Source organism: Erigeron canadensis, chromosome 7 (assembly GCF_010389155.1).
Source record: "Erigeron canadensis isolate Cc75 chromosome 7, C_canadensis_v1, whole genome shotgun sequence".
NCBI lineage: Eukaryota > Viridiplantae > Streptophyta > Magnoliopsida > Asterales > Asteraceae > Erigeron > Erigeron canadensis.
The window spans coordinates 32,872,775-33,016,002 of NC_057767.1; the positions used below are offsets into that span (position 1 = coordinate 32,872,775).

General features: G+C 33.5%; 16 protein-coding genes and 1 pseudogene across 20 annotated transcripts in view; 10 read left to right on the forward strand and 7 right to left on the reverse strand.

Moving 5' to 3' along the window:
• Window positions 1–269: 269 nt before the first annotated feature.
• LOC122609348 lies at window positions 270–5,251 on the forward strand (annotated as a pseudogene).
• A 1,266-nt stretch (window positions 5,252–6,517) lies between these two features.
• LOC122606652 (E3 ubiquitin-protein ligase PRT1-like) lies at window positions 6,518–12,126 on the reverse strand. The gene is made up of 7 exons (XM_043779494.1): window positions 12,014–12,126; window positions 11,506–11,534; window positions 11,234–11,413; window positions 10,865–11,128; window positions 10,567–10,770; window positions 10,002–10,105; window positions 6,518–6,983 (listed from the first exon to the last, which is right to left on the reverse strand). Exons 1-7 carry the CDS (start codon window positions 12,070–12,072, stop codon window positions 6,657–6,659), a joined length of 1,167 nt encoding a protein of 388 aa, XP_043635429.1. The 5' UTR covers window positions 12,073–12,126; the 3' UTR covers window positions 6,518–6,656.
• A 1,545-nt stretch (window positions 12,127–13,671) lies between these two features.
• Window positions 13,672–15,693, forward strand: LOC122606655 (caffeic acid 3-O-methyltransferase-like). The gene is made up of 4 exons (XM_043779497.1): window positions 13,672–14,078; window positions 14,670–14,980; window positions 15,232–15,296; window positions 15,376–15,693. The coding sequence occupies exons 1-4, from the start codon at window positions 13,672–13,674 to the stop codon at window positions 15,691–15,693; spliced, it is 1,101 nt and encodes a 366-aa protein (XP_043635432.1).
• Window positions 15,694–20,771: 5,078 nt separating this feature from the next.
• Window positions 20,772–23,238, forward strand: LOC122606651 (flavonoid 3'-monooxygenase-like). Its single transcript, XM_043779493.1, has 3 exons — window positions 20,772–21,219; window positions 21,704–22,152; window positions 22,591–23,238. Exons 1-3 carry the CDS (start codon window positions 20,772–20,774, stop codon window positions 23,236–23,238), a joined length of 1,545 nt encoding a protein of 514 aa, XP_043635428.1.
• Window positions 23,239–30,226: 6,988 nt separating this feature from the next.
• On the forward strand, window positions 30,227–32,543 carry LOC122606657 (caffeic acid 3-O-methyltransferase-like). Its single transcript, XM_043779498.1, has 4 exons — window positions 30,227–30,633; window positions 31,299–31,609; window positions 32,093–32,157; window positions 32,232–32,543. Exons 1-4 carry the CDS (start codon window positions 30,227–30,229, stop codon window positions 32,541–32,543), a joined length of 1,095 nt encoding a protein of 364 aa, XP_043635433.1.
• An 886-nt stretch (window positions 32,544–33,429) lies between these two features.
• On the forward strand, window positions 33,430–35,930 carry LOC122606653 (caffeic acid 3-O-methyltransferase-like). Its single transcript, XM_043779495.1, has 4 exons — window positions 33,430–33,891; window positions 34,114–34,424; window positions 35,392–35,456; window positions 35,537–35,930. Exons 1-4 carry the CDS (start codon window positions 33,485–33,487, stop codon window positions 35,852–35,854), a joined length of 1,101 nt encoding a protein of 366 aa, XP_043635430.1. The 5' UTR covers window positions 33,430–33,484; the 3' UTR covers window positions 35,855–35,930.
• A 7,265-nt stretch (window positions 35,931–43,195) lies between these two features.
• LOC122606654 (caffeic acid 3-O-methyltransferase-like) lies at window positions 43,196–45,233 on the forward strand. Its single transcript, XM_043779496.1, has 4 exons — window positions 43,196–43,602; window positions 43,996–44,306; window positions 44,629–44,693; window positions 44,771–45,233. The coding sequence occupies exons 1-4, from the start codon at window positions 43,196–43,198 to the stop codon at window positions 45,083–45,085; spliced, it is 1,098 nt and encodes a 365-aa protein (XP_043635431.1). The 3' UTR covers window positions 45,086–45,233.
• Window positions 45,234–45,951: 718 nt separating this feature from the next.
• On the reverse strand, window positions 45,952–54,618 carry LOC122607436 (transcriptional corepressor LEUNIG_HOMOLOG-like). Of its 2 annotated transcripts, none has more exons than XM_043780409.1 (18): window positions 54,343–54,618; window positions 54,156–54,231; window positions 52,667–52,764; window positions 52,110–52,219; window positions 51,702–51,994; window positions 51,525–51,600; window positions 51,097–51,208; window positions 50,879–50,928; window positions 50,541–50,789; window positions 50,155–50,214; window positions 49,791–49,988; window positions 49,278–49,416; window positions 49,094–49,200; window positions 48,402–48,551; window positions 47,762–47,917; window positions 47,527–47,643; window positions 46,941–47,132; window positions 45,952–46,401 (listed from the first exon to the last, which is right to left on the reverse strand). In XM_043780409.1, the coding sequence occupies exons 2-18, from the start codon at window positions 54,182–54,184 to the stop codon at window positions 46,258–46,260; spliced, it is 2,280 nt and encodes a 759-aa protein (XP_043636344.1). In that variant the 5' UTR covers window positions 54,185–54,231; window positions 54,343–54,618; the 3' UTR covers window positions 45,952–46,257. The 2 variants fall into 2 exon arrangements, with proteins under 2 accessions (XP_043636344.1, XP_043636343.1); XM_043780408.1 differs by having other exon boundaries at window positions 47,527–47,646.
• A 6,305-nt stretch (window positions 54,619–60,923) lies between these two features.
• Window positions 60,924–63,952, forward strand: LOC122606894 (desumoylating isopeptidase 1). The gene is made up of 5 exons (XM_043779781.1): window positions 60,924–61,016; window positions 62,110–62,201; window positions 62,278–62,375; window positions 62,724–63,040; window positions 63,451–63,952. The coding sequence occupies exons 2-5, from the start codon at window positions 62,193–62,195 to the stop codon at window positions 63,837–63,839; spliced, it is 813 nt and encodes a 270-aa protein (XP_043635716.1). The 5' UTR covers window positions 60,924–61,016; window positions 62,110–62,192; the 3' UTR covers window positions 63,840–63,952.
• A 418-nt stretch (window positions 63,953–64,370) lies between these two features.
• On the reverse strand, window positions 64,371–71,619 carry LOC122609349 (probable serine/threonine-protein kinase PBL25). The gene is made up of 6 exons (XM_043782400.1): window positions 71,428–71,619; window positions 66,362–66,578; window positions 66,008–66,249; window positions 65,725–65,914; window positions 64,938–65,329; window positions 64,371–64,767 (listed from the first exon to the last, which is right to left on the reverse strand). Exons 1-6 carry the CDS (start codon window positions 71,617–71,619, stop codon window positions 64,564–64,566), a joined length of 1,437 nt encoding a protein of 478 aa, XP_043638335.1. The 3' UTR covers window positions 64,371–64,563.
• Window positions 71,620–75,924: 4,305 nt separating this feature from the next.
• On the forward strand, window positions 75,925–78,525 carry LOC122607785 (vesicle-associated membrane protein 721-like). Its single transcript, XM_043780833.1, has 5 exons — window positions 75,925–76,142; window positions 76,953–77,094; window positions 77,179–77,299; window positions 78,042–78,104; window positions 78,198–78,525. The coding sequence occupies exons 1-5, from the start codon at window positions 75,953–75,955 to the stop codon at window positions 78,345–78,347; spliced, it is 666 nt and encodes a 221-aa protein (XP_043636768.1). The 5' UTR covers window positions 75,925–75,952; the 3' UTR covers window positions 78,348–78,525.
• Window positions 78,526–79,075: 550 nt separating this feature from the next.
• LOC122608248 (protein SULFUR DEFICIENCY-INDUCED 1-like) lies at window positions 79,076–83,631 on the reverse strand. The gene is made up of 4 exons (XM_043781334.1): window positions 83,488–83,631; window positions 81,855–82,067; window positions 81,405–81,560; window positions 79,076–79,696 (listed from the first exon to the last, which is right to left on the reverse strand). Exons 1-4 carry the CDS (start codon window positions 83,584–83,586, stop codon window positions 79,286–79,288), a joined length of 879 nt encoding a protein of 292 aa, XP_043637269.1. The 5' UTR covers window positions 83,587–83,631; the 3' UTR covers window positions 79,076–79,285.
• A 7,817-nt stretch (window positions 83,632–91,448) lies between these two features.
• LOC122606863 (serine/threonine-protein kinase CLA4) lies at window positions 91,449–98,021 on the reverse strand. Its single transcript, XM_043779744.1, has 8 exons — window positions 95,617–98,021; window positions 94,539–94,625; window positions 93,578–93,730; window positions 93,325–93,488; window positions 93,097–93,244; window positions 92,489–92,611; window positions 92,311–92,398; window positions 91,449–91,851 (listed from the first exon to the last, which is right to left on the reverse strand). The coding sequence occupies exons 1-8, from the start codon at window positions 97,807–97,809 to the stop codon at window positions 91,661–91,663; spliced, it is 3,147 nt and encodes a 1,048-aa protein (XP_043635679.1). The 5' UTR covers window positions 97,810–98,021; the 3' UTR covers window positions 91,449–91,660.
• Window positions 98,022–100,376: 2,355 nt separating this feature from the next.
• LOC122609350 (protein ROOT HAIR DEFECTIVE 3-like) lies at window positions 100,377–109,189 on the reverse strand. The gene is made up of 23 exons (XM_043782401.1): window positions 109,174–109,189; window positions 108,664–108,813; window positions 108,463–108,529; window positions 108,276–108,378; window positions 108,097–108,167; window positions 107,949–108,012; window positions 107,789–107,854; window positions 107,250–107,297; window positions 107,086–107,148; window positions 106,915–106,971; window positions 106,098–106,256; window positions 105,943–106,011; window positions 105,393–105,484; window positions 104,843–104,921; window positions 104,563–104,728; window positions 104,115–104,239; window positions 103,502–103,764; window positions 103,067–103,163; window positions 102,812–102,967; window positions 102,283–102,387; window positions 101,395–101,489; window positions 101,221–101,317; window positions 100,377–100,843 (listed from the first exon to the last, which is right to left on the reverse strand). Exons 1-23 carry the CDS (start codon window positions 109,187–109,189, stop codon window positions 100,721–100,723), a joined length of 2,331 nt encoding a protein of 776 aa, XP_043638336.1. The 3' UTR covers window positions 100,377–100,720.
• Window positions 109,190–113,159: 3,970 nt separating this feature from the next.
• On the forward strand, window positions 113,160–120,261 carry LOC122609351 (sterol 3-beta-glucosyltransferase UGT80A2-like). The gene is made up of 14 exons (XM_043782402.1): window positions 113,160–114,074; window positions 114,192–114,473; window positions 115,163–115,402; window positions 115,963–116,074; window positions 116,407–116,577; window positions 116,995–117,058; window positions 117,170–117,227; window positions 117,325–117,502; window positions 117,803–117,933; window positions 118,310–118,412; window positions 118,531–118,607; window positions 119,353–119,400; window positions 119,482–119,631; window positions 119,919–120,261. The coding sequence occupies exons 1-14, from the start codon at window positions 113,160–113,162 to the stop codon at window positions 120,081–120,083; spliced, it is 2,694 nt and encodes an 897-aa protein (XP_043638337.1). The 3' UTR covers window positions 120,084–120,261.
• A 4,268-nt stretch (window positions 120,262–124,529) lies between these two features.
• Window positions 124,530–125,474, reverse strand: LOC122609352 (glutathione S-transferase T3-like). The gene has a single exon (XM_043782403.1). The coding sequence runs from the start codon at window positions 125,472–125,474 to the stop codon at window positions 124,530–124,532; it is 945 nt and encodes a 314-aa protein (XP_043638338.1).
• Window positions 125,475–134,818: 9,344 nt separating this feature from the next.
• Window positions 134,819–143,228, forward strand: part of LOC122607298 (sterol 3-beta-glucosyltransferase UGT80A2) — a 12,139-nt gene continuing 3,729 nt past the window's right edge. For 2 of the 4 annotated variants that reach the window (XM_043780242.1, XM_043780238.1), the window contains exons 1-11: window positions 134,819–135,090; window positions 136,128–136,375; window positions 137,075–137,314; window positions 138,067–138,178; window positions 138,825–138,995; window positions 139,540–139,603; window positions 139,715–139,772; window positions 139,883–140,060; window positions 140,448–140,578; window positions 141,719–141,839; window positions 142,034–142,110. In XM_043780242.1, the coding sequence (XP_043636177.1) occupies window positions 134,925–135,090; window positions 136,128–136,375; window positions 137,075–137,314; window positions 138,067–138,178; window positions 138,825–138,995; window positions 139,540–139,603; window positions 139,715–139,772; window positions 139,883–140,060; window positions 140,448–140,578; window positions 141,719–141,839; window positions 142,034–142,110 (1,566 nt within the window). In that variant the 5' untranslated portion in view covers window positions 134,819–134,924. The remainder of the gene's footprint in view (window positions 135,091–136,127; window positions 136,376–137,074; window positions 137,315–138,066; window positions 138,179–138,824; window positions 138,996–139,539; window positions 139,604–139,714; window positions 139,773–139,882; window positions 140,061–140,447; window positions 140,579–141,718; window positions 141,840–142,033; window positions 142,111–143,228) is intronic. The other 2 variants (XM_043780239.1, XM_043780241.1) reach the window with 1 other exon arrangement.

Sequence of the window (143,228 nt, forward strand, 5' to 3'; positions counted from 1 at the left end):
ATACGTTTTTTTAACACGTAATCCATATGATTTTTTACAAATTTTTTTTTTTTTTTGGAATGAGTTTTTGTTAAAAGAAAATAAAAAACAAAAAAAAAAGTGAAAAAAGTGAAAAACAAAAATTTTAAAAAATAAAAAACCAAAAAAAAAGAAGAAGGAGGAAAACTAGTGGTTCTCTCCATATATGCGATTCTCACGTTGACCCTACCCTATACTACACTAATATAGCATAACATCTCCTATCCTATGGTTCTTGTAATGCCAAAATAATGTATTCAACTCCCAACCCCAACCCCAACACCAATACCAATACCAACACAATATTCACCATAACACCACCACCCAAAACCACCATTGTAAACACAACACCACCACCCTATCCTCCTCCTAATTGTTACAAAACCGACCATGGTGCCACCACATCATCGGGCACTACTACTAGTAGAGACTACCGAAAAGGCAACTGGACACTTGAAGAAACCCTACTCCTTATCAAAGCCAAAAAGCTAGACAATGAGCGTAGAGCCAATAACAACAACAATAGCCGTGGTGGTGAGTTAAGGTGGAAATGGATAGAGAATTATTGTTGGAATAATGGCTGTTTTCGTAGCCAAAATCAATGTAATGATAAGTGGGATAATTTGCTTAGAGATTATAAGAAAGTTCGTGAGTATGTCACAACTTATTGGTCTATGGATAAAAATGAACGTAAAATATAGAAATTTGCCTTCTAATATGTTACTTGAAATTTATCAAGAATTGAATCAAGTTGTCGAGATGAAAAATGTAATCATACATACTCATCATCAGCAGCAACAGCTTCCTCCTAATTTAGAGGTCCTTGCACCACCATTGCCAACAACTCTTCCTGCAGGTAAGCTAGCTAGTTATTATTTGTGTTAATTAGTTGCATTTTCCTTTATTTGTGGGTTTTGCTAAACGCACCCCTTAGGTCCACCTAACATGCATTACACTTATCATAAAATTCAAGGGATAACTTTTGATATATGGAAAGTACAATTTTTTTTTATGCAAGTAGGTGCAGCCGTAAGGGTTACATTCAACATTTTCCGCTGTATATATACATATCTATATATGATTGGATATGTACCTAGGTATTAGTTAAGTTTGCATATTCTGTCTAGCTATATCATTGGTGTAATTCATTGAGTAAAGTAAAAACACATTCCTTTTATATTTTGCATTACGATAAACTATGGTTTATAGTGTTGAACATAAGATAGAAAATATGTACTATTAATTAATACGGAGTAGTTTATAGATAAAAGTAATGATATAATGTTGTTTGCTTCACGGATTGACCTAAATGTAAAACGGTAAACAGGTTAGGTTTTCCTGTGTTTCTTGACTTAGATTTACGCGGTCTAATTAACCAGGGAATACTGTAACCATTTCTTTCGAGTTGTACTAGTCACCTAAAAAATATTAACATGAAATGGTTTCAAACTTAATATTTTTAGTGAAAAAACAAGACGCTAAACGACTAATTAAGTATGATGAATAATATATAATATAATGTTATTGAATCAATGAAATCAGTACTTAAGGCAATATTCTTTTGGTATGAGAACAAAACTTTAATTCTTCTTACCCTGTAATTATTTGTTCCCTTTGATATATAGGATCTTCTGTTTGAAGAAAATTGATTGAAAGTCAGTATGTATAACGAATTTAATTATCAGATTTTTCGTCAATAATTAAACAATGAACAAAATCTCTTTTCTGCCATGTACCGTTGCCACATTTGGCAACTAGAAGTTTGTTTATTGTTTCATTTGTATTTATGGATCGATATATATCGTCTGTTAGCCTACAATATATATTTAAATGTGATTAAACAATAACCTAATTATACTCTTTAATTTTATTTTACATTTTCGTTCCATCTTTTATAGTACAGATCACATTTTCAGTTACCCATACCTTATCCAATAGCATTATTCATTAAGGATCTTATATTTGTTTGTAAGTTCACCGCCCATGACTTCTCCATTGAGTTTGATCTATATGATTTGAAGATTTTAATGCTACAAAATTTCTTATTTCACTTAACAGCATTGATTGACAACCTTTAAAATCTTCAAGTCATATAGATCAAAGATAGGAGGTTAAAGATAAAAAACACATTTTTTTTTAAAACAACGATTGGATCCTTCAGGTGAACAACACCATTTATTAATAATTGTTGCATGTCATGCCTACGGGCGGTCAGATTATTAAGTTTTCTTCCAATCTGGAGTAACTTCGTACAAAGTGCCTAAACGATTTTGTGTGTTGGTTGTTAATAAAAATTCGGAAATAGTAAAACAACAAAACTTGATAGTGATATAATAAAGAAGTATATATGATGATAATTATTATTTTATAATTACATTAATCTAAGGAAAATGGTACTAAAGTATGTAAAGTTATTCTCACAAAATCTATATCATAAAAGGAGAAAGAAAGAGATAATGTTTGGTCAAAGATGCAGGTTTGAAATCTCTGCCACAACAAATCCCTCCATTTATTGTTTCTCTGGACTTTTTATACAGTACAGTCAACAGCCATGAGACTACTTTACAACCTCAACATCTCATCAAGTACTTGTAAAAGCTACCTCTTTTTCCTTCTTCATTCATGTCATCATGTTGGTCCATCTTTTCTATTCTTTTCTAATTATTAATGATTTTTTTATTATTATTGAGATGTATATATACTCGATCGTATTTTATATGTTTCAAATTAAATACTTTTTCTTAAAAATTTAACTAGTGTACTTTACTTGTCACTAGTTATTAAAAAGATAAAACCTTGTGATATTTCACATACTTTTTTTACTTGATAGTTTGTCGATTGTTTTTATTTTAAACAATGTTTTGGTCTTTAATTGTATACGTGTGTACATTTTATATCTTAATATACACAACAAAAACTACGAGATCACTTGAAGATTATTGTTTTTGCATATATACTTTCTTTATAAGAAAAACAAATATATAAATCTTTTATACAGTTTGTTTATAATGATATTAATTATAAATCATCACTCATTCGTTAAAGAGTATATGTCACTAGATCACAGACCTTTTATTAATTTCCACTTGTTATGTATATAACAACTATTATATTCTTTAATCTATCCTATAAGGGTGGGCGGAGTGCCTTGGGGAGTGAATAGGTACCGGATGGAACATCGCGCCGACCCTCCGGTACCTATAGGGCGGGGAACGAATTGGTGACCATGGTGCCGGTTTTGCTGTCTATCTTATTTTGTCTTTTTCTTTCTTTTTTTTTTTTGTCTTTTCTTCCTTATTTATTTCTTAATTAAATAGAAAAGGTGGGGGAGGGGAAGGGGGAGAGTGGTGAGACATTCCTAGGCAACGAACGGAGAGTAAAAGCAAAACCGGGGAGGGGAGGGGTGGTAAGGCCCTCCGTCCACCCTAACTAAAAAAGTGTTTGGTGACACATTTGACACCCTTTAAAGCTTTTTTTGGGAATACAAGTGTATAACAACTATTATATTCTTTAATAGATTTTATATAAGAGATATATGGAATAGATCATGTAGAATGGGACGAAGATAGATTTTGGACTTACTTTTATTTTGGATGGTAGTCATGATGGGGTTGAAGGTGTGGTCACCTGCAGGTAATTGTAAATCAATGCATAAAGATTCGTAGGAGCAAATAACAATTGATTATGAGGTCCAGCTTTTTCTGTGCTTTTACTTTGCAAAATCTACTCCCATGCAATATAAAATACTTTACACACTACAAGATGCTTTCATTACGTACTATCAATACTAGGAAGTATCTTATATAAGAGGTGATATTCGTATCACGTACCCTTTCTTTTGATAAATTTACCCCTTACTGTTTATACAGTCAGCTATAAAATTTGTACGTTATGATAAATCCATCAAAAATTGTAGTACGAATATCACCCTCCATTCCATCTTATATATATAATAATATATTATATTTATTATTTAGATTATAACTATATACTAATACTCTATCCTTTTCAAATAAGAATTTTTTTTTTCTTTTATGCTATACAATACTTCGTCTGAAATGAATTTTTATTGCTATAAAATTTATCTACTATATTACATTACATAAACAAAAAATATTTGAGGCTAAACTTGTCGCGCTTTGTTAAAATTGTGTGGTCGTAAGCCAACATATTATGTACAGGTCAGAGATGGCTCAACAGTACTATGAAACTACACGATCGTTTTAGGCCTTTAAAATTCTAAGGCCTCAATATTTTGTATATTAGGCTTAATGTTTGGATTTTGTACTAAGTATCATTATATAATTTGCATTACAGTAACACCCTTTTGGTTTTGCATCAACATCTGCAACTTTTTTAAACTAGTAGTTCAATAACAAAAGTCTAGTTACTTTTTTTTTTTTTCCTTTCTACTTTAATTTATATGATAATGACTAATGAATTAGGCACATGAAATTGAGCTTGTGTGAGGCCTCCAAAAACTTTAAGTCATCACTGGTATAGGTTGCTTAAAAACCATTTTGTAAGATGAAGATATGCTTTCTTGGCTGTTGAGTAAAGGAGCAAGTAGTTGTACGTGAGACGTTTTCTAGCAGCCTATACATTTTTTTTTTGTCGACCTACACATTATGTTGAACTGGAAGATGAAGTCGATGAAAAATAGGCCACGTATCATTAGATTGCTACATGTATAACTGGTATTCAATAGGTAAATTGGTAAGCTCGATCTTTGACCTCGGGTAAAACTGTCAGGGTTCAAGTTCCATTTCTTACAACTATAGAGGTAGAATATTCGCGGGGGGGGGGGGGGGGGGGGGGGGGGGGGGTAGAGTCGTGTAATTTAGGAGTATAAGTAGATTAATTAGCTTGCTGTCAAAGAAACAAAAAAAACTTAAGTGGTCTTGTTTTGAATATATGTTTGTTAGATACATCAGCGGAATCATCAGAAACACAAGGAGAGGACCAGGGAGAGAAAGTTGACATGGAAACCAAAAGAAGAAGAGTGAGAGACATAAAATCAAGTATTCTCCACAGCAACACGCTCTTGTCCCAAACCTTAAAACACTACGATGAAAAAAGAGAAAAACGACATCGTGAGTTAATGGAGCTTGAACAACAAAGGCTTCACTTGGAAGAAACACGAAATGAAGTTAATCGTCAAGGGATTGCTGGTTTACTTGCATCCGTTAAGAAGCTCTCGGATGCTATTCATGCCCTCATTTCAGAAAATTAAGCATACATGAGCACTAGAAACCGTATAAACCAAAATGCATGGGAAATTCTTTTTGTGTGAATATATTGGTTGTATCATTAGATATGATCTGCATTGATGATTTGTTACAAATGTATATCTTTAACTTAATTAAGTATATCAGTTGAGTATTATTTTGCATGACGGTAACAAGTTTATATGTGTTTTTACATGTATATGTATGGCATTTGCCATTAATTGCAATGGTTAAAAGTAAGATTTTAGTTGAGGTATAAATTATTAGATTTTTTTTTAATGACAGCCTTAAGGCAGTCATTTGTCACATTTATGTATGCCTATGTAAATAAATAAATAACCCCTTTTGGAAAGTAAAAAACACATACAGTAAATCAAAAGCGTGGCAATACATAAAAGTGCTTCAAGGATGAGGTGGGAGACATTGTCTCTTTAAAGGCCTTGGGGTTTATACCCAAACTTGGAGATAAGTCGATAACTACTACAACTAACATTTGCCGTTCAAAAATATTTATAAAATCGCTTGCTTCTAAGCAAACCCGACTCATAAAATGACATTGAGAATTTCATAATCTACTTGACATGGTGGATTGGTTTCAAGACATTGAAGCAATGCCCAGATGATAATCTAATACGCGAAGATCAACTTCACATGTTTTATAACTAACGCAATCTGCTGAGTGAGTCAAAAACTCGTCTGTACTCACTAATCTTTGTATGAGACAATTGCGGTCATGTTTTATTGGTGAAAAATAATTCCGGTGTCTGCAAAAGGCTTGTTGATTGCATACCATTTTTTCATTTAAGATTTTATGTGTTGAATTTACGAAGGGAAGGACTCTTCTCTGATAAAAAGATCAATGTGACACACTTGTTCACTATGAAAAACCAGTCACCAAAAACGACTATTTCAAGAGATAAGTCAACTCTTTGTAGGTTAACTTCCAAAAGGTAAACCAGCCAACTGTTAAGTAAGACTATATATAGCCATTTTTGTAAACACGATACTAGGAATTAGATCTAACCCTTCATCAAAGCTAATGCAATAAAAGATGAAAACAAGTTGTCCAAAAACAACTAACACAATTTTCAATAAATGAATAAATCAGTAGGAACGTAAGTGTCAACTCCGAATTTCAAAACATCAAAACAAATTTGTATTAGAGTATTATTCAGCATGTTAAGCTCACCACGATTCAGTCCAGTAAAAAAGGGTACTAGGCAAGTAATTATTTTTTAGCTCACAACTTTCAACTACACAAGCTAACGGTATAATAATCAAAACCTTACTAATTACCAAATGGTAACACAATGTTAAATTTACACATGAAAGGTAGTTCCTATTAACATAGTAGCTTCATGAGTAGATTGTAATATATATTTATTGGAAACTATTTGACATACAGAAAGGTCAGCTGTCTGTTTGATATTCTGTGGTATCGGATGAGACGCCATCTTCATCAAGAGAAGATGGAAGATCCGGGCTTGTATTAGCAGGACTGGATTGATATCTAGATGCAATTGAAGAAACAACTGCTAGCTGGCCACTCAAAAGCCGATATATGACATTTCGATTTATGTCTGGCTTGACTAACAAGAGGCGGTGTGATGGGGTGTGTTTCTGATTAAACCTGCCTGGAAGATTCAAACCCGAGTTGTGACAGTCTCCACAAAGGTCATAACCACTTTTTTCCGTACAATCTTTGCATTGATACCTTTCTCCAATTATTGGACACATCTGTAACAATGAAAAAATGGAACATAATGGAATACATGTCTATTAGATTGTGTGTACAGATATAGGAAGCCATTTTTGTAACACAAGGTTAGAAATAGATATTGCGACCCTTTTACGTATATGGTGAAATGGGTTGATTCGGGTTCTAATTATCTTAATGGGTCAAATGGGTTGAGCTAACAGATTCAACTAGAAGAATATGGGTCGAGAGGTTTAAATGGGTGAAAAGCATCCGGAAGTATCCAGATGTATAACCTCCTAAATCGCTAAATTATTTATAGAAAGGTTCGATCATCATCGAAAAAAATAATACATAAAACTAATTGGTAAGCTTAAAAGCATACCTTAAAATCTGGTGCTTTCACATGGCAAAATTAACACTTGACATTCAGAGAGAAAATAATATGAATGACTACAATGGGAATGACTATATGCATTTTCTCTCTTTGAATGTTCATTGATTTGGTTGTGTCAGCAACGTATTTTTAGGCCTACCACTATGCCTATGTATATCAATACTATTGCAACGATATAGTTTCTATAACCTTGTTTAACACATTATTTACTTATAAAGCTTCAAAATCTGAAGTCAAAGCATGCAAAATCTGTAGGGTTTACATATTCTTATGAAGCTTATATACATGGAAATTCAAACATACGAGAAATATAATAGTTTTCAATGATTCATGTTGTAAACATACACTCACACTAATCATGTTTACCTACATATTATTCAAGCAATCAACTGTCCTATTATGGTATATAATCAACATACAAGATTGAATTACAAGTATTTAACTACTTCTCAAATCTCAATACTTTGTGCATCTATTAATCAAAACTAATTGGGAGTCCTGTAGGGTTCTTCACTTCTTTGTATAACTGTATAAATGAGCAAAATTTGGGACAAACCCTTGAAACCAAACTGGAACAGATCTGTAATTTGGCACGGGTAAATTTTGTTTCAATTACAACAAAAAAACGTTTCTTAGCATGGTCCAGTAGACGTCCAGTTAGGTAACAGCCTGATCCAAAGTGTTCTATCTTCTTTTTTCCCATTCTAAATTCAACCAAATAGCATTGCATGGGTGAAGATTTTTGTTTGAATCACATCCAAAAGTTTTAATCTAAGTCATAGTCTGGTCTGGGCCTGAAAACCAGTAAAATTTCAGTATGGCACCAGTTCTCTCTGGATTTAAATGTTGCACACAGAGCTAGTTTGTAGGTTATGCTTACTTATGCAAACAGAGGCCAAGTTATGCAGTAGCTCGGATCTCGGCCCGTGAATCGACCCGCAATGCAGGTTAATTAAAATATTTATATTATTGTTTAAATTAAGTAATCTTTTAATTTTATAAGTCATCTTTTATTTATTAGGATAATTGAGTATTGATTTGTTTCTTATTTTGACGAGTCTAGAATCTATTTATAGGAGTTGATTATTGTGTTCTATAAGAAAATTTACAGTTTGTCAAGAAAACCTATATGGTTTTGGTCTTTGATTAATCGAGTGTTCTTGAGCCATTTGATTGCATCAAGTGGTATCAGAGCTTTGGTTGTTCAAATGGCTCTACGTGGAAGAGAAGACACTTTTGTTTGTAGATTCGCCGACCAAGGTAACGAGGTTATTCCCCTACCACCCACACATGGTAAAGGTCAGCATCTGCTCACAGATCGCCGAACGAGGCAGTGGTGGAGTTGATCCCGACCCATGGGATTTTAAGATCGAGCGACTCCAACAACAGATTCGAGATCTTGAGGCACCGATGATATGGAAGGAAACGTCTGGGATGATCTATCCGGGGATGAGGAGCATCCTACCAATATTGACACTATCTATGATTATCCTCCCGTGTATGATGAATACGGGGACGAAGAATGATATTTTTGGATGACTAGCGTCGGAGTTACATGTAACATGTTTTGGAGTGAATTAAAGATTGATGCGCTTGCTTGAGTAGAGAACGACTTACCTAAAGCAAAATATAAAGCTGCTCTTAAGGAAGAGTTGACTTCTAAAAAGTTAATGTCTTTGTTTGCTGCTACGAGTTTGTTGGGTAGCTATGATGATGAGTTGGGAGTGAAGGTCCCAATATCGCAGCCTTTGAATACAGAATGTTTGATTTTTGATAAATACAAGATATCATTTTTTAAGAGTATGGAAATTTATGATTGGAAGTGATTTTATAATTGGTGCAAATAGTGATTTGGGTTTTATCAAAAAGGATTACGTAGAATTCATGGAAGGAAATATGAGTGGGATGGTGGTGAACAAATATCCATCCAATACACGTATTAACAGTGAACCGTCTAATTTATATTTTCATGATATTAGATTGGTTTTAAAGCCTAGTGAACTGTCTATTTTTTGGGTTTATGAATATTACATTACATTTGAAGACCAAGTACATTGGATTACAAACTAAAGCCAATGCAAACAAACTTTTAATTTGGATTCTGATTTTGGTTTATGGCAAGTAGAACACGACTGGAGTGGACTATTTGAACGATTCAAATTAAAAGTGGACGGATCACAACCCGTTTTTTTCTTTTGACCCGGATGGTTATAGTCCGAAGGTTAAAACTCGAGGACGAGTTTTTTCGAAGATGGAGAGAATGATGCAGTAGCTCGGATCTCGGCCCGTGAACCGACCTGCAATGCAGGTTAATTAAGATATTTATTTTATTGTTTAAATTAAGTAATCTTTTAATTTTATAAGTTATCTTTTATTATTAGGATAATTAAGTATTGATTTATAGGAGGTGATTATTGTGTTCTATAAGAAAATTGAGAGTTTGTCAAGAAAACCTACATGGTTTTGGTCTTTGATTAATCAGGTGTTCTTGAGCCATTTGATTGCGTGCGAAACTGCATCACCAAGTATAGGAGATTTTGCTACCGAGGACTAAATCTTTCCATAATGTCTTAAACATGGCCCATGGTTATGAATACAGTTGTAGAAGGGCATAATGAAATCACGTATATATGCAAATATGAAAAAAAGAGAACAAACTTACCCCGCACATATCACAGCCAACACCATGATGAAACTTAGACCCATGCGACTGTAGAAAATTCTCTTCTGCTGGAAATGAGTCTTTGGGAAACTGAGTACTGGCCTCTACACAACCCAAAATACAAATCAATACAGGTTTGTAGACATACGGAAACTGTAAATAATCGCTCATAGGTAATCGACGATAAGCACCACCAAAATAACTGAATCATTAACTCAAGTTAGGGAGCCTGCCGTGAAAAGTATTCATGTTCTCAGGCTCCACCAAGCTCTAACTTGAACTAAATGCAACAAATTAAACTTGATCCTTCATATATGTTCACGGTACATAATGAATATAAGCCCATAACTTTTAATTTCGATGCTTTGATTTAATTTCAATTTCAATACCTAGAACATTGTTTACACTAAAAAGATATAGCTGACCAAATAGAGCTACCAATTGTACTGGTTAACATCAGTAGTAAAATGATGATTGCCAGACACTCTAGTTACTATAACTGAACTATCTGCAAAAGAAGTACTGAATTCAATGAGTGCAACTATATCAAGTGACTAATACATACCATCTGGTGAAATCATATTTTGCGTCTGCTGTTGATTGACTTGGATAGTGCTTCTTCTCAAAGCATATTCTGGAAAAAATCGTTCTTCTAAGAAGTAATCAAGTTCCCTGCAAACTTTTGGAAGTCCACTTGGATGCCGGCATTCACAAACTTGACATCTAAGCATTCCCTCAATTGGAATGGTGATACAGGCCTCGCAGTAAACTACAAATTGATTTATAAACAATATTAGCATAATAGCAGATTTAAACTTTGTAATAGAAGAATGCAATTAATAGTACTAGCTAGAAACAATTACCATGACCACAGTTCAGAACAACAGGCCGATAAAGTAGCTGAGTGCATGCTACACACACAACGTCACTGATTGAAACCTGGTCACAAGTTCCAGACGAGCCCTCGTTCAAATTACTTTTATCCGTAGAAGAAGGGTCTACTGAGCTTCCATCTTCATTATTTACACTCAAAGATTGGGCCTCATCATTCATATGGTTCAATTCTTCACTTGTCATAAGTCTGTCAATATCCGGTGAAAATCCTAACGAGCTGTGTTTCTCATCCTCTATTAAACAAAATAACATAACAAGTTGTTCATGTCCACAGTTTCTTCTATCATAAATTGCTTAAGTTACATAAAAAACCGTAAAGGCGTGAACTTTAAGTTTACCAAGCGTTTGTAACTTCCGTCTATTGTAAGAAACCGGATACAACTTCTTGAGCAAAAAATGTAAAGTCAGACAGATAGCAGGAAAATGATGATACCCGTTTCTACATAACGGACAATGAGACTCACTTCTCATATGCATCGAATGTTGGCAACACCAGAAACACGACACATGACCGCAAACTGAAAAAAAAAAAAAAAAAAAAAACATTGTCAAAAAATATAGTACGGTAAGGTTATTACAAAAATGTACTTAAGTTGTTGATGAATCATACCCAAAACAACTGGCTTGTATAAAACATCTCTGCAGCATAAAGACAACAACTTTACTTCAAAAAACCATAATCATCAAAGCTGATAAATCTTATGCATAAAAAACAAGCTACTTAAGTTTTTTTCTATGAAATAAAATATAAATATTGCAATATAAAGACAACAACTTTACTTCAAAAAAGCCATTACCCATCAAAGATAATGAATCTTTACACAAGTATGAAGCTATTTAAGATTAAAAAAGAAGATTCGCAACATATAAATATTTTCTTTATATTTAAAAGAAAAGGTCTAATACTCATTCTCTAAAATGTATATGGGTTATATTTATATAAAAAATTTTATGAAGAATTTACTAAACATTCATACAATATATTGAATTAAAATTAGTTATATCAGTTGCGATAAGATAATCCAAAAACTGTGGACAATAATAGAAATATATATTTATATATATACAAAAATAAATAAATAAAGATTGAAATGAGAATAGAGATAGAATATATATACAGGCAAACAGCGCAGGTGAAATGATCAGAAATCTGTTCTGAGTCTACGCCTTCTTCCATGGCCGATCTTCAAGCCAAAACTCGGAGCAAAATTTTATTTTATAATTTTTAATTATTTTTATTATTGAAACAGAAATAACGAATATTTTAAGGGAAACTGATTTATCAAGATTCATTTTTTGGATGTTGCTCTCACAAACTTACTTAAATCAATTTTTATACATGTCAAAAGCCTTCATGATTTTAGTGGTTTGTGAGAACAACATCATCCAACTAAAATAATATTAACATCATCCAAGTTATCCCTATATTTTAAATTGGTTAATTATTTTTAATGAATCGGTTTTTCATAAGGGTTTCTTTATTTGGTTTAACTTACAACAATAACTATGGTATCCAATCCCTTTACCTAGAAATGAGATAGTCTTGCTTTTACCGCTGAATACATAAGTTGTTTCAAAAAGGAACTCCGACCATAAAATGAAAAGAGAGGAGAACGTGAGCGCGCATGATAAGTTATCATTAAAAAAATATATTCATGTGAGAATTATATAAACCGAAAGAATCATGAAAATTTAGAAATTAAAACTTGATGTTTATGTGCGAATAGTATATGTGAACATCTTCGTTCACATATGAACTATCAATTTATACATAAAATCAATTATATTTATACGTGAATAATTCTCACATCAACCTTATCCATGATAAAAAATTTAAGTTTTTTAAACAATGTAAACATAAAGTATAAAAAAGCCGAGTAGCATAGCATGTACAACGTAAGCCCGAAAGTAGAATAGAATGAAAGTCACATAGTCAACTTGAGAGAATCATCTACCTAACATATAAGCATTTTAAAACCTATGCATAGTGCTATTTTGAAATACCATCACTCACTCTTTCAATAACTAATTTATAGAGTGATGTTTTACAAAGTGACCTTTCTTGTATTTATAATTAGGATAATATTATTAAAAAATTTTAGTAAGTGACATCTGATTCCAATTTTTACGGGTTTACTTAATATTGTTGAAGAGAATCAATGGAAGAATTTGAGATTTAGACAATTTTTTCTCAATTTAAAATAGAGAGATTATTTTTACGTTTTTTTAAAGGTTAAAAAGGGTACTTCTATTAAGTTGGATATGAATATGAACCCCCAACATCTATTTTTAGAAGTAAGTTTCAACCACTTGATCTAACCCGATTAATTTTATCTATATCTATACTCCATTAATAAGCAAACTACCTCACCCCCTTTTAACACCTCTATCTTTAAAATATCTTTTATGTCCTCCTAATTTACACTAACTTATTTTTTCTCCATCACGCTCATTACACACACATACGTTCATCCGATTTCCGATTTTCTCTCCCCCCCCCTTCTTTGATTTTCTCCCCCCATAAACACCATCCACCACCGCCCCAAAAACCACCATCCACTTCCGCCGGCTTATTTTTTTTCTTTTTTATCGTCGCCGCCCCACAAACCACCGTCAAACCACCGGAGTTTTTTTCTTATTCCCCGTTGCATCGCGCGGGTACAACGCTATATGAGTATGTGCCATATATATCATATATGCCTATATGGATATATATTGTATCACACATGACACATAGCTCATTGAGGCTCACCAACATATACAATTAATTCTAAAAATGGCCTCACTAGAAGACCATCACAAAATGTCCGAGGAAGAAAAAGGACTTTTAAGAGTGTACCAAATAACTGGTGGGATAGTACTTCCAATGGTCATAAAAACTGCCATAGAACTTGATCTTTTTGAGATTATGGCCAAGACCCCTGGTGGTCAATTTTCTTGTCATGATCTTGCTTCTAGCTTTCCTAGACAAACCCAACAAACCCCGGAGCTAATAGAACGAATTCTGCGGTTTCTTGCTAGTGAATCCGTTCTTACGTCCAAATATGTTAAGGATGAACATGGAGAATGTAAGATGTTATATGGTATGACTGCAGTGTCTAATAACTATGTTCGCAATCCAGACGGGACATCTCATGCTGCGTTTCTTCTCCTTATATATGACAAGGTACTCGTCGATTGTTGGTAAGTCATCTATCAATATTGTATTTTTTTTTATTCTAGCTCTGTCAGCTTACATATAATTATACATAAAAATTTGTTCAAGACCATATAAGATCCTAGTAGCAACGGGCTGGGTGGGCTTTCAAGAGTGGAACCATGAAGATGCCCGGTCTAATAATTTTGAAGAACAAAAAATTAAAGAAGACGACTACCTTAACATAGATCTTACTCGTAATATTTATAATTAATTTGGAGAAAATAAATGGAATGTTAAAAACAAATAAAGCTTGTGAGTGTTGGATTCATGATATCACATCAATCAAACGGACATGGAAACCATAGGTTCAAGGTGTTAGTATGATTGAAAAATGCCATAGATACACATTTGGACAACTTTCAATGCATATTATGTCAAACAAAAAACTTCCAATGATTAAAAGAACATCAAAAATACACTTTGAGCGACTTTCAACCTTGCCGAGCCAACTCATTTTCATCATCTTATTGAGCTATCAGTAAACTAAAACTCAGGACCTCAGATAGACACGTTTTCACATAACTAAGTCGATATTGTCTCTTGTTGTAGTTATATTATACTTTGCTTTGGGGCAGGTATCACCTAAAAGATGCAGTGGTTGAAGGATGTATCCCATTTGACAAAGCCCATGGAATGAATGCATTTGAGTACCCTGCAAAAGACAATAGATTCAATGAGGTATTCAACAAAGGCATGTATGACAACACGAGAATAGTGATGAAGATGATTCTTGAAAAGTACAATGGATTTGAGGGAGTAAAAGACTTGGTTGATGTAGGTGGCGGTTTAGGTGCTAACCTTGAGATCATTGTTTCCAAGTACCCTTATATCAAGGGCTTTAACTTCGACTTGCCCCATGTCATCAAGGATGCACCTCCATATCCAGGTATACGAGGTATCAATTTCGATATATTTTACAATATTGAGGGCATTAACTTTGACTTCGACCCATACCTGTTTTGACCTGTTATCAAAAGTCGCCCGACCCACCCATTTTGTCGGGCCTAAAATGAGTTGAGATTGAGACCTCTACCGTTTATCATGTCTTATTTTTGCCATAATTTGTGTGTTTTTGGAACTCTCTAAATCAAACCTAGCCAATGTAAATGACGATGATAGCTTGATGTTATTGATTAGGTGTGGAGCATGTCGGAGGAGATATGTTCAAAAGTGTTCCTAAAGGAGATGTTATTTTTATGAAGGTTGGTACCTACATATATTAATTCTATTAATATGTTTATTTTTCTATTACGTAGTAAACTCGGTGAATTTTGCTTTTAGTGGATACTGCATGACTGGGACGACAATAATTGTATGAAGCTTCTCAAAAACTGTTGGGCCTCATTGCCAGAGAGTGGTAAGGTGGTGGTGGTGGAAGCAGTCATCCCAGACCCCGAAAGTGATACTGGCTACACCGATGATGAAGTTTCCAAGACTTCCATCGTTAGTGATATGGTAATGTTGATCGCCAACCCAGGTGGCAAAGAGCGAACCACGAAAGAATACAATGCATTGGCTAAACAAGCTGGGTTCGGTCCATTGAAATTTGTTTGTAGGGTTTCTACTTTTTGGATCATTGAGTTCTACAAAATTATTTAACTACTGATCGAATGTAATATATATACTCGTAAGGAACTATGTATTTTAACTTGCTTTTATATAATACGAGTACTAATTAAGCAAGAACTTCTTTTCGACGGCCCATTTTGAGTGGTATTCTGTGATATAAATCGATCACCCATCAACCATTTGATTATAAGTTACTCCGAGCTCTGGGCGGACAAAATTGTTATTGTACATCTTTCTAAAAGAAAAATCAACTAGAGGTGGCAAGACAACCGAAGGCATGAATATATGCAAAAAGAAACGACAGAGTAAGACAACTAAATCACTAGAGAACAATTAAAAAAGAACATGATATTTGATATAAAGCATTCCAAAGGACTGTGTTCATGACGATGCGAATAGTGTTAAGTTTTTTGGAAGAGAATTGTAACATCCAAAACTTACAAAATATTTTAATTTAACGAAGTTTTCATTATGAATAATCAATAAGTAATCGATTTCAAGGACATCCATCATACAATGGTAAAAGATTCAAGCCGAAGGCGATCCCCATAACTACAGGTGCTGGGGATCGTTTGGCATAACGCTCTAGCGCAAGTCGTTATGACGCTTTGGAACACTGCCGATCGCCGCCTCTTGCAAGCAACCCTCGGTGGAGGCCTATCGAACCCACATTCGCATAATGAAAAAATGGAGACGGAGAGTTGGGTTAGGTTTCCACTTGATGACGCACTACGGACTCCATTTACTTTATATAATAACAAGACTATCCCTGTGTTCTTGAGTTTTTTACAAGAAAGAAAAAAAAAAGAATACAAAGGATTGCAATATAAGTTGTGTTTTTGAGTATAACTTAAGGATGAAAATGAAATGAAAGGGAAAGAGTTGGAAGGATTTTTTAGTTAATTGTTTAAAAAAGTTTCTCCCCATGTTTGGGGTGATGATTTGAAAGGAAGATAAGATGACTTCTAATCATTTCATTTCCTTTAGAATTTAAACTCAAGAACATAGTGTATAAGTCGTTACATGTGATTTTAAAGAAAAATCTTTCATCACTTTGAAGAGTGGAACCCATGACCTAAAATCAAACTAAGGATGACTCCAATCAATTTATCTAGTTTTTCATTGTCAAATAACCAAGTTAATAAACAGAAAAAACAACATTACTTACATTTTTATAAAAAGTAACGAAAAAAATAAAAAACCATACGACTATGAACATACCATAATTGGATTTTTATAAATAAAGGTGACCAACACTTGGACCATATGTATTTACGGAGCACAAAAATGTAAAATTGTTGACCAGACTGATGATAATTCCACATATTATTTCATTACTATACACATGTCTACCTGTTAATAGTAAAGTCATACTAATTATCTATACTCCTTTATAAAGATTATGCACCCCCCCTCAAAATAGAAATAGTTACTCATATGTCACATACGAAATTACTAAATTGCCCTTTAATAAAAACTCACTATGGAAAGAGTTTTATAAATTACCAACTTTACCCTTAATGAATTAATTTACACCATAAACTCTTATTTTAATACTTAACACTTTAAGCTCTTATCTTCTAAAAATTTCCACCTACACCACTTGACGCTACCACCACCAACAATAGTACCATCACCGACACCACTAGACCGTCTTTTCCACCATCGCCGACGCATTGTGCGGGTACCATGCTCGTATATACTAATAATAGTGAACGGAGTGAATAGTAACCGCCTACGTGGCGATTTACTACTCGTTCGCATCGCACACTGTATTATTACTCAAATTTTGTCATATTACATCATGTTTGGGTTTTCTACTACGGGTTACTTTTTGGTTTCTTTCACATTTTTACTTTTAGATTTCCAACTAAACATTTTTTTCATTTTATGCTTTCTAACTAATATATTGAAACTTTTGTTCCACTTTTTTTATGACCACTTCAGTATCATTATTTGGATTTTCCCACATCGAATCCTGCTTGAGTTTTTAGTTAATATATTGAAAAAATTTTATTCAACTTTTTATCCGTATCACTATTTGCATTATGTCACATGACATCCCTATCTCTTTCGGGTTATTTCTTTATTTTTTACAAATTTTTTTTCTTTACGTTTCCAATTAATATATTGAAACTTTAATTTATTTATTTTTTTCCATTTTTTAGTAATAATGAACCACAATTAGGAAAACAAAATTAAATTGGATATAATCAATAATGTATCACATGTTTTTGAAAACATACTTAAATTATAAGAAATAGTAATTAGTAAGTTGAAAAAAAGTGATAATAAAATTAGTGAGACCCTATTGGCAAAAATTAACGTATGATAGATAAAAAAAAATTGCTTATATTACGTTTGGTTAGGTTTTAAAAAAACTTTATAATAAAAGTAATTAAAAACTAAAATTAAAAGGTGATATTATAAAATAATTAAATAAAAATTTATTATTAAAAGAAGTTCCAATGATGCCAAACAAGCTTTAGAAAAATAATTATATCATTAAAACTTTTATTTATTTATATACTAGATAGTAGATAGACAGTAGAATCTCTGTAGTTTTATGATATGATTGTATATAATATTCTACTCCATCATCTATCTCAATCCAAACTTTTTTGGAACTATATCCAAACTGTATATAAGCATCGTCAACCGCCTTTATTGTTAAATGATAATGTTAATATATACTTCACCGTTTTTTATCCTTAAAGAAACATAAAGACAAAACAGACAACACAAATATCTACTCTACACTTCCGTTTTTCTTTAATTCTTTTTTATTTTTTAAAACGATGTATTAGTCGGTTAACGGTTCAAACCCTAGTAATATCATCCAAGCAGACACTATAGTAAATGTTGGAACCCGAAGGCACCCCTGAAGATCAACAATGCGATAACACGGCCCGTATGCGTTTGAAGAAATAAATGTCTGAAATTATGGGGAATTGAGTGTCAATCTATGGTCTCCAAGCCAACATTCCCTCACCCAACCGCAAAGAAGGCCACAGGTGGCCACTTGACTAAGACTAATTTTTTTTTACTCATTGTTAAAAGTTTTTTTAAAAAAAAAACACACAATACCCGCACAATGCGACGGTGATGGTGGCAACAACGTTCCGGTGGTAAGGGCGACGATGGCAGCAAATATTGGCGGTGGTTCCGGTGGTAAGGACGACAAGTGTTGATGGCAGCAAATATTGGCGGTGGTGTTGTCGAATAGTGTAGGTTGAAATATTTTAGAATATAAAAGCATAAAGTGTAAATTATTAAAATAAGAGTTTAGGGTATAGTATCATTCATTAATTGCAAATTGAGTCATTTCTGATAACTTTTTTCATTAAATGGGGTTCATTAAGTGTAATTAGGTCATTTCCAATTTAACTTTCTTGTAAACATTTCTATAATGAGGGCTATAATTTTTATAAAAGAGTAGAGATAAGACATACGAGTTTATTAAATTACCCTTGATGAACTAAATTACACCAACCCTTATAATAATTAAATTTCACTATCAGTCTTTTATATTATAAAATATTTCTACTATCTGCTTTAAAGAATTTAAATATCTTTACATAAATTACTTATATCATTTAACGCTACTACCATTATCACTATTCGTAGTTGCCATCATCATCGCAGCATTGCACGGATATTAAAGGGAAAAACATAACCTTGGAGCTATAATTAATTGTTAAGATATGCATAATACTGTTACATTTTGCTTAAATTGTAGTTAGATTAAATGGTTATAATGATTAAATTACAGTCTCTCATATTATAAAATATATTAATTATTCCTTTTAATTAATTCAAATAATTACATCAGTTAATTACATCATTTGACGTCATTAATATCATCACCATCCATCGTTACTGTTGTCGCCGTATTATTATAGCTTAGATATTTATATGGACATTTTTAATAATGTAATATGCTAACATGAAAGTTACATTGAGTACTTTTAAAAAGTAAAATCTCTTTATGGTAAAAAACTTAAATAGATACCCTCAATTATGAATTATGAGTTAAAAAATGTTCTCTTATTATAAATAAACACATATTATAGATAATTAATGTAAAGATAAGTAAATGTAGATATTTTATTAGATAAGACCATAAGAAATATATATAGAATAAATATATGTAGAAAAGGTAATATGAACATTTTTACATCTAAACTTTTAAAACAATATAAAAATTAACCCATCAAAATATTAAAAATAACATATGCTATACAGCTATCAATCACGAGTAATTTACACAAGATTAAAAAAAAGTAACCATAGATACGTTTACGAATAGACAAGAAGGATACCCACGCAATACAGCGACAATGACGGTAAGGGTATGATTATTAACATAAAAGTAATTGATATAAAAGAAGGTAATGTAATTATTTTAAGGGTTAGTAGATGTATGTTATAGTAATTTCATTAAGGCCCATCCCCATAAAGCATTGACGCCCTCGTCGTCCACCCCGTCGATGGGGACCTTGTTGGTGGCGACATTGTCGATGGCCTCATCATCGAAACTCATGTATGGGTCGAAGAGGTTGCATGAGAGAGAGAGAGAGAGAGAGAGAGAAAGAGTGTGTATGGCTACTAATCGACTCTTTCACCTTTTCCAATTATTGTTTTTCTAAACAATTTAGAAAAAAAAAAAAATCTACCTTATTTAAACCACCACACATTTAATCAACTGTCTCATCCAATTTATTTCATTCAAAAATTATACAAATTACGCTCTGACCCGAGTAGCATGGGGCACGTGGAATCCCGTGTGAATCAGCAAGGACCACCTTGCAAGGCTAAATACTCTTGGGTGACCGATAGCGAAGTAGTACCGTGAAGGAAGGGTGAAAAGAATCCCATCAAGGAGTGAAATAGAACATGAAACCGTAAGCTCCAAGCAGTGGGAGGAGCCCAGGGCTCACACTACTTTATAAACATTTCAGCATTTCATAAACTAAAAATATCAAGTTTCAACGAGGATTCAACTTCATAAATTCGTAGGTATACAATGGATATCAGTTTCTATATAACCATATATATATCCATCCCCTTATGCATTTCATTACATTCCCAAACTCCATATATATGAAATGACGATTTTAAGCTTTATTATCTACACATGTATTATTGCTTTAGTGCTCTATGTATTGGTTAACCTTTTGGCCCATAACCCAAACCGGCTTCCGCCAGGTCCAACCCCATGGCCCATCGTTGGAAACCTACCACACCTTAAAGGTACAATTCCACATCACACACTGGCGGCACTGGCAACAAAGTATGGCCCATTGGTGCATCTCCGACTTGGTTTCGTTGACGTGGTGGTGGCCTCTTCTCCGTCCGTTGCTGCACAGTTCTTAAAGGTTCATGACTCCAAATTCGCCAACAGGCCACCAACAGCTGGAGCTAAACACATCGCCTATAATTATCAGGATATGGTTTTTGCACCATATGGACCTCAGTGGATTATGTTTCGAAAGATTTGTAACGATCACCTGTTTTCTTACAAAGCTCTCGATGATTTCCGCCATGTTCGGCAGGGTTTATATATTTCTTATACATTCAATAAGCTCAAGTTAATAAGCTGATAGGTTCTAAATTAAGTCTAAAACTAATTAATTAAGCTAACCAAACACCATATTGGTGCACATGATGTTACTAGTTCAACTTTTTGACATGTTACTTTTAACTCGACGCAAATATTTGATTTTTTATAAATTAAATGACCATCTAGCAAGGGAGGCCCAACAAATATTTGATTTTTATATATTAAGCTAAGAATAAATAAAAAAGTCCATTTAAGAATAATAAATTTGAAAACATATAAAAAAAATTATGTTTAAAAAAATAAGCATATAAGGTAATATATTTTTTTCCCACTAGCTACTTGGTTTTTAATCGTATCGACTCATACCGAGTCAGAGTGGAGCAACTTTGAGTCATCAACGGAGTCGCCCCCTTTAAAGTATTTTTTTGAAAAATGTTTGATTCATTATACGACAAGCAAGATTTTGGTATCTACAAGAGGAAGTCGCAATACTAGCACGCGGTTTGGCTGGTGCGGGTCCATCAAAAGTTGAATTAGGCCAACCACTTAACATGTGCAACGCCAACACATTAGCACGAATGATGCTACACAAGAGAGTATTTGGCGATGAAAGTGGAGGCGATGACCCAAAGGCAAATGAGCTCAGAGAAATGGTGTCTGAGGTGATGTTTTTGGCTGGACACTTCACCATTGGTGACTACATCCCACTTCTTGACTGGCTTGACCTGCAAGGCATTGTGAAAAAGATGAAAAAACTTCACGCTAGATTCGATAAGTTTCTTGACATAATCTTGGATGAACATAAAGTTATAGCGTCGTCAGGCCGTTACACAGACATGTTGAGCACATTGATTTCACTCAAGGATGATACCAGTGTGGATCACCAAAGGAAACCTTCCTACATCGAAATCAAGGCTCTGCTTCTGGTATGCATGCCTACAATGACTTGTACAGTAAGCTATACAGTTTGTATATAGTGGTACATTTATCAAAAATGGTAATTCGAATATCAATTCCCTTAATCATATATCTATATAGTAAGTAATGAACTAATGATACACAGGGGCGGTACCACATGGGGGGCAAAGGGCCGATGCCCCCTCAAAGTTTAGATTTTGTCATTAATTTCAAATTTTTCATTGATTGTAAAAAATTTCTTATAGGTTTTTAACATTTTGACCCATTTTATATTTATATTTCACGGATTTTTTAATTTTGCCCCATTTGGAATTTTTTCCTGGTACCGCATCTGATGATACACGTCGTGACATGATAGTTTGTTGTCATATTCTTTTGTTTATTGTCATATATGTCTTACGAGTATAATTCAACTTAATATATTAACAACAAATATAACGTTTCAGAATTTATTCATAGCGGGAACTGACACAACATCTAATACCGTGGAATGGGCAATAGCAGAACTCATTCGCCAACCCGATCTACTGAAACGAGCCCAAGAAGAAATGGACAGTGTAGTTGGTCAAGACCGGCTAGTTACCGAAATGGACCTGAGACAACTGACATTTCTCCAAGCTGTTGTGAAGGAAGCCTATAGGCTCCACCCATCGACGCCACTTTCTGTGCCAAGGATGGCATCAGAGAGTTGTGAGGTAGATGGGTATTACATACCTAGGGGATCTACACTCCTTGTTAACATATGGGCTATTGGCCGACACCCAGGAGTGTGGACCGACCCACATGAATTTCGGCCCACTCGGTTCTTACCTGGCGGTGAAAAGCCCGGTACTGTCGTCAAGGCAAATGATTTTGAAGTCTTGCCATTTGGGGCTGGACGAAGGATTTGTGCTGGCATGAGCCTAGCATTGAGAATGGTTCCATTGCTCATTGGAACCTTGGTTCAAGCCTTTGATTGGGAGTTGGCTGATGGTATAAAGCCAAATAAGCTTAGCATGGATGAAGCCTTTGGTCTAAGTGTTCAAAGGGCTGAACCATTGATGGTGCACCCAAGGCCGAGGTTACCTCCCCATGTATACAAAAATAACGGTTAAAGAATTGAACTGTATATTGCTATCCAAAGTAAAATATATTTATATAACTACTAATATATTAAAATAGGATTGTATAGTTTTTAAGGTAACACGTGGCATAACCTTTAATCAACATATGTATTATTTAGTGTAATCTTTAAAATCTATTAAATTTAGCATATATATCTTATATAAAATAAAATAATAATAATGTATTATATATTACGAGTATGTTAATTAATAATATTTTCGCGAACTTAGTTTCCAACTACAAGTATATTATTAAACAAACTAATGAGATAGATATCTAAGTCTAAATTATCTCTAGTGTGTGTATATATACGTAGACTTTTTTATTAATCCGTTCGTCAATCCGGAACCAGTTGTCGTTAAAAGTTATTATCAATGATCAACCAACTTCAAGGTTAGTTATAGGAAGCATATTTAACTCATAAATCTGTTGTCTTATTAACTTTTCAGATTATAAGAGTTCTAAAAGTTCAAGTTTTTATAATAACATTATTTTATGGGCTAATTTCATTTATATAGCTAATGATATTCTTCTAGAAACGGTTAACAATACAATATATATAACGACTTTGTAAGTTATTATATTTATAGTCAATCCGTATATCATACGGGTATTAAGACTAGTAATATTATAAATAAAAGTTATTTCACAGTTTACAACTCGATGTTATAAGGTCAGGATTTTTTAAAAACTTCTTTTTTTATATATAAAAAAAATAGTTTTATCTTTTTACATATATTTATATATTTTAAAAAGTAACTTCTGCTTCTCTCACATATTCACTGTTCATTGAACAGTAACCTTTTTTTACTTATTTTAATGCACTTGGTACAAGAGTATATGACATGAAAAGTTCCAAATTTATTACACCAACTTTTTATGCATATCTTACAACTCCTCCATGCAACCAAAATTTGACTTTTGCTCTTTCAAAGTTGTAATTATGATTTTAAAATATTCTACTATTTTGTTTCTTTTTTTTTAAATCTGTTTATTCTCTTTTGTTGGAATATACATGTCAAATTTAAGAAAAGAGTATAAATTTATCTTCAAACCTAACTCAACAAGTCAGTAATATATTATATAAAGATTGAGTGAGTTTTTTGTTTTCATTTACCTTGAGTTGCTTCTTACAAATTTATATATTTTAAAATACAACTTCAACTATCCTCACAAAGTTACTATTCATAAAACAATAACTTTGTATTTCCCTTATTTTTAAAGGGTTGATACAAGTATGTAGCAACATAAAAATCATATACTCTTTAGTCTTTGCTTACTTCTTTTTTGGCTATGGTACAAACCTTTAATATCTATCATCATACATATATTTTTCATACAATATTAATTGTTGTTAGTATTGGATTTGGAAAATGATAAATCCTTCCTAATGATTAGCCTAAAAATCATCCTAAAATTGCAAGAAAGTGACATGTAGTATCCACTAATTCGTTTTCTCAATCTTGTCCCTTGATTTTTTCCCCATGTGATCATCTCATAGTTAGCAGAATTTTTATGCTATTTAGTTAAAATGGTAAATCATTAAATGAAAATAGCACAAATGATCCATGTATATTACTTGCGAAAACTATATTTACTAATACATCATTAACCGTAATTAACAAAATAAAACTAGGTTGATAACAAACATTCTCGCGATAACTAAAGTTACACGACGTAATGCTGAAACGGAAATCCGCGGCAACGCGCGGGGTAAAGATTCTAGTTTTTAAATAAATAACAACTACGTTTCATATAAATTTCTTTGGTCTGTTACAATCCTTTTTTCATAATACTAAACACAATTATCACTTTCTCATACACCTTAATTTCGTCTCATATGGATTCTTCTATATATTAAACTAGGTATTTTTACCCGCATAAATATACAGTTATTTAAAAAAAATTGTTCATGGTTTTTAAAAACATTCATATTAATTTTAAAAATTTCAAGCCCTCGACAAAACAGTCCGCAAACTACCCCTAATTAAAAAAAAATTCTTTTATAGATTGTATAATTACTTTACTTCTTGTACTTTGCTTTAAAAATGGTTTTATATTATTGTAATTGTAATTATAACATAATAATAATAATAATAATAATAATATCATTAAGAGTGAGACTAATGAATAGTGCCACTACCACGTGACACTGTTCTATTAATCCACTTACGTCCGCGTTACTACTCAGTTACCATCCAAATTTTATAATATCGGATCCATTTAGGTTTTTTTTTTCTTTCAGTTTTTCTTGATATGTAGACCCTTATTATTTATACTTTAAACAGTTATCTTTTAAAATATTTTAACATATACTACTTGACAATGTTACCACCACCAATAATCACTAGCATCAACACGTGTCGTTCTCTAGCACCGCCACATTACAAAAATACCGTGTTAGTCTACATATCTACATATTACTCCGATCCGTACTAGTCCTAATACCCGTACGATGTACGGTAGCTATATAGATTGTATCATAAAGAAATTTGAATATGCCACATACATGATTCGTGAGTATGAAATAAATTGTGGTTAAATTAAACCGATCATCGAAGCTAAATTATAATAAACATTAATGATAAGTATAATATATATATATATGTGTGTGTGTGTGTCTATATTGTTAGAGTTTTGGATTTATCTTAAATTTTTACAATTACATCAAAATCAGAACTTGTAAGCATAGTTGATGATGACAAATAGCCTTGTAATTTCGAATCGTAAACTCAAGTTTTTTAAGTCTTTATGTTAATAACTTATTATTTTAAGTAATATAAACACTTGGAGTTGAAAAATTGAGAAAAAAAAAAATAAACAACTTTATTAATGAGAAAACGATCAATCAAATAAAGTTATAATGTGTTTTGTATCTATAAGTTAAGAGTTAGAGTTTAATTCTAATTAAGTATAATAAGGAAATTAAATTTATATACAACTAAAAAAAATAACTTTAATAAAATAAATAAATTAAAAGAACACACGTCGATTAAGAGTTACAATATATGTCGTTTTAAAAATATTTTAATCTTGTTTTGATTTATCGGTAGATATTCAACTTTTACGTAACCATTGGCCGCCAATATTACACATTATACGTGTCATGGCTATCTACATCTAAACGCTTACACGTGCCATCTATATCTACATCTTCGAACAGCATCTACATAATATGTTCTCCCTATGTTCTATCATCTATCTATCTCCAAAGTCCAAACTATAGTAAGCATTGCCAGCCGCCTTTTCTAATTTTGATGAAAGAAGACAAACTGTTAGTAATATGCGCCCCATCCTTTCTGAGCACAAAGAAACATAAAGAGATAACAGAAAACACAAATATTAAAAGGAAAATGATAATATCATATTTTCATATGAATGACTATATATCAACCATGATAACCTCTTAGGGGTAAAGGTGGAGCCATTAATTTGCATCATTTCTTTTTATTGGCAAAAAACTGTATGGTTAGATCATTAGTAAAAATCTTGATTCTTGGAGACAGAAGTTATGAGTTTGATCATCATCCTATGCAAAGGTTGGAGGGTCTGTTCTACCATTTAAGTAAAAAGTGGAAGCAGCTTCTCTACTTAGGTAGAGGTAAGATCTGCCTACATCTTAACCTTCTCCATACACCGTCGAGGTATTGAGGCTCAAAATCCACGGAAGGCGGCAGATTCTTTCTTTCTTTTTTATTTTCATTGGCAAACATCAGCTCGTTGGCTCCATTTGTACCCTATCCATCGGCAAACATCGGCACTTTGCATCGGCTATAATTATAGGCTAAACTAGGTCAATCCTTGTAAACGTTGGGAGCGTGCTATGTGATTAGGTTTTTATTTGTTGTAGTTCCAATGTTGTCTTTGACCGGAACCTAATTTTTAATTTGGGGGTTTTCGATTTTGAGGCTAATACTATCGTTATCTTGGCTTGTATTGCCGAAAAAAGATGTCGAAAACGATTTGCCGATGTTCCAAACGTGCTATACCCTTATTCCGGCGAGATCTAAAACCCCTTTGTGGGGTTTCTTTTCGTCGCCGACCATGGTTGTTCACTTTTATATCGACCCTTTTTTGGGGGTTTCTATCTTGCTGCTGCGGCTTTTCTGGTGACCCTTGTTTTGCCAAGTGTTTTGGCAAGTTTTGACAAGAAAACTAAAAGGTCACGCGGCTTATTGGTAGCTCAACTTGCCAAATTGTCACACATTAACATTGCATCTTTCCCCCTTACATTTAAAGATTACTAAAAATTGATATCAAATATATAACTTTTTATATAGTGTCAAGAACTCAAGATTGTATTTAACATATTTTATATTAAAATTATACCCATTTATTATTATAATGCTATAAGTACTATTATTTATATGGATATATTATATATCATGATGAATATATATATATATATATATGTATATTGAGACTACTCGTTCATCGGGACGAGATTGAAGAAAAGTTGATAAATACACTTACGATGATATTTAGTGAATAAATCCTAATGCCTAACCATTTCACCATTTAATGAACCAAAGAGTTCTTTTATATTTTTGCAATTATTACGATATCGTTATGACCAGTGATATCGTCACGTGATATTATTCTATAAAATTATGTTAAATCTTGTATCATTATTCGAATTTTGTCATATCAGATCTCATTTTTTTATTGTTTATTTTTGCACATATCTTTTATTAATAGTAACTCGCATGCGTTAGGAGCTGTTATTCGTTCATGTCACATCCTGTATCAGTATTCGGATTTTGCCGTATCGCATCCCTTTAGGATTTTCTATTACGGGTTAGTTTTTGATTTTTTTTTCCTTTTTGAGTAATCAAACTTTTTTGTGACACCCCGTACCAATACATGCATTCTGCTACCACATCCGTTTGAATTCTCAACTGTTTTTGTCATATCACATCCCGTTAGAGTTTCTACTTCCGGTCACTTTTAGATTTCTTGCACACTTTTAAACAAACATATTCATGACAAAATGATTTTTAAGTAAACGTTGAAAATTCAACAAAAATATACTCCCTCCGTCCCATATTAAATGTCCAATTTTGACTTGTCAAGTCTTCTGCTTGCAACTTTGACCATGAATATCTTTTTTTGTGTTATATAATAGTTGATGAAAGTTATATCAATGAAAAGTACATTAATTGAAAAACCAATCCGTTCATATATTTTACATGAAGTGTTATATAATATAGATAAATATTTTCATGGTCAAAGTTTAAAGCAGAAGACTTAACAAGTCAAAATTGGACATTTAATATGAGACGGAGGGAGTACTATAATAACATAACCGTTTAAACAAAACAACTGATGTCCCACACCGTGGGGTCCATAAGTTACTAGTTTAAAATATTATGAATGTACAGTTTTACATTTTATATAAAAAAAATAAGGACTCATTGACAGATGGGATCGATTGAAATTTGAACCACCCCCGACTCTTGTTGGAGGTTTGGTCCGGTCTCAAAACATTACATAAAATTGAAATCTCTTTGAATCAAAAAGTTTATTATTTTGACTTATAAAAATATAAGTTTTGTTAAATAAATCCTTAAAGGCTATATATAATGGGAAAATAATCTGTACTGCAGACTTTATTTAAGCTTAGGTACTGCCAATTTAAAAAAAAGTTACAAATTAAACCTTTGAATTTGATAAACATACATAATTTCCTTAATTTTACATTACCCCTGAATTTTACATAATCCTCACATGTTTTACCTAAAATACCTAAAATTTTCCCATATATAATTTGTCGAACTTTTAATACGATAACTTACTTTTCGTTTTTTTTTTACTCTTACAGTTTCCAATTTAAAAGAACATGAGATTGAAAAAATTCCAACTTTAAATGTTTTCACTTTCTCCTTTGGAGACCAACCGACCAAACACCAGACTATCCCGATCGGACAAATTAAGCTCTATTCGGTCGGTCACTTAGATAGTGACAAAATAATTATTAAAAAATTTGCAAGGCAATCGATTAAGTTGATGACCCAACTAGTGTTTGACGTATATCTATATCTATTATATATCCCTTATAAAATATATTTGACTCCCTATTTTAGGAAATTCAGTAATTTTTTTAATATTTTCATATTGCCCCTAATTCACATATTACCTTTAATTCTATATCTCTAAACACTCTACCAATATCTAACACACAGTCACTTCTTTCTCTCCTCTCTGTTTACACACATATCTATTTACATGTACACACGCATAAGTGAAAATCAATTTGATGAAATTGAACAATTTAATTGATTAATAGGTCATTAGTTCAACTGTCTTATACTATATATTAAGATAAGATAAGATTAAAATTAAGATTCACTAGTTGTTGGTCCGCGTGGTCTACGTGAAGGGAATAAGAGGGGTTTTGTATTCAGCTAGCCTCAAATGCTGATTGTTGTTAGACGCTTAGACTGCATATTTGTTTTTTTTTTTTTAATTGTTTAGTTTTTCGTTTTTTGGTACGTACTTGCTTTTCTTTTTATTATTTTTTCCGAGAAATGTGGTTCGATCCACATTTGATCGAGACCCAACGATCACTAAAGACGTACAGGAAGAGTATGCGACACATGTATGCAAGATTGGGATTTAGGTTAGCTACTAATTAACTATCAAGATACATCACATTTGAACTTCCCAAAGAGTACAACGCAACATGAATTAAAGCCCTGCCTAGAAACTTGAAAATCTCATCATGGGCAGCTTCTAACGACACATTAATTGCACAGAACATATGATGAACCTACAATTTACTTATGCATATAATAAGGAACCAAAACACATAAATTGAAGTTAAAATGCAAACAAATGGATGATATTAGCAATAAACATAGAATATATAATATAATATAGGTAGAATCGCACTTCTAGAAAGTCACCAAACTTGAGTAGGTATATATAGCTTGATATGATATGAGTCAATTTTCACACATAGATATCATTTGGTTCATAATGGAGTTATCAAAAGAAGTTTACAAGATGTCTGAAGATGAGAAGGTGCTACGAAGAGTGAACCAAATAGCTACTCAAATGGTTCTTCCAATGGTCATGAGATCTGCTATAGAACTTGATCTTTTTGAGATTATGGCCAAGACCCCGGGTGGTCAATTTTCTTGCCATGATCTTGCTTCTAGCCTTCCTAGACAAAACCAACAAACCTCGGTTTTAATAGAACGTATTCTTCAGTTTCTTGCATCAGAATCCATTCTCACATCAACCCTTGTTGAGGATGAAAAAGGAGAATCTAAGAAGCTATATGGTATGACAGCAGTGTCCAATAAGTTTGTTCGAAATGCAGACGGGACATCTCATGCTTCTCTGATTTTTCTTGGCTGTGATAAAGTAAACATGGATTGTTGGTACGTAAGCTATGAGTCTTGCTTAGTTAACTAATTCATGAAAAACTTGTTTAGATGTTTACAACATATTCAAGACAACATAAGCACCTCAAAGTGCTGGCCGGGTCAAATCACGGGCCCATACACTCTTTACGGGTCAGTTGAGGTTGAACTTGAACAGACCTGCAAACCTTGTGGTAATCAAATCTTTGGCTCTTAGCTAGTACCTAATGTGATTAAAAGCATTAAAAGTTGCACTTTGGCAAATTTCAAGCCACTCGACCCATTTCATATTTATATTATCTAGTTATCAATAATATACTACTAGAAAAACCCAGATTACCGACGGATTTTTGACGGCAAGTACTTTTGTCCTTAATTCCCGACAAATTGCAGACGTTTATGTGTTTTTTTAAAAAACCTTCGAGTAAGAGCACTCATAAGCACCTGGAATTGTTGATAAGTGTTTGTGTACATATATTGTAGTCATGATATATATGATATATAAACACATAAACAATATTTTTGTTGCGTTTAAACCTTTAAGCCGATTGTGTATGTATATGTAGTTTTATACTCGTGCATATTTGTATATGTATTGGCAAGGGGTTTGAGTTTTTATTGTTTTTAAAGTTTGAATAACTAATTAAGTGGAGACTGTCGCTGTATTACTTGCATTTGGGCAGGTATCACCTGAAAGATGCAGTGATTGAGGGAGGGACTCCATTTAGCAAAGCCCATGGGACGAGTCTGTTTGAGTACATTCCAAAAGACAACAGATTCAAAGAGGTATTCAACAAATGCATGCATGACAACACGAGAATGGCGATGAAGATGATTCTTGAAAAGTACAAAGGATTTGAAGGAGTAAAAACCTTGGTTGATGTAGGTGGTGGTTTAGGTTCTAACCTTGAGCTTATTGTTTCCAAGTACCCTAATATTAAGGGCATTAACTTTGACCTCCCCCATGTCATCAAAAATGCATCTCCATATCCAGGTATATATTCAGTTTACTGAATTAGTCACAGTTTTTGTAGTGTATGCTCTTTCATAAGGATAACCGATAAAATGACTAACTACATTTTAAAGCTTATAACATATGGGTATATGAGTTGATGGTGATGTCCAGCAATTTAATTATGTAGCTTGCTCTCAAGTATAGAGCAACAGGTCAAACAGGACGTGTTAAGACACGAACATGATAAGACAATTGGCACGTTTAATAGAAAATTTTTGTTAGACTAACTAAAAACTTCCATCCGGTCCAAGCCATTTGGCACGTTGCTTCAAGTTTCTAGCTAGACTTATTTGACCAGATCACGATCCAAATCTACTTGTTTATAATTGAACCAGTCCAAATTGACACCTATATGCACTGCCGCGTTTTGAACCTATCATTCATGTTTTTGGGTCTCTTTAATCAATAAATGAGACTCCTGGATAATGTAATTAACGATGATAGCTTGACAATATCGACCAGGCGTAGATCATGTCGGAGGAGATATGTTTAAGAGTGTTCCTAAAGGGGATGTTATTTTCATGAAGGTGGGTATATACATAACCTCAAATTTTAAATGGTTAACTTTCTATTACTTAACCGCTATAATTCTTGCTTTTAGTGGATACTTCACGACTGGGGCGACAATAATTGTATCAAGCTTCTAAAGAACTGTTGGGCTGCTTTGCCAGAGCGTGGTAAGGTGGTGGTGGTGGAAGTAGTCATACCTGACCCTGAAAGTGATACTAGTTACCCCATTGAAGCTTTTGAGACTGTCTTTGCTCATGATATGCTAATGTTACTTGCCCCTGGTGGCAAAGAGCGAACTATGAAAGAATACAATACTTTGGCAAAGGAGGCCGGGTTCACTTCTTTTCAAACAGTTTGCAGGACTTCTACTTTCTGGATCATGGAATTCTACAAAAACATTTGACTACTGGTCGAATGTAACAGCCCGGTAATGAGAGTCTGAACATTTGTTCAACTTGTTTCATTAAAGGATTTTGAGCAGTTATCATGATGTTTTATTGTACTTCCAGTCAACTAGAGGTCACAATATGTCAATATTGTAAGTTGCTATTCTAGTAGCTATGTGTTGTACTTATATTTTCAATTAGTTTTACTATTAGTTTAAAATATACAGCATCCAAATTTAAAATTTTGTTTTTACTATTGACAAGATGGACGGGTTGGATAACTGGTCAGGGTTGGTGAAAACTTGCAGTTTTTCACTTTTTTGTGAGGGCTGTCATATTGCACCAAAATGCTTGGTGTCCACAACTTTGCTAGCTAGTATTCCTCACTTCAGTCCCGTCATTTTAAGGTTTACAGTCTCACTAATGCATAACTGGAAGAGATGACAACTTAGTCATGTTAATTAATTAGCATCCTTTTTCCACACCTTAATTCTATCTTGTGTCTGCAGTTCTCTTTTACAGCCAACCAAAGAAAAAACAATATTACTTGGGATTCATTGAGACTAACTTATATACTTAACGAATATGTCATCATCTCATGATTTCATATATGAGTAGGTAAACATTTCATTACTTTATAAGAAAAGAAAAAGGTTATCTCATGAAAATGATGTGCCAAACCGCTAATAATTATTAAGTAGTATATTCTGGTTTGCACATATACCTTTCCAGAATATGAGTCATCATGCAACCACACTTATTATCTTTAACACCACTTTGTAAAGCATCAGTTGACATTCTGTTTTCCATCTCAACAACTTTGGCTTTTATAATGCCACTCACTCTTTCAATAATCATAGAGCGATGCTTTACAAAATGACCTTTATTTTCTGTACTTATATTGTATCACACATATATAGCTAGCTAAGACTCACCAATATATACAATATTAGTTCAAATGGCCACACCAGAAGAACATTACGATATGTCCGAGGAAGAAAAAGGACTGTTAAGAGTGAACCAAATAAATGGTGGAATAGTACTTCCAATGGTCATAAAAACTGCTATAGAACTTGATCTTTTTGAGATTATGGCCAGGACTCCTGGTGGTCAATTTTCTTGCTATGATATTGCTTCTAGCCTTCCTAGACAAACCCAACAAACCCCGGTGCTGATAGAACGGATTCTCCGGTTTCTTGCTAGTGAATCAGTTCTTACGTCCACATATGTTAAGGATGAACATGGGGAATGTAAGATGTTATATGGTATGACTGCAGTGTCTAATAACTATGTTCGGAACCCAGACGGGACGTCTCATGCTTCGTCACTTCTCCTTATCTATGATAAGGTACTCGTCGATTGTTGGTAAGTTATCTATCATTACACTTTGTATTCTAGCTTGATCAGCTTAGTATGAAAAAAAAAAGAAACATGAAAAGTAAACTTTGGGCTACTTTCGACCATGTTGAGCCATTTCATTTTCATCTAATTTAGCTAATCAACAAACTAGAACTCAGATCGACATATTTCACATTACAAATTCGATATTGTCTCTTTTTATTGTTGTATTACTTTGCTTTGGGGCAGGTATCACCTAAAAGATGCAGTCGTTGAAGGAGGTGTCCCATTTGACAAAGCCCATGGAATGAATGCGTTTGAGTACCCTGCAAAAGACAATAGATTCAATGAGGTATTCAACAGATGCATGTATGACAACACGAGAATAGTGATGAAGATGATTCTTGAAAAGTATAACGGATTTGAAGGGGTAAAAAACTTGGTTGATGTAGGTGGCGGTTTAGGTGCTAACCTTGAGATCATCGTTTCCAAGTACCCTGAGATTAAGGGCATTAATTTTGATTTGCCCCACGTCATCAAGGATGCACCTCCATATGCAGGTACATGATTTATGTGTTCAGTGAAGGTATTATTTGGAGCATATTTTAAGACTCCAACTAAACTCTGACTGAGAAACAGATGACTTGTAAAGGTTAGGGTGTGCATGGTGTGGCCCAAACCGTCAACCAAGCTTTTTTGGCTAGATTGTCCGGCCTGAAAGTTCTCTAATTAGTCGCCCGTAATGAAATCCTTAAAAACAATAACTTTCTGTTTAGTTTGGTGAGTAAGTAGGCAGATTGTAGTATATACTAAGCAGAGTAGTAGATAGTCTAACCATTTGTTTCTACGTTCTGCTATCTACTTGTTAAGTATACAAGGGATCAAATCCTTTTTAGTAGTTATTTTTCTTGTCTTCAAATTTCAAGCCAAACAGTCATACCGATCAAACCGAGCCAAATTTGGTCAACTTATTCTTCTCACAAAAGCCCAAGTACTAGTTGGCCTGGTTTGTAAAATAGATGAATCAAACTAACTTTTAGTGGTTTGGCCAAACCAAACCATGAATATTTTTCATCACATGATGTAGACTAGGACAGTAGCAGACAATAAGTCTCTTAGTCAACGCATGCTGAGCTGACTTGTCCATATAAGTACCCACCGAGTCTTGTCAGAGACTTACAAAAAACCAAATCATTTTTAATATTTAGTAGAGGTGGCAAGATGGGTCATTGGATGGGCTGGATAATGGGCAGGTAAGGTTGAGTTGGCCCACTAGTGTAGAAATTTTCTAATAAATCTTTAAATAAAACAACTTAGTTGGTTGTTTTAATATTACATTTTGGGCAAATCCATTCCATTCAACACAACATTCGGCCCCTTGGCTTTTTAGTTTTATTTGGTTTGAAACGTTTGATACTTTATTATGTTTGCTGCCCATCATTTGTGCATTTTTGGAAGCCTATGAATTAATAGACCAAGACTCCTACCCAATGTAATTGATGACGATAACTCCATGTTATTAATTAGGTGTGAAGCATGTTGGAGGAGATATGTTCAAGAGTGTTCCTAATGGAGATGTTATTTTTATGAAGGTTGGTACCTACATATGTAACCTCTATCAATATGTTAATCTTAATTTCTATAACATAATCATGGTGAATATTTCTTTCAGTGGATACTGCATGACTGGGACGACAATTATTGTATCAAGCTTCTCAAGAATTGTTGGACGGCTTTGCCAGAGTGTGGTAAGGTGGTGGTGATAGAAGCAGTCTTACCCGACCCCGAAAGTGATACTACTAGCTACACCGATGAAGTTTCGAAGAATGCCATTGGTGGTGATATGGTAATGTTGATCGCCAACCCTGGTGGTAAAGAGCGAACTATAAAAGAATTCAATGCATTGGCTACACAAGCTGGGTTCGGTCCAATGAAAATTATTTGTACGGTTGCTACATTTTGGATCATGGAATTCTACAAAAATACTTGACTACCTAATGTATATACTTGTAAACAACTCTATATTTAAATTTTATTATATATGATACTATCATACTGAGCAAAAACTTCGTTTGACAACAGTTTTGAGTACTCACTGTGAATGGTTATTTTCTTACCACTCAACTGGTCCTACTAGTATTGTATAATGACCCATCAAGTCATCAACCATTAGGCTTATATTTCCAATTAGTATTAGTAATTTAGTACGGAGTATATTAGTATAAACTATATTGCATTCAAATTAAAAGAATAACTATAGTGACAATTAGTATTAGGATAAAGGGTTAAGTATCTGAAAGTGTAAGTAACTTTTACATTTTTTCTATTATGTGAATGTAACTTTCATTTGGTTCATTGTATGCAACTAACCCGCTAAATTTGAACGATTAATGTAAAATTTTAAGGTTGACCAATCAAAAACTTCTACGTGGCAGCTCATATGGTGTGCCACATATACACTTTTACATTAATCGTTTAATTTGGTGGGTTAATTACATACAATGAACCAAATGAAAATTACATTCATACAATAGAAAAAAATGTAAAAGTTACTTAATTTACAAATACTAAATCCTTGTATTAAACTATATTGCATTCAAATAAAAAAAATAACTATAGTGACAAAATGGACGGGTTGGATAACGGATCAGAGTTCGGTCAAAACTTGCATATTTTATGTAGGTTTTGTCTATGTAGCACCGAAACGGGCACGGCAAAGAGGTACGGGAACGATACGGGAACGGGAAATGGCAAAACTAAAAATTGCAAGATACGGGTACGGCAATAAAAAACATACAAATTTAAAATATATCAATTTTTTATAGACAGACTTGAGACTTTAGATATTATGTATAACTGTATTTGTATAATATATGCTTGATCAGTTATCACTCATCGAATTTTTAGTGTTTAATAATTAGTTTTGAAATTAAAAAAAATCGAATGTTGATCAAATTGTATATAATATAGTCTGTTTGAAATACGAAAAGTCCATTAAACTCTAATATTAACTAGACTCAGTATGAAAACTTCAAAAAAACGTTTCGTTATCTATGGAAAGTTCAAGGAAAAGTTTCACTCGTGTTTCGTACACGGAAACGTTTCCATGGAGTTTCTGAAACGAGTACGGCTACTTGTTTGAAGTTTCGGTGCATCATAGGGTTTTGTCATATTTCACCAAAATGGTTTGTGTCCAAATCTTTTAAAAATGTCTCAAAATCATTATAAAATCTGTTATGCATATAGTTATAAACAATACGCATGACTTTCACCCTCTTGGCCCATTCTCTTTAAGCTTTTATCCATTTAGGCAACGTACTTATTTTATTTGCGTTAGTGGTTAAATACATCTCGACCAACTATTTTTTTTTTTTGAACATTCCGACCAACTAATCTAAATGTGAATGGATGAGATTTCCACTTCTAGACCATTTACTCTCCACTAATGTCATATCTAGGACCAGCAAATGCATCAAATTTATTAGGAAAAGTTTTATGTATCAAAAAGAAATGGGATTTTCCGATAAGTGAGGCATGAGCGATGAAGATTTCATCTATCATCTACGATATGCTAAAATCAAAGCATTATAGTTAACAACATTAAAAAGAAAAAGAAAAAAAACATATATTTTATAAAAGCTCCTAATCAAATTTAAGCAGGAAAAAAATAAAGTTTTGCAAAGTTCGAGAGACAAAACAAAAGTTTCAATTTGCATCACAATACGGTGCACCCTAGTGAAGTATCGTATTTGAAGCACAATAGAGGAAAATCATGACAAATAGAGTTGCTAATTAAATGTTGGGGACCATTACTAATTAATTAAAAGATAGAGCTATTTTAAACTTACTTTAACTTTCTAGGTAAAGTTGAAACAATTTGAACTATTGGATTAAAATTAATGGTTAAGATTAAAAATTTAAATTTGAATCTTGACCATTGATTTTAGTCTAATAGTTCAAGCTGCTATAAAGTTAAAACAACTTTAGAGGATCCTTATCCTTTTAAAAGGAACCACAAATAAACAAACATTTAAAGACAATCTCACTAGGCAAGATAGAAATTTTAATAACACTAGGTAGCTCGTAGCGTCACGTTGCGGGAACGCAGTTATCATCTTTGCACGTTTTATTCTTCAAAGACAATCTCACAAACACAACAACGTAAATGTGTTTACTACTATATTTTATATAAAACCCTAAAAAACAAAATAAATCAAAAATTTTTTTGTTGTTTCATAGTCACACAGGGTTCTGGTCTTGTTACTTTATGTTCCGGATAAAATTGATCCCTCGCGCGATGAAGTCCTAACTAGAAATCTCTTAAGAAAAGATGAGAAATTGTTTGGATTCGAGGCGAAATCCTTCTCCGCCGTTATGGAGTTATTCTGCTCTAATCTTCGAAATCGAAGGACTTCATACGGGCTGAGGACTTAGTATTGATTCATGCAAAGATGCTCCCCTAAAGCTGGAATAAGGGATTGTCCACTTCACTGCTCCGAAGAGCAATGGCTCTGTTGTTTTGCACGCCTACGGGGAGAGACTCAAAAAGTACCGATGCTCAATCGAAAGAAGAGATTTCCACTATATGCTTAACTCAAGCCTCAGGAATTCCTAGACACATATATGTCTTTTAAAGGCAAGGCCTTAACCACGTTTAAAAGTTGTTACTCCATCCAAACCCAAATGTATTTAATATATTGTCTGTTAAATATATATGGTTTTTTGTATTATCCATAGGCAAGTGGTTCAACTTCGTGAATTGTTGCGGTATCCGTTTTCTATCATTAAGGACAAATACATCCGTATCAAAAAGGAAATAATTTTTAATAAAGAAACACAAAAGTAAAAAAAAAAAAAAAACTGCAACAAAAAGAATTAAAATGAAAACAGATAAAATATATACAAAACAAAATTTCATAAAAAAGATAATTAAAATGTATCAAAAGCATAAAGTTATAATAAAAAGAAACATATTATGGAAAATGAAAGTTAGAAAACTAAAAAACTATATAAGAAAATTTAAAAACAAAATGTTTCAAAACAAAAACCCAAAACTAAAATCTAAACAAAAACTATAACAAAAAGTTTTTAAAAATTTTTTTATATTAAAATTTGATAGATAAATTACTTTTATATAGAATCAAAAAAGAAAAGTTAGAGACAATATCACAACCATAATAGTACGTTTACGTATACTCTTAAAAATAACAAAAAAGAAAAAAAAACGTTTAAAAAACCAAACAACAAAAAAAATTCAAGAGATCGAAAATATCAAAAATAATAATAATAATAATAATAATAATAATATATAAACCAAAATTTTTTAAATGTTATAAAAATCAAAAGATTAAAAATGTACGTTATAAAAAATTGTTAGAGAGCATAAAGAATAAAAATAATTATAAAATACAAAAATAGAAAACAAATATAAGATACATGTTTTTTTTTAAAAAAATGTTAAAAAGAAACATTCAAAGTATATATCATTTTCTAGAAAAAGATATAAAGTACATTTTATTTATATAAAACTAGCATGGTACCCGCGCGTTGCAGCGGGATACCATGGTAAAGACTTCAACAAAGTAATAGTAACAGATTGTTGGTTGCAACGACATTAGGGCTGCAGAAGGCGAGATTGGAGCGCGTCTATTGGAAGCATTGATGGAATTACCAGTAGTTTAAGGCTGTGTGTGCGAGCGTCGACGATGTTTTCTTTTGCGCGATGAAGAAACATCGGGCCTGTTTTTGCCATTTGAGGACACAATGTAAAGATCGAAAAGTTTGTTGATATTGTAGTATTAAAGTTTTGTGTGGAATGAAAGCTATTTATATACAACTCAATAAATCATGACATTTTATAATTATGGAAATTATTATGAATTAATTAAAAGATTGTTCCAAAAGTTTTGAAAAGTTATAAATTATATATTAATGGTGTCGTGAGTCGTTTAAAATTATGTATATATTGATAACAATGATTTAAAACTTACCATAAGTAGGTATTTTGTGCAGACATTTTGTTACTCGTTTCTTAAATTTGAAAATTATGTATTGAAAGAATGAATTAAATACTTACCATACGTATTATGTATTGATAAAAATGAATTAAATACTTACCATATGTAGCTGGTATTGATACGTTTTTTGCTTGGGATGATTTCAAGTGATTTGATTTGATATGAGGGCATAATAGATATTTTCCCCTTGCAACTTTCAACAGGGGGCTATATTCTTTAATAAGGAATATAGATATATAATTTGAGGGGATAGAAAGCAAAAAAAAAAAACAACAAGGGCCAAAGAAACAAAAATAAAATAAAAAAGAGACAAAATGTAATTTTGAAAATCAAAATTTAAAACAAAAAAAGGGCCACTGAGTTTTAAATTGGCGCCTCCCATTAATTGTAAAGAGCCCAAAGTCCATCTAAGTCATTTTTGTGTTTATAGTTGCTATAATGATGATATCTACAAGAAATGAATGTCAGGATAAAAATACCATTGTTCATATCCCTTTTCATGAATGAATGAATGGTATAATACGGTGTACCGTAGATGGAGTCAAGCCCTTTTGATGGTAGATACTTAGAGGGAAACTTGTGCAACTCAACAACTGTGACGTCGGCAGTACTGTGGTGATGGCTACAACTGGTGGTAGTGACGGCGGGGACAACTAGTCGATGGAGATGATGCTTGGCGGTAGCGATGGTGACAATAGCAACAATGAGTAATGTAGGTTATTGATGTAAAGATAATGGTTGTAAATAGATAATGTAGTTATTTTATAAGTTAAATTGTAGATTTTATAAATTAGTTCATTAAAGGTATTATTGAATGTATTATTGAGACAATATTATCTTTTATCTTTAAAAAAATTGAGTTAATATAAAATTGAAATGTCTATGTAAAATTGAATTAAAAGGTTTCAAATATAATTAAGATTCATCAATAAATAAAATATAAATCTACTACTTTGCTACCCTTATAATTTTCTACCTTACAATTGGCTAATTGAAAGAACATGAGATCGAGAGTTCTAACTTCAAATGTTCTCAGTACCTTTTAAGATGAAAGAACAAACAAGTTGGAGAAAAGAATTATGTGTTTTGTTTTGTCTTGCTTTTTTTTTTTTTTATGATCAATTTTATTTGTTTTTGTTTTTATTTTTTAAAAAGCTAAATTTCTTTATGGTCAAACTTATGCTTTTCTTTTGTTGCCCATAAGTCAATTTACTTACCATTATGAAATTTAGTCAATTTACTAAAAACAGCAAGTTAGGCCTCTCCTTATAAGGACTGGAGTCCTGGAGAGTCCTGAATGCTACGTCAGCAGGACTCCCTTCAGGACTCTCCCTGCCTATAAGACAGCTTCTTTAGAACTTCTTCGCCACATCATCATTTCTTTTTTCATTTATTTAATTAACAAAACACCATTCAAATATAATAAAAAAACACATTTTATTAATAACACACAAGTTACATTATTTAAAAATAAAAGACAACACAAAATTAATAAAACATAGTACTAGAAAAAAAAAACACGAAATACATAATCATTAAAATTATTCTTGGGTTAACATTAAAATTATTCTTGGGTTAAAATTATTCTTGAAGTTTTCAGTTATGTTGGTCCAGACACTTCTTTTGGTTCCTGGGTTAACATTTTCACCCTCTTGTATCCAACACCTACATAACAAAAGATCTTCTGATGTAGTCCACACTTGTTTTGGCATTTTGAAGTTGAATGGTTTGGAGAAATGAATTGATATGGTGTTTTGTTGTTGATTGATTGTTGTAAAATGATAAGGTTTAAATAGATAAAAAAAAAAAAAAAAAAAAAACTTAAAGAAGCCATTGGAAACAAAATTTTTAAAAAAAAAGTTTTTTTTTGTTTACTCACTCGTACGCTCCCTTGGCCCCACAACGATCGTCTTCAAGAGTCCTCACGAGGACTGAAGTGAGAGACGCAGCTTCCAGGACTCTCGCTGCCAACAACGTCTTCCGTCTTCGGCTCGCAGGACGCATGGAGGACTCTCCTATAAGGAGAGGCCTTAGTAGGGGGGGACATTTTTATCTTTATGAGTCGACGTTATTGGGCTACTTAATTAGGGACCAAAGGCCAAAGCACCCCTTAGTCAATCCGTGACTCCAGCTCTTTTATGGTTTGATAGCAGAAGTTTTGGCACACATCTATCATCTATGCATTAGATTACCTTACAATACTTTATTGTATAACAATCTACATGTCAGGCTGCTTGTTTGGTTTATTTTTCATGTTTCATTTCTCGCTTTTGAGTCTAGGTTTCCCATGCAGAGGAACTTGAAATCTCCCTGATGTGACCCGTTTCAAAGTGGTGCGATGCATTAAAAGTGAAATTGAATTCATCGTGGCCAGCTTCTGACTTCTTAAACGCAACGCATAACCTATAGTAGTTGCGATGCATTTGGCTTCCTTTCAGCTTCTACGCTTTATTAATTTCTCACTTGACATCCCCATTAACCATTTTCGAACAACTTCACTTCACTTGTATTCGTCGTCCTTTGATCATTTAAACTTTTAATTTATGTTAGCTAGCTCCAAAAGCACCAAGATCATATGATGAACCTATAAAATGCTTATGCAAATAATTAGGAACCAAAGCACATAAGTTGAACTTAAAATGCAAATATATATTAGCTAACTAATAAACGTGATAGAAATATATAATTTAGTTTGTATAATGGTATCACTATCACACCTCTAAAAAGTCACCAAACGTTGGTGTTTTTGCATAAATTCATATCAATAAGAAGTTGATGGGTTCAATCTACGTGCTTTGCATGAAAAGAAAAATTAAACACATTCTGATACAATCACACAATATCATCAGTACGTGTGATTGAAAACTACGATCACAATGTGTGTACGTGAATCACTAGTGTTTGGAAGTTACGATCACAGTGTGATTGATTGAAAACTTCGATAACAATGTGTATGAATTGAATCACTAGTGTTTGAAAGTTACAATCATAGTGTGATTAGAAACTACAATCACAATGCGTATGTAGATTCCAATCACAATGTGATTCAAACACAGTGGTTGAATACGGTAGTTAGGGGTGATGGTGGTGGCAGCAGCAGATGGTGGTGGTGCTAGAGAGATAATGGGAGGAGAGAGAAAACAAGATTGGAAGGGAGAAGGGATCTAGAAGAGAGAAAGTAGATCTCATGAAGGAAAATGGATGGTGGAGATTATTTTTTTGTTTTCAAGGAAATATTGGTTTTCAAATGAGCAAACCACTATATATAGAATACTATGAGTTAAGTTTCACTAATAGCTATCAATTAGCTCATAATGGACTTATCAAAAGAAGTTTACAGGATGTCTGAAGACGAGAAGGCGCTACTAAGAGTGAACCAAATAGCTACTCAAATAGTTCTTCCAATGGTCATCAAATCTGCTATAGAACTTGATCTTTTTGAGATTATGGCCAGGACTCCTGGTGGTCAATTTTCTTGTCATGATCTTGCTTCTAGCCTTCCTAGACAAAACCAACAAACCGCAGTTTTATTAGAACGTATTCTTCAGTTTCTTGCATCAGAATCCATTCTCACATCAACCCTTGTTGAGGATGAAAAAGGAGAATCTAAGAAGCTATATGGTATGACAGCAGTGTCCAATAAGTATGTTCGAAATGCAGATGGGACGTCTCATGCTTCACCGCTTTTCCTTGGCTGTGATAAAGTAATCTTGGAGTGTTGGTACGTAAGTTATATTGCATCTGGCTTAATTAACTTAATTAACTCATGAAAACTCGTTTGGATGTTTGGAACATCTTCAAGACATAACACATAAGATATACCCTGGAAGTGGTGGCCGGGTCAGGTGACGGGCCAACATGAAAACCCACACACTCCTTATGGGTAGGTAGAGATTGAACTGGCCCACACAACCTTTGTAATCAAATCTAAAGCACCCGGATGATACATCATGTGATTAAAAAACATTAAAGTCTACACTTTGGCGATTTTTAAGCCACTAGACCCGTTTCATTTTTACCTTATTTAGTTATCAATGATATAAAACTCAAATCTGACACTACATTTGCACATAACTAAGTGAAGTCTATCTCCATATCACTTGCATGTGGGCAGGTATCACCTGAAAGATGCAGTGGTTGAGGGTGCTACTCCATTTAACAAAGCCCATGAGATGAGTGCATTTGAGTACCTTGCAAAAGACAACAGATTCAATGAGGTATTCTACAAATTCATGCATGACAACACGAGAATAGCAATGAAGATGGTTCTTGAAAAGTACAAAGGATTTGAAGGAGTAAAAACCTTGGTTGATGTAGGTGGTGGTTTAGGTTCTAACCTTGAGCTTATTGTTTCCATGTACCCTGATATTAAAGGCATCAACTTTGACCTCCCCCATGTCATCAAGGATGCACCTCCATATCCAGGTATATACAGTTTACTAAATTAATGGGTAATTTTTGTTGGACTAACGACTTTAACGAGCAACTTCCATCCGGTCCAAGCTACTTGGCACGTTGCCTTTCTAGCTAGACTTCTTTGACCCAATCACAATCCAAACCTACTACCTTTAAAAAAAAAAAATCCAAATCTACTTGTTCATAACTGAATCAATCCAGATTGACACCTCCATGCACTGCCATTTTTATCCCATGATTCATGTTTTTCTGGGTCTTTTTTATCAATAAATGAGTCTCCTAGAGTCCTAGACATTGTAATTGACGATGAAAACTTGACGTTATTGACCAGGTGTAGATCATGTCGGAGGAGATATGTTTAAGAGTGTTCCTAAAGGAGATGTTATGTTCATGAAAGTGGGTACATATATACATAACCTTAATTTTTTATTGTAATTTTTTTATTACTTCACCGCTATAATTCTTGATTTTAGTGGATACTTCACAACTGGGGCGACAATTATTGTATCAAGCTTCTAAAGAACTGTTGGGCCTCATTGCCAGAGTGTGGTAAGGTGGTGGTGGTGGAAGCAGTCATACCTGACCCTAAAAGTGATACTAGTTACCCAAATGAATCTTCCGATACGGTATTTGCTTATGATATGCTAATGTTGAATTTTAACCCTGGTGGTAAAGAGCGAACTACAAAAGAATACAATACATTGGCAAAGGAGGCTGGGTTTACTTCTTTTCAAACAGTTTGCAGGGCTTCTACTTTCTGGATCATGGAATTCTACAAAAACAGTTGAATACTGATTGAATGTAACACCCTGGTAATCAGAGAAACACGAAGGAACTCTACGTTTGATTTCTATTTATATAATGCTAAATAAAACTTGTTTCGATGAAGCATTTTGAGCAGTTATCATAATGTGTTATTGTACTTTCAGTCGACTAGAGGTGACAACATTGTAAGTTATTATTCTAGTAGGTATGTATTGTATTGTTATACTAGTAGCCATGTACTGTATTGCACTTGAATTTCCAATCAGTATTGGTATAAAATATATAGCATAATAAATAAAAATATCTACAGTGACAAGATGGATGGGTCGGATAACTTTTTAGGGTTGTGTGAAAACGTGCAATTTTTTGTGCTGGCTTTGTCATACTGCACCAAAATGCTTTGTGTCCAAATCTCTTAGAAGTGGTTCAAAATCATTATTTGTTACGAGGTTTTATGCATAAAGTTATAAACAATATGCAATTCTTTCACCCTCCTGGCTTATTCTCTTTGAGCTTTTATCGTTTAGGCAACTCACAATACTAACCCATCTACGTTATTGGTTAAATACGCCCCAACTAACTAAATTAAAGCCTGTAACGCAAAACGAAAGTTCTAGATAGCATCTATGATATACTTAAATCAAAGCATTACCTTTTTTCAGATTTCATCTTTGATATGCTAAAATAAAAGCATTACATGTGACAGCATTAAAATGGAAAAGAAAAAATAGATATGGTATATAAGTTATGGATGTTTGCTAACTGTAGAAAAAGCTGCAAAGCAGATAAAACAAGCACTAGTACTATTCAATATATTTCATGAAGTGAAAGTTGGGTTGGATCAAGTCAACCAACCATTTCTCGACTCATACACGCGGAGTAGGAGCAGAAGACGGAAAATCTTTATATTCCACATTTATACTTTAAGTGATAGAAGTTACATCATGTGTTCTTTTTACCTTAAGGAAGAGCAAATATACCAAATACAATGTGACTGATTAGGGTACTACACCACAGTGCGTGATATATATGACTGAAAATGAATAATCTACAAGTAATTACTCTTACCTTTGCTATCAAAACCATATATGTGAAATGGTAAATACAACTATACAAGTCACACTACCATTATATGATACTATATATAACTATAACTATTATATATAAACAATTAATATCACTTGTTATGCTATCTTTATTTCCACAACTTCACAGAACTGTCGTGGCTTGCAGAGGCCACCATTCCAGTAACGGGTGACTGTGCCAAAGCAGCAATTATGTTGTCATGAGCTGATACTGTCATGCTTTTATTTTCTGCCATGTTCCATAGCTCCAAAGACTGCTCAACGAGTCAAATAACCAGCAGAAAGAAGAAAAAAGTCATTGGTTAATGCTTGATATTACTTTGGGTCAGAATCTAAGATCCAATAACAAAATCAAAACTTTACCATAAAGCAGTACTAAAGGGTTTGATGTGTAAAAGATGCCAATACTGGTAATATCCTATTATCATTTTCAAAAAGTGGAATCCAGATTTACCTATAAGCACATTAGAGGTTGCCAAATTGGCAGAGTCTTGATAATAGGCCAAAACGGGTAATTTTTAAAGGGCCGAAACAGGTCAGGCAAGGCTGGGTTGGCTAGAAGCATTTTTTGTCCAACACATTTGAACTTTTGTATATAGCTACTTAACTAGCGTGCAAATATGAGAACAAAAACTTGTACCTTCTCAAGATGTTTCCATCATGTTTATGCACTAAAATGGCAATTTGCCGATTTTAACCCATTTGATCATTTTCTTTTTAGCTATTTGTTACGAGTGTGGCTGTTAGAGATATAACTTCCCAAATTAGCCCCCAAAGAAACATAACCACTTACCCGCATTCCACCGATCACCAAAAGAGCAGAATAACTCGGATGGAAGACACAGGATTGGTTTCCACTGGCACTCAGCTCATGAATGCACTCGCCGGATTTTACTGACCACACTCTCACGCTATCCTCGCTTACAGAAGCCAAGTATTCCCCATTCAAGTCCCAACACAAATAGTTTACAACTCCCATATGAGCCTGAGAGCCAGGTGAAGGTCAATTAGTGAATTTCTATATATAAACCCGAGATATAAAAGCAGGCACCAAGATTCAAAGTTTGGTTTTCATTAGAGGGGGAATATTGGCAGGACATGTGACAGGTCAAAATTGGTAGATTTACGTAGATAAAATATATTACAAATGAATCAAAATGATAATATATAAACAGATAATTAGGGAACAAAATGATTACAAATATAAAATATTAGATTACTTAAAAGTTAATCTGAATACACTTCGGGTATCGTTCGACCCATTTAAACTGTTACCCTTTAAAATGTGTTCCCACATCCGGCCCGTTGGAGATAAAATATAACCCAAATCAACCCATTCATTAGTTAATGGGTTACCTCTAGTTTTCATGATCGCATACCTGCAAGGAATGAGTTTGTCTATTGGTTTCAACATCAAAAATAGAGACAATCGTATCTGACGCAGCCGCTAGTAACTGTCCACTTCCAGGCTGGAATCGCACTTGTGCGCTACCTCCCTGCTAAACCCAGAAAGAGAGATTGTACTTGGACATATAAATTCAGATCTGGAAATGGAGTTACAAATTCAAAATATACATGAAAAAAAAAACAGCCAAGATTGAACTCCTGACCGACCTTAGAAACACGAGTACGTTGGAATGGATTGATATTCCAGTAATGAATTTGGTTGTCACTATCACAGAAGCAAAAGAGATCATTCCTTTTCGGATGAAAATCTATGGACATAACATGTGAAGAATTTGTTGTATGTGCATGCAGACTATGGCTTGGCTGCAACAGAGAATGCAACAGATTAGTAAAAATAACCTATCAGGCACTTCATCCTTAAATAATTCTTCAACAATCAAGAGCGTTGAAGCTAATTCAACTCTGAGTCTTTACTTTTAACCAGGTTAACTCTATTTATGTTTTATTTCTTGAATAAATTAAATCAAAATTATACCAAAAAAGAAAATGGATCATATGGGTCAACAGTTGAAAGTCGCCCAAATGTTTTATAATTAACTATATTTTTCTTGTAATCGTGGTAAAAATACCAGCTATTATTAAACGGAAAAATGGACAAAACTGTTTTATGTCATCCGTACTTGCCTGTTTCAAACCATACCAAAAAATTACTCGTTTTGACCGGTTACGCAACACACCTACTATGCTAACTCTAAAAATAATGAGAGAACGTGAAGGATGCTGAAAGTGTATGGCTCCGAGTTGCAACTAATGTTTAATCAATAATACAAGGAAAGAAAATAATTACATTAGCTGCATCCCATATTCGCACAGATTGATCAAGGGAAGCAGTTCCAAAATGAGTTGAATTTGGTCTAAACCGAACATCAGTAATTAAGAGCTGATGTTCTTCCGGGGTGCTCTCAGTTTGTAGTGTATCCATGTTCCACAAAACAGCCTGAACGTAGTAAATAAGTATTAAACTTTATTTGATATCAATAGTTACAACACATTCTTAATAAAATTACAGCAACAACAGCAGTAACAGAAAGCAAAATAAATAACAAAAGATGAGGCATAAATGATCGGTAAGTGGCCTAGAGGTGGAAATTTCGACCCATTTACTAATACATGGATCAATCTGGGTAATGTTTTATCTTAGAAATAGTCAAATATGTAAAATAATAAATTTAGCTAAAAGAGTAATGAGGTCAAATGGATAAAAAGCACCCAACATCTGGTATTTTTGCACCCCTTTCTGTATTCATTTTATTCAAAGATTCTTGTAATAATGTGGGTTTTGTGACTAAAATTTTAAACATTGATTATTTTCCAAAAGTAAACAAGAAAGTCTTTGTGGGCAAACTGGCAAACAATACCAGACCCAGTTTGTTTTATCCAATATTAAGAATGACTTGCTTCAGCCCAAACCTGTTTTGACATGTTACCCAACCAACTAATTGTCCCCCCTGTACCTATTCAAGTAATATCAAAGTTTACCTTTTTATCATGACCAGCACTAGCTAGCAACTTTCCATCTGAAGAAAAATGACAGCACAAGACCTTATTTCTTGTACGTATACAACCAACTTCCCCAAAGGAAAAACCTGTGATTTGAGATACAGCAATGAATTGAACTTAATAAGAATACTCCAGTTGTACATCAAATAAGATGATTCATTACCCTTTGAAGACTCTGTCTTGTGCTCAGTGAGTGTGTGATTCACGGCACCATAAAGTTCTCTTCCGCCTCCTTCTTCACGTTGCAAAAAGGATTCCACATTATCATCCAGAGAAACATCCCCAAAATTTTCAATGCCGTCCTGCAATATGAGAAAATAAAAAGAGTCAAGTATCACAGCAAGAGTCACCATCGCAAACTCAAGTTGAGATCATATATAACAGGAGGCTTATTAAAAGTCAAGCTAAATGCTTCTGCTCATGACTTCTTAGACGGCTTGAATAATGTTATAATCATGATGATCTAGATCTTTGAGCAACACAATGTTATGAGGTGAACCTTGAAGACTTTAGGACTGTCAATTTTTGACCAACTCCCCTTTAAGAAATTTAATTTGAACCGTTTGTGATAAATGAAACCTCAGATAGACTCATGCATTTGTATAAGGATGAATATTATCACATCTACATTTGATTATGACCAAAAGGTTGTATCTGAGTGTTAAGACAAGCCTACCATCTGATTCGTTGATGACGCAAGCCCACCCATTCCCTCTGAACCATACATCATCATGCTTTTCGGAACACTGTTTACATGTTTCAGGCTGCTAGCTGAAGTTGATGCTGGAGAGCTTGGAGAAGGACATACAGTATTCCCTGTACCCGCACTGTTGGCTGGTCCAGAAGAAGAATGTTGTTTTCTTTTTCTGTTACTCTGGAATAAAGATTGGAAAAAAAATGATAACTCAAGAAAACATAGAAATATAAAAACATATATAAAAAAAAAAAGAAACCTAATGCTACTTAACTAGATCAATTTGAGCATTTACGATGATTATTAAACAAATTGCAATTGATAGGGGTTCATCTACAAGCACAACCTGTTGCTGCAACTGGTCCTGCTGTTGAGAAGTAGATTGTTGCGTCTGAGGTATCTTCATCTGTTATATCATATATTAACATCAACATTGAAAAATAATGCAACTAAATAATAAATAAGATAGGAAATCTACTGAATCATATAAGAGCACGTAAAAACCATATGAGCAGTTTTGACCCATGGATTTGGACGTTAACATTGAAAGTGTATAGCACGTAAAAACCATATCAGATCTTGTAGAAACCTGAAACCTATTGATATGGAAGAAAATTGGGAAATAAAATTCTATGCTATAAGGTAAATATTTACCTAGTAGAAAGTAGAAACCTATATACTGATGCATGTTATGTATGATATGCATAATTCGGATTTTAAACAAATGTTAACCTTGGGTGAACTCGTTTGTCCGGGAGAGCCTATGGATCCATCATTTCTTGTGGTTGGACCATCTTTCATACTTTGATTGCCTCTAGGTAATCCAGCAGGCCCATAATTTGGTGAAGCTCCAAGATTGCTTTGCACTTGGGAATTTGCTAAGGCCTGTTGCTGCTGTGATGCCAGATATAATTGATTTTGGTTCTGCATGTTTTGCTTTTGTACTTGCAGACCCATATTGGCACGTAAGTTGTCAATACCCTGCATATCAAATTTAAAGTTATCATCAATTGTATGTTCAGATAAATTATAGCATATGACCAAACTAAGAAAAAACCATGATAACTTACAGTTAGAGGCCAACCCTTCAGTGGTAGACCGGTAACACCTTGATTTAATCCTGGAGACGGGGATGGAACATCATTTATAACATAAATAATAATAATACTAACAAGTTAAGTTTTCATTGTGTTAATTCCTGTTCATAGAAAAAGTTTCACCCGACATTGAGAAGTAATGATCAAACAAATATGGAAAGAAACATTATTTTCTTAGTAACGGGAAGTACCAGTACCACCAAGTCCGGCCTTCGACTGCAAAATTGCCTGTCCATAAATAGATGAAGGATCTGTAGACAAGGATTTCTGTGTATGGCCCAAGTTGACTTCTTGTTTAATTTCCTGGATTTTTGTAGAAAAATCATGAGTAAAAACATGCAACAAATAGAATAAGAAAGACTCATAAAGGTTAATGTAGAGAGTACATCTGGCAAATCGGTGCGTTAAGAAACAGGTCAGCACGGATTTGGTCAAAACGGCAAATTTTATAATCATTCAATTACACTTTGACCGGTTTGACATATTTGACACATTTCCTTTTTAGCCAATTTTTTATTTAACCTCTTTACTCATTAGAAGTAAAATACATCCCGAATTAACCCATCCATAAGTAAATGGGTAGAATTGCCAACTCTAGCAGAGAACACTAGGAATATACCGTATTCAACTGAGGCCTTCCTTGAACTTGCTGCAAAGTAGAAGATACATTTGTTGCATTTCCAGGTATCAACAGGCTGAATCAGCAACAAAAAGCAATAGAAAATAAAGGCCCACCCAATCTATATGAGGGAAAGCAATAATAAAGGAGAATAATTATTGATTATTATTGATCTACCCTTGATTATTAGTCGCCGACTTTAGAAGGTGCATCCGATTGACATCAAGAGGATTTGGAGAGGTTTCTGAAACCATAGAATGAGAATGCTTCATGGATTCCTCTTGCATTTTCGCGCCCAATGTACCAACGGATGGCTTTCCCATCATTCCATCAGCATTCATGGAATTTACAGAACCACCAAGCGGGGGATGATTAGGATCCCTCCTTTGTAAGTGAACATTTCTTTGTTGCATCAAATGCAGCTGCTGCATTTTCAATTGTTGTTGCTCTCTCACTTTCATTTGTTGTGTCTAGCATTGGTTTTAAACACGGAAGAAAAAAAAACATTAAACTTCATATAAAAATGAACAATATACATAAAGACACAGATCGGTTAAATCGCATTTTCAAAGAGATAGAAGAAACCTCTATATATGATGCAGCAGACTCAGAATGTTTCTCATTTGTCCTTGATATAAATATATCCCAGAAGACAGACCACCATTCCAAAAGAAATCCCCCAGGAGCATCAATGGCTGTGAAATCAGTGATTCCGGAGATTCAATCATGTATTGAAATAAGCTTGTATATTTCTCATTACATATATCATGTATGCTGCATTTATGCATGTTTTTACGTGTCATACTGTACATAAATGATGTTTAACTTGACTCAATCGTATTTCTCGCATTTTCAATTTTCTTATCAAGTACTCGATCAATATCATCTACTTCGTGTATATTTCACATTCCTTTTGTGTTGAAAAAGTATGAAGGTGGTCAAAAGTAGCTCTTTAAGATCCTCTTCAAATGAACAACGTACATAATAATGAGGCTAGTGAAGCCCATCGAGTGCGTCAGCCTACTCAAACATATAAGCTGAGCTCATAGGTTGCTTAACCAACTTTGTATATAGTTTTCTTTGATGGATTGACAATAGATTCACAATTCAGCAAGCAGAAAAATCTTATGCGAGCAACATACCTACAGGATCTGTAGCAACCTTCCCTTCAGTCATGAACGTTTTCGCAGATGCATGCATCTTCCGCTTTAACAAATAGTCATGGATATAAACATCCAACCTAGAAAACAAAATATGATATATAGAAGTTAAATGAACCAAGAATTACCACATATGGACCAAACAAAAATCCCTGTATCCCAATTTAGCTCATTTTTATCACTTGTATGAATACACACTTAAACAATTGGAATGCTCTTACATAAAGACTAATTGTAGGCTTTTGATCACATTTAATCAGCGAAAAAGTCATCAAAACTTGTGTACAAAATGTATGAACATTATCAAAGATGCAATTACAATACTAATAATCTTCATACTTATAATCTTCACACCAGATATATATATATATATGGGGAAGGGAATATGAGGCCGTTAGGCACTAAGTTGGGTGAAAAACCCCTCACATACCTTTTTTTATACCATAAAATTCATGGGGGCCCAAACATTGATTCAAAATATTGAAAAATTGGTATATGAGGTGTTTTTCACCCAGGTTGGGTGCATAACAACCCCATACTCACTTTTCTCATATATATATATATATATGGAAAAGTGAGTGTGGGGTTGTCACACACCTAAGTTGGGTAACAAACCTCTCACATATTAATATTTTAATATTAATGAATAAATGATGGGCCCCCTGATTTTTAAGAAATAAAAAATCAAAATGTGAGGGGTTTTTCACCCAAGTTAGGTGGTGCTGTCTGACGCATTCACTTCCCCCATAGATATATATAACCTGTATTCAACCTCGATATGATTGATTGCTTCTCATAATCATTATTGATAAAATATCTATCGTTCTCAAAGCAAACTTGGTAACTACAACCAAATATTTCTTTAAACTAAAAGTTCACTAAATCAAGTAACAAAAAAAGAATTAAAAGGTTCTGGTTTCTATTAAGTCACCCAATTTAGGGAATTTAGTCAGGTGAACACCAAATAATTGACCCATTAATAAGGGGGAAAAAAACACAATGTTCATTGTCAACTCAACTCAACATTTATCCAATGCCGCCATTAGCAGGGCATTCTATTAAGTCATCCGGTTTAGGGAATTTAGTAAGGGAACACCAAATGACCAAATAGATTGATTCATTAGTAAGAAAAAAACACAATGTTTACTATCAAGTGCCAACATAACTCAATGTTGTCTAGTGTATAGATGTAGACAGTCATACCCCTACTCATGGGTCAAGTGACCACTTCTAGAAACTCGAGCCACAATGCATACGTGGATAGTTAACAATAAAAAGTAACTCCCAATTACGTCTTTCACGGGTTTTGGGTCCCAACGTCGTGTAGAAATATAGATAATATATTTTAATTGATCATTCCCGGCAACTAAATTTATTAGTAACTTTTATGCATAAAAATAACAATAAACAATACATGGAAAATGAAAAATATAGTCTATATAGATATATATATATATATATATATACATACATCTTGTCAGCTTCCCAGTTTTGTGCCATGACTGATTCAGCTACAACTGTCAATTATCTTTTCCTTCAAATAGTTTCTGCACACAAAAAAATAGCATTTAATTATAATATATATATATATGTATATATTATATGTATATATACACAAAACATTATATCAGCAGCATTTATCAGAATTAATGACGTACCAGTAGAAGAAGAACATGAGAAGAATGAATTCTGATTATTATATGGAATTGAACTAACTTTTATGAAGCTTCTGCTGCTGGTAATTTACTGCTTGATTGATATACACACAAATATATATAGATATATAGATATGTGTATATATATGAGTACAGAGTGTGTGTGTGTTTGTGTGTCACGCGCGCGTGGAAAGGAAAAAAGAGCATAAGAATCCGACCTGAGAGAAAAGTTGTTTGATGAAAGAGAGATACTGAAAAGCTCTCAAGTTGAGAAAGAGGTTCGGAAAGCGAAGGTTCGGTAGGCCAATATCTATCGATTCAAATTATTAAATTTGGAAAATATTAGCCAATCGCAAAAGATTTTACTTTTTCTTTTTTACAATGGAAAGTTTGCAGACTTACTATTTTTCTTTATTTAAAGTTCCTATGAAAGTTATCGAAGGTCTAAAAAGCTTAATTAGACGTTTTTTATGGGGGTAACGAAGAAGTTAAGAAGATTCATTGGGTCGGATGGGATAGGGTTGCGTCACCAATTGATAATGGGGGTTTTGGGCTTTGCAAACTGGCAGATTCTAATGTCGCCTTACTATCAAAATGGTTTTGGAGATACAAACTGGAGCCAAATAGTTTATGAAGAATGGTTATTAAATCGCTACATGAGTCAAAAAAGGGATGGAATTCACTTCCTGTCAACAATGCTATGACTGGTGTATAGGTTTCAATTTGAGGTGTATTTTAAAAGTAAAAGTTACAGGGACTAGTTTAGTTTCTTTATTCAAAGGGGAGATTGGCAATGGTGTTGACATTCGTTTTTGGTTGGACCCATGGGTGTGTAACGAACCACTGAAGAAAAAGTTTCCGAATTTGTTTCAAAAAGATAAGGATAAAAAGTACAGTGTGGCTGATAAATATTATTTTGAGACTAATAAATTCTTGGGAGGAGATATTAACTCCTATCTTTGGCTTAGGAACAACACAACTGGGGAAGTTTTTTTCTTTTTTGCAGTTATTGGAAGGTAAAAGTATTATTGGGGGAAAGGATAGATGGAGATGGTGTGGTAATAAAGGGTCGACTTTCACTGTTAAGTCGGTTAAGGATTTTCTAATTGGTAACAAAGATTATAGTAATAGACATGTTTTTAGATGGTGCAAATGGGTCCCAAAAAATGTAATATCTTCATGTGGCGTGTTGAAATGGATAGGATCCCGACCCTCGTTGCTTTGAGTAATAGAAACTGTCAATTCGGGTCTCTTCTTTGCGGGTTTTGCAAGCAACAGGAAGAAACAGTTGGTCATTTGTTGCTTGAGTGCGAGGTGGCTATGGTAATCTGGCACAAGATTGGAGATTGGTGTAAGGTCCCGCCTCTGTTTTTCTTTTCGGCTATCGACTTATTCAAAGCTCATAACGTGAATGGACTTGGTTTTAAGGAGAAAGGAGTGCTAAAGGGTATTGTTTTTATCACTTGTTGGTGCATATGGAAAGCTCGCAACGACTTAAGGTTTTCCAATATAACTATTAATGTCGATATGATTTTCAATGATATTAGAACGCTTGGTTTCTTATGGTATAGGTATAGAGGAAACCACGGATCGATCATGTGGAATGATTGGTGTAATTGTGTTTTGAGGTAATTATTGTATACGTTTTTGGCCTTACCACTAATTGGTGGGTAATGGTTTTGTGAATAATAGTAAACTTTCAAAAAAAAACACGTTACAAGAGACTTTTGAATTAATAATAATAAAAAAAAAGTCTTACACCATCAAATGGTGAAATCTAACTCTACAACTGCCAGTCAAAGTTGTTACGAGCTGAATAGTGATGATAAAGAAAAGTATTGAATCGATACAACTATTTTTTGGGTAAAACCTAGATTTCACCATTTAAATCACGGATCATTGACTCCTATCAAGAAAATAATGTATAAGTACATTTTAATGCAGTTAAAAGTGTGTTCATGTAATGCAGTATAACCAAATAAATAAACAAGTAAATAACTATTAATATCATTTTTAATGGGTTATTCGTCCTAATATTATCTTTGATGATGTATGATAGTTTGAGATAAGTCTTGCTCTTAATTAACTATAGACCTAAAGTAGAGCAGTTGATTTCGTTTCAACTTAAGATAGAAATGGACCTCCATTCTTATAAAGAGTAAGAATAAATTTATTCACCTCAGTCCACAAAAGTAATGGTATTAACCACTTGATACAAGTCTTGCTTTAAAAGAGCATGAGGAGCTCCCAAAGGTTACTCATTCAATCATTTTAGTGTTACTCTCGTCCAAACACGTTTAACTGTGAAATGTTGATAGAATCTGATAAATTAGTACTGGTATGAGCACGTACAATTGCGGAATGTTTTTAAGTTTTTTTTGTTAACAAGCACACATGGCTAACAGGTTGAAGATAATGGCGTCTAGCGTCAAGATATTTTAAAGAGTAATATCATAAAAAACTATTTTTTATTTTTACTTTTTTTACATTATTACTCATTGTTATTTTGTCTTTTTAATTTATAATAGTTAATTAATTTTTTTGTTTTAATCAATTTTGTTTTGTCTTGACGATGTACTTATAAATATAGTTACAAACAATTTCAAATGATATGGAAAAATATCATAAAGTAATATAATTATGATTATTAATAAAATAATGTGATTATTAAGTTTCAATACAATACAATATTTTTTATATATATAAAAATCCATATCATTTTTAATTCTAATATGTTAGTCAAATATAAAAAATAAAAAAAATTAAACGATTAAACCAATTACGAGTAACAAACATGTTATATAGTCACTAATAAATATCATCGAATAATATAATAAGAAAATTTTAATTCTCTTACATTATGGGGACATTATGTTAAAATTTAATAATATGTATAACTTATAAGTGTATAATTATACTCGTAACTATTTGGCCATGTGTTTAAGATTGGGAGTTAGGTTGCTTAATAGGTAAGGTTTGAGGTTCGGGTACAAAGCAAAAATAGAAGAATTGACTAAAAACTCAAAGAGGGAAAGAGGTTGATGTAAGCAGTGGGCCAGTGGTTAATGAAAGACGGTAAAGGTTGGCGTTTCTGGTGGGTGGCTTTGTGTATGAGTGGGATCAAAGTGGGAAGACGTGTAAGATGTTTAGCTAATGTTGGGTTGTAATTGGCAATATGTTATTACATAGTGGAATTTAAAGTCCCCAAACTCTACTTACTTGTACTTTTGTTTAAAAGGAGAACTATAATATTAAAAGTATGGAGCATGAAGTTGTTAGACATTTAAATTGGGTGAAAATTCTTTCACATAATTTTTTTTAAACTATAAAAATTATGGAGGCCAAACATTTATTCAAAATATTAAAATATTGGTATGTGATAAGTTTTTCACCGAAATTAAATGAATAGCAGTTTCATATTTACTTTTCGCATAATATAATCTCTAATATTATAATCATATATTTGTTAATACATATATGTGTGCGGGGAAATTGTTTATCAGAATATAGATAGCCAACATTATAATATAAAAAAAAAGTGAATATCATCTTGTTAGTCTTTGTGATGGAATTGGAGTTTAGTTGGTCGAAATGGCGGGGATAAAGAATTTTATTTAGGATCCCCGAACAATTTCTATAATATTAATAAGTGTAAAATGAAACTACAAAACTAAATTATAGTAGCTTGGAGTTGTCAACTTCTTTAAAACTAATTCATTTTATACTTAATAAATATATAAAAGTAGTGCTTAAACATTGTGGAGTTATCATAACCACCTTGATTACCAAATAACTTTTTTTTAAAGTAAGTTTTGATTTAAATATGTTGGCAGCAATTTTAACTAACGATTTATTAGACCCCTAACTCATTTCTTATAAAAAATACCTAAAAAAAAAAATGAAAAACACAATACTCAAACCCCACTATTTCGTTCGTTGAAAGAAAAAAAAAGTAATAAATGTTATTACAAAGAGTGAAAGAGGTACCATTCTGACACTTTTAAGGATGGCCCCCACTTTAGTTGGTCTGAACTTTTTCAAAAGTCCCAGATCACATGTTGCTACTCTTGTAGGCTTGTAGCCCATGACAAAGTATTGGGCTCTTGTGTACTTCATTGCTTTGTGTTAAAAAGCAAACTATTAAGAAATGAAAAATTATTAATCCTTCAAACCAAATAGTCTAATATTCCTTTTAACTATTAGATGATGACGTGTTGATTAATCAGGGGTAAGATTAAGAAAGAGAACTAGTGAATACCACATATTACCTTCTTAATGTTTTAGAAAGATTATTAGACTATTTTGTTAGGAAAATTTACCATTTTCCTTAAAAAATAGTGTTGGAAATATGTGATTTGTTAATTCCTATTACAAAATAATCTTACTGTTTATTTTATGTACCGAAATACGAGTAACATGTTATTATGTACTAGACTTATGCCCGCACAATACGGCGGCGGTAGAGATAGTGATGGCGGATGTGGTGGTCGTGACGTTGGTGGGGCGGCAGTAGGAACGGTGATGGGGGCGACAATAGTGGTGAATGTAAAAGTAGTTGATGCTAAAGATGGTATTGTAGTTATTTTAAATGTTAATGATCTATATTGTAAATTATTTTATTAAGAGTATTATAGGTATATTAGATGAAGATGTTTAATTTAATGAATAAAGAAGAATGGTACTTTTAGTTTTTCATATCTATAAAGTATAAAGAAAAAAGGGGATATATTAGTTACATTACTATGTAGCCAATTAACTACATTAAATAGATAAAAACACATATATACCCTAAATATTTATCCCTAATCAACTGAAATTATAACAACTCTTTTAAATTTGAGAATTTACGAAACTTTTTCTTTCTAATCTGAAAATTATATTCCCACTATTTTCAATACATAAGTGATATATACACAACCGTTCAGGCAAATCATGAAATGTAATTTCGAAAATTCCGCGACACATAAGCTGGCTGCCAGCATCGTCAGCATATAAATTTTTTGAAGATTTCATCGTTATTCAATTCTTGAAGATTATGGAGTAAGAGTAAGACTTAATTAATGAAGGTGAAATTTTGAATGGGAATACTGAAATTACTAATTTATTTATCAATTTTTTCGAAAAGAAAAATACTTGGTTGTAACTGCCGACTAATTTGTTCACAAGCTAAACTAAAATGCTTATAGTGATTTTAAGCCATCAAAATACATATGAAACAATTCTATCATAATTGGTTTCAATTTTCAACACCAATTTTGGAGTGTAAATATGATCCAACGTCAGAAGGAAAATAATCGACACAAACTGTATACTGCCAAAGTGAATATGTAGATACAGATTAAATGTATATATGATAATAATAAAATTAAGAGGATAATTAATTAATTATCAAGTATATAAATGCATTTTTGTTTAATTAATGTAGTTAATTGGCTATATAGTAATGTAGCTAATATATCCTCAAGAAAAAAAATGGATGATTTGGTTTATTAAATAATATTGATTGATAAAACACGATGGCCTAATGGATAGAACAATATATTAAGAACTTTCTGACTTAACTAAATAAATGTCGATGACTTGCTACAAACAAGTTTGTGTAAATGTAATTGATATTATCGATCAATACATTCAAGAGAATAAGTTAATGAAAATGTGTTGCAAAATTTTTCATCAACATCGTTAAACTCGTGAAAAGAATCTATACTTATTTGTTAAAAATAATACATGAACATGAAGCCAATTCAACTTAATGCTTTAAGTTATCAGCTATAAACGAATAATAGATCAAAACAAATTATAGATACTTTTACAATTCTAATGGAAATACATGCATGTGAAACTTATGACATATACCGAGTAGTGTTGATACAAACTATGTTATATGATAAAATAGACAGTACATTGAGAATTGTTGTTACGCAAGACTAGTACTAGGATATTAATGTATTGATTTTCAATTTTAAAAATAGAGAAAATTATATTTATAGTTTAGAGCAAGCCACAATTTTCAGTTATCATCTTTGAATTGAAAAAATAATTTAATAATTTAAAAAAACTCTAAACTTGACAAATTTTGCAATTTTTGTCCACAATAGTAACGGCGTTAACAATTTGTCATTAAGTCTCCTCTTGTGCGTTTTATACGAGGGGACAAAGTTTTTTACATTCCCCCAACTATAAATTGCCGTTTTGGTCTTTTAAGTTGTCAAATTTTATACCTTTCATCCCTAGAATAAAAAATAATCTTTTTATGACACTTCTAACCATCTTTTTTATATAACTTAAAACGCGTATTAAGAGACTTAACGACAAATTGTTAACACCGTTGGCGTCAGAGACAAAAACTGCAAAACTTGTCAAATTTCATGTTTCATTTTTCTTCTACTTTTTCACAAAAATAAAAATCATGCTTAGTTTAAACACATTTACATCAATTAACCATACCGTTTATGCCGCCACTACCATCCTTCCCGTCGCCGTCATCATCGCCGCCTTATAGATTTTAATAAAAAAAAAAACGAATGGGCCTAGTAATAAAAGTATATTTAAGAATGATCAACACATTCCAGAATGATCCACGCTTTTGGTAGTTGCCTTGTTCCCCACCCCTATATAAATACATACTACTGCGTATCTCGATTTTTGCTTATTGATTCTCAATTTTCACTTGTCAGGTACCATCTCTATTTCTCAATAAATTTCTCTTGTATATTATTTATTTATCTATTATTTATAATATATATATATATATATTATCTATATATCTAAATATATCCTTAGATTATGGCCTAAATGCATTTGATCCATACTGTTTTATTAATCTAATTTCACTGACATGTCCCAAACCTTTTATATAAAATAATGATACAATATACAGTAATAATTTAGGATCAAATTACTTATAGATAATTACAATTAAATAATTAAATGATTTTAATATATGTATAATATTAGGGGATTTTGAGAATTTTAGTTGAATTTGTGAGGTAAATTAGTAACTAAAAGTGGTTTTTTTGGAAAGCATGATAGATAGGCTCATATGCATATGCCAATGTTCGGAATTTTTTTAGGGTTTTTATCGCCGTCAAGGTGCGATATTTGCAAGAATTTGTGATGTTAGGGAATGTGTTTGTTTAGATGTGATGGGGTGATTATAATTAAAGATTTATACAGGAAAAGTTTATAAATTTGGCTTACCTGATTTTATATTATTTTTTAAAAAAACGGGGGTGGGGGGAGGTATCGTATGGATAGGTGTGGCCTCTATATTCTTTTATGCGAGTAATGTAAGAAGTTGAATACCTCAAGATGTTTAGAAAAGTTAATGACTTGTTTTGGAAGTTGGAACTGATGGACTTGGCATGTTAGATGCTCTGCAAGAGTAGTAAGAAGAAATAGGAATCGTAATGGTAGTTTTGCAGAGTACTAAAGAAAGCATATAGAGGAATCGTAACGGTGATATATGTCTTTTTGTTGAAACAAGGCTTAAAGTCTTTTTTTTAACTGCTACTACAAAATCTATATCAGTTTTCAATAGGGAACTAGTGAAGTACGATACTTGATTTTATAAATATTTAGATTTGAGAGAATGTTATAAGAAATGCTTTAGCTTGTTAGGTGCGAAAGGGGTCTAAAAGTTTTAACTTTAATGGTTCTTTCTAGGTTGTTTAGTGGTGTATTTTGTCCTTGTATTGAACGATATATCTTATTCTTTTGTTAATCATTGTCTTAATATGACTTCAACGTGTTTTTCTTTGTTTAAAACAGGGCTCTTTATCAACCGATTTTGTGAAAACTTACAGAGAAGACATATATAGCGTCCATAACTTCCGTTTATATTAATTTACAATATGGCCGAGGTACAAAGCTCTTACTCAATGTGAATGTTCTCTATTTTTAGGGTATCAAATAGTTACTTGAATTTCTGGCTCACAGGAGGGTTACAAGGTGACATTGCATGCATATGATTTGAGCGGAGGTTTAGCTCGCCAGCTTTCCATGTCATTCTTAGGAAAGGCTATTGAAGCAATATGGTAACTGTTCTTTATCATCTCCTGTTTGATGATCTTTCTACTTGGGCGGGTTGGTCAGCGGATAGAAAGAGGGTTATGCTTAATTTTTACATTAATGTTAAAAAATTATCTGTATTTTTAATGGAAGATATCTCTCGTATCATATATATATAAAACAATTTGAATAGACTTATAGTGACTTTCAACTCAATCGACCTGTTCAAACTGGTAATTTTTACCCATTCTATGCTTTGGAGGTAATTGTATTTGCAGTTCTGAATAACCTATATACCTATAAGTGTGCTGAAATTGCTATCTCTAACTGCTACTTAATTAATTAAGTTGGTAACCACATGTGTTTCAAAACAGGCATACAGGTGTGGTGGTATATGGTACTGAGTACTATTTTGGGGGTGGAATCCAACAAACTCCTGCTGGAACATCCCCATATGGTACTCCGATGCGAGTAATTGATCTTGGTGTCACCCATGTTCCGAAAGATGTGTTTGAGATGTATTTACAGGAGATAAGTCCACGCTACACTGCTGAAACTTACAGTTTGATGACACACAATTGTAATAACTTTAGCAATGAGGTTGTACAGTTTTTGGTGGGTGCTTCTATCCCAGAGTACATCCTCAACCTCCCTAACGAAGTCATGAGCAGTCCAATGGGTGGACTTATAAGTAAGTTTCTTCTCTTGTTAGACTTTGTGTATATGCATTGATTAAAGTTTTATGGATCCTTATTAGAGTTGCCTGATTGGGAGGGTTGCATGTTATCATTAATGGGTCAAATGGGCAACATAAAATTTTCTATAGAAGTGGTTAGGTTTTAGACATGATCTAGAGTTCTGAAGAAAATGTTTTAGTGTTTACAAGTACATTATATAGGACTTTTTCTTGCGTTAAATTAACACCTTAGATTACTTTTGACTTGTTTGGGCCAACTTCTTTTAGGCTAAGTTTTCTGATGTTACCCGTGTATCCAGTTAGAGATCTAGTATAGCCTGAAGTGAACTATTCTTAAGTAACTGGGTGTTAAACTACCAACTGTGTTTTTACTGATTTTGTATTTCATTTTTATGACATTGCAGTGCCTATGATACAAAATCTAGAGACCACCTTACGAGCAGGTGCCGTTCCACAAGCTCCTCAGTTTATCAGTCCATCTCCGGTGCTTCCAGCGCCACAAGTAGCAAAGAAAGTCGATACATCATCAGAAAAACAGAGTAATGCGAACAACACTGATGTGAAGTTGAAAGCTGAAAATGTGGTTCCACCTGCAGTCGTTCCAGCTGGAACACCACAAGAGAAACCAGTAGTTGATCCTCTTGGAGATGCTAGAAGCAAAGTGCAAGAAGAGATCGGAAAGGAATTCGCTGCAATCATGGCAAGTGGGACCCTCCGTGCCAGTGAGGCTGCAGCCCTTGCTACCAAGAAGGTGATGCAGAAATACGGGCACATGAATGCTGCACAAAGCTGAGACAGGTTTTGTGCTTTATTTTCCTAACATATTCGATTGGATGTGTTCCCATTTAAGAACGATACTCTGTATGTCTTGAAAAATAATTATTTTTATCAAAAATTATTTATCAATGTTAGCATGTTGCAAGCGTTTAATTTCTATTGTATGTTTAAAACTCCCATAACAAAGTTTAGTTTTAATGCCCCATTATCAACGCGCGCCACTACTGGGCGCTTAGTGGTAAGTCCTAATCTGACTATAATTTTAGTGACGGGATTTTGGTGTGCGAATCTAATACTCTATGACCATCTGACTCCATGATCTCACGTGTTGTGCCTTTATTCTTCTGGCACAGGTACTCTGTTCTTATTATATAAATTGTTGTCACCTGACTGTCCCCTTTAATGAAGTTTTTTCACTATTTTTTCTGGTTTATGATGTTAGATTGCATTATTGTAGTGTCGTTATTTGAAGACTGTATCTTATGTTACTCGAAGAACCACCCTGAGAACATATAAATACTTTATTTAATTTCTAAAGAGATCAAAATGGTGAATATGATATGCAATTGAGCAAGGATTGAGATATTGCGTGCAGTTCATCTAGCACGTTGGTTCTCATTACGATTTGAACACTATGCTTTGACAACGCTTTGCACCTTGATTTAGTCCCATTCGTTTGGTCCTAACACTCTTGTTCAGATTACTCTGTTTACGAGTCATTACTATGAAGAACACACTAATCATGTTGATGGCATTGGATCCTGCACAAGGGAAGCAAGGGCAGTGACCACATCTGTGATTGATGGACGCACTGATGCATCTGTGCTGAGACACATGGCTGCTATGGCTAGCACTTGGCTTATATCGGTATGTGGATAACTTCCTTCGAGAAGTGGGTCGACCAGTTCCCAGTACTTGTGTGGATCCTTGATTCTGGTTTCTGCCTGTTCAACAAGAAAGTTTCATGCCAGTTAAGTGATTCATGAATCACAACGTGTATGTGAATAAGTTATAGTTAGGAGTCTTATTAGTTAGTTAAATCTATTTTTCATTAGAATTGAGACCCATCATACTAGTCAACATAGACAGAGTTAAGAGGTAGATTTGAACTTACCCATCTAACAAGATGTAGTTCTTCACTTTTCCTTGTCAAATCTACGGCTCTTTTTCCAGTAATGAGTTCCAACAACACGACCCCATAACTGTAGATGTCCGACTTTACAGTTAACCTACCGGTCTTCTGATACTCAGGTGCACAGTATCCAAGTGTTCCCATTACTCTCGATGTTACATGTGTCTTATCCCCAACTGGACCAAGCTTGGCTAGCCCGAAATCTGATAGTTTCGCATTAAAATCCTGATCAAGCAGTATGTTGGAAGACTTTAAGTCGCGATAGATAACCGGTGGATTGTTTGTCTCGTGCAAGTATTCCAGGCCTTGTGCAGCATGCATGGCCACTTTCATTCTTGTTGACCAATCAAGTGGCCGCTTTCCAGGAGGAAGATCTGCGAATTTAAAATCGAGAATGCATCAGATGAGCTACTTGCTCTTGATGCACACATGATACATGTGTGCATGATGGGCAGGTTCTGTAACATGTTTAAGTCAAAATGGGCAAGTTTTGATACTTGTAGGTTTGACCGACCCATTTCTAAAAATAGAGAATAATGAAGAACATTTTCTCATAATACTCGTATGTTTATCTTCCTAATCAATTTAGGAGGCTGTACAATTGAGGTACATTTGACGTGCCTCTCGACACTTTTGACCCATCTTTCGAAAATGATTTTTTGGTCTCCCCTTTATCGTATTCAAGATAAAGTACAGTCCAATACGACTACTTAGAAGTAAGTTGGTCTTAGTTGGCTTGTTGAATATATGATTAAGAAATATAGTGTACCGAGAAGATGGTTTTCCAAAGAACCAGACGACATGTACTCATATACAAGCAGTCTTTGATCTCCATCTGCGCAATATCCAACTAGATTTACTAGATGCGGATGACAAAGATGGCTCAACATCATAACCTCTACAATAAATTCTCTGTTTCCTTGTTTCCCATCACGGTTTAGTTGCTTCACAGCTACAACCTGAACAAAAAAAAAAACATATATCATGTAAGTGATGTATTATAACCAGGGTAGCATAAGGCTTCTATATACATTTAAAAGTCAGTAAATCACCTCGCCCGTCTTTTCAAGCTTTCCTTTGTAAACTCGCCCGAATCCACCTTCCCCAAGAAGGCATTCTTCCTTAAAGTTATTTGTCGCCATAGCTAGTTCCCTGAAGCTGAAGGTTTTTGCTGCGACATTGTTGCTGACATGATTTTTGTTGTTAGTCTTGTACTTCTTAGCTTCATTACGGGCCCTTTTAGGAGAAGCAACATCATGATCTTGCGTTTCGGATGTTACCCTTTTCTTATTCTCTGCACAATAAGACAGCAAGTAATTTACATATTTCTTTAGAGCATGTTGATACTTTGATACATATCAAAATATGATATCAATATGATTCCTCTAAAGGAAAATGATACTTACTAAATGGAATAACAGGTACACAATGGATTTTCGCTTTTCCTTTTCTCAGCCATTTACATCGTTTCTTCTCTTTTATCTGAAAAAGCAAAAAAAATTTCATGTTTCGTGTCTTTCCTTGTGTCGAATTTTTCTTTGGTTTTCTGGGGAAACATGAAGACCATTTCATGTTTCGCTTTGTTCCCTTCTTGTCTTTCTCTGATCCTTTTGAATACAATATCTGAAAACATGAAAAACAACTGATGTTTTGGGCTTTTCCTTGTGTAGAATCTTGTCTTTGAAAACACGAAAAGCACATCATCTTTTGTGTGTTTCCTTTGGTAGAATCTTGGGCCTGGAAACACGAAAAACAATTCGGTTTATGGATCTTTCTGTCTGACAAATCTTTTTTCTCATTATCTGAATCACGCGTCCTAAAACACGGGAAGCAGTTCATCTTTCGTGTCTTTCCTTCTCGTGCCTGAAAACACGAAAAACAATTCATGTTTCGTTTCTTCCCTTCGGCTGACCCCTGTGTCTTAAAACACAAAAAGCAATTCATGTTTCGTTTGTTTCCATCTACCGGAAAACAAGAAAAAGAGCTCATGTTAGATTTCATTCCTTCTTTAGGAAAACACGGGAAACAATTCCTATTTCCATTATCATCTTGTCTCGGAAAACACGAGAAACAACCCATGGTTCGTCACGGAAATAACCCAAAAACACCTTGAGGAGATATGATGAATTCCGTTGTTTTATCACCCCAAATGTCGAAACCCCAAAACAAGTTGTGCCAAAAAATGGAAAGATTTTGAGGCTGGATACCAAATGTCTTGACTAGAATATTATCAAGATTTTCATGTAGACTTTGGCCCAATAATTGAATTTTCTGTTTGATGTGTTCAAACACACACAAAAAACGAAAACCCAAAAAGAATATGAAACAAAGGTATCAATAAACCTTTTGGTTGATCTACAAACTGTCATGTGTCTCCCATTTTGGGAGACAATGGGAGAGAAAAGGTGGGAGGGACAATATTTGTGTCAAAATGTTCTCCAAGGAAGTGGATTGAAACTAATGAGATAATTTGAAAGAAAATGCATAAAGAAAGGAGAGAAAAAGGTGTGATTAATTAGTGGTATTGTCGTGTTATCTAAAAGTTAAGAATCATCTACTTGGAAAATGTTAGTGTAATAAATTTTAGACCCGTGTTAAATACAGAAATTTTATAACATTATCAATATAAATATTAGTATATGTAACAAAAAAAACTTATATGTTAAATGTAAAAATATACTCTTTTTTTTTGTTGAGATATTCAAATGTTAATACTGAATGTTAAATCATATTAAGGCTGGATAGTGTAGCAAAGTTTCTTTCATACAAACTCCTATAGAAAAGCAACATCTTAACTTTAATTACATTATTGACCGAGTTTTCATTGATGTTTTGCAAAAAAGTAATTTTATTTTCGTTAAACATGATTGATAAAAACAATAAAAGTAGCAGTTGGTTTGTGATGTTTTCAAAGATTTCATTTGTTGTGATTTTATTTGTAAGTTCAATTTATATAAGAAAAATTTGTATCCTTAATATAGTTTGGATCCAATTACTAATAACAACAATGATTATCCTAATTACAGTCTGATTACAATTACTAATAACAACAAATTAACTTGATTACAGTTAATAATATAAAATAAATATTGATATAAATATGTAACATTCCTAACTTTTAGCTATATTTTGTTATTAGATAGACATTATGCAATAAAGTATTGATTATTTTTAAATTGGGTTAAATGTGTAAATTGGTTATGGAAAACCAAAAAGTGTAAATTAATTTAGACATGTATTGATTTAATTAATTTTGAGAAATTGAGAATTATGATTGGTCAATTAAAGTTAGGTTAGTTGCCTTTTAGTATATATAAAGATAAAGATAAAAAATTGGTACCTTCCATATCAAAAACGATCCCATAAATTTAAGGTAAATATACAACTAATTAATACACCTTAACTGCAACCCTAAGATCTGCGTTTAGAATAACCATTTTGTTATTATACATAGTTAAAATTTGACCTTAGCGGTATAATTATGGAAGTATATCAACTGTTAGAATGATTATGTTCTAGTGGTGGTAGTTTTGATGGAAATATGCGTGAACGATATCTTGTTCAACTCGAGTTGATGACGTACCCACCCAGACGTAATCACGCAGGGTACGATCAAAGGGTACGTGTCACTCTCGATAAATAAGGAAAGGATTTGCATTTATCAAGAATCCTATATCTTAGGAAAGAAGATCAAATCAAATCCCTTATTCTTAGAAGAGATACACACGGCCTGATTAAATTAAATAAAACCCTACTTGGGGAATAAGTCACGAACCCCCTATAAATAGGGGGAAGAATGGCTAGAATTATTCATAATGACATAATCACATAATCTCACACACACATACTTTCTTGGTGTACAAAAAGTTCTCACACCTTACCGGAAGGGAATCGCCAACGAACAACCACAAACACCCCCATTCCTCCTTTCTAGGCTAACGGATTGACTGTACAAACACGACTCAAATCAATATATAGGACGGAAGCATTTCATTCCATAATTGCATTGTCATTGTTGTGGATTTTTAGTTGTAGTAAACGTAATTTTTCTTGGCATCTTTGGTTTTGTAGCCCTATTCACTTGATGTAACTTTTTTTCGGCGTTTTGCCAAAGTTATATAACATATAGTGCCGTAAAAAGCTGCTTTACACGATTTACCAAATGCGTTTTGAAAAGGGATTCCTAGTAATGTAGTTGGAGTCTAGGACGAAACCAAGACTTACTGTGAGTAGTCGTTATTTATTCAATATCGATATCAATACACACAAATACGCATATCATATTTGACTAACAATACAAAATTGTGACTCATTAAAGATAGACAACTTGATCAATAACATAAAATGAAGATAGGAGTGACTATTGAGTGTCTTTCAATTTTGGAAGCTAAATACGTAGATTAGCAACACTTACATTTGCAAATTCTCTGATTGTGTCACTTTATAGTAATTTTATATGCGTCCCAATATAACTTTGGTGGTTTTATACGCATAAAAATATTATATATTTTTTTATCATTAAGTTGAGAGGTAGATTTTTTTTATATGTATCGTATTTTTATACATGTTATTGACAGCCTTTGGATTGTTATTAGCAAAATCAATATTGTAATAATTTTTCTTGACTTATCACTATAACTAGCTAGGATTTTTATTAAGGTAAACGTATAATATTTCAAATATTGAACTTTACAACTTCAAAAGAAATGGATCTAATATTTCTACATACAAAAGATATACGGTGTAGCTTTTTAATTAACGGCGAATTTGGGTTTTAAGAAAAAACATTTTTAACATAAAATTAGAACCATACTCGTGTAGTTCTCAAAAAAAATTTAAATTCTAGAGTAAATTAATTTTGAATTATTTTTTGTAAACTTCAATTAATACGTGACAAAAGGTTGTGATAATTTTAGATTATCCAACAAATGAGTATATAAAACGTGTAATAATTATTTTTTGTGATTTACTTGAAGATTGAAATGGTAAAGTAAAGGGTATTAATTCAAATATTAAGACACAAGTCAAATTACCAATATAAAAACTTAACGGGTTTGGGTCATGTTTTGATATTAAGTCAAATACGTGGAATAATTGAATAACAAATCCAAACCCAATTACCCATCCCAAAATTGCGATCTGTTATATATACACGTCCTTTAATACGACAGGTCTAGTGGCTTAGTGCTAGTATTAATATTAATGTTTACCATAAGTCAAACTTTTTTTTTTGAAACGTTTTTTTTATTAAACTAATAATAATAAAGTCAAAAAGTTAATCAAAACTAAAACATTAAGGTTCATCCAAGAAGTTCGGATTTTAATTCTAATTTTATCCTTGTATCTTATAGTATAGATAGATACAGAGCCATTAAATGGTTTAATACCAAGAACGTGACAAAAAGTCTCCGTTTTTAATATATCTTAAGACATTTTTTTTAACGGTATTCTATCTAACTCCTACTTTAAATTACATATATACCTGAAAATTAGCACTTTTAAAAAATCTTTATTAATACACCCTCATAAATGTAAGAAATGAGACTCGAACCCATATTTGAGGTTAACCATATAGTTAATTTAATATAAACTAAATTATATAATGGGGAAAGTGAAGGTAGTGTTGTTATGCACTCAAGTTGGATAAAATCTCTCTCACATGTTAATTATTTGATCCATAAAAAAACATGAAGGGTTAATTATTAATTCATTATACATTAAATATTAAAAAATTAACATGTGAGAGAGATTTTACCCAACTTAAGTGCATAACAGCACCACCTTCACTTTTCCTTATATGTTATATTTTCATAATTAACAATTATAAAATAAATTATAATAAACTAAATTTGTAATTAAATTAATCTGAGTTGAGGTCCACTTTTCACCTTTATGAGAGTGGATTAATAAAAAGGTTTTTTTTTAGAGTTATGAATTTTATCTAAACATTTAGTGTATTTAGTGTAAAATAAGAGTAGGATTAAAATAATACTACAAAAAGAAAAAACATGGTAATTATATAAGAAGGATTTTTCTGACTAAATAGATAAAGAATTATAAATACCAAACTAATAAGGATTATTTCAATATTAAGTTGTCAAGACACCATCCATTTTAAATATAAGGTTGTATAGATGTATATCACTAACATCAATGTTCATCTTGAAACACCTAAAAATTCATATAATAAGTTATGTGTATATGAACGATCATGCTCATGCATGATGATGATGAGGGAATTGAAGACCATCAATTGAACACAACACAAACTAAACAATAAAAGACGACCATATATACATGTGTATTTTATAATAACATGGATGTAAAATTGATTGTATATATTTCTTACGACCACCAAAAACAATTACTAAAATGATCATATCAATATACCATTAAATTTTCAGTATTCAAGCTAGATACTTAATATTTCTTGACTTCGAATCAGCATAATTACTTCTTGTGTTCAACCAACCAAATTGTTTGAAATAGGGTTCGGTCCAGATGGAACTTCATGAGCTTCGGCTTCAAATTCCGCTCTAGTTCTTGAACGCGCCAAAGACGTTGGATTTGCATCATCGGCTCTTTTGGAGTGTTCAAGATCCATTGAAGAAGTAGAAGAAGTAACAAGAGTCCTTGAGAGTAATGGAGGCGTCATGGAAGCCATAATCAAAAAGATGACAAGTGAAGCAAAGATGAATTGTAAAAAAATGTTGAATCTAGCCATGAAACCTTAAAAGATCAATGCCCATCAACCAAAGCACACAATTTTGATATAGAAAAGTAGATAATTAAAAAGGCGATCCTCAAATTCAACACATATTTGTTGAGATACAAACAACAAAAGTATTTATAGGACAAGGAAAATCACTGTCGATTTGACTTTTTGACTATGGTATCTATATATAGTTATTGATTAGTTGTTTTTTCTCATACAAAAGTATATTAATAAATAAATCCGTTGTTTGTAAGAATACGCAATTAACGGATAGTTGCATTGATGTGGGTTGTTATCAATGCTTTAGAAACGCTTTTTTTCTTTCTTGTGTTAGATGACAAATTTTATTTTGTTATAATAATAAGGCTGTAATGCATATAACCATGGTAATCAAATTTAGTTTTGAGATAAAGATAATGATAATCATAATTATCATACTATAGATACTAGATTTTAGATATAAATACGCTATTATTTTTAAACCATTCTACTATTTTATTTTATTGTTAAGTGATCATGGTTTTCAACATTTTGTCTTGTAGTGAAGTGAAATTTTTTATATAATACTATAAATATCAACCATGTTTCCTTCGAAATAAGGTGAGATAATAAGATTAAAAAACTTGACATTATTTAGACGTATAATATGATGGATTTTAGCCGGAAGGGGTTAATTACAACATTTAAGTTTGTAAATATAAATTATTTAGGTGAAATAATATTTGTATTTTGTTATTCAAAAATTCAGAAGAACGGTTTTATTATATAAAATATTTTTTTTTTATGTACGTGATAAGATACTAATAATAACTCTCATGACTATCATTATTATTTTTCTTTTAAATAGAAAGAACATGTTTTATCCGATAGTAAACGAGTAAAAGATCCATTTTCAATTGTTAAATTTATGCACGCGCAATGCGGCGGCATTGGCGGAGGTCATGGTGACATCGGTAGTGGCGGTGACGGTGGTTGGGGTGGCAGCAGGGACGACGATGATGGTGAATGTAAAAGTAATTGATGTTAAAAGTAGTAACAATTGTTTTAATGGTTAAAAGATTTATTTTGTAATTCTTATTAATAGTATTATATGTATATTAGGTGAAAATATTTAAATTAGTGAATAAATGAGATTGATATTTTGATTTCAAAAGCCCTAGATTTTAGGGGGGGAAAATAATTATTTATTTTATTAGATTGTATAGAATATAGTTATAGAAAAGACCTTAGGACAATATGAAAAACTCAAATCATATAATCCAAATTCCAGAATCCTGATAATTATTTTATATATTAAATGTCAAACTAAGGGAAGACCTTTAGCTACGCGTAAATTTTTTTTGTAGTATAAACATAATTCTATTTTTTTTTTCAAACATTCAAACTTTTATTAATAATGAAACTAGCGAGAAGTTAGGATATATGAGAATAAATAATAAAATATTACAGGTGAGAAACCACGGCCGGCCATCTCATGGCTCAAGTGGTGCTTGAGAGCCGGGCCCACTTTTTTTGGGCCCATAATTTTTCAAAAACAGTTATATATATATATATAGAAGCGGTACCAGAAAAAAATCTCAGAGGGGGCAAAATTAAAAAATCCGTGAAATATAAATATAAAAGGGGTCAAAATGTTAAAAACCTATAAGAAATTTTTTAAAATCGATGAAAAATTTAAAAATACATGACAAAATCTAAATTTTGAGGGGGCAATTGCCCCCTTTGCCCCCCATGTGGTACCGCCCATGTATATATATATATATATATATACATTTTTTAGTACGAAATCGGTGTATATATAAATACGTGGGGCTGTTCCAGTAAAATAAAATTGGGTCATGTACTTTAAGCCTGACATATTTTTTGTTTCTTTACCTCTTTGTTTCCAACTATCTCCAATTGGTCATATATAAAAGATTAAAATCAATTAAACATCTCTAGTCTTTGACAAATTTGGTGCCGCCATTCGCATACTCAATTACTCGTGTCTCATCCTTGCAGGAGTTGCAACCATGTCTCATCCTTTTATTTAAAAGGTATTTAATTTAATATTTAATTGTTTATTGATTTAAAGGAATAGATTAGTTAGATTTTATTGTTTATATTTATAGAGCTTATTATTATTGTTACACTTTATTTATATTTTAATAAATATTATGAATAGCTTAGCAATGATCTCTATTGAGAGCGATATACTGGTGGGTATGAATTACAATGTATTAATCGAGAACTTTGCTTTAAAAAATGCAAGGAGAGCTGCACGATTTACTTAATAATATGAACTAGGTTTATTTTTATTTTCAAACTTTGTTTTTGTAGTTGAAAATGTTTATCGTCGTAATACTATGCTATTATATTTTAACACTGACTCGTTATATTAAAGGCCCACTATTTATTTTCGAGCTAGACCCCGGATTTTTTTTTACAATCTCGAAGACGGCACTGTAAGAAACTATATTAAAACAAGACCAATTATTCCATTCTAAATGAGGAAGAGTCGAGTGGTTGAAGAGCCAGGAGAAACTTAACGTCTTGATTTCTTTGAAAACAAATCGAATTGATGGAGCTTTATCAAAAAATATCGAGTCGTTTCGATACTTCCATATAGTCCAACAATTCTAAGTTATGAATATAAGGAAAATGATTAGATATATAAATATGAATACGAAGTATAACCGTTTAAAAGAAAAATATAAAATTAGATATCATTATCTTTATATTAAATAAAAAAAGATTGTTGTGACATTATCATTTCATAAATATTGCTTATTTGTCATATCTAAATTAAGGAAGTACGCGTATTCACGTGTTCATATAGCATTCATACGATGTTCAAAACAAAACCTACATTAAAAGCATTTATATAGCTTTTTCACACTATGATATTTAAGAATTAAGACTGTAACAAGTAATATGTATTATAAGTGGCCAAACATAGCTTTTACACGGCATCTATAATAAATTTACATTACAATGCATGTATGAAGGACCAAATTCTTTATTAATGAGTACTTTAATAAGTACGTTTAAGTCCATAATTAGTTTTACGGTCGCTTGCTAAATTAGTTCGCATTGCAAATCATTTTTTCAACGAAAATTAGTTCAATGTATATGACTTGCAAAACACAAGATAAAATACCGCAAGAATGATGTTAATTAAAATATTTTATGGGGGTCATCGAGAAGACTCTCTAACATGAACCCGGTTAAAATAATATAGCCTAGACTCCTCATTGTATTTGATTTGTATTGTAAAAAAATTTAAAATATTTTGCTCCTACTTACCTTCCCTTTTTAACTTCAAAGACATTCAGACTTAGTTCCGTGCCAGTGTTTGGTGATTGATGAAGTTTTAATACATTTTCATTAATTTATCCCTATAATTAATCCTTCTTACAGTTCTTAGTACATATGGACTACATCTGCTTCAAAGGCCCAAAGGTTTGGTGGGCTTTCAAACTCTGGCCCGTCAATGTTTTGGTTTATCTTATTAGAAAGTTTGAAACACCATGAGTTTCTAGTCAAATGTATTTTTATATCTCGAACTCGAAAGTTACAACATGTAAATCCGTTTATTAATATCATGTTATATATATGCTTCACACATAGTGTATACAAAACCGATTATGATATATCATCATTTATTTTTCAAAAAAATAAATAAAATATGAAGTCAAAACAACCCAAACATAAGATTTATCAAAAAATACAACAACAACGGTACTCAATCCGGCAAAGTAGCCGGATTTGAAGGAGTTAAGATGTAGACAGCCTTACCCCTACACAAAGGTAGGGAGACTGGTTCCGAAAGACCTCCGGCTTAGGATTTACCCCTTGTAAAAATTCTCGACGGCAAGATGGAGCCAAACCGAAAAGGGAGTAGTCTCAATTTCATATCTACTCTCAATCTCAAAGAGAAGCAAAGAGAGCTCCCAACGACTCACTAGAGAGAGAAGAGAGAGAAACACTTTGACCAAGTGTAGGGAGTAGTCTCAAACATAAGATTTATCAAAAAGTAATCACATAGTTAAAACTGAATTTAGAGGAAAAAAAACACAAGTCACACAACAAAGTACAGCAAAGCACATACCGTTACTTTCCAAGGTGGGACTTACTTTGTAAACACCACCCACCTAAACCGTTTAAAACATCAAAAACAAAATATACCTTTACTTTCGGTTTAAGCAAATATATTCCTATATTTTCTCATATATTATCAACTTACATTATTCTTTCATTTTTTTTAAAGGTTTGTGATCATATATCTATATATCAAAAAATAATGGGACAACAATCATTGATCTATAGTTTTGTTGCAAGAGGAACAGTAATATTAGCAGAATTCACTGAATTCACTGGTAATTTCACCAATATTGCTTCTCAATGTCTTCAGAAACTTCCTGCCACAAACAATAAGTTTACTTATTCATGTGATGGTCATTCTTTTAACTATCTTGTTGAAGATGGTTTTAGTAAGTTTCTCTTTTCATCATCTTATTCATCAATTTGTGTACTTTTGTTCTTCATCTTATATAAAATGGTTTGGATGTTATTTTTTATGTTCTGTTTTTTTTTTCAATATGTATGGATACATTATGTTAATGTAGTTTTTTTTAATTAGTATTTAAATAAAAACATAGGCAGTTAGGCATAAGGTAAAAAGGTGGCTATTATATATCATGAATGATCACAGATAAGTTATTTTTATCTGTCATGATCACCACCACCACCACAACTTTTGGCTTTTGTTTTGGTTTGTTATGTAAGAATTTCAACGTACGAAATAGAATGTAGCTATATTGCCGATATTAATTAATTAGCGGCTTGTCCTGAATAGTTATCGGACTATGGGAGTTCCTTAAGCATCTAAAAATGATAGGCTGATTGCCATGTTGAAGATGTTGTGAGAGTGAAAAAGTTCGGGTTATTTGATGTGGGGTGTTTATTTATCAAAAAAATTTTAAGTTTTTGTTCAGAACATCTTTAACATGACCAATTGCGCTGAAAGTTAACTTCAGAGATCCTGACATATCATGAATTGACCTAAGACCGTCTTTAACAATCAGTATGTACATTTGCCATTTTCAGGCTAGGGATTAGGTGATATACATATATGGTTTGTGGATTTGGTATTATAGAAATACATATTCAAACATATATTTCAGAGACATGTATATGTCTGTGATATATGATAATATATGAATTCGGAATAGAACAATCCAACTTGGTTAGTTTCTTCATCATTTATCAACTAAACTTTAACTTCTTATAATGTTATGAAGCATATTGTGTGGTTGCCGTGGAAGCAGTTGGCCGTCAGATACCAATGGCTTATCTCGAGAGAATTAGAGATGACTTTACCAAGAAATATGCTGGAGGGATAGCTGCAACAGCTGTCGCCAAGAGTCTGAACAAAGAATTCGGGTAATCTCTGCTTTCTGGTTTCGGTTGCCTTTTTTTAACACCTGCCAAATGTTGATTTTAAGTGGCCAAATTTTATAATACCAGACCCAAGCTAAAGGAGCAGATGCAGTATTGTGTGGACCATCCAGAAGAGATCAACAGGCTTTCAAAAGTCAAGGCCCAGGTTTCAGAAGTCAAAGGTGTGATGATGGAGAATATTGAGAAGGTGAGGCATTATAGGTTTCTGATTCAACCCATATATGTTTAAAAGGGTCAGTTTGGGCCGTCTTTATTTATAACATGTCACCAGGCATATGGGTTGTGTTTAAATTTTAACTGACGGCTTTAAACAGTTGGGAGCTTGGGTAAGTAGTCATAACGGGTGGGTCAAACCTGTCATTACATCAAAACATGTTGAGTCATGCTCATGTGGCAACACTTTTGTCCTGTTTTACTGAATTTTATGAATAACCAATAAGACATGCTAACTGAAAACTATTGCTAATAATTGAATTCATGGGTTTTAATTATCAACTTTTGAACTTCTTTTACTTTTCTGCCACTATGCATAGTAGATTTATGTGTTCTCCATTGTTGAATTTCTTGTACATATTCTATATTAGAGGTGGTAAAATGTCGGTCAAACATGTTGGGTAATGGGTCGAAACAAGTAACTGTTTTGTAGCCTTGTAGGGTTGGATTGACCCTCAAATACATAAGTTATATATAACTGATGGGCATGATATGATTACAAAAAGTATATTTATCAAAGTTTCGGAATAAAATGTTTTGGGCGGTTCTATGCAGTTTAACAAACTTTTGGCTTATTTCGCTATTAAAGTTGACCCTCTGGATATAGAAAATAACAATCACAAGTTCACAACCCATCCATTACTAATATGATTAAACTTGCCACCCCTAAACCATAGTACTATAGTCCCTATGTAATCTTGTAATGGACCGTGTAGGTTCTTGACCGTGGAGAGAAGATTGAGCTTTTAGTTGATAAAACCGAGACCCTTCATTCTCAGGTATGTTCATTCAATTCCGAATTAACATTAAATAATACAACGGTTTTTATCTTATGGGTATAATTTTGCTGAACATGGATCGAAATGTTCCAGGCACAAGGTTTTAGGACGCAGGGTACGCAGTTGAGAAGAAAAATGTGGTTGAAGAATATGAAAGTGAAACTGATAGTTCTAGCAGTCATCATTGCACTGGTTCTCCTTATATTTTTCTCAGCTTGTCATGGTGTCAAATGTCTCAAGTGAATGTGCATCTTGGTTTTACTTTGCTAATTTGGTTGTCCATGATTTTGTTCCTTTTTTCTTTCTTTTCTTTCTCTTTGGGTTGACTATAAAAGCTTATTTTATGAAACAATGCTTGTATAGGTTGTACCTATGAAGTTATTATGATGATATTACATATATATTATAGAGGCCATTCTAATGATGGACTTTTTACTTGTGTTTTTTTTACCTTTATCACTAACACATTTATCTGCCAAAAAAAAAAAACTATACACGGTGACGAAGTGTACGCCATCATTTTTTCCAAATACTATCATTTCATACATTACAGCATTACATGTACGTATAACACCTTAAAACACACATCGGTGGTGTAAGGATAAAAGTGGTTAAAGAATGAAGATGGTATTAGTAACAATGTAACCTGATATTAGCTAAACCGATAAACAACGATAATATGGATTAAACAATTTGTGAATTATCTTTAAAAAATTACTCAGATGGAATTTTCACTGGCGTATGTGGTATTTGATCATTTTTCTTGTTTTATAAAAAATCATAAAATATGAAGGTGTTGATGGTATACAAAGTAGGCATTTAGGTCATAAATTTCAAATTAGTCCGATGGAATTGAACTTCATATTTCTTTGACTTTATGTAACAAGAAGTACAGCTTCTAGTCTTCTACCAATGTTAAAAGAAATTTCAGTAATGTAATTTCAGATCTTTTTACATAAATAACAGAGAGATTTAAAGAACTTAATAAAATTTTATACAAGTATATATAGTACTGCCAATGATAAATATAGTTTGTTACATCATAAGCAATTTAGATTGAGAGATTAAAGCAACAAGAATTGACCAGAACACCAACTATTACCCCTAAGACTTTACAATATGAGCTTTAGCTCATTTATTAACACCACCCTTCAAATAAATAGAAAACATACTCAAAGATATCAACAAGCTATTTGGTCTCTAAAGTTTTCAATCTGTTCAAATATGGGCAATCTTCTTGATCTATTGGGGGCCCATACATTCATTAACTTTTCAAGCCCATTAACAAAGTCTTCATCTAGGTCCAGTCCAGGGAGGTCCGGCAACAACTCTGACATGGGTCTCCATGTTTCCGTCTCCATTAACAGTTCGTAAGCCCGGTTTCTGGCCCGAATGTCTTCGGATCCCGGAATCTCGCCATTAACTACTTGTTGGAGGACTGAACATGCTTCATCGTATCGTGCTTGTTTTATTAAGCAAAGGCCCAAGTTGCAAGCCTTATTTGCATCTGGATCAATCATTTGGGCTTTCTTATACACCACTTCTGCTGCCATGAAGTTGGATTTTTGCATATAGGCCCAGCCCAAATTTCCCTGTTTCGTTCAAAACGGTAAATGGTTAGATTAGACAGTTAGCTATAAAACCATTTGTCCTTAATACGAATTACCATATCAAAATGAATTTTATTATATACAAAATGGGAAAAGTGAATATAAGGTTGTCCGGTACTTAAACTTAGGTGTAGGGCTGTAAACGAACCGAACAACACGAACAGAGCCTTGTTCATGTTCGTTCGTTTAAATTAACGAACAGTTCATGAACAAATAAACGAACATAATGACTTGTTCATATTCATTCGTTTGTATTTCATGAACTAATGTTTACGAATACAAACGAGAGAAAACTAATGAACGAACACAAATGGACGAAAACTTTATAAATTAAGTATTTTGTTTAAACATTTGTTAAATAGTTAGGTATTAGTATATATTATATAAAAGAAATATTTATATTTAAACTATTTATTATAGTATAGGTTATTATGTGTATATATATGTAAACAAATATGAAGGACTATTGTTCACGAACATAAACGAATGATTGTTTACGAATGACGATAACGTTCACAAACGGATTATCGAACGTTTATCAACGTAAATGAACAAACAAGAGCTTTGTTCGTGTTCGTTTATTTAACTAAACGAACGAACTTCCCACCGAACGGTTCATGAACTATTCAGTTCGTTTATAGCCCTACTTAGGTGTGAAATCCATCACATATTAATTTTTTCAATTATTGTTGAATTTTAATTAAATCACATGGCCCCCATGAATTTAATGGATTAAAAAAATAACATGTCAGTGTTGTACACATAATCTTAAATATCTAACAGCCTTATATATATTTCCATCCCCTATACAAAATATGTATCAATGTACATCACATACAACAAAATGAGAGTCTTTTCGGGAAAAAAAAATCTCGATGTCTATTTCTAAAAAAATAAAATTTAAAAGAATGAGATGTGTACCAAAATTCTCGATGTTTCTTGTCTCTCGGAGACTTGAAACTTTTTGCCAAACGAGCGAAAACTAATGAATGAACACAAACGAACGAAAAGTTTATAAATTAAGTATTTTATTTAAACATTTCTTAAATAATTAGATACTAATATATATTATATAAAAGAAATATTTATATTTAAACTATTTATTATAGTATAGGTTATTATGTGTATATATATATATGTAAACAAATATAAAGGGTTATTGTTCACGAACATAAACGATTGATTGTTCACGAATGACGGTTTATAAACTATTGTTCATGAACCACTGTTCATGAACATAAATGAACGCACGTTCACGAACTGATTATCGAACGTTTATGAACGTAAATGAATGAACAAGAGCTTTGTTCGTGTTCGTTTATTTAACTAAACGAACGAACACGAACGAACTTTCCGCCGAACGGTTCATGAACTATTCAGTTCGTTTACAGCCCTACTTAGGTGTGGAACCCATCACATATTATTTTTTTAATATTTGTTGAATTTTAATTAAATCACATGACCCCCATGAATTTTATAGATTAAAAAAAAATAACATGTGAGTATTCTACACTTAATTTTAGGTACCTAAGATGCTTATATATATTCCCATCCCCGTATACAAAATATGTATCAATGTACATCACATACAACAAAATGAGAGTCTTTTCGGGAAAGAAAAAAAAAATCATTGTTAGTTATGTCTATTTCTAAAAAGATAAAATAAAATTTAAAAGAATGAAATGTGTACCAATATTCTCGATGTTTCTTGTCTCACAGAGACTTGAAACTTTTTGCCATGCGATCTCGCGGTCTTTGTTGGTCTACCATTAAACGCTTCACCTCTATAAATCATCCTTAGCTTCTGCTTTAATAACGCGATTTGTTCATCCACTTTTCCGCATTTCTGTTAAAAAAAAAATACACAATTCGAGTTCTTAGTTATGAATCAGAGTATTCCCATTTAAAGCCAACCATTTATGTGTTTGCAAATATGTTTTTACAAATAATCAACATAGTTTTATAATAAATCGTAAAGACTATGAGAATCTTTCATATTTGGAATTTTGGATTAGTTTTTTTCTAGGAAAGCATGTGACAAAAATGCTTTGAAATTGGATTATTTTTTTTTTTTTTACATGTATATACATCAGTACATGCATGCATGAGAAGTGGGTAATGTGTGGATGAAAGATTGTACCTTGAACAAATCAATAAGAACATTATCAAGAGATTCTTGTGCACTTTTGGGACAAAGGCCCCTAAAGGATTTGATGGCTTCAATGGCTTCTTCAGTTCTATCCAATTGTTTCATGACAACTGCCATGTCTTTTAAGGCACTCTCTACTCTATCTCCTGCATTTATAGCCTTCCAAAACCACACTATTGCACCTTCTTGATCCCTTTCTACAAGCTGCATATATATATATGCATTATTTCAATAAAATCAAATCTAACAATATATATACTATATATAGGAACAGGACCAATGAGAATTGAGAAGTGAGAGAAATAATTACTTTATGATAAGATGATAAAGTATAGGGATTAGTTTCCTGGAATGTAACCATTTTTGACCGAATGTCTATAGTAGGAAAAAACTAAAGTTATGTGTATTGTATGTAAGCAACTCGAAAAAATGTTTATTGTATGTAAGAAAACATACGTGACAACCATATATAGGTGCCACTTGTCAGATTTTAATTGGTTGAAACGAAATTCTTACATACAATAAACATTATTTCAAAGTTGTTTACATACAATACACACAACTTTAGTTATTTTCTACTATAGACATTCGTTCAAAGTCTTACCTTCGAAGAAACTAATCCCTAAAGTATAATACATGACAAAATATATACAAGTGAATGTTGAAAGATTTTTTTTTATAGAAAAGGTTTTCTTAACGTGTGTCCCGCAAAAGCTTTTTAAAGTGTTCATTTAATTATTTCTTTTTATCAAAAATGTAATTATGAAACAATATACTCGTTCATTATTTGAAATGTAAATATACGAAGTGTCAAATAATTGAGTTAGAGTATGTTAATTCTTAGGCACATGAAATTAAAAGGTGTTATTTTTTAAAAAGCCTTCATGTGTTGAATTTATTTAACACAAACACTAAAAAAAAAACGTTAAAATGTTCAATTAATTCTTATCAATAGACATTATCAACCAGAAAATGTATAAGGGTTTTTATTTAACATGTGAATATTGTTTATCTTATTAACACACCTTCAAGCTAGCGAGAAGCTATGATAAATTTGTGTACGTAGTTACCAACTAATATGAGTGTTTTATAACAAACTTATGTCAAAAAGATAAAAGAACAAGTTGTATGACCTTAAAAGTCATATGTTTAGAACCATATAATGACAACTTAACTACAATATTAAAATAGGTTGTGGACAAAATCATCTTGGTATAGAAGGACCGAGGACGGACTCGTTAGAATTGTTGATCGAGTGGTTTAATTTTAGGAGAATATGACTTAAATACGTAATAATTACGTAACAAGATCCAACATAATAACAAATGATCTAATAATAAGATAATAAAGTCATCGGATCTAACCAAAATGAAATTGTAATAACTAAGAACCCGAGTTTGGTACAAATTGTTTTACTTAATACACAAATTGTTATAACTAGGGTTAAATTGGTTTCGATTGTTTCTGTAGACTATTTTAAAGATTTAAGCAGTCTACAGAAATAATTTATGAAATTTATCATCGTTTATAAAACGAATTTTCGTTGTAAAAAAAATCGTATTGTATACTTAGTTAAACACAAATTCATACATAGAAATTAACACTAGAAGAAAGAAAATTTAACCTGAGCATGTTTAGCTTTTACATAAGGGCCATCACCAGATGGGACTTTATGAATTATATGAAACTGGTCTTCTTGGGTCTTCATTGAATTAACTTCCATACTCTCCCTAGAAACCTTTCTTTCTCTTTCTACAATACACACATCTATTTCCAACAATTATTATTATTATTATATGTAGGGTGAATGTTAGAAAACTAACAAAATGAACCTGGACACATGTATGTCCACCTAAACTTCTAGCTTCTCATATTAGTATTTCTATATTAAATATTTATATATTATCCATTCTGTATGAATTTTATAAATTATTGGGGATCCTAGATAAGTAGCTAGATATTTTATTTTTTATTTAAAAGTGAACTTCATTCAATAAGTATCCATCAAAATGGCGATACCAAACAAAATACAACATTTATGTACAAATACTATATCAAGAATCTACGCCAACTATCCCAAGTAATATTAACATTTTTCTTTCTATTACTATATCAAAGAAAGGCCAAAGATTTTATGTCTTGTACAACTTTTTCGATCTTGACTTGGACATTTGAAAACCTCGCTTAGCTAGATATAACTCTAGAAATATTTATCTACGGGCCTAATATTCTATTAGCTACTTAAAGGGGGAGGGGGTGGTTAAATTTATTAACCCTCTCAAAATCAACTAATAATATTGCATACAATTGATCTTAACCTTTTAACCTTCCTAACTATTTTTATTGGTGCTCTATAAATTTTCAACTCTCCTAAATTCATTTATTTATTTATTTTATTAAACTAAACAACTTAATATAAAAACTTAACATTTCATATAAAAAAAATAATAATAACATTACATTGAAATATATATTCTATATTTACGGGGAAATTCAACCCCCCAAAATCAACTAATAATATTCATACAATTCATTTTAACCTCTTAACCCTCCCAACTATAATTACAGACGCTTCATAAATTTTCAACCCTTTCAATTTAATCTCTTTTTCTTTTCTTTTTTTATTAAACTAAACAGCTTAATATAAAAACTTAACATTTCATAAAAAAATATATATATAACATTTCATTGAAATATATATTCTATACTAAAAATTAAAGTTAAATTAAAAACCGTAAACTAGAATAATAAGTTGCAAACAATTGTAAAAGTTCATCAAGCAAAAAAGAAAAATACAAATTAAACTTTTATTAATAAAAAAATCACAGCCTCCCATGTTCTTCTTCTACATTAACTGTAATCTACCAATAAACTTAAACATGATTGACATATTTTTTGAAACAACACGTGGCGTAATCCTTAATTGACACGTGTCATTTTAATTTATTTATATTATAAAATTAGTTTTTTAGTTGTATATAAATTCAATTTCTTTATTATACTTAGAATTATATTCTAACTCTTGCTTTATTAATACAAAAGACATTATAACCTTAAATGATTGACCGTTTTCTTATTAGTAAATTGCCTCTTTTTTTTCTCAATTTTTCAACTCCTATTACTTATATTAATTAGAATAAGTTATTACATGAAAGCTTAAAAAATTTGAGTTTACATCTGAAATCACAAGGTTATTTGACATCATCCACTATGCCTACAAGTTCCGGTTTTGATGTGTTTTTAAAAATTTAAGGTAAATCCAAAATTCTAACTACACATATATTATATTTATCATTACTGTTTAATATAATTTAGCTTCAATCATCGATTTACTTTAACAACAATTTATTTTCATACTCACGAATCATGTACAAGACATATTCGAATTTATTTATGATACAATCTATATAGCTGGCGTAAATTGTACGGGTATTGGGACTAGTATATGTATATTAATATATACTAGAAATAAACACTCACGCGTTGCCGCGACGCTTTTATAGTAACGTCGTGGACAATGATTCATTAAGCTTAAACACGTTGCCGCAGATTGTATTACACACCTTGCGGCGAGACTCAAGTAGATTATCTTTTCAGATGACAATGTTTTGGTACAAATTTGATAAAGTCACCAACAAATATTTATTTGACATTGTAACAATAAAGCATTTTATTGATAGGCTAAAATGTAAAAGATAACAACTTTAGGGGGTTAAAAGGTAAAGAAGTAAAAGTTGATGGGCTAAAATGTAAAAGGAAAAAATTTTGGGAGTTAAAAAGTAAAGAGAAAACTTTAGGGAGTTAAAATGTAAAGTAGTAAAAGGTGATGGGCTTAAATGTAAAAGGTAAAATCTTTAGGGGGTTAAAAGGTAAAGAGTTCAAAGTTGCATGCATGTATAGTTCTACCATGTGCATAAAAACTTGTAAAAAACCAGTTGGTTTTTAGTATATATATAAATAGGCACGCATACAACTCTTTTTTTTTCTTTTAATTTCCGATAGAGTAAAATTTTAGTGGGACTCACCCAAACGGTCATAATTTTACTTCTCTCCATTTATGCTCCACCCTTTATATTTATTTGTTTCAAGATTATCTCACGTTGCGTATGAAAGTTGAAATGTAAATAGTTTTATTTCTATTTAAAATTGAAAAAAAATTCCCGACCTTACAAGAAGTAAGGATTGGATCTTTGATCTCTGTTTATAAATACAAGAGTGTTAACCACTTGATTAAATCTTGCTAGAATATAACTTTTTAATGATTGCTAGTCCAATAGTAAGGAAGTTTTTCTTTGAGGGCTTGGACTTTGGGAGACCCACGTTCGAGTATAAGGGGGTAAGGTTTTCCCCTAATATATTGTTGTGCCTTTGGGCGAATTATTATGGGGTTTTTTTTTATGGTATTGGGTGAGGGGGTTCTTTAGCGTGAGCCTGGTTAATACAACATAATCTAGACTCTCACGTTGTGATTTTCGATCCGTATTTATTAAAAAGAGAAATATAAAAAAAACACGATTATACTTGTGGATGAATTTGCTAGTCTAATTTCATTCATGTATATCATCATTGGGAGTTTACTTGTATTTAAAATCAATATATTGTCGAACTTTGTTGAAAAATTGAATAAAGGGGTGTTTTAACCTTTAATGCAACGGTGAACATATATTGGATATGCAATAATATAATATTTGTGGCACTAGTAACATTGAATGTGGACATTTCTGCTATTATTAGGATTTACATTATCTAATATTAGTTGTATGTATCAAAATTTCAAAACAAGCATGAATATGTATGATGGTGTCTCTACTTTTCACCACTTTTATATTTATATTTATTTTTATGGCGTATTTTTCATAAAAACAACCCGACGTAGTGAAAGCCGTTGGTTATTTAAACCGAGCGTCACTATATCTCCACTTGATAGATAGGAGTACATTTCTATAGAGAACTCTAATCTACTAAGCTTCTAATTAACCATTAAAAGGTTAATTGAGATACGATTTTACATTTAACAAGAATTGAACCTTAAATTAAAAAAATAAAACCCGGATGATTCATCATTTCACCATTGTCCCTCCACCACCTTATAATTAGTTCTTGTTGGAAAGACTTCTCCATGACTAGAAGTTATTAGCTATGTATAGTATAGATTAAAAAAGAACAGGCTTTATACAATTAGCATCGGATATGCGAGAAAGTTTGATTCCTTTGATCCTTTCCTTATTAGCATCAGATATAGCCAATGGGTTAAAACCCCATTGGCATTCCGAAGTCTTGCAATGATGCTTGGATCCTGCGAGATCAGGGTTTGAGTCCGAGCAGGCGAGATTTTACGTCCAATTTAACGTCGTGTCTTCTGTAGCGGTTAAATTGATGGGTTTTCCCTCCCTTGTGGTCGCTGATTTCGTGGATCCGTCGCTAGTGACTGCCTGTCTGTATGGATGTAACGACTAGCCGTCCCGTGACACGAACGTTAATAATAATAATAATATTAATAATAATAATAATAATAATAATAATAATAATAATAATAATAATAATAATAATAAATAAATAAATAAATAAATTTTGAGATAAACATGAACCTGACGTATTTATGAACCTAGACGACATGTAGCATGTCATTCGGAGTTTAATTACCAAACTGTTTGGAATCACTACAACGACTATGAGCCGCTTAAACGTTTTTTGGCATTAACTTAGAGGCATTTTTTTAAGTTTCAAAAACATCATCAACAATGTATTATTAGCATAGTATCCTCCCGACGTTACTAGTGGCGAGGGTTTTCTGGTAATGACGATGATTTAATGGTGGTGGCGGACTTGCGGCAGTGGCAATTCGTGTATAGATTGATGTAATTCTAATTAATGTAAAGTACTAATGAAAATATTTTAAAAAATAACGGTTTATAATATAAATTAGTAAGATAAGAGTTTAAAATTTAAATTAATTCATTATGGATAAATTGAGTTATTTCTTAGGACTTTTCGCAAAATGAGAATTCATTAAGGACAAAATCGGTTCATTTTAAAACAAATTTTTTCTAACTATTTCCAAAAATGAAAGTGGAGAATTTCTATAAAGTAGTAAAATGAAACAAATGATCCTTCTCGTTTTCTCAAAAATGCAATTAAACTACTTATTTTATCAATCATGTTTATTTATTATTTTAAAATCTTAACTGATGTAACTTGTAAATGGTATCTTAGTCCTTCCATGAGGGTTTTGGGCTTGGGGAGACCCAGATTCGAATCCTGAGTAAACAAGATTTACTCCTATATATCTCGTGCCATTTGGCAGATTAATAGGAGATTTTCCCGCCTCCGTGGTTCCCTGAAATTCGAATGACATCTTGCCCGAAAGATGTAAGGGCCGATAAGTGGGACGAACAGACTCTGACCATTCAAACGTTCAAAAAGAAAAATTAATTTACAACATCATCTGCATCTAGACTTCTAAAATAATTACACTACTCATTTTTACATCAATAGTTTAAACTACTCACTGCTACTGCCGCTACCACCACCACCCGTCGTCGCCACCACGCCGCCACAACCACCGCTACCATCACACGAGCATTTGTCTATTCCTGTTTTATTCGGAATTAAGATCGACAAAAAATAAAGAAGTTTTTAACGATGGAGTAAAAAGAAAAAAGTATCTACTTTTTGTATTTGTAAAAAAGGTTTAATATATTAATATAATTTTTTCATCTTTAATCAAATCTTCATATACAACTTCATAAGATAATTTTTTTTCAATTAATAAAATAGCTAACCTAAATAGTGTTATTGTGACATCGTAAAGCATAAATAATTTTATTTGGGTTTTAGTTTAAAAAAGTTCTTAGTAATAACAACTGATAAGATTAGTTAACGTAATCATATAAGTGTGCATCTGAAAAAGTATTCAACTTTTAAATATATAACATGAATTGTTCATGTAACTTTCTAAATGAACAGTACCAATTATAATTTTTAGTTTTTCAAATAAATTGTTAATAAGCTACTATCCTCTTTAATTTTTATTTAGTCTTCAATTTATAAATTGTTACAATCATGACTTATAAACATTGTCCTTATGATCTTGAACATATTTCTTAAAATTTTTGATCATAAAGGAAGATTCAATAACTTGGCTATATTATGCTTTCTAGTTTTTATGGATAAAAACTAATTTCACAATATAATATTATGCTTTCGATGGATAAAGAGCCGAAATCAAAACGTATAAATGATTCAATCGATTTGAAGACATGGTTGGGCCAGCAACTTTGATTGGGCTAATATATCACTAAAACGTGGATTCAACTATATACAAATGGACTAATATTGATACAAGCCATGGGTGGCCCACGGCTCATCCTTGTAAATTGTTACTAGCATCATACCCGCATAATGCGACGTAGTCGTTGGCGGTGAAGGTCTGGTGATGGGGGCGATTGTTGGTGTGAAGGCGACGTCGAGTGGTGTAGATTATTGATGTAGAAGTAATCGATTTAAAGGGTTAATGAAGATATTTTAAAAGATAAAGGATTAATAATGTACTTTAATCATTAATGTTAAGGATTAGTGCATGTAAAGATATTTTAAGATGTGCTAGGTGAAAATATATATTACATATTTTTCAAACACTTTCGAAAATAAAATGATATTTATAGACATTGATTATGCTGTTATTAACATGTTATCTTACTTATTATTTAGAGTATGAGATTTTGATTTCTTGCATTTGAACAAGTACGTAAGAGTCTATAACCTTGCAAGTGGAGCTATGTGTTAGTCAAAAGTGTTCATGATATCTAAGAACTCTATATTTCTAGTATCATATTTATGTATTTGTTTAGTTTTAAAGATAATTGACAACTTCACATTAATGTAATTCAATTTTGTAGTTTAAATTTACTCTTGTTATTATTATGATAACTGTTTGGCTACCTCAAAATGAAAATCTTGACCCTACCACTGATTGTATTCTCGCTAAATATCGATTCTTGTACTTTTGGTTTTGAAAACAAAAAAATTGAAATAATTAGCCCATTCTTAATAAATTTCATGTGCGACCCTTTGGCGCATGTTCTTCTATTAAACACAAAGTCACAAATAAACATTCATGAGTGGTATCTCAAAGTTAACAATGGCTATGGATGAAGAACATTGATGCTAGTCAATACTAGAGATTAGTGGTGGACCTGGGATTCCACCTAATGGCGGTTTTAAAACATGACACAATAATGTAGTTGCAACAAAAAGAAAATTTTAAAAAACTGAAAACGTAATGCTAATATGTTGAAAGTCAAAGACCTATACATCTTAGTTAAAAACCTAATAAAACTAGAAATGCTGATATATGGGCGCGACTCGTGGTAGGTAGTGTGCGATACGAGTATATATCTATTATATTATCAGTTATAACAGGATCGAAAGAAACACCACGCCAATAATATAACTATAAAAGGTACTCGTTCAACACCTGCAACTTCATCAAGTAATCTTCTTGTGGCTCTAAAGTTAACTTCCCAGTCTTTAAATTAAATGAAGCAGGCCAACAATACATAAACAAAGACTCAAAGAGTGAGTTAGGATTAATTATATATGCATTTTACAAATTACAATTAAGCTACTGATTTGAGTTGGTTAGCGGAGCTTGGACATGTCCAAGTCGTACATAGATGTGCCTTTAATTTGTAACCTAGGTACCTTGGTTTTTTATGGATCGGATTCATGGGTTCATGCATGTAATCTTTTCTTATTTATTTACCAATGTAAAACTATATATTCACCTACACAAAATTAGAAAAGAATAGAAAGAAAGTTCAATTATAAAAGGAAAAAACTTATGAGTAGCAGTAGCTCACATATCACACAAAGTAATTTTGGGGGTAAATTTAAGTTTTTATAGTTAAACTTTCTTGGACAGAAACAAACCAACTTAAAGATACATAAACTACTTCTAAGTAGCGATCGATCTAGTCTGTAGGTCTGTTTGACAAGGGGATTTTAGGGGTTTTTAAGGGCTTAAAAGTCCTTAGCTTTTAAAAATAAGCTCTTTTAAAAATTATAGCCCTGTTTGGTAATACATAAGAAATCAAAAGCCTTAGCCCCGAAAAACTCTTAAAAGCCTCAAAAGGTCTTTAAAATAAAAGCACGTAGAAAAAGAGTTGAAAAAAAAGCCCCAACCTCAAGCTCTAGCCAAACCCTTAACTACAGCCCCAGCTCCAAGCTTTTATACCAAACATACCCATGAATAAAGGAAACATATAGTTTGACATGTTCCATTTTTCTACTAAAATCTACCAAATTCTACAGTTCACCGTTAGGTTAGGGTTCTTTTGAGCTTATTAGTCGGGATAACTGGATAATATATGTGTCTTGTCAAGCGCTAAAAAAGCTCAGGCTTGTTTGGTGACAATCAAGGTGTCATACACAATATCGGCCATATACAGTAGAGGCAAAGGAAAGCTAGTGATATACGATCAATAAACATATATAAGATGATTTCTAACCTGCACATTGTAGGTGATTTTTCAGATTTGGCCTCATTCATAACCTATATAACATTACTTATACAACAATGACACATAAAGGCAAACAAGATAACCAGATCGATGTATTGTTGTGCGTATGATTTGTGTAAATTACATAAAAATAGTGATACTCGGCCTCCAAGCTATGATCGTATTAACAACAGGTGTCTTCAGTCAAAAAGAATGAACAAATGAGCAGACACACTGTGGAACTCGCCATAAGTGACAGGACACTAAATAGATACAATATATAAACACAAAAACCTACTATACATTTTGAACTTTTTTGCTTCCATTTGCTTGGAGTGCTTTGGACATGGTCCGAAGTCTATTTGTGATTTCGGTAAATGAAGGCCGAACAGTGGCGTCCGCTGACCAGCATTGCTCCATCAACATCCTCCAATCGGGGTCACACTTCTCTGGTATTTTAGGGCGAAGGGTGTCCTTCACAATTCCTCCTGTGATCAAAATTTAACATAGCATATATACCATAAGTTGACCAAAAGACTCATTTGTGAAATTATCCACTCATTCAGCTGTTCTAAAAATAAGAAGACATTCCCAGAAAGTCCAGTATCTCATAGGAGGCAATTTCGACCACTTATCTATAGACAGATTGATTCTGGCTATGTTCTATCTCAAGTCTCTATAGCTAAAAGGATATTAGTTTAAAAGATAATGGATCACATGGTTTGAAAGATTAGAAAAGCCATACAAGGTATTCTTACAACATAAACCTCCTTAACTATTCATTTCTTGACAAAAAGTGTTTTGAACCTACCACGACCCATTTTGGCTTGTACTACAAAATTACCCATCTTAATCCTCTATCCCTGCCACCTGATCTGCCCATATTGCCACCTCTGCAATAAATAGTTATCAGCTTATCTCCTAATTACTGAAAGATAACAAATTACCAATGATTGCCCCACAATGCATATTTGCATAAGGTTCTTCCCCAGTAAGAATCTCCCACATCGTAATGCCAAAGGAGAACACATCAACCTGTCAATATACAATATACTTATATAAACTAGTCACTCAATTAGCTTAACCTATTTCATTGAATATAATGATGCTATATGGTATTCTTACCTTTTCAGAAACTTTGGTGGTGCTGCCATTTAACAATTCTGGTGCCATCCATGGTAGTGTCCCTCTAACGCCACCTGAAACTAGAGTGTTTCTTTTGATCCTCGACAGTCCAAAATCTCCAACCTGCAAGATGGTCAAAGTATCATCGGTGCTACAAAAATTACTACCCATGAGTATGCCATTGAACAAAAAAGCACATGTAGGCAACCAAGTATATGTGGTGTAGAGGAGCCAATTTCAACCCATTAACTAGTAATGGGTTGGTTTAGGTAATATTTTATCTCTAACATATCAAACAAGGTAAAAGAACCACCTAAAAAGAGAATCGGGTCGAAAAAGTTGTAAGTTTTCCCAAAGTATAAAAGTGATGCATAAAAAGGTTGTATACATTAAGTTTTAACTTTGTATACATCAAGTGTTTTGGGTCAGCCTAACCCTGTTCGATCCGTACACAAAATTACACATTTTGACAGATACCCAACAGGCCAACAATACTAGTCGCCCATTCGAACACATACTGTAGTACAATATCATAATCTCAATGCCTGGTTTCTAGAAGATAAAATCATGCAAAAGAATTGATTAGGATATTGCTAACTTCCAAGTACCTTGCAAATGGGTCGTTGTGGATCTCGCATGTTAACAAGCAAGTTATCACATTTTAGATCAAAGTGAACAATATTTTTCATATGCAAGTACTCCATGCCAAAAGCTGCATCCATGGCTATTATTAGCTTTCTACGGCGATCAAGTGATCTGCAAAAGAATTCAAACTTCAGTTACAATGACAATTCAGAAAAGCCAAACCTTGATTGAGGGACGAAAAAAGAGTTCACCTATCCTTTTTTATCAAGACATTTCTAAGTGATCCGTGGGTCATAAATTCAGTAACAGTAGCTAACGTCCCACCTGGACCATCGGGCACCACACCATAAAATGCAACCACATTTGGATGATGAAGATTAGAAAGGATTTTAGCTTCTCTCCAGAAGTCATTGGTCTGCACAGTTGTAATTGATAAGAACGAAAGAAAGCAATGGCTTAAATCACAAAACAGAAGGCTTATAACAGTTTGTGGAAGCTACCCACCAAGCGTTCTTGCTCTGAAGATCTCCCAGAAAAGCAGCTCTTCTTTATCCTCTTAATGGCAACATCTGACCCTCGCCATCTCCCGTGATACACTGTCCCATACGTCCCAGATCCCAACTCTTTCAATTCTTCAAGTTCATCATTTTTTATAATCTGCAAACACCATTCAAGATATACAGTATGTAACTATGCAATGCACATTCTCTTTCCATATATTTACATTCTTGGGAGAAAGTAATTAGGCAGTTAGTCTACTGGTAAAACTTATGGTAGCCATAGATTACTCTGCCAAAAAAGGCTAGTGGAATAGAACCCGGTAATAATGTGATTGATGTAGGTTCATGCCAAGAAGTCTATCTATTTGATATGAGTAATAGAGTCTGCTTGTATAAGTAATAAGTTGCATGCCTTAGATATTTAGGTTGCATAGGTAACCTATATGATCTAGCCCACATCAACAATGGCTGCCTAATTATATTATCTAGATGTAGATGTACTTCCGAGAGGGAGACCCATTCGAGTACTACTCTTGCCCAAGCGCGTTAACTAAGGAAATCTGATAGGATCCAGTCCGTTAGTGTTGGTATGATTGCAACTGAATGTAGATCTGGTTTCTATAAGAGCAAATTTTAAAGCCTGCCGAATTTCATCATTTAAATATAATTTTTGATGTGATCAAGTAGTATAGAAATTCTTGCATCCACCACCAATGGACCAAAATAAGTATGGAAAAAGTAGGACAACAATAGGAACAAGTAAAGTGGAAGTTCGCATGAGACTTAATCACTTAAATTGCCTAAAATGCCATTTAAAAAATTCCTATAACTTAATAGGACCAAGTTAATAGTGTGACTATCGTTCATGTAGGGAAATTTCTTGGTACTCCAGTGGAACGTGACATCAATTTGGGTGTGTATGGTGAAAGTTGGTCAAAACACTGTACATAGATATAGTAATATACCTGAAGACCATACATATCAGCTTCCATTTCAGCTATTAATGCATTACTGAATGGACCATCCTTACTTCCGCTGTCTGTTGCAGCATCCTGCAAAATATTGAAACAACTTCATTAAGTAGACAGGTGATTTCTTCTTTGGATCTTGACATTTCTACAAGTGATTAAGTGCTTATTCAACATTATATTTTGTCTCTAAATGAGGTTTAAAGCAGTCACTGTGCCATGAACTAACAGATGAAAGTTGATTGTAGGGGCTCGGAGTCTAAAGTAGGATGTCTCAGTTTCAAATGGTTCTCAGTTCCAACTATATAACCAACAGAATAAAATTGCACCCTGTTTGATTTCAGCCAATCAGCCCAGTTCAGAACCCATATATTTTAATATTATTACTTTTGCTTAAATGAAACAACATTGTTGGGTAAAATTACAAGACCTAAATTATAAGCCAAAATTTAAAGACCGGTGAACTGTCCGGTTTGGGATCAAACTGGTTCTGAAGTCTAAACCTAAAACAAACTGATACAATACAATCAGGTTCTCGGTTACAGTATTTTCTAATTTCAGTTTCAATTTGTTCTGATCCGTTTTTGGACCGCGGCTCACCAATTACGATAAATCTTGAATCATAAAAGCATATATAAAATTATCATATGCATAAAAGCAACTGGTTTAAATCAAGTTGAACCAGGATTCTATATGGTGAGGCTTTAGATCCATAGTAAATGGGCAGAAGCTAGATTACTTATAATTGGGTCTTCTTATAAAGCCCTACATTAATCAACACTATCCTGGCAGAAAAAGTGCAAAATAGATTAACATAGGTCCAGTGACTTAGTCTTTAATTCTACATATACTTATCACATTCCAATTGAATTGGGTCTGCCGGTCTGGTGGCATTGGGGTGACCCATCAACCAAGAGGTTTGCTTGAGACAAAGAAAGTGTAAATGAATGTTTAGGAGAGCATGTACTTGTTATTATTAATCATTTCTCTTCAAGATGCTTAGATGCAATTTTAGTCAGACAGGATCCCAAAATAAAGATATAATCAATTAAGCCTGCCATTGCAAAGTGCATACCTCAATGTGAGAATCTGAATGGGTATCCTCAGCTTCTGTTGGACTTGAGGGAGCAGTATTACTGCTGGCTGCATCTAACATCCGTGAACGAATAGGCTCTGTCACATCTCCCATAGGCTTACCATGATGTTCTTCATGACCCAAGTTAACAACTTTCTGTTCAGAATAATTGACTTTATCATCATTAAATTTGACCTCTCTTCTTAATCCAGTATCAGTTGTTGGAACTTGCATCCAAGAAACATCTGGTGCCACTGTCTCCAACATGGAACCATCAGTTCCAATTGTTGGATTCATAGGCATATGGCCATTTTTATCTATCTGGTGTGAACTTGGTAGTTGCACATTAGGTAGGTGAGAAAGTAGATCATTCAAGGATTGGTCAGCGTCAGATATATTGTTGTAATTGGAAACCGTCCCCGAGATTCCCATGTTATTGGCTTGTGGCATATTGCTTCTCTGCTCACCATTATCTGCCCCGGTGTAAATCTGCTGCTGATTGCTAGTGGTTTGTTGTTTGTTAATAGCAAACTCAGCCGGATAATTCTCCCACTTATTGCTTAAAGGTGGCTGCATCATTACATTCGGCATGGTCTTCGGATTAATTGCTGTTGATGCAGGAGGAATGTTTGGGACTTGAAGGTCATGATAATTTTGCAACCCAATATTCTTGTTTGGATCCATTCTTGTGTCCTGGTGAGTCTGATTGCTATGGACTTTAGTCAATGACTCAGATACAATAGGTATTTGCAAGAACTCTGTTCGACTGTAAGGAACAGAAGGACTGACATTTGGCATCTCGAATAGGACTTGTGGATGATTGCTATCAAGTTGTTCAATAGACTTGCCCTGCAAAAGTTGTGAAGGTAGAGGTGGTGGAGCAAAGCACAACGTAGAAGGAAAGTTAGATCCATCTTGAGAGCCAAAAGCAGAGTTCGCTCCACGTTCTTGTAGTTGGGGATCAGAAAATGCATGTGGTATACCCAACTGAGACTCATTGGATCCCACATAAACATTCACAGGATCAGGAGGGTGTAAAATACGATTTTCAGAATGAAAAGCCCGACCCTTTAGTACTGGGATCTCGATACTACCAGATAATGGGTCATTGTACACTTGTGCATGACCATTGATAAGATCATCGTGTGGCACTAGAACAGGAGAAACAAGAAGTGATGGATCAGAAGGCGTCGCAAATATTTGGGGTTCGGAAACATTTGGAGTGACATTTGAGTTATTCAGGACATCAAGGTCTTCCAAGGTATTGAAGAAAGGAGAATGATTTATTGGCAAGCTCGGGTTTTGATCCAAGCTTGACTTTATATGTGCATCATTATTTCTTATCGAATCATTATCAACTATTCCATTCACCGCAGCTACATATTGAAAATCTGAATTGGTCTGTAAATTAGCACTGGCTTCACTTGTAATCACACTCTCAGATTCAGAAAGAGGAACCAAAAATATCCTAAGTCGTGAGGAACCATCACGACTTCCAAGCCCATTAAATTCCTCTATCATATTCTGAAGATCCTCATCAGAACCCACGGATATAAGCGAATCAAGATCCTCTCCCGGAAGCTGGTACTTGATTGTATAAGGTTGACTACAAAATTCGCTAGTTCGCTTGACAAATTCAGCAAACGACATATTCTTCTGTATTGAAAATATATGTGTCTCACCTCCCACATATCTAAGCTTCCCATCACTAGGCCGTGGCAAAATCTTACCACCCGCACTACAAAGAAACTTTATTTTTCCCTTTTGTGAATCATTCAAAACACCCGACCCTGAACCCCTTTGACCCAATGAAGGAATAGAACCAATAACCGGCGCACTCGTCACAGACATAACTCCTTTAGCAGGAACCATATCAGCCGTACCACGACTACTTACAGAATCCACCCTCTGCAACCCAAGCATACTACTAATTTCCATATAACCAAGATGACCATTGACATCACTTTTTGTTCCAATCATATGATTCACATCCATATCATTTCCATTCCCAACTCTCCTCGTACCACCACGATCTTGAAGAAACTCCAGCGAAAACTCCTCACCCGTTCTTAAAGATATATTATTACTACTATCACTATTATTCAAAATCTTTCCCCCTACCACTACCCTGTCTTTTACAACACTAACACCTAAATCTTGCCCCGTGGAGCAAGACGCCTCACTAGCCATCATCGCAGAATTAACCGTTCCACTTATAATTTAAACCGATATAACTATTTACTTCTGTAAATTCAAGAAACAAAAACCTTTCGCGAACGCGCTGATAACTCAAAAACCGGAATAATATTTAACTTAGCATAGACTTCTTCCACTACTAACAAAATCAACAGTTTATCGGGTGATCGCCTCTATATCCAAACACACAGCAAAAAACTATATTTAAGCATATTATCAAAGCTAATTAGATCTAATCCTAAAATTAGTCCACAGTAAATCCAGATCATAAAAAATACTAATCATATATACATCATATATATATATATACATATATAGATAGATACAGTAATAAAATTAGGGAAATGAAATAATAATTAATAAATAAATGAGAGCATAAACCTGATTAATTTTGATTAACTTGAGTTATACTTCAAAAAAAAATGAGTAAAGGGGGAATCAATAGATAGATATAGGAGATTCAATTAATGGATTGGAATATAATTTATAATTTATATATATATGGTTTTGGTTAGATATACATGTGAGAGTGTTTATGTATGTATATGTGTGTTAATTAAGGAAGGATTAAGAATTTTGAAATAAAGTAGTGAGGAGAGGAAATATTTGAGACAATTGGGTGTGGAGGATGATGTACAATTGGACGCCATTATCAACGCTTATTACACTATTCAAACTTAACTTTTTCGTTTAATAATTATTTAATCCAGGTAGGATGGATTATTTGAGAAATGGACGAGGTTTTCTTTATTTATATATATTTAAAAAAAAAACAAAAACTGGTTAACATTTTTACTTTTAGAAGCAGAGGTGATAGAGTTCAATTTTCACTTCATGTAAAGATTGGAAGTATTTTTTTTTTTTTTTTTTTATCATTTAGATAGAACCTCGAAACAGTTTTTCTATTTATGTAGAGGTAAGACTGACTATATCTCAAGTTGTCTCATATACCGTCTAGGTATTGAGACCCAAAACCCGTGAAAAACGGCATTGGAAGCTACATTTACATTTACATGTACATATTCTCTCTGTTTTTTCGATTTTAGTTTAACCAAAACCCTTTATTGAGTTTTTATATGCAGATAATGGGGGAAAAAAAGAAGTGAAAAGCATCAGCTACCTTTGGCTCTCGAATAGAGCAAACACTCCCGGTTTAGAATGGGATAAATGGTGTAAGTTTACTCTATAGTTTTTGTTCTCCCAGTTTTAATGTCTTCATCTTTTTTCCTGTATGTACTAGCTCCTTGCTGGTCTTTCTTACGAGTAATAAAATTGAACATTCAAAACAAAAAAATTGATTATTATCTGTGTTTTCATATAGAGAAAACACAATCTTGAAAAAACGGATATATATTTTAAAGTTTAGTTTTTAATGTTTACGCTAGTCGGTTCAAGTAGGAAACATCATCAAGGACTTTAGGAAGACAACGAACCACTAAAGCGGTATAGTTTTAATTTGAGTAATAAATAAGTTGATTGTTTTCGTATATAGTTGTTACATGATAACTTTGTTTACATAATCACTAATGATCCGGTCATGTAACTTTCTATCCTTACATATTTTAAGTTAGTATACTTTTTTTCTATGTTATGCTTATCATTTATTTTAACTAATGTACAAATATGCTTGTCATTTTCATGATGATCCAACAAGCCAAAGTTAAAACTTACCATGTATATGTTATCTCATATCATGTTATACTATTATTAAGCAACAAAATTGATCGTTATTATTATATGGTATATGGATAACTTTTTATATACAAGATAATTATTTACCGATTAAGATCATATATGCTTGATATAATGATATCCCATTATTTACAACTAAAAAATTATACCTTATAAATTTTATTTTATTTTCATTTTGTCATAAAATTCGACAATCTATTTTTAGCATTTGAGGCCATCACTTTACGAAATTTTAAGTTTCAATGTCACACCAAATATAAACTTATCGATCTCACAACTTTCCCAAGTCCATATATGAATCCATTAAAGTGTGAATATGAATTACTTGAGACATTTGGTAACCTAGGAATAGATTTAGGAGGTAAACATTTTGAGTGGACTGAGTGACAATACATTACATTTTCCAGATTATTAAGATATTTGCTTATAGTAATGTACAGATGCTTGTAGACAGTGGGTGCGTGAATTGACTTTGTACTAAAATAGTACTAAACAACAGAGTGTTTGATAGACTTTGTAGAATAATGTTTGTGGTACACCTAGGAATAAGTTTATGACAATGTGGTCTAGCGAATTATGGAAACTTAGAAGAGAGCACATAATAAGGTTGATAGTAAAATGGACTCTATGTTATTCGATTGTTACTATGCAACTATAGACTGCTTTAGTTTGTAACGCTTTAAAATTGACCGGTCACTTTCTAAACGAGTAATGAACTCGTTAGATGGACTATAGTATACGTATAACACCATGATATACATATATTATATGCACCAACCATTACGAACATTTAAAATATGGACTTTTTTATTATGTTCAAGAGCAATAAGATAATTACAATTTGTATACACTAAAGTACATTAAGGAGAGCTTGACCTTACAAAACATGGATTTGTACATAAAGCCAAAGTGATAAAAGCAAAAGAACAAAGATGTATATAGAGAAAAATGTATGATATAAACCAAAAAGAAATTTTTGTCTTACATTATGGCTTTTGTAAGTATGTTAGGATGTTGGATGCTTCAAAATCCAGTATGAGTGGTATTAGCCAAGTCGACCTGTTTGGAATGCACGAAGAAGTTCATTATCTGCTGAATCCGATTCACTATCCTTGCACCTATGTGTCCATGAGGGCCGTTGGATTAGATTTTGGTAGTAACGTTACCATATTGAAATGTTTTTGAAGGCATATATATTGCCTGTTGCATTTTGATACTAGGAGTTGTGTGCATGATTTATTTGGGGATTGTTGGACCTTCCTCCTAGCTCAGAGAGTTTTCTCATAATGTTGAGCATGGCGGGAATAAGCTTGGTTGACAATGAGAGAATTCCTGGAAGCTGGAGATACAAAAGCAAAAATAATCAAATGAAAGATATTGCTATTAGAGTATTAGTGATTTCTTAGAATTGTAAAGGTGGCAAAATGGGTGGGTTTGGTAGGTTGGGTAATGGGTCAAAACTGCAAAGATCTCAAGGACCTAAATGGTACCTTCTAAATATTCAGTACTTGTTCTTGGTTTATGGTGACCAAACCAGTCCTAAAAATCCGGATGACATTGGACCATCAGTTGGGGTCCCATTTCCTTTTAGTTAAACACTTAAACATCTTAACTTAACCCATTTGAGACAAAATATAAGCCCATTCGACCCATTTGTAGGTAACGGGAACAAAAATGACACCTCTGTAGAGCATTAAAACATTATTTAGCACTCACAAAGCCATTTTGGAATTGAGAAGCTATGCCGAGTTGAACCCACAAGGCTCTCATAATCAGATAACCGACAAAAATTAAAATCAGATACAATGGATTCCTGCAAAATAGGATGGATACTAATGAGTTAATCAAGAATGCAGATATTGATTTGAGATATGCTAAAACCGAACGAACCTCAAAAGAGTCATGAATTCATTGAAACCCAGAACAAACAAGGCAAGAATAGCCCATGGAGGTGGTAACCAGTTGCTGCTTCGTTTGTTAGCTTCCTGCAAATCATAACAGGAAATGTACATCAGTTAAAGAAAAATAATACCCTTATGAATTTATCATGTGAGCTTATCGACCAATACTGCCAAATTACCTAATACACAATACGCTACGATAGTGGAGACAAGAGGAGCAGGTAAGGTAATGGGTGGAACAATGCAGGTTAAAGTCCATTTAGTATGGGTTGAAATAGGCCGCATTGGGTTATATTGACCCACAAAAATATTTTGTCTATATTTATAATCTGTTAATATGCTAATTATGACTGCAAAACCAGTATTGTTAGAACATTAGTATAAATCTTATTAAATAAAACGACTTAAAGACATATATGCATTTGGGCAACTTTCAATCCATTCGAACTTTCACATTTTAGCTGATTTTGTTTGACCCGTTTGAGATTAAAATCAACACAAATTGATCCATTGATAAGTAAATGGGTAAAAATTGCCACCTCTAGCTATGAGATCAGACTTATGAAAGTCTTGTGCACGTTTTCTATTTATCCTTTAAGGGGAAAATATGAAAGCAACACAAGCACAATGGGATTTATTAATTGTCTACTAACATTTTTAAATAAATTTTTTCCGTCTGTTCACTTATTATGCCAGTCACTTTCAGCTGGTAGGTTTTAACTTCTATCAATTCACTATCAGACTACAGGACAAGTGCTTTATTATGCCGGTCACCTACTGCGATTATATTAAGAGTTATATGTATGATTGTAACTGTCTAAAGCATCTCAAAGATAATATTAGCAAAAATAACATGAAAAAATAATAGCAAACATGCCTGAGCAGAAATAGCTTGGGTGACGGTATATTCCGTCTCCCTCTGAAATTGGCTCCACAAAGATTTGCATTGAACAGGAGTAATCAACGTCCTTGACGTTGGGACCTGGATGTAAACAGATAAATCGTAATATTACCAAACTATGTAACGAAAAGGAAATACAATTAGACAAATGAGCAATAAAAAGTGTGATATTCATTAATGGTTCTAGTTATGTTCAGAAATAGTACTTCTCAAATAGAATAAAATACAGTATTGTACATTCACATAATTTGAGCATTTATCTAGATAGGTAATGGGTCAAAATGGGTAAAATATCTAGTATGTGTCGAAATAGGATGGGTTGTCCTGCAAACCTTTTTTTAGTCATATATGATTATAAAAGTAATACAGCGTCTATATTAAAGCAAATTAGGAAGTTCTAATGCGTTTAAGTATACTTCATAAGACTTCTATTCGGTTTCATTCGTAAGGGTTGACTAAAATCGACTTTCCGTCTCTACATTCATAAAAAAAGAGCACATGATACCTTTTCCCACGTGCTGGACGCTAATGGATCGTTTGAGCTAGAGCTCTTGACAGCAACTTTCTGTGGATCTAATAGAGTAAGGAGTAGTGTATCTGCAATTTTATCTGGATCTCCATCCAAACGAATTGCAGCCAACACTGATAGCAACTTTAAGGACTGAAAGATGTATAAGTTTACAATATAAGAACACTACAACCAGAGATCTTAAAGAAGTGGACGTTTTCATTTGTGATTTCTTTATGCAGATATTCTTACAGAAGAGCGGGCTGTTCTAGTAATTGCTCGAATATCTTCCTTTCCGCTCCAAACCCGGGGCATTTGATCATTATCATGATTAAATATGTTTGTAAACCTGTGCATGTTTTGTAAATAATCACAAGAAAAGTAAGAAAGTTTCAACACAATAACTATGAGTAGAAATGGCAAGATGGACGAGTTGGGTATCAGGTTGAAACAGTCCGGTCAGATTGACTAAGAAAACTTTTCGTACGTTTTAAAAATATACATTAGTTAATGTTCATTCAGCATTTGATTGTTGGCTAATTTCAATCCATTTGACCTGTTCGTCTTTTAGCTAAAATGGTAAGATGACATATTTGACAAAACTCACCCCTAAATTGACCTTTCAGTAAGTAACTGGGTCAAAATACCTCTAACTAAGTGGCTCTAACTTAAAAACAAGGCTAATACCTCTCTTTCATGAGATATAAAACTCTGCCAGCTTCTTCTTTAGCCTTCTTTTCGACTACATTTCTTGCATAAGTCTCCAATTGTAAAAGGATCTCATTTTTGGATTCTTCTTTCATTTCAAAGCCAGAAAGTGCAGCAGAACACGCAGAGACAGCAGTTTGAGTCTCACGTTGATAAAGTTTTCTTATTGCAGGCCAAGTATCATCATTAGTTGCTTGTAGAAGAGTTTCCACTGGTCCATTTAATGCCTCACTTAGTTTTGACTACAGAAGAGGAAATACATATAATATTAACAAATATATCTTGAATCTCATAGTTTTGGTTGGTTTTGGCCGACCCGCAATCACTTTTTATTCTTTCTTTTCTTGAAGCTTATAAAAATGTATTGTGCTAAGTATGATCGCTGATCGCATATAGTCATTATCAAATTATATTATGAAACCACTTATTCTAAACTTATGTTAATGGAACAACGTAGGAGGTTGTGTGCTTTTTAATAGTTTGCAGATAAAGTTCAACCCACTCGACCCATTTGAATGCAAACATGTGGAGGTATCCACCTCTAGAATCACTTATTTAAACAATAAGAAAAAAGATTTCTGGTTGATATTACCTCATATAATGTAGAAAGATCTGATAGCTTTGTATTACGAACATTTGCAATATGTGCATCAAGATCTTTCGAAAGTTTTTCCTTCTCTTTTGATGTGTCCCAACCAGATTGTTTGATGATGGCACCTAGTACATTATGATATTACCATCATAATCGTTATTTAAAAATTGAATTTTACTTCTTCCCAATATGCAACAGTTATAAGATCCGTAAGACTAGACTGATCGGCATATCCAAATACCATCGCAGCTACTGAAATAATACTTTTAGCTGTAATTATATTTGAATAGATAAATCATATTCATAATAAAGGTAAAAAGATATTAACAGAAGGAATTGTGGGTCAACCTGACCCATTTTGACCCATTAGCAAATCTACATGTTTTGACTGGGTACCCAACCCGTAAATGTAGCCACTTCCTAAATTGTCATTAACAAGTTGTGATACCTTCACATTGCCCATCAAATAGTTTCATAATTGACGTTTTGCAATTACGAGAAGCTACTGCAAACCCTTGTCCTTCGCTCAAAGCACTTTCAAATGCTTTACTGAATTTATCCAGTGTGTCTGACTTTATGTGTTCCAAGGTTAATTGGTATGCATGGTGAACAAGCTAAAAGAAATAGAATTGAATAAGCAATGATGGTAAACGATATAGTATATATTTTGCTAAGATCTCAACTATGTGAAAAATATATTCTTGCAAAGGCTCACAAAGAAACATTACTTGCAACAATTTCTCTTCCATTTGTTTTCGCTTTGCAGTCCTAACTCCTTCCTCAAAAAATGTAGTCTCGTCATCATAGCTGCAAAAAAAAGCTATTTCAAATAAAATCTGGAGCCAATAATATATCTCGAGAGCTAGATGAACCAAAATTTAAAGAACAATGATCACTATCATCATAATTAAGAACAGAACCAACGACAATTTGTAAGAACATGGTTGGTAATTTGACTCCAAGTTTAGCGTAAATAAATTAAACTAACAAGATATACAAGATAAGCTTATGGCCAATTGGCCATATACTAGTCAAGTCTTAGTAGACCAGGTAGAGTTGTACCAACAGGCCCTAAGCCTGGGAGTGGCCAGCCCCATCATGGTCCTTTTAGGCGCAGTTGAGTCTAAATGTTGTATATTGGGCACGGGCCAGGTCCTAGGACTACTTTTGTAGTTATAAGTTGTCTAATATTATGCACATCTAGATCAAAACCTCATGATCAATCGTTTAAAAACAATAGAAGTGGTTAAACATATGCCAGTATATATATGTGCGTACCCTGAAAAATAAACTTCAAGCATTGAACTAAGCTTTTTCCCAAAGTCAGGCACCAAATGAGATGTTGCAGCATCCTCTAGTTCGCACCAATCCTGTCATACTTACACACAATTTAGTTCAGATACTTCTAAGAAGGCAAACTCATTGAGTAACAGATAGAGGTGGCAAAATGGGTGGGACGGGCATGCTGGGTAATGGGTCAAAATAGGTTTGGGTGAAATGGTTAATATATGGTACAGGTCATAAAGGTTAAGGCAGATTTTGGTTAACCAAAAACACTTTGTCCAATCACTTTAGATTTCATATAATCTAGTATCATTAACATATTACAAGAAGTTATATTAACAGAATAATAATCTAATTTTATCTATGAAAAGAAGATACAAATGGTGCATGCATAAGAGGTCACTCTGGGTAATTTGCAACCCATTCGACTCATTTCCTTTGAAACCATATTCTTTTTACCCATTTGACCACACAGATGACACATAACTTGAATCGACCCATTCATAGGTAATTGGGTCAAATTTGCCACATAAAAACACAGAACCTTGTTTGTAACAAAGGCAGCACATTTCTCATTAGCAATTTCTTCACAACGCACTGTGGCCACCATCACCTGAAGATGCATTAAAATTGTTAAGATGCAGAAAACACGTAGAATATACTGGATACATAAAGTCTGAAGTTTTAAAATTACAGTACCTTGTGAGCAGGCAAGTCAAGGTCTCGATTTTCCTTGATGACTTTCCATATCTGTTCGGCACTAAAGGAAAAACCTGAAGCAGGAACAACTCCCTGCCTATCACCAGCAAGCCCTCCAGGAGCAATCGAATGGTAGAACCGTTGCCTCAAGTTGGCAACCTGACATTACAAAAAGTATATTGTTAAAATGCTGGACATTTGGAAAAGAACCACTCAACCTCTACATGATTTTTCTTTCTTATTAGAGGTGAAAGATTCAGCAAAGTCAGACAGGTAAGATATAGGTCAAAACAAGTATTTTCTATACGAATCGCATTGGGTTGACCTAAATCCTAATAGACTTTTTCTTATGAATTTAAAGGTTCTTTAATTTTATCGAGTGTGCAAATACGATTTCCAAAGTTATCAAACTTTTGAACTAAATGATTTAGGAGTTTTTTTTTTTCACTTTCCAATTCTCGTCTTTGTGCAGGAGGTTTTATGCCCTAAGTTTTACTCTCGAAGACTTCCAACCGTCAAACCTATTTTTTTTACTAAGATGTTTTCTTATTCTACTCATTTGACCTGTTAGATGTCAAACATAACGAAATCAGTCTATCCACTAGTAATTGGGTTTGAGATGCCACTCGAATTTGGATCATGAATTGTAATAAAGCAACCATGTCAAAGTGATATAGTTACAAGAATAAATGAATGGACAAACTATATGAAACAATTGGTATCCTAATAAGTATCATCAGAGCCCAATGTCAACGTTATTATCATTTATGGTTGAAGTGTCCCTCATAAGCTATCGTATAGAAAACTTATATACTACCTGCTCTTTAAATTGTTCTTCCTTCTCTTCAAAACTAGAAAGAGCTACAACTTCAATCTGTTGAGTTTATCAGTAAGAATATTAGTAATCCATAAATGGACACATGATCATTTGATAGTGAGAAATAGTTAGATAGCAAAATGCAATGTGTTCAGAACTTCAGATTCTTACATTGAAAAATGTACTCAACGGTGTTTCTTTATGGGCTTCTGGTTTGGGAACCGAATCCCATATCTATTTCACCAATAAAAGATGACATGAACCACAACATTCGAGACTTCTTATACATAGATAAAATAATATAGTACAGATAGATAAAATTTAATGAACTTTACCTTCTGGATATCTTCTCTCAGGACAGGCTCTAAATTTTCCAAAGGTGTCTAAAACGAAACAAAAGGAAAGCAGGTCCAATGAGCTTGAGCTTATTACCCGCAGGATTAGCAGTAAGTATATTATACAGAGGTGTCAAGAATGGGCGGTTAGGAAACAGTTTAAAACGGGTAAGTATTTAGTACTGGTCAAAACTCGAAAGGTTGGCCCATTAGTACTTTATTGTCCATCTCTTTTAACATATTTACAAATAATTAATGTGTTGATTGCAAAAGCAAAACAATCAGAATTTAAATCATAAATGATTAAAAGCTTGTATGCACTAAAAAAACAGACTATTGCCGACTTTCAATCCATTTGACCCTTTAGAAATAGAACACATCCTGAACTGACCCATTTGACTCATTTCCTATAGCTAATTTTTCTTATTTTAACCATTATGATATGTAATACATAATCCATGGGTGGAAATTGCAACTTCTAAGTCATTGAATGATCTACAACAGCTTTGTTTGTAACTTGTAAGATAGACCATACTTACTCGTGTTTTATCACGTATAACAAAAATCAAGGTTGTTTTACGAGGACTGAATAATCTCATCATGACCTGAAATGGGATGGAAATGGGATGAACAGGTTAACATGTCACAAGACTCCAATTGAAGATAAGAAAACATAATAACTATCTATATGCTACATACTTGGAATACAGTTTTCAGTAGAGGCTTATTCGCAGCATGCTCACGACCAATATCATGGCACCACCTAAGAAACATTTCTTCATATATCAAAGCAATGTTGTTAACATAATATGACTTGTTACATGTGTATATATGTCATCACACTTACATGTTTATAAGTACTATGTCTGAAACAGCAAGTGCAAAAAGCGCACTCTGCTTTTCAAATGCAGTATCATCCTGAAACATGTGAAAGTTTACTGAGCTGCAATTATGCTGATATAAGTATATAGACAACAAGACAACATAATCATCAACTTATATAAAACTCAGAATTTAGAAGTCAACCTCTCCACGTTCTCTTCCATCTGTACCTTCGAGATCCATTACAATAGTGCAAGGTTCAATGCCTGCACATCGAGCCATCCAGATTCCTTTGGTGGTCTGTGACCTGATAGAAATGCAGTGCTGGCTGATAGCTAAGTCGGGGTTACTATAAAAGAAAGCAAAATAAGAAGAAAAAGAAAATACTCGCCTTCCCTTAAATGCATCCATTTCCCTGAAGTTAGTATGAAATAGATGATTTAAAAGCGTACTCTTCCCTGTTCAATACACATAAGCATTAATAAGTATCATTGTATGGAACTTGCATCAAGACACAATGTCAACAAAAAATCGATTATTTGGTAAAGAACTATGTAATGATATCTTCGCTCCTGGAAATAAGAATCTATACCGCTACTCTGGGGACCCATAATAGATACAACTGCATAAGAAAGACCACATTCGCCGAGTTTTACTTCTTTCATGAATTTATCAAGTCCTGCTATGTTAAAAGTCCCATCTCCATCTATGAGGTGGGTAGAGCAACAATCCGCAGCTTCACCTATTGATTACAAAACGTATATGCATAACATGATCATGCACAAAATACAATCAACATCAATGAAATTATCATACTTTATAAGTATTCAACCTTAACTTATATAAGATTGTAATCATAATTCAATTACAAGAAGACTCATTCATACTAAGACCAAAGATAACCCAAACTTAACCCAACAAGGTAGGAACGGAGCCTGAAAATTTTACATAAGAGGAAAGAACTACAGGTTTTCAACATTAACCTATTTTTGATGGTTAACCATTGAGTTTCAGCTCAATTTGTACCGCCCTGGAAATGCTCATGGGCCTATTGAAGTGACATTGGTTTGGATGGATTACAGGTCACGGGTTCAAACCTTGCCTCCAGCATGCCCCATTGAGACATGTGAAAAAAACAAGGGTTTTTGATAACAACATCCTTAGAGCATCTGATTAAGGGATTATCTTCAGTAGGCTGGTTTTAAGAACCATTTTCTTCTTATCACAAACTAATCTAATCATTTGAAGATTTCGTCCTATCAAAACATATAAAATCATCATACTAATCGAATAATTTTGTATCAATCTTATGTATTACTGTATTACGCATCGTGCGGATGTCATATATGCATGCTAGTTCCTACTACATTACCTCATGACATGCATATTCTCAATCATTTGAGATACACTTATAAAAAATAACATCGCTATACACATTTTGACGTGGTAAACAATCACATATCAAAAATTTTAAAATAACCAACGATTCAAAACATGAATTAATCAAAAAGCATGCTAGAGATTAGATTGTCATATGTTACCCATCCGATAGTCGAATTCAAGAATCAAACGATGGTTAAAGAACGAAGGTGAACCCGCGATTCAACGATTAGATGTATGATTTACAGATTAAATGATTAATACATTTTGGATTCTGCTTGTAAGTGAGGAAATGATCATCGTTAATCGTGATGAATATCATGGAGTTGAATGTTCATGTTCATAAAAAATTCAAAGGTGATAAGTTTTTTTTCTTCTGAAAAAAAATTCAAAGGCTGGTAAGAATCTTGAATTAATTAACCAATTATATTTAACCTAAAACTGTAAACATTTCAAACTACAATTTCGGGTTAAACAAAGATAAAAAAAAAAAAAAAAAAAAAATGGCTAATAACATATTACATACTTAAAAACTTGTACATTATATATTAAAAACCGCCCCTGATTTTTCTACCAGCAAGGTACAAATTTAAATGCACCCAATTAGTTTTTACTGACAACCCTAAAGGCTGTCACTAACAAAACTATAAAAAAAACATAATATTAAAAAAACTTATTATTGTTTTTCATAATTAAAAATTATTAAATATGTTTGAGCTCTAACTTTACATGCTACAGTCTTGAGTTCAAGACATGGTAAAGAGATTTAAAAGAATTTCACAAATAAAATCCTCCATTAAAGTAGGTTTGTGTCCTGCAGATGAGACATAGTTTTACCCGAATTAAATGTCGTGCATTCGTCCGATTTAATTGGGGTTTTCTCCTCCTACTAGGTATTGAGGGTGAGAGAGATCTTTAGCGCGGACCCGATTAAAACAATATAAGTTAGATCTTATGTTTCGAATAAATGATTCACACCTTTTTAAAAAAAAAAAATAATTAATGATTAAATAAGGTAATTGTATAAGAAATAAAATTTGACTAAAAAGTATATTTAATAAATTATGTGGATTATCTTTACAAAATATACCAATACTACATTTAATAATATTATTTACAACATAAACTCTCTAACCCTTCAAATAATCACGCTACGTCTTATTTATTACTCCATACTTAATAGGCTTAATAGAAAATACTTAATCCATGAAGTCAATAAAATGTTTTTTTTTTTTTTTACTTATAAACAAAAAACAACTGTTTTAGTTAATTCATATCGATATTATTTATCCTTACTTTATCAATTAAGTCACTTAATAATAATTAAAAAAAGCTATATATTTTATATCAATTAATTTTACATTAATAATTAAATCGATAAGTCACTTTTGACACCACAAATCCGCTGCCACAATCCATCACTATCGCCGTCGACACCCGCAGTTGACACTAACATCATTTACCGTCGCATGACACATAGTTTATGTCAAAACTTTCCAAAAAGAATTTTTTTTAATTTAATTTTCTACATTTTATATCTTCACATTTGTGCACTACTCTCTTAAGATAATCCAATGAATCTATTCTATTAACTTAATAATTTCATAAATAGTAAAGGAGGAAGAGGAAGAGTGTAAGCAAGCAGCACATCGTTTTTTCTACACCCAACAAATCGGCACTTTCCGATTATTATGAAAAAAAAAAACCATTCGGCTCCGCGGGGCCGATGCAACTATTCGTAGGGTAATGTGCCCATACATTATTTTTCCGGTGATTTTTTTTTATCAGCTTCGAGTGTTCCACAACTGTGAAGGAAGAAGCTGTTTGGATTGTTATCGTCATCTTTGTCGTCATTATCGCAACATACATACATAATACATATAAATATAGATATAGAAACGGGATCCCATAAAGAAATATACAGTCTAGATATAAATAGTTTTTGACCACACCCTAAAACTTGGTACAATTTGATACAACTTGGTAAGGCCACGTGTCATTACTTAATTGGGTGTGTTTGTGCCAAAATTTGCCAAATTCGGCACTGCAATCATAAACCAATTGTTACTTATGCTTATGGCTCATGATGATGACCATATGCCCGGTAAAAGAATGCAGGTGTACTTTTTCGTTGTGTCGTACAGAACTTTTTGTGTGTGTGTGTGTATTTTGATCAGTAGATTTTGCGGTTTTTAAGTTTGTGCGTGTGATATGTAGGTTACATTTGCATTTAATCATTTTGGGAGAGGTTGGATATAAAGGATGCCAAGGTGTAGACATTGCCACATGGGTATTTTTATGTGGTGAATAATGATTTTACGCAATGTGAAGATGTATGTGATTAGTGGGAGTGCTGATAAATCGATACATTGCACCACCAGATGCTGATTCCAAAGAGGTTAGTTTTTTTAGTGACTGTTTCTGTAGATGAGCTCTGATCAAGTTGGTATTTGACTTTATTGTCGACCATTATTCACAAACATTGCTTTGTTATATGAAACATATAAAGAAAGTTGACACAAAGGTTTCGATTCGCTTATCGCACACCGTTTTCTATTGGCTTACAGATTTTTCTACTTTTATCTTTAAAATGACCAATTAATGATTTTTCATGTGTGTTATGATCAGTTGAGACAACTACAAGTTTGCATATATGTTGCTCTTTGGTTTTTGTGTTTTTTCTGTAAAGAATATATCATGTTTATATTCCATTTTTATTGTAAACAAACATGGATGCCTTATGCCGAATTGAAGTGCTCAGGTCATTTGGTAAATAGTGTATAAAATGGCTCATGGGAAATTTTGGATCTGCCAATAACTCATATCATATTTGAGAAGCGTTTGCTCCTTCTAAATAACCTATAAATTCAAAGACAAAATACATGATTTGAAGTAAGTGTTAAAAGATGGAATATGCAGCTTCGGAAAAGATGAATGTTACAACATACAGGAAAAGATTACACAGTTAGTTGTGTTGTGTTTTTACCTTTAACTTTTACATCACAATCACTATAAATATAATCCGTTATTTTAATACTGCCCGGGTATGACCAAGGTGCTTAAGCTAGTATACATATATATGGCATTGATTTCACATGAAATTAGTTACAAACGAACAACAAGTTATGGCGCTAGGTTTTTTTACAACAAGACCCAGACATTTAAACTTTAATTAACTGCAACAATATACACTTCACGTTTTCTTTTTTCTTAGGTGAGCCCTTCATCCCACCAAAGATGGATCCAGCTTGAGATAGATACAGCTTAGAAACAGGGTGGTCCTGGCCCTTCATCAAGTTAAAGTATTAAATTTCTGCAAATATATATAATATATCCCAATCAACTTGAAGTATTTTATAGGTCTCAGCCCAAAGAAGTAAGGAAATCCTAGCCACCTACTAGCTAGTTGTGTATCTGGAAACCATTGCCCCTTTTTAGTGCTCGATCTTGAATATATCGAAAGACAGTAAGACACCATGAAACAGAAAGGGAAACTTTTAAAATGTTTCCATAAAGAGTTGACTTTTATAAATAGTTGACTTATACAAATATAATATCAATGTTCCCCCCATTACCCTCAAAATTTATAATATCAGCCACCTGCCACTGCCACCTTGTAATAAGCAGGATAGAAAACACATTACATATTTGATTTCTTAATCTTGTCACTTCTTCATCTTATACTCCTTTGTTCTGATCACTAAAATAATGACTTTCATTAAAGAGTTCCAACATCTCAAAATTTCACTCCAAGTTATAGAATCAGCCACCGACAATTTCACGGAAATTAACTGTATCGGGAGTGGTGGTTTCGGGAAAGTTTATAAAGGAGAAATTCTCTTATCTGGCGTGCTCAACATGGTTGCTATAAAGCGTTTGGATAAATCATTAGAACAAGGAGCCACTGAGTTTTGGCAAGAGATATTGATGCTTTCTCAATACAAACACGAAAATATTGTCTCCCTTATAGGCTTTTGTGACGAGGGTGGTGAGAATATCCTTGTCTATGAGTATCTATCTAACAAGAGTCTCGACTTGTACTTAAATAGCGTTGATTTGTCTTGGTATCAACGCCTTTCAATATGCCTAGGGGCTGCAATGGGACTACAATACCTTCATGAACCTGTGGAGGGGAGTCAGCAAAGAGTCTTACATCGGGATATCAGAAGTGCAAATATATTGTTGGATCAGAATTGGAGACCTAAAATAGCAGACTTTGGTTTGTCCAAACTAGGTCCTGCTAACCAGCAATTTACTTTTCTTATTTCAAATGCAGTAGGTACAATGGGGTATTGTGATCCCTTATATGTACAAACAAGCTTTTTGACAAAAGAATCTGACGTTTATTCTTTTGGTGTGGTTTTGTTCGAAGTTCTATGTGGAAGACCATGTGTACTACCAAATTATGATGATATTCGCAGAAATCTGGCGGCATTGTCACGGAAATGCTACGATGAAAAGAAAATGGATACCATTATTCACATTGGTCTACAGGATAATATTTCTCCAAAGTGTTTAGAAAGGTTTTCGGCAATAGCGTATCAATGTTTGCAGTTAGACCGTGCAGCACGACCAACAATGGGTAGAATCGTGCAAGAGCTTACATCTACACTTACTTATCAAGTACGTTCTATCTAGATCTCCATATCTTTCCAAACAAGTTGGATTCATGATATTAATATACAGTAGTAGTACTTTATTTTGGAATTTAGCAATAGCGTATGGTATGGATGTTTGCAGTTGGATTTTGTTGTCCCGACGGAGCTTTTTGCAGGTGGTGGGAGCGTACCTAGAGTGAATAATATACCATCAGCATCTTCAGGTTCTGATAAGTTAGAGTCATCTTCCAGTCAACTTAAACTGCGTAAAATGTCATCTGATGTATCAAGTTTCGACAAATTAGACTCACCTTCCAGTCATCATAGGCTGGAAAAGTCGAAAACTGAAAGGCCTAAACGTACCAATATACTTGTGGAAGAAGCGTCTCAGATATTTGATCAGAAGTTATCTGTTCATCAAAAGGTATGTTGCTTCCACACACCTATACCGAGTTCTATGTATATGTATTTATTTAGACTCTTCAGCAGAATAAATTCATATTAGATGGTAGGATCACATATAACTATATATCTTAATCTCACCCCACATATTCAGAAATCTTGCTCAAGCCTGAGGGAACACTAGAAAAGGAGTAAGCGCTTATTTGATGTTTTCCTTCTCAATTCCCTAGGATTCTCATATGTTATTGAATAAGGCATTCAATTCTTTTTTAGCGTTATTCGTAAGCCTACTGGTGACTGAACAGAAACACATTGAATAAGGCATTCAATTCTCTTTTAGCGTTATTCATAAGCCTAGGACTCTCATACTCCCTAGAATATTTTATTAATAATTTCTCGGCTCTATCTCACTCGAGTTTTTGCCTATATATCCATTGATTAGTTCCACGTTCAACTAAATAGAAAAATTAAAGAAAACTTCAGTTTGAGACTGGCACGTACCATCTATCTATAAATACTAAATGAAGAGAAGTAATAGTTTCATGTCATTTGTTGTCTTCTCCATCTAGAAAAAATTAAAGTTGAAGATTTTTATCTGTATAATACCTATGATTGATACATAATGTTCTAGATGTCATTTGTTTGATGTAGCCACTTGATCTTCTACATGTACATGTCTGTGATTTCTGGTGAACATTAAAAACATTGCAGCTCAAATTGTTGAACAGAATTGCTACTGTAAATGAGGACGGAATGGTAGAATTCGAAATACCTGCAGATGTCGAGCCTAGGGCGCACAGGGTTGGAGCTGGGGAAGATCAGTATTTAGCCAATGAGGATTTTGTTGACTCAACGGAACCTCAATATTCTCCACCATTACAGATAGTAATGCTTGTAGTTGGAAACCGTGGTGATGTGCAACCATTTGTTGCAATCGGAAAGCGTTTGCAGGTCTCCATTTTTTTCTCTCTTTATCATCATATAGTATGGATTTTGAACTTCGTGAAGACTGAAAGGTTATGTTCTATATGTGTAATTGGTCTGGTCACACACAACTTCTTATCTCGAGTATAAGAATTAATCAGAACCTTCAACTGTTCAACCTCACCCTACTGATTTTAAACTTCAAATTGGCATTGTATTGTGATCATCTATGAAAAATAAGTCACGAGTGTCACAACTCATTAAGCATGATCCTTAAAAGTACCGTGACACTGACATTAAAAAAAAACTGATGTGGCAATTTTATTTGCTTTCTTAAAAATTTCAGATACCAGGTTACACAAAAAAATTTATATTTTGCTTGTCGAGGCAGTGTAATGTGATAGAATCAGAAATGGGAATCAGGTCCAAACTCCCGTCTACGTGTTTCAATTTTATTTCTTTTGTTGCCGGTAGTAACACATGAAAGTAAACTCTAAACATTTATGGTCAGTGAATTGAGGATCCATAGTAAATTTGCACGTTTACGATGATTCATAAATGATTCTGCTTTTTTAATTTTATTTCAGATGTATGGCCATCGTGTTAGGCTATCAACCCATTCAAACTTCAAGGAATTTGTGTTGACCGCAGGATTAGAGTTCTATCCCCTTGGCGGAGATCCTAAAGTTCTTGCTGAATGTACGCCTTTATTGTTTCCTTTTCAACATGAAACTTGATATCGTAACTTAAATTTAACAACACTCTGCTTTCATCATCTGTTAAATCTTGTGGTTAAAACAATTAAAGATGTTTTATCTACTTGCATGAATCTGTTTTGTCAAGCTGAAAAAAGATGTTTGGTCCATGTGCTTGTTCTGATCATGCTTCTAGCTATGTATACTATGTGAACCTGCTATATAAGGTCAATGCTTAAACAGCAGGCTTACATAGGGAGCAGTCACGGGTGTAATAAATGAGAATGTGGCTACATACATTTAACTATTCCCCTTTTACATGTTATTGTCATGCAGTCATGGTTAAGAGAAAAGGGTTCTTGCCTTCAGGTCCTTCTGAGATTTTTGTTCAGAGAAGTCAGATGAAGGAGATAATATATTCATTACTTCCGGCATGTAAAGAGCCTGATCTTGATAGTAACATCCCGTTTAAAGCAGATGCAATTATTGCCAATCCCCCAGCATATGGTGAGTGTTGAAATATCATTTTAAGTGCTGTAATTGTTCCTCATACAGTATCATCGATTTGAAGTCGGTTGCATTTAAGTAATTCTGTATTTTGTTCATCTCTTTCCTTATGATTAATATGTGCAGAACATGATTTTATCCATGCCTTTTGACTTCAATGATTTATGCAAGTATCTATAGTGAAGGTTTACATTTCCAGCATGTATGCTGGACATCAGAAGCACTAATTAATTTTATTGATAGGCCCCTCTTTTAGATATAACATATAAGTTGTCTTCCATGCCTTGCTTGGGCCACATCTAATTTTCATCTCCCCGTGTTTCCTTTATTTACAAGCCCTGCATTGTGCAAAATTCATTTTCAGACCACATGTTTTCTATCTGGATTTACTGATTAACTTGAAAATGACTGTTTCAGGACAGACACATGTTGCAGAGGCACTGAAAATACCCATTCATATTTTTTTTACAATGCCTTGGACGTAAGTCTTTTCTAGGTTAAAAGTTATTATTAAAAGTTCCTTCAAATGAACATAAAATTCAATGTCTAATTATCAGCATCTCTCCTGGCTTTGCCTTTTTCTTCGAACCAGGCCCACTAGTGAATTTCCTCATCCCCTATCCCGTGTCAAGCAATCAGCTGGATATAGAGTAAGTTCACATATTGGTCATTCCATTCTAGGTTCATGTTTTTGTCTTCTCAGCGACTCAGCCTATATCTGATTTGTATAAAATAATAATAATGCAGTTGTCATATCAAACTGTTGATTCTTTAATTTGGATTGGAATCCGGGACATAATAAATGATCTTCGAAAGAAAAAACTGAAGTTGCCGCCAGTCACATATTTAAGTGGTTCGCAAGGCTCAGAAGCTAATATACCACATGGATATATATGGAGTCCTCATCTTGTTCCAAAACCAAAAGGTACATTACATACATATTCCAGTAACTTTAATTTTTTTAAGCCTGTTTGACAATATCCACTTTTAGCCCAAGATAGACATTTAACAGAAGTCTCAACAGTATCAAATGCTCATGAGATTGGCCCAGTGACCAAAACTGCATGTATTTAGGCTTTGGACCCTCTTCTATTCCTTATGCTTGTTTCATGTTACCACTTATGAGGTGGGATGATTCATGCAACAAATACATAAGTTTCAGCCTTTCAGGTCTGGTCTATATCTATTCTCCAACTTAAGAATGATTTGATTTTTTCATTTGCAGATTGGGGACCTACAATTGACGTGGTTGGATTTTGTTTCCTTGATCTTGCTTCAAACTATGAACCTCCCGAGGAACTCGTAAGATGGCTTATGGCTGGTCCAAAGCCTATCTACTTTGGGTTTGGTAGTCTCGTGAGTCCCTTCATGCCTTCTCTTGTAGCTTTGTTGTTTTCGTGTCCCCGAAGAAGCTGTTAACTTATGCATTTATTATGTTCCAAAAATGGGTGGCAAGGTGGCGGGTTGGATAAGGAGTCAAGCCATGTATAAATTTGAAGCACGTCATTCTCTAGTACGGGTGGGATCATGTTGGCCCATTAGCAACTTGTGGTGAAATACTTGCCAGCCCTTTGTAACTTGTAATAAGTAGAAAAGATTGATAAAAGGAATAACATGTGAGAAAATCATTTCCGCATTTAATTGCAAACCCCCCAATGACAGATACTGTCTTTCTTATATACTCATTCCTGACAGTGTTTTATTTTCCTATAATTATCTATTTCTATTTTAGCCAGTTCAAGAGCCTGAGAAAATGACAGAAATAATTGTTAAAGCGCTAGAAACGACTGGACAAAGGGGTATTATCAACAAAGGCTGGGGTGGTCTTGGCAACTGTAAGTTTCTTTGTTCCTGTATTTTTGGATGTATCTTTGACTTCATATGTTTCTTACTAAGGCTGTTTAGACCTCTCCCCTGAATCAAACTATTTTGGTCAACCTTTCTTTACTCCAGTGGCAGAATCTAAGGATCATATATACTCATTGGACAACGTTCCTCATGACTGGCTTTTCTTGCAATGTGCATCTGTGGTGAGGATTGTATCTTGTTTGTTCACTCTTAGTGTCGCTTATAGTGTGCTTATTTGACCAAGGTCCATTCTGATTTAGCGTATTAAAGATGGCAAAACCAGAGGGTTTGGTAATGGGTTCTGGTGGGTAACTTTAAGTGCAGTCAAAACAAGTGGGTGTGACTGACCTGACAACCATTTGACAACTTGTAGATATGTGAGTTTGTAGATACGATTACAGAAACTATAATATTCCAATGCCCAAAGACTCCCAATGCGGGGTGGGAAAATTTACAAGTGGGGTATGAGACCAAGTCCATATATACAGCAGAAGTTTGGAGCAGTTGTCTAATTGGTCAGATAAACTGGTCTCGACGCTGTAAGCATTTCAATATACTAGGCAGCTATGACCCATTTGACCTGTTCTTTTAATAGTTTAGTTTTCGGTTTTGCGTGTTTGGTACATTGCCAATAATATGCAAGCTGAATTGACATATGAAAATAAGTTGAAATTGCAACGTCTAAGTCTTATATTAGGGTCACTTTCGGTTTGGGAAGCTTCTCAGTTCCCCGTAGTCATAGAAGCCTCCAAGTATGGATTGGAAACAATTGGGGACCATGCTTGATTATAATGACAACCAATTGAGGATCAGTAAGGTATCATGAAGAAGAGAGTCTGTCTATGAAGCGGTGTTTTGTTTAGTAGGACTTGAATTCTTATCAGTGCTCCCCTTAATCAATAACTTCATTTATGTTTATGTATCCAGGTCCACCATGGAGGCGCTGGAACAACAGCCGAGGGTCTTAAAGCTGCGGTAATGATCTTATAAAAGCTCATTGCATCTTTTGTTTCTCTGTTTATATGTTTTTGAATTTTCACTTTTATTGCAATCAAGTGCCCGACTACAGTCATATCGTTCTTTGGAGATCAACCCTTTTGGGGAGAACGAATTCATGCAAGAGGCGTGGGTCCTCCGCCAATACCAGTTGATGAATTTACGCTTCCCAAGTTGATTGATGCAATCAAGTTCATGCTAGACCCCAAGGTAATCAATGTTATTTAAATTTGCCCTAATTTTGTTGTCCTTGATACCGTTTTGAAGTTTTGCTTTACAACTAGAGGTGGTAACAATTGTCAAATCAGGTGGGTCGGGTAACAAGTCAAAACAGGCAACATATTAACTTGAGTCTGGCGGGGTTGGGTTGAACTGACACTTCTCTTTTCTGTATATTTTGAATTTTAAACTAGTATCCGTCTAGATACTTAAATGTTTGAAGAGTGAAAAAAGGTTAAAAGTAGGGTACCAAAATGATTAGGGATACGTTATTGTAGGTGAAGGAACGAGTTGTGGAACTTGCGAAGGCCATGGAGAATGAGGACGGGGTGGACGGGGCAGTGAAAGCGTTTTTACGACATCTTCCACAAAACACATCTGATACCGACCCTAACCCCCCTCCCTCGTCATCGGGGTGGATTGGGCGGTGGATGGGGAAGTGAAAGTGTTTCATGTCATTTGTTATCTAACACCATATCTAGGTAATATAAAAATTAAAAAACTTTTGTATGTATAATACATTAATACCTATACCTATGGTTGATACATAATGTTCTTAATGTCATTTGTTTGATGTAAGTAGACAAATGATCTTCTACATGCACATGTCTGTGATTTCTGTTGAACCTTAAGAACATTGCATTACCTGTACATTTGTTTCTCCATAAAAAGAAAATTAACGTTTTCTATCTCTCTCCCACGGTCTATTATTACTATATTCTTTGCTTATTGCATATACATTTTATTACTCGCACACACAGATGCATGCCTAAAGGTCTGAATGAGGCCGGGTAGGTAAACATCTTGGGACAACCTAATAAGAATTCAGAAATGGCCACCGGAATACCGGTTATACACATTGCACTCTATTTCTTTAGCTAAGCTTTATCTCACTGGGTTTTCTTAGTAAGGTCTTTTTTATTGAGACAACAGAATAAAGTTGGTATATAATGTGTAGATATATATATATATATATATATGATGTACAGTAGCTATAAAGATTGTATCATAAAGAGGGATCGAATATGTCTCATACATGATTTGTGAGTATAAGAAAAATTGTTGTTATATATATATTTATATTTATATAATTATTAAAACAGTAGGAATCTGAACGATTCTAAGGCATACTCAACTTAAAGTTATCTTATAACATTGCCACATAGGATAAATCTTATGTGGTATCTCCACATATTTTTTAATAATATTTTTCTATTCTTAAAAGAAATTTATTTTAATTATTAAAAAGTAATGACTTATCTAATTTTTAATGCTATATAGGTATTAAAATCTATTTATTTTAGCTAAAAATTTGGTTCTTTTTTCTAACCAAAATTGAAGATCACGTGTAATTAAATGAATCATCGATAGCTACTTTGATTATTGAAACATGGACCTACGTATAATACAATGTATATTAGAAATAGAAATTTTATTTATCTAACTTTTTATTTTATTAAAATAAGTGTGGGGTTGTTTTTAGATTTTTATGTATGTAATTTGGTTGTCTTTTTTGTTTATATATAATCATTTATAAAAATCGATTACCATTTTGACATACATACAACTAGAACAATACCCGTGCGTAGATCGGGTTACACTTAAAAACGGTATTTTATAACTTACATTTCAATTGATACAACTAAATAGCAGTTGTAATCTGGTATTCCAACTAAACCAATACTTAGTAGGAGGAGAAACTCCCAACTAAACCGTCCGAATGCACAATATTTAATTGAGATAAAACTCTGCCTCCTCTGCAGGAATCAAACCTGCTTCATTTGAGGACTTTATTGTAAAATTCTTTCAAATGTCTTTCTCATGTCTCGAACTCGAGACTTCCAAATTGTAAAGCTGGTGCTCAACCACTGAGTTATGATGGAAAGTGTTAAAAAAATTTTGTCTACCATTTGAAATATTTACAATTTTTCATAGCTTGGATATATTAAATAATGTACAATAATTGAAAGAAAAAAAGTACCCGTATGTTGCCCGTGTTATGGTTATTAAACTAAATTTATAAGTTATATATATGACAATAAAAAATTGAGACTAAACAACCAAATCAATATAAAGTTAAACGACAAAGAAATATAAAAAAATGAAAAGATATGTAAATAGATTGAAGCTTATCTTTATATAAATTATCATAGTCCATATATAATAGTAAAATACCAGGTAGCTCGAGTTACGTTTTTTTTTCTAAATCTATATGTCACATTAGACAAATAAAAAAATAATACCAAATAGATCAAATCAACATAAAATGAATCATAATAGTATTTTCTTGTTTGCTCATGAAAAATAGCACAATAAAGTATTTATATAACTTATATAACATATGCTATACTCTGAAAAACAAAATAGAAAGATAGTAGGCCATTTTAACATAAAAAACATCACCTAAGATAGTTGTATGAGAAGAATTGGAAATTTGGCAAAATGCATCATTAGCTAACACATCTTAAAGGTTGTTTAGTATGTAGCCTTGTTGATGTCATTCATTCAAATCAAATAACGGGGTGCCATATATCATTATGATAATGAATCTCGAAGAAGCAATGTTTTGAGGGTGGATTGGGTTGCCTTCTGGAAGAACCAATAATGTTAAACGTAATGAGAAAAAATAATATTATTAGACAAACTATTGGAGCTCGATCTCTCGATTATGTTTTCGTTGGGGATCCGAGTTATGTAAGTCGCGTAGTCATTATTTATACCAATTACAATATTATACTCAATGGTATTTATATATGTTGTATTCAGGCTGATAAGTTGGGAGTTGACAGGTTCATATACCTCAATCCCAAACTATCTAATATATAGATATAAGTTGACCTCAACTATTGTAAAACAACATCATATATACATCCATCACACTGTTATGAGTAGATTATAATAGTATTAGTGTATAAGGCTGCATCGAACTGGCTGTAAAATATTAGCAATCTGTGATAGAACTTAACACATTATCATCATCGTTATAACAAATTGAGTACGTATACTTGAAATATATATATAGTTGGATATTTACGTATCTAAAACATTAGCCATAAACACAATTTTTAATTTCGCTTTTAGGTGTGCTTAGATATGTTCCCATATACAATTATCAACCTGTAAATTATCCGTTACCATATCATTAACCATTCAAATATAAATCAGAAATCACTTTCCGAACCAAAAAGAACAAAAGTTGATCAAATCGGGTTCATTTCTGCAAAAAAACACAATTTAAAACAAACAAACATGATAGAGTGGCGGGGAATTACCGTCCTGCAAAAATACAAAAACTATCATTTTCATATATATTTAATAGCATGGTTGGTGACTTAATGATCTCGATGGAATTGTTGGTCTAATATACTATCATTTGAGTAGTTGTTTGAAGCCATTTTTTTTACATCTCAAAGTATATACTTTGATGAAGGTTTAGAACACTGAGTAGATCGAGTTATGCAAGTATGGCATGTATGTATTTCTATAATGGAATGTTTGTGAAAAAATGGGAGGGAAATTGTGTACATAAAAGTTAAATGCCCATGATTATCTCATGAGTTTGTTTAGGAAGATGTGAAAACGTGCATGACTAAATGTAAAATTGTAGGTTTATTGTTTTACATATACAAAATAGATACCACATACCAGTAGATAAGGATAAAGTAAAGTATAATGAGCGCATGTCATTTTGTTGATCAACAAACAATCAGATAAAGTCCACTTTAAAAGGGGGTATTTTTACGGTGCTGATGAAGTTAGTTTTCAATCGGATGGACATAATTACTTTATAAAATCACTCACCGGTAGCAATATATATTAAGATATTTTTTGAGTTTCATTGTTGCTATGTATTTTATTGAAAATATATTATAATTTTTCTTTATAACGTGTGTAGTCGAGTCCAGATTCAATGCATGTTGTTTAATGTTTTTGTTGACCGGTTTTACGATATTTTAATTAGCCGCACATCGTGCAGGTAAAAGACCTAGTATATATATATACACTAAAATAGCGATATAAATGTTATTATCTTAGTGATACAATAGAATGAATACATATTTCAAAATCTCAACAAAAATAAACTTAAAATTTTTTTAAGAGAATTTTTTAAAATACAAATACAAAGCTAGGTAAATATAATAGATTAATAGGTATAACATAAGGGGAAAATATAAATAAATAAACAAAAGCTAGGTAAATATAATAGATTAATAGGTATAACATAAGGGAAAAATATAAATAAATAAACAAAGCAGAAAGCACAAGTCAAGGCCTAATAGTTTTAACTTGTTAAAATATTTCGATTGGTTGATTTCTTAAAGGGGGTAACCTAAGAGTCTCCCCGATGGACACCACGAATTCACCTAAGACTAGTCTCTATCAGCATCACATCAGCTAAAAACACTTCAGGGACTAATCCCCCAAAATGCATCCAATGGACTCATCCAGCAAAGATTAGTCTTGGACCCACCAATTATTTAATTCTACCCATTTATCCAAACTTTACACTTTTAACCCTCTAAACTATTAATAAAATACATTTTTAGTCTATTAACACAAATTAATAACAAAACACACAAGTTCATTAGAATAACAAATTACAATAAAATAAAGCACACAACCTAAAAATGAAAAAAAAACATTTTTATTTTTTTAAATTAAACCTAAACTAATTGGGACCGAAAAGGAAGTCTTTGTACTCCACCATGAGTTTCTTCTTGGCTTCCTTGATGTAATTCTTCTCCTCATCATCACATTCTGTTTTGTCCATGAAAGAAAGAGCAGTATACATGGTGCGCTTCCTTTCTTCCTCACGAATGGCAGCCAAAGACATTTGTTGTTCATCCAACACCGCCTCCTTTTACACCCAAGTCGGTCAAGTCGGGTGGCTAGGTCGGAAGCTGAAGAACGAGCAGACCCCGCATTGGAAGAAGCAGATGTTCGTGATGCCTTTGACTTAGTAGGGGGTGCGTATAAGTATCCTGACCGAAGAAGTCATTATCACCAAGGTCCACCGGCGCGAATTGGGTCCCCTCCTCCTCCCCATCTTCACTATCAACAACATTAAGAACGTTATTCCTTTTATGCAAGCTTCGGCCCAAAACATCATGACCGAATGGAGCGAAGAACTTTGGCTTATCTTTCACAAGCAACCAACACTCGTACATGGTAAACTGAGTTTTGGTTTGAGTGAAGTACTCTGAACGCGCTTCCTCCATTACTTGGGCATCGTTCTCACCACTACACCGATGACCATCATAGCCTTTCCAGATTGCGTTGAACTTTGACACATTTGTTCTGATCTTTCTCCACTTGCCATTTATCTGATTGTGGTTTCTTGGGTTGTTGGGGAATCTTGCATTGTACTTATCTATGATTTCCCCCCAAAAAGAATCAACAGATTGGTCTTTGCCGACGTATGGATCTTCTGTAGCATTAATCCAACACTCAGTGAGAACTTTCATCTCAAGCTCGGTCCAATTTGATGAGTTTGTAGCAGGTTCTTTTGGTTGTTTGCTTTTCTTGGTGCGTTTGGACATGCTTTTGACCCGACCCTTTTTTGGTTGTGCTTCAGGAATGGATTGGGGGGTGGGAACAGATTCCGGCGTGGGAGCAAATTCGTGTGTGGGGGTGGGGTTATATGGTGGTGTGGGAAACGAGTGTTGATCGGGTTGTTGAAATTGTGCAGCTGACGACGACCCCCCATGGTAGAAATTAGGGGGTTGTGCAGCGGGAAGTGAAGCATAATAAGCTGCCATGAATTGAGCATAACGGGGGTCATTTGGTGGTGGGATGAAGGGTGTTTGTGGTGGCTGGTTAGAGTACGATTGCATCGGCAAGTCGCTGACTTTTTTTTTTATATATGTTCAGTATGACCCGTTATATTTAAGAAGTAGTTTGTCTGATCCATTTTGACCCGCACTTTATTTTTGGACCACCCAATAGGATCCAAACAATAAAAAAAATAAAAAATAAAAACCAAAACAAACCAATTTTTTGCATCAGAGTCCTATTTTGCCACCTCTAGCTCACCTAATAGCTTCCCCCTAATACTCAGTAACTTTGTATGGCTGTATTTTCTTTTAATACAACTAAATTTCATTAAGAGAAACCATTCTTCGTCAAGGTGCCGAAAAACAACAATCCAGTTAATTATATCAAAATGCCATGATGGTCAGTACTGTAACAATCGTGCATTTTGACTATGTGTACAATTTGACTAACAATTTAGTTAGCTATTAAATATGCAAGTGCAATTTGAGGTTCAATTGAGTGCAATGTGTTCATATGGGTCAATTTATGAGTTTAACTAGAGACTTATGTGCTAATTGAGATCGTTAGTTAGTGCAATCGACGTTCATTTTGATAACATTTAATTTAACTAGTAGAATTGAATATGGATCCTACCCATGGGTTAAAACCAACCCATGACCCACCCAAGACAACCCAACCTTATCCCATCTTCCCACCCATTCATTCATTTCCCTTACACTTTTCTCTCTACCTCACTCAATGCATACACACTCCCAATCTCTCTCTATAATCTTGCTTCATTTATTGTGGGTTCAACAAGATTAATAACAAAATCATCATCCCTATCATCATTCTAGTATCATATCAAAAATCCAAGTTTTCAAAGTGTATGAAAAAGCTTCAAATTAGGTCAAATTCGGGTTTGACTTCTTGTGGAGGTTTTGGTAAGTGATTTCTAGTTCAAATTCATTAATTCAAGTTGTTAAGCATGTTTTTCAATAAAATCTAAGCGCTTTTGGTCGAATTCGGGTCAATATCAATTTGGGTTCAAAACTAGGATTTCATTAGGGTTTTTGAAGGTCAAGAATGATTTTGAGCAAAATAGGTGTTAATAAGTATATTTGTGACGTGGGTTTTGTCTAATTATGTTTAAAATCGATTTGAAAGTGTCCTCAACCAACTAGAAGTCGAAAAATCGGATTTTTGGTGTTCTTGAGGTGTCATGGCCGAACTTAGGCATAAAAATGATGTTTTGATTCAAGTTTGTGTTATGGAATTGAGTTCATTTGGGTCAAAACCATGTTTATGAGGTTCAAACTGATTAATTTTGCACTAAAGGTCGAATTAGGTGTCAAAAATGGTGATTGGGTGTGCTTGGGTCATGTTTGATTCATGTTAGTTGCAGAGTATAGCCCAGTCGTGCCGCTAGGAGCCAAACTCGTGCCGCTAGTTTTGGTGTTCCTTGATCAGAACATTTCTCGTGTCGTACCTCGCGCCGCGAGTAATTGTGAAGCTCGTGCCGCGAACCAGAAAACTCGTGCCGCTAGTTTTGGTGTTCCTTGATCAGAACATTTCTCGTGTCGTACCTCGCGCCGCGAGTAATTGTTAAGCTCGTGCCGCGAGCTAGAAAACTCGTGCCGCGAGTTTGTGTAGTTTCGTGTCAGATTTTTCAAACGTTCATAACTTTTGATCCGTAAGTCATATGACCTATCGTTGGAATCGTATGAGAGTCTAGTTTCTTGTGATAACATTCATTTGGGTCGAATCTGACTCCATTTCTAAAAATTCCGGATCAAAGTGTCTTGCTTCTTACTCGAAAAGGGTCATTGAAGCGTTAGTGAGTTGTGACCTGACTTGAAATAATTAGACCAACTTGTTCTAGGGTTTAGAGATGACATTGACGACATTATGTTATACCTTGATAGGTCGTGAACATTTGGCGAACAATTGACGTTGTAGCTCATTTTAAACTTAACAATTGCAAGGCAAAGGTGAGTTTTCGTAGTTTCCCATACTCTTTTAAGAGTCGGCTGAAAGGTGTACCTCGTGCATTGATGACATTTGTGATTTACATGTTGTGTGATGATTTTGTAGACGTGCAAGTATGTGTTTCATTGTATGGTTATTGTATGTGTATGTTGAGACGTTTTTTTTTTGGATAGTTGTGTATATATGGAAGACGTTAATGCCTTTGAAAGGTTGGAGATGTGGTGGGAAGGCTGCGGGTGACCCTATATATAAACATCAAAGGCCTTTCAAAGGTAGTATCGTACAAAGTATATATACAAAGTGTTGGATTTTGTGTGGACATTGATGATCAAGTTACGTGCAATGAGCATAATGGGGTGCATGATGACATTACAATGGGTACACTTAGTACTTGATGACATTATACGGGTACAATACGTACTTGATGACATTTTACGGGTACTTTTAGTACTTGATGACATTATACGGGTACAATACGTACTTGATGACATTTTACGGGTACTTTTAGTACTTGATGACAATTGTTAACGATATGTGGACGTTGAGGAACATTGGGTACAAGTGCGCAAAATCTTAGATCATGTTGATGTTAATTATGTATTAGATTACATTGGTATGTGTTCTTGTTCATCTTTCCTTACGAACTCACCAACCTAGTGTTGACATTGTTTAGTACACCTTTCAGGTAACCAAGATAACCCAAGAGCTTGATTGCATTGCTAGAAGTTGGACGATGACCATGGATCCGTGATTCATTTCCCATTGATGGGACTCGCTTAGGATCATGAGCCATCTTTTGATATCGTTTTTGTAAAACTTTTGATGGTTGAATGCTCCTTATGCCTTTGTGACACTATAACTAAATTGTTGGGTTCACGGAATCCTTTTAATTTCATATAGTTTCGTTCTACGGTAATTCCATCTTGTGCCATGCTTTTCGGTGCATTTCGAGCCTAGCTCGAAGTGTTACAAGTACGTTGGCCACGAATAAACTGAACTACGAACTCTATTAAATATCCACAAGTAAGAAATCGAAACATGACAGTGTTGCAAACGTCCGCACTTGACCCCGATTTTCCTTTAAATATAATAACGTTACACGGTTTCCAAAATGATCACTACCACACATAGCAGATAGCTTGAATCATGTGTTTTCTCTTTGAGGGAATTATCGCACAAGGTTTCAGACCTTTCTAGCAAAGCTACACCCCCGAAACAAGTGACTAATATCTTAAATTTGTATGGACATAATATTCTTTAAGTTTATTATAATAATTTAAGTTTGTTAGGAGTGTATGCGCACTTGCATTATGTGGGTACCAATTCGGTACATAAGATCAAACGGTTCCTATCAATCTACCGTTTTTTTATAATTTAAGTTTGTTGTACTCTGCTACTCTTCAAACTCGGGGGTCATTGTCGAATCATATGATATTTTGTAAGGAGAGTACTCAGTGTTACATCAGGTCATCAAGTTCTTAAAACTAAGGGGCAAGGGTGTAGTCGACTTGTTTTATCGGCAAAAAGCATCGGCTAGAATCGACAGTTTGGCAATCCTATAAACATATGCATCGGCTTGTATCGGCAAGTTTAATCGGCAAGTTTTGGCAAGGTACATCGGCTAGTTTTGGCCGATGAAATTGAACGTTGGACAAGGACATGTGGCAAGTTTGGCTGCCAAAATGCATGTGGAAGTGTTGTTATATTTTTTTTATATATACTTTCCCCCTAAGTTTTTTTTTTTTTTTTGCCAAAAAATTGGCAAGTTTATTATTACACCATGCCTTTTGGCTAGTTTTGGCTAAAATTTAGCTAATCCATATGTCACTTTTCTATTGGCTATAAATTTGCCAAAACTTGTCAATTTGCCAAGACATTGACACACTACACTCTTGCCCCTAATATGCTAAAAAGTTAATTCTGGACATATACATACTTAAGTAATATGTGTATGATTCAAATTATTTCCTAATGGAGGAATTAAAATCATATACCCATTCACGGGGATGGAACTAGAATATTTTTTTATAAGGGGACAAATTTAAGAGTCATTTATTATATTTATTAAATTCATCTTAAGGGGAAATAAATTTTTTAAAAACTGGGCCCTGGCCCGTAAGTAGAAAAAATGGAATCGTAAAAGAATTTCGTTAAAGTCGGGTTTAGGCAAATTATCAACGATCGGTGTTGTGAAGACCGAGTTTAGCCCAAGTGAGTGTAAGTTATGAAAATATCTATCTTTTACATGAACATTGGTCTTTGTAATTTTGGAGCAATGATATACAATTTAGCGTGTACATATATTTTCTACATGACTATTGTGCTGACTATTATATTAATAACTTGAAAAGAAAAATAACATTTTCATATATAACTATACTATATTAATGTATAATATATTTATCTAAACAAAGAAAACATTTTCTTCATTAACTTTCTAACTTTACCCTTTAAGTAACCTTTAACTTAAGGGAATCTCTACCTTTCTCAAATCCTCTTTTTCAACACTTAAAAATCAAAACAACTCGTACTTTTTACTCTATCAATAAGGAATTTATCTCAAAACTAATGTTTCCAACATAAGTAACGTACTTCCAAAAAAGAAGCTTATTACGACGACGGTAATATTTGTTATATTTTCTATTTATTTATATCAAATATATCTTTAAAAAATTACATTGTACCAAAATTGGAATGGGGACACTGCTCCCATTGTAGATACGTCCCTGCCCATTCATATAAATTAGATGAGTACCTATCTGATGCAACGATGACTACACAACATGCGAAGTGTTGATGTTATTTTCAAACCAAACCCTTATGAGAAAAAAATGATGACATAGTAATCACACAAAATAAGATATAATTTCTAAATAGATTTTAAATAATAGTTATTATTTTTCATAACTAAAAGTTATAAAATATGCTAACAAGTTATAACTAAACATATATGACTATGTTATTTTGCAAAATTAGTCATATAAAATATACTAATAAGTTATAACATAGATATTATTTTTTTTGGTGTTGTCTTAGAATAAGTATATATTTTATATGTAAAATATTTTAGTAAATATAAATCATCAATAACAAAAAATAACAGAACTAATTGAAACCGCGCAATGCGCAGACGAAAACTATTGTGGTTTTGCCTTTAAATAAATATATGTTTGATATGATAAACTTTTAAATAAACTTATCCATGACAGAATATTAGTTAATTCAACGCAGGTATACTAAATAACACAATCGTTTCAACACAACAATTAATGCCTAGTAACGCGAGGCTGGAAATTTCCTAGCTATCATTATTAGTTACTCCCTCTGTCCCATCAAAAGTGTCAACTTTTAAATTTTCAAAGTCTTTGACCTTAAATATTTTTATTTATAATGTATAATATTTGATGAAAGTTATATTAGTTGTAGAAATTTCGATATATTTTCATTGAGTATAACTTTTATCAAATATTATATAATGTAATAAAAAATATTTATGGTCAAAGATACAAAAGAAAGACTTTGACAAAATAAAAGTGAACACTTTTAATAAGACGGAGGGAGTACTAATTTTCATTATAAAAATAATATTTTATTGATTAAAATACTTCATCAACTTTTTTTTTTTGAAAAGTGAACTTCATTAACACAGTATACACCAAATTGGTGATACTAAACAACTTACAACATATTTACAAATCAAATAATGCTAAATCTACACCAACTATTTCAACTAATATATACATTTTTCTTTCTTTTACTATACCAAAGAAAAACCAAACTTGAACAACCTTCTCGACCTTGATTTGGGCATTTGAGAACCTTTTTTCGTTTCTTGTTTTCCAAATACAACAACACGCTACCATGATGATGCCTTTAACCACTTTTTGTTCTTTCTTTCCAAGTCCCACATTCTCATGAATCTCAATAAGATCTTTTATCGAAAAAACAAAGAATGGAGAAGCCTTGCACCAGGAGCTTATAAAAGTCCATATCAAGTTAGCCAACTCGCACCCACAAAATAGGTGATCCACCGATTCCTCATATTCACCACATAAGACACACAGTCCATCTCTAAAAACACAATTCCTATCTTTAAGAGCCTCTAAGGTTGGAATACGATTCATACCAACTCTCCACATAAAGATATTAACCTTTAAAGGGATCCATTTGGACCAACGAAGAACATACCTGTTGCTATAATCACGAGAGCTAAGAATAAAGTCTTTCACAGCTTTGACAGTGAACTAAGAATTATTCCTTCCTTGCCATATCCATCTGTCATTTGAGTTTGTAAGCTTCAGGCCATTCAAAAGAGTGCCAAGTTCCTGCCATTCCATCATCTCCTCGGTTGATTGAAGAGGTCTTTTCCAGCTCCAAAGAGACGAGAACTCCTCAGAGTTTTCATCATATCGATCAGACACCCTGCAATTTTTGTGTTTCTCAAGTCGAAAAAGTTCAGGAAATTTGTTTATGAGTGCCTCATCCCCGGTCCAAAGATCCAACAATAATTTAATCTCTCATCTATTTCCACATATGCCTTTGAATGTCTTGTTCAAGCCCGTATCCGCTACCTTAATAGACTCAATTGCTTTGACAATTGATTTCCAGTTGCTTGACAAGTATTTGTTAACCGGGAGAGAACTCCAATTGTTATTGTTTTCATGAATCACCGTAATTTCTTCCTTCCGTAAGCTATCCTTTTCGTTTTTAAATCTAGCTAACCATTTAGACGGTAGGGCCAGATTTGAATCATTGAGACTATAAAGGCCTAATCCACCAACCCTTTTGGGGAAGTTTCCCTATCCCACGAGACCCAATTAGTTTTCTTAACTCCTTCCGAGCCGCCCCATATAAACCGCCTCATAATCTTTTCCAAGCCATCCAAAACCTTCTTAGGTGCTCGGTATAGTGACAAATAATATGTAGGAAGGCTTTCCAACACGGATTTGATAAGAGTAACCCGTCCGCCAATTGACAAACTGTTGGCTCTCCATTTGGACAGCCGCTGCTCAAATATATCAAATAAAAAAGACCAACTAGATGCTTTATTCATATTAGCACCTATCCAGATGCCCAGGTGCTTGACCGGGAAAGTACTAGTATCACATCTAGCAACAACAACCACCTCATTAAGCTCATCCCATGCAGTACCAATTCCAAACAAACTAGATTTGCCAATATGAATATGTAACCCGGAACACAAATGGAAAATTCTTAGGATTATATACTATTCTTCAAATTTGTCGTGTCCCAGTCCCCAAGAATCACACAGTCATCGACATATAACATGTGTGAGATAGACAAACCGTTAGCCAAATGAATTCCATGGAACATGCCACTCCCGGTGGCCCGATTAATTAGGACAGTTAAGGCTTCCATGACCACCAGAAATAAGAATGGCGAGATAAGGTCTCCCTTTCTCATCCCTTTGTAACATTGAAACTCGTACGTCGGAGACCATTCACCAAAACTGACGCCTGAGCAGATGATAAGATGCCAAAAATCCACTTACACCACAGCCTCGGGAACCCCATCTTTTCAAGAATAGACAAAAGAAAACTCAAATTAACGTTGTCATAGGCTTTTGCAAAATCAATCTTAGAGAGAAAAACTTTCTTTTTTTTCTTCTTAACCATGGCGATTAGTTCATTGAGAATAAGAGGCCCGTCCATGATGCACTTGCCACTAAGGAAGGCAGTTTGATTGATTGAGATCACTGTTCCAAGGACTTTTTTCAACCGACTCGCCAACACCTTTGATATCACCTTGTTAATAATGCCGACTAGAGCAATCGGGCGATAATCATCCAAGGAAATCGGGTCCTTTTTCTTGGGGATCAAGGCTATAAAAGACGAATTGCACCCCATATGTATAGTACCTGAAACAAAATATTCATTAAAAAGAACAACAAAGTCACGTTCCAGAAGGTCCCAGAAGCGTTTAATGAACTTGAAGTTGAAGCCATGAGGTCCTGGCGCCTTTTCATCTTCACAATCAAACATCGCTTCTTTGATTTCCTGCATAGAATATCTTTCCACCAAACTATTGGCTTGTTCAGTGGAGAGACGAGAGCCATCCTAGCCATCAATATTTGGTCTTTCGTTCCACGTTTCTTTAAACTTGTTTTTGAAGAACTCAAACACCCTCTTTTTACTTGTCTTGGCTTATCTTCCCATAGATTGTTCACCATCAGGCCTTGAATAAAATTGCTAGCCTTCCATCTATTGATAAAACCATGGAAGAAAGAAGCATTCTCCTCTCCATCCATAGCCCACTTAATACGAGATCTTTGCTTTAAATCCTTTGCTTTATACAAGTCGAATTCAATGAGCTTCCTCTTGCATTCCGTCCTAATCCATTCCTCCTCCTCCTCCAGGTTTCTTTCTTCCATGAAAGCGTCTAATTCTTCTAGTTCAAGTCAACACCTTTCTTTCTCTTCCCTTTCCTTATCGTTCATATCATTCCTCCATTTAACAATTTCCAAGCGGAGATGTTTGAATAACATCATTAGCTTGACATCAGCATAACCGAAATAACTAAAAGAATCCACAGCCTTATGGACAATCTTCTTGAAGTCATCTCTGTCCAGCCAAGAACTTAGAAACCGGAATGGTTTCGGGCCATAATTCGTGTCCCTCACTGTCCACAACAACGGGCTGTGATTAGACAGGTATCTTGGTAGGACTCTAAGACATGTTTCAGGCCATTTTGCAATCACCTCACCGCCCACCAGAAACCTGCCAATTTTACTGAACTTTTTCCGTTCCCCATCCTCTACCAGAAAGGTAAATCTATTCCCTTTCATACTATACTCTTCCAAATTCATCAACTATTTATGTCTTAAATTGTTACCTTTTTGTTTGTAAAGAAACACAATGAAACAACGAAAAAAAATTTCGAAAAGCTAAGCCTTTAATCTAGATCTAGAACTAAATTTATAAAATCCAAACATTCTATAACGACTCCATTACAATACAACACATCATCAACATGTCTTTCCCAGATAATATCGTTATTAATTATCATAAATATATGAATGTCGACAAAATAAAAAGTTACGGAAGAATACTACTTTAGGACCATTTATAGACTATCACAAAGACCGAAAAAACAAAAAATCTTTGGACAAAATGAAATTCTCAACGAGTCAATTCACATCCACTACGCTTCACCAATTTGTACATCATCACCACCTTTTCACATACAAACAACCGTCATACATAATCAAACGCTTTTTCTAATTTAAAAAAAAAATAATAATTAACGCTTTAACTACTTGTACCCACGTAATTCTCGCACTGCTCACTTTAAACGCGTGTCCCTCTCTTTTTCCCTCTCTCTCACTAAACACCGCAAATATAAAATAGTATATATATATTCCGCCGTTCAATTTTTTTTATTTTTATTTTTATTTTTTGTATATATATTCCCGAGCTTTACTAAAACCTGCAACTCTCCGGCACACACATTCACGCACACACATATACATACACATTTTATATTTTGTCGATCTGTATCTATAGCCACGTGATACGCACGTGATGGATAAGAATGTAGCTACCTCTTCTTCTTCATTATCTGGTAGGGAAGCTTCTGGCGGTGGTTTAGTTTCTAACGGCGTTAGTGATTCTGTTAAGTTTGAGAAGGACGGTGCTAACGGTGGAACGGAGTTAGATAACGGCGTTACTAGTACTACTTCTTCTTCAGGTTAATTTTTTTTCTTATTATTTGCAGATTTTTTTATAGTTCATATATAATAAAAATCTATACTGTATATATATATATATGTATGTATATTACATATAACAAAAACTGCAATGGCTAGTTTTCGAAGTTATCTTTAAAAAAATTTTTGCTAGTTTATTTTAGTAATCATTTATATGAAAACTGATTAGTTGCCTAAACTGCATCTATTTCGTGTTATGTGTGTGTGTGTTTGGTTGATATAACTGAAGAAGCATATTTATTCCGGACGATTAAATACGAGAGATTGGCGTATGTTACGATATTGTGAATTACTGATTAGAATAGCTGAAAACGAGCGGCAAGAAGTCGAAAACACCGAACTGTTTAGCTTCGTTAATCTGATTTATTAAATGGAGAATATGTTATAATTCATATACCGAAAATCGGAACTAGAAAATGTGTATCCCTGTGATTGTGCACCAAACAGCATGTAGGATGTAGACTCCGGCTAGGGGCTCCGTCTATGAAGAGATGGTTGAGGTTTTAGGGTTTGTTGGCGATTCCCCGAAGGTAGTTTGACGCCAAGGGATTTGTTAGGGTTTATATGTGTGTTCGGCTGATTTGTGATCATGCCTTTGAGGGAGAATTCCCTCTCCTTTTATAGGAGAGGGTTTCTTCATTGGGGTTTAATCTTTTCAGTGTACAGTAGCACTAGATTGTGAAATGCTAGTCAGAATAGATGAAACAAGCTGTGAGAAGTCATGAACACAAAACCAAAAAATGCTAAGATAAAGACATAAGGAGTTGATTTAACATCGATACCAATGTTGTTTAAGGTGAAAAGAATTTCCAGTCTGGAATCCGCTTTTTGTTCGCTGAATTTTTTATATAGCCTAGCTAATAGTTAGCTGAAGTGAATATGTGAAATGTACCACATTGGAAGTGTAGGGAAGGGGGAGTGAGGTCCATTGCTGATATGATGACAAATCTGTGTAAGGTTTTGGTTTGTATTGCTTTATGTTAATTTGATCTCAGTTTTATTGTGATTTTTTGTGCAGGTCGTGGGAGGGTACCTAGAGTGAATAATATACCATCAGCATCTTCAGGTTCTGATAAGTTAGAGTCATCTTCCAGTCAACTTAAACTGCGTAAAATGTCATCTGATATATCAAGTTCCGGCAAGTTAGACTCGCCTTCCAGTCATCATAGGCTGGAAAAGTCGAAAACTGAAAGGCCTAAACGTGCCAATATACTTGTGGAAGAAGCCTCTCAGATATTTGATCAGAAGTTATCTGTTCGTCAAAAGGTCTGTTGCTTCCACACGCCTAAACCGATTTGTATGTATATGTATTTATTTTGACTCTTCAGCAGAATGAATTCATATTAGATGGAAGGATCACATATAACTATATATCTTAATCTCACCTCACATGTTTACATTTGTGGGGGACTTATGTTCAAAAATCTTGCTCGAGCCCGAGGGAAAAGTAGAAAAGGAGCAAGCGCTTATTGATGTTTTCTTTCCCTAGGATTCTCATACGTTATTGAACAAGGCATTTGATTCTTTTTTAGCGTTATTCATAACCCTACTGGTAACTGAGCTGAGAAACATTGAATCAGAAGCCGGAGTGGAGAGTCCACTATTTTTAGTATGTTACTCTCTAGAATATTTTATTAGTAATTGCTCGGCTCTATTTCAACTCGAGTTTGCCTATATATTTATTGATTTGTTCCACATTCAGCTAAATAGAAAAATTAAAGAAAACTTCAGTTTGAGAGTCATTGACACTGGCATGTACTATCTATGTATACTAAATGAAGAGAAGTTATAGTTTCATGTCCTTTGTTATCTTCTCCATCTAGAAAAAATAAAACCTGAAGAGTTTTGTCTGTATAATACCTATGATTGATACATAATGTTCTTGATGTCATTTGTTTGATGTAGCCCCTTGATCTTCTACATGTACATGTCTGTGATTTCTGTTGAACATTAAAAACATTGCAGCTCAAATTGTTGAACAGAATTACTACTGTAAATGAGGACGGAACGGTAGAATTCGAAATACCTGCAGATGTCGAGCCTAGGGCTTACGGGGTTGGAGCTGGGGAAGATCAAAATGTAGCCAATGAGGATTTTGTTGACTCAACGGAACCTCAATATTCTCCACCATTGCAGATAGTAATGCTTATAGTTGGAACGCGTGGTGATGTGCAACCATTTGTTGCAATTGGAAAGCGTTTGCAGGTTTCCTTTCTTTATTCTCTTTATCATCATATATTAATGATTTTGAACTTTGTGAAACAGACAGGTTATGTTCTAAATAAGTTTTGTAATCGGCCTGGTCACATACATGTTCTGATCTCGAGTCCAAGAATCAGATAGAGCCTTTAACTGTTCAACCTCACACTACAGATTATAAACTTCAAATTGGCATCGTATTGTGCCATCTATAGAGAATAGGTCACAACTCATTAAACATGATGCTCAAAATTACTATGACCTCGACATTAAAAGAATCTGAAAGGCAACCAACCTCGCCGTAATGGTTGGAAGCTTTCAGTTGGCATCACTAGGTATCCACAACAAGAGCATGAAGTCATAATTCCTTAAATAATAATAAATATAATGTCAAAAGTGTCATATCTGATCTAATTATGAACCCATTCAACTGATGAGACAATTTTGGGTATCAAGCAGTGAAAGTAACCCTAACGTTTTTTCTTCAAACACTTACGATTATCAAGCTATAAAAACCTCCTCCTTTGTATTTGCTTTTTTGAAATGTTTAATATCTGCTCTCCAACTTCAGCAGTGTAATGTGATGGAATCAGAAATAGGATTCAGGTCCAAACTCCCCATTACGTGTTTGGGATTTTTCTTTGCCAGTAGTAACACATGAAAGTAAACCCTGAACGTATAGGGTCTGTGAAATGAAGATCAATAGTAAATTTGCACGTGAATGATGATTCATAGATGATGCTGTGTTTTTCTTTCAGGAATATGGCCACCGTGTTAGGCTAGCAACCCATTCAAACTTCAAGGAATTTGTCTTGACTGCTGGATTGGAGTTCTATCCCCTTGGCGGAGATCCTAAAGTTCTTGCTGAGTGTATGTCCTTGTTTCCTTTTCAACATAAACTTGATAATGTAACTTGAATTTAACAACAATCCGCTTTCATCTTCTGTAAAATCTTGTGCTCTAATCAAAGCGTGTTGCTTATGTGTTATTGAGTAAACATCTTGTAAATTGTTGATTCTACATGAATCTATATTGTTGTCAAGCTAAATAAAGATGTTTGGTCCATGTGCTTGTTTTGATCATCCTCTCAGTTATGTATACTATGTGAACCTGCTTTATACTTGGCACCTGGTACTTAGAATTGATCAATAAGCAGATGCTGGAAATGGGTCTACTTTTTACTTGGCTTCTGAATAAAAGTTTAGAAACAAGAGTTTGCTCTTAATTGTATGCTTAAATTCCTTATCTATATTTGTATTAAAAGAAGTGTTTGATCTTGTTTCAAGTGGTCAAGTAAGGTAAACATATATGTTTCGTACTTGAAATTTAATTTGTGTACCACCAGTCTTGTCAGTAATCTAAGTACAATGCCTAACAGCAGGCTTACATATTGAGCAGTCACGGATTTGTTGACCTCGTCGGGCTTCCCTTTCAATAAATGAAATTGCGGACTCTAATAGGGGTATGCGGTTACTTACGTTTAACTGATTCCCTTTCAACTGTTATTGTCATGCAGACATGGTTAAGAATAAAGGGTTCTTGCCTTCAGGCCCTTCTGAGATTCCTGTTCAGAGAAGTCAGATGAAGGAGATAATATATTCATTACTCCCGGCATGCAAAGAGCCTGATCTTGATAATAAAATTCCGTTTAAAGCAGAAGCAATAATAGCCAACCCCCCAGCATATGGTGAGTGTCGAGTTATTATCATTTAAGTTCTGTAATTGTTCCTCTCACAGTATCATCGATTTGAAGTCAGTTGCATTCAAGTACTTCTGTATTTTGTTTATCTCTTTCTTTTGATTAATGTGTGCAAAACATGCTTTTATCTATGCCTTTTGCCTGAAATGATGTATGCAAAGTGTGTATAGTGAGGGTTTACATTTCATATATCATAGTATGTATGATGGACATCAGAAGAACTAATTGATTTTTTAATGTGAATCTAATAAGTTCAATTATGAGGATTGTGTATGATGTTACATAACTTGGATGCGATAGTAATTGTGCACGTAGTCAAATGAATCCGTTCTGGTGAAATTTTGCTAGGCCTTTCTAAGAGATGAAATATATAAGTTGTCCACGTCTTATTTGGACCGTGTCATCCATTCTTTGTTGACATGCATGTGTTTTTTTGTTGACATGCCCTTCATTCCGCTAAGTTCATTTTCTAATATTCAGAGCACATGTTTTCTTGTTGGATTCACTGATTAACTTGGAAAATCTGTTTCAGGACATACACATATTGCAGAGGCTTTGAAAATACCCATTCATATCTTTTTTACAATGCCTTGGACGTAAGTCTTTTCTAGTTTAGAAGTTGTCATTAAAAGTTCTCTTCTAATCAACATGAAGTTCATCTCTTATTATGAGTATCTCTCCTACCTTTGCCTTTTTCTTCAAACTAGGCCCACTAGTGAATTTCCTCATCCCCTATCCCGTGTCAAGCAACCAGCTGGATATAGAGTTAGTTCATTGCCTGCCTTCATATACTGGTCATTCAACTCTATGTTCATTTTCTAGTTTTCTCAGCGACTCAGCCTGTATCTGTTTTGTTTTAAATAATTATAATGCAGCTGTCATATCAAATTGTTGATTCTTTAATTTGGCTTGGAATCCGAGACATGATAAATGATCTTAGGAAGAAAAAACTGAAGCTGCGGCCAGTCACATATTTAAGTGGTTCGCAAGGCTCAGAAGCTAATGTTCCACATGGATATATATGGAGTCCTCATCTTGTTCCTAAACCAAAAGGTACATTACATGCATAATAAATGAACTTAAATTATTTAAACCCATTTGACAATATCCATTTTTACCCCTACGATAGATATTTTAACTATGTGTTATTCAAATAAAACCTGGATTTGATATGTTCCATCGTTTTATATGAATTTGGGAACTCTTTTTATTGAGAATTTACAACTTACATACTATTTACATCATTATCTCAAATGCTCATGAGATATGCCCAGTGACCAAAAATGCATGTACCTAGGCTTTGGACCCTCTTCTATTCCTTATGCTTGTTTAATGTTACCACTTATGAGGTGGGATGACTCATGCAACAAATGCTTAAGTTTCAGGTTTGGTCTATATCTATTTTCCAACTTCAGAATGATTTGATTTTTTCGTTTGTAGACTGGGGACCTAAGATTGACGTCGTTGGATTTTGTTTCCTTGACCTTGCTTCAAACTATGAACCTCCGGAGGAACTTGTTAGATGGCTTAAAGCTGGTCCAAAGCCTATCTACGTAGGTTTTGGTAGTCTTGTGAGTCCCTTCAAGCCTACTCTGTAGCTTTGTTCTTTTCATGTCTGTGGAGAAGCTATTTACTTGTGCATTTCTTATGTTTCCAAAAGAGGTGGCAAGGTGGGCGGGTTGGATAACGGGTCATACCATGTATGAATATGAAGCATGTCATTCTCTGGTGGGGGTTGGATCATGTTGACCCATTAGCACTTGCTTGTCTATTCTAAAAAAGAGTAGAAGTAATATATTTGTGTTAATCATGATTACATAGGTGGTGTATGATTTTTACTTAATGGCTTAATGAGAAAGCGTTGTAATGTAGTTGCATGCAAGGCGTTTTATTATTTATTTTTCTGACATGTCCTTGGAAAATTCTTGGGTGTGCTGCTTTATGCTTCAAGTCACTGTATTTTTAGACTTTGACTTGTTTGTTTTGTATTTATTAAGTGCTGTCAAGTTAAATATAATATCTTGTTTGTTTCATGTGAACGTTCTGAAATGAAATCGACCAATTTCACCCTTTTTTCAGAATCACTAGCAAAATAGATATAATTGTTAATAACTATGTTACATAGAAGCTAAAAAGTATAAGGGTCTGTTTATTTAGTATCTAATGGGTTTAAGAAAAAAGTACTTAATCGAATAAGTCAATTAGGATTTTTTATTTTTATTACTTACTAAGAAAATACTTGATACATTTATTTATTTGTTACATATTTATCAGACAGTTATGGAGTATCTATTTTGCTAGTGATTCTGAAATAAGGGTAGAAGAGTAGAACCCATTCACATAAAACAAATAGCATATTAATTTTATCGAGATGACACTTAATAAATACTTGACAAACAAACTTGCCTCAGATCTTTAATTAATCAACATGATGTTCAACATATATACACATGCATGCACACATATAAAACAATCTTAGGAGATGGGAAGTACTTAAAGTTTTGTCACTCATTTCTCTATTTAATTTACATATGAACTTGTGGTTGTTTCATAGATCAGAAAGTACTCGCCACCCCTTTGCAAGAAGTAGAAAAGATTGAAAAAATGAAAGCCATGTGAGGAAATTATTTGCTCAGTTAATTGAGTGGCCCCAATGACAGATACTGTCTTTCTTATATTTTCATAATAGATAGTGTTTTATATTCTTATAGCTTTTATTTTTCTTTCAGCCTGTTCAAGAACCTGAGAAAATGACAGAAATAATTGTTGAAGCATTAGAAACAACTGGACAAAGGGGTATTATCAACAAAGGATGGGGTGGTCTTGGCAACTGTAAGTTTTTTCGCTCCTGTATTTTTGGATGTATCTATGACTTCATATCTTGCTAATAACTTTATTGAGTTTTTGTGTTCTTCTATTATCAATTTTTAATTATAAATGTGTAACTACATTATTTGTATCAAATGAAGGCTGTCTAGACGTCTCCCCTGAATCAAACTAATTTGGCAAACCTATTTTTACTCCAGTGGCAGAACCTAAGGATCATATATACTCATTGGACAACATTCCTCATGACTGGCTTTTCCTACAATGTGCATCTGTGGTGAGGTTTCATTGTGCACTTTATGGACATTAATGCATCCTCTTTTTTTCATTGAATGTTCAGAGTTTTGACTTGATAATGTAGTAGTTGCATGGTTAATGTTTTGTCTTGAACTACCAGACCTTTCCTATATATAAATCTGCTTATAAATCTCATCTGACAAAGATAAATCATGCTGCCTGAAACACCAGCTTTAAGTTATTTTGTTTGTTCAGATATCGAGCAAACAAAGGGAGTCTAAACTTTATCTACAACCTTATTAGAAATATCCTTATTAGACATAGGTTGGTTTCCATATATAAAGTTTCCATAGTATTAGTTTCCATGTATTAGGTTAGGCTACTCTATAAATACAGCTTCTTGTAATCCTCTTTAATCACACAACAATATAATACAATATTACAATAACCTACAAGGTTTATCATGGTATCAGAGCCAAAAATCCGGATACAATTCCGGCTACAAATTCCGATCAGGAAAAAAAGAACCCTAAATCTGTTCGACTTGAATCACCCCTTCTAATCTTCAAATTAGACAACACCACCACCACCATTCGTCACGGATGCGAAATCCGAGAAAACCCAAAAAATTTCGTTGCCGCCGGAGGTCAGACGCACCGCCACCCCTATTGCTGCCGGAATATTTTCGAATTCCAACAATTACTTCATTTTTCCGGTGAGTGAAGCTTCACCACCACCACCATCTTACTCTTTTTCAAATTCCGAACAAACCCATATCTTCAATTTTTCAGCCGCCGCCGTTCGCCTCCGTCGCCGCCGGAAACCACCCCTGGAAACCCGAAACTCTAATTTCGATTTTTTTTTTCAGAATTCCACTTACAAAAAACCAAAACAAATTTTATTTTTTCTATGATTTTCCTTTTTTCTTTAGTTGGATTAAGCACTAAACCTTACTAACAACAACAAACAACGGTTTAGAGATCGTTCCTACAACGGCGGTCCTGTCAACTCCGCAGAAACAATCTGCATATGAAACACTAGTCGTCGCCACAATGCGCCGCTAATGGAAGAATATAACCGTAGTATACAATCAGTGAAGCACACAAATTGTTTCTACTAACAAATTCCCACCATACAAAGGCGGCACTGCTCACAACA

Coding starts and splice junctions, on each gene's coding strand:
- LOC122606652 (XM_043779494.1), bottom strand. CDS start 12,072: ATGGAAGAAGGCGTAGACTCAGAACAGATTTCTGATCATTTCACCTGC. Junction 10,771..10,864: donor TGTTCTGAACTGTGGTCATG/GTAATTGTTTCT, acceptor ATCAATTTGTAG/TTTACTGCGAGGCCTGTATC. Junction 10,106..10,566: donor AAATATGATTTCACCAGATG/GTATGTATTAGT, acceptor TGGGTTGTGTAG/AGGCCAGTACTCAGTTTCCC.
- LOC122606655 (XM_043779497.1), top strand. CDS start 13,672: ATGGCCTCACTAGAAGACCATCACAAAATGTCCGAGGAAGAAAAAGGA. Junction 14,079..14,669: donor AAGGTACTCGTCGATTGTTG/GTAAGTCATCTA, acceptor GCTTTGGGGCAG/GTATCACCTAAAAGATGCAG. Junction 14,981..15,231: donor GGATGCACCTCCATATCCAG/GTATACGAGGTA, acceptor GTTATTGATTAG/GTGTGGAGCATGTCGGAGGA.
- LOC122606651 (XM_043779493.1), top strand. CDS start 20,772: ATGACGATTTTAAGCTTTATTATCTACACATGTATTATTGCTTTAGTG. Junction 21,220..21,703: donor TTTCCGCCATGTTCGGCAGG/GTTTATATATTT, acceptor GGTATCTACAAG/AGGAAGTCGCAATACTAGCA. Junction 22,153..22,590: donor AAATCAAGGCTCTGCTTCTG/GTATGCATGCCT, acceptor ATAACGTTTCAG/AATTTATTCATAGCGGGAAC.
- LOC122606657 (XM_043779498.1), top strand. CDS start 30,227: ATGGAGTTATCAAAAGAAGTTTACAAGATGTCTGAAGATGAGAAGGTG. Junction 30,634..31,298: donor AAAGTAAACATGGATTGTTG/GTACGTAAGCTA, acceptor GCATTTGGGCAG/GTATCACCTGAAAGATGCAG. Junction 31,610..32,092: donor AAATGCATCTCCATATCCAG/GTATATATTCAG, acceptor AATATCGACCAG/GCGTAGATCATGTCGGAGGA.
- LOC122606653 (XM_043779495.1), top strand. CDS start 33,485: ATGGCCACACCAGAAGAACATTACGATATGTCCGAGGAAGAAAAAGGA. Junction 33,892..34,113: donor AAGGTACTCGTCGATTGTTG/GTAAGTTATCTA, acceptor GCTTTGGGGCAG/GTATCACCTAAAAGATGCAG. Junction 35,457..35,536: donor GAGATGTTATTTTTATGAAG/GTTGGTACCTAC, acceptor TATTTCTTTCAG/TGGATACTGCATGACTGGGA.
- LOC122606654 (XM_043779496.1), top strand. CDS start 43,196: ATGGACTTATCAAAAGAAGTTTACAGGATGTCTGAAGACGAGAAGGCG. Junction 43,603..43,995: donor AAAGTAATCTTGGAGTGTTG/GTACGTAAGTTA, acceptor GCATGTGGGCAG/GTATCACCTGAAAGATGCAG. Junction 44,694..44,770: donor GAGATGTTATGTTCATGAAA/GTGGGTACATAT, acceptor TCTTGATTTTAG/TGGATACTTCACAACTGGGG.
- LOC122607436 (XM_043780408.1), bottom strand. CDS start 54,184: ATGGCACAAAACTGGGAAGCTGACAAGAT. Junction 52,765..54,155: donor AACTGGGAAGCTGACAAGAT/GTATGTATATAT, acceptor TTTGTTTTCTAG/GTTGGATGTTTATATCCATG. Junction 47,918..48,401: donor GAATATGGGATGCAGCTAAT/GTAATTATTTTC, acceptor TCTCTGTTGCAG/CCAAGCCATAGTCTGCATGC.
- LOC122606894 (XM_043779781.1), top strand. Junction 62,376..62,723: donor AAGGCTATTGAAGCAATATG/GTAACTGTTCTT, acceptor GTTTCAAAACAG/GCATACAGGTGTGGTGGTAT. Junction 63,041..63,450: donor TCCAATGGGTGGACTTATAA/GTAAGTTTCTTC, acceptor ATGACATTGCAG/TGCCTATGATACAAAATCTA.
- LOC122609349 (XM_043782400.1), bottom strand. CDS start 71,619: ATGGCTTCCATGACGCCTCCATTACTCTCAAGGACTCTTGTTACTTCT. Junction 65,915..66,007: donor AGCTTGAAAAGACGGGCGAG/GTGATTTACTGA, acceptor TTTTTTGTTCAG/GTTGTAGCTGTGAAGCAACT. Junction 64,768..64,937: donor AACTACATCTTGTTAGATGG/GTAAGTTCAAAT, acceptor CTTGTTGAACAG/GCAGAAACCAGAATCAAGGA.
- LOC122607785 (XM_043780833.1), top strand. CDS start 75,953: ATGGGACAACAATCATTGATCTATAGTTTTGTTGCAAGAGGAACAGTA. Junction 77,095..77,178: donor AGTCTGAACAAAGAATTCGG/GTAATCTCTGCT, acceptor TTATAATACCAG/ACCCAAGCTAAAGGAGCAGA. Junction 77,300..78,041: donor TGATGGAGAATATTGAGAAG/GTGAGGCATTAT, acceptor TGGACCGTGTAG/GTTCTTGACCGTGGAGAGAA.
- LOC122608248 (XM_043781334.1), bottom strand. CDS start 83,586: ATGGAAGTTAATTCAATGAAGACCCAAGAAGACCAGTTTCATATAATT. Junction 82,068..83,487: donor TAAAAGCTAAACATGCTCAG/GTTAAATTTTCT, acceptor ATATATATGCAG/CTTGTAGAAAGGGATCAAGA. Junction 79,697..81,404: donor AAGAAACATCGAGAATATTG/GTACACATTTCA, acceptor TGAACGAAACAG/GGAAATTTGGGCTGGGCCTA.
- LOC122606863 (XM_043779744.1), bottom strand. CDS start 97,809: ATGATGGCTAGTGAGGCGTCTTGCTCCACGGGGCAAGATTTAGGTGTT. Junction 94,626..95,616: donor ATTCAGATTCTCACATTGAG/GTATGCACTTTG, acceptor AATATTTTGCAG/GATGCTGCAACAGACAGCGG. Junction 93,731..94,538: donor CTGATATGTATGGTCTTCAG/GTATATTACTAT, acceptor TGGTGTTTGCAG/ATTATAAAAAATGATGAACT.
- LOC122609350 (XM_043782401.1), bottom strand. Junction 107,855..107,948: donor TACTGAAAACTGTATTCCAA/GTATGTAGCATA, acceptor ATCCCATTTCAG/GTCATGATGAGATTATTCAG. Junction 106,257..106,914: donor AAGAACAATTTAAAGAGCAG/GTAGTATATAAG, acceptor TTGTAATGTCAG/GTTGCCAACTTGAGGCAACG.
- LOC122609351 (XM_043782402.1), top strand. CDS start 113,160: ATGACTTTCATTAAAGAGTTCCAACATCTCAAAATTTCACTCCAAGTT. Junction 117,228..117,324: donor AGCAATCAGCTGGATATAGA/GTAAGTTCACAT, acceptor ATAATAATGCAG/TTGTCATATCAAACTGTTGA. Junction 119,632..119,918: donor AGTTCATGCTAGACCCCAAG/GTAATCAATGTT, acceptor ACGTTATTGTAG/GTGAAGGAACGAGTTGTGGA.
- LOC122609352 (XM_043782403.1), bottom strand. CDS start 125,474: ATGCAATCGTACTCTAACCAGCCACCACAAACACCCTTCATCCCACCA.